At 62.0% G+C, this 121896-nt stretch overlaps 22 protein-coding genes across 25 annotated transcripts in view; 13 read left to right on the forward strand and 9 right to left on the reverse strand.

The window, feature by feature from the left end:
* The window catches only part of CHLRE_16g663200v5 (uncharacterized protein), a 6533-nt gene extending 5448 nt beyond the window's left edge, over positions 1-1085 (forward strand). Inside the window, exon 12 of the mRNA XM_001697835.2 lies at positions 1-1085. This exon is cut by the window's left edge and continues 1134 nt beyond it. The gene's annotated coding sequence lies outside the window, so the exon portion shown is untranslated.
* Positions 1086-1106: 21 nt separating this feature from the next.
* On the reverse strand, positions 1107-6452 carry CHLRE_16g663250v5 (uncharacterized protein). 2 transcript variants are annotated; one of them, XM_043071024.1, is made up of 8 exons: positions 6265-6452; positions 5984-6152; positions 5019-5900; positions 4661-4815; positions 3609-4439; positions 3180-3425; positions 2801-2940; positions 1107-2566 (listed from the first exon to the last, which is right to left on the reverse strand). In XM_043071024.1, the coding sequence occupies exons 2-8, from the start codon at positions 6084-6086 to the stop codon at positions 1834-1836; spliced, it is 3090 nt and encodes a 1029-aa protein (XP_042915667.1). In that variant the 5' UTR covers positions 6087-6152; positions 6265-6452; the 3' UTR covers positions 1107-1833. The 2 variants fall into 2 exon arrangements, with proteins under 2 accessions (XP_042915667.1, XP_042915666.1); XM_043071025.1 differs by having other exon boundaries at positions 5984-6402.
* A 234-nt stretch (positions 6453-6686) lies between these two features.
* Positions 6687-9002, reverse strand: CHLRE_16g663280v5 (uncharacterized protein). Its single transcript, XM_043071026.1, has 4 exons — positions 8439-9002; positions 8028-8195; positions 7551-7691; positions 6687-7489 (listed from the first exon to the last, which is right to left on the reverse strand). The coding sequence occupies exons 1-4, from the start codon at positions 8874-8876 to the stop codon at positions 7433-7435; spliced, it is 804 nt and encodes a 267-aa protein (XP_042915668.1). The 5' UTR covers positions 8877-9002; the 3' UTR covers positions 6687-7432.
* A 510-nt stretch (positions 9003-9512) lies between these two features.
* Positions 9513-11841, forward strand: CHLRE_16g663315v5 (uncharacterized protein). Its single transcript, XM_043071027.1, has 3 exons — positions 9513-10026; positions 10119-10549; positions 10737-11841. Exons 1-3 carry the CDS (start codon positions 9845-9847, stop codon positions 10745-10747), a joined length of 624 nt encoding a protein of 207 aa, XP_042915669.1. The 5' UTR covers positions 9513-9844; the 3' UTR covers positions 10748-11841.
* A 1351-nt stretch (positions 11842-13192) lies between these two features.
* Positions 13193-21130, reverse strand: CHLRE_16g663350v5 (uncharacterized protein). Its single transcript, XM_043071028.1, has 16 exons — positions 20837-21130; positions 20336-20485; positions 20026-20148; positions 19728-19799; positions 19426-19503; positions 18883-19039; positions 18602-18687; positions 18192-18320; positions 17925-17975; positions 17512-17661; positions 17188-17250; positions 16565-16669; positions 16116-16256; positions 15644-15744; positions 15212-15344; positions 13193-14846 (listed from the first exon to the last, which is right to left on the reverse strand). The coding sequence occupies exons 1-16, from the start codon at positions 20921-20923 to the stop codon at positions 14715-14717; spliced, it is 1758 nt and encodes a 585-aa protein (XP_042915670.1). The 5' UTR covers positions 20924-21130; the 3' UTR covers positions 13193-14714.
* A 372-nt stretch (positions 21131-21502) lies between these two features.
* On the reverse strand, positions 21503-26662 carry CHLRE_16g663400v5 (uncharacterized protein). Of its 2 annotated transcripts, XM_043071030.1 has the most exons (6): positions 26282-26662; positions 24942-25171; positions 24534-24694; positions 23869-24352; positions 23458-23738; positions 21503-23244 (listed from the first exon to the last, which is right to left on the reverse strand). In XM_043071030.1, the coding sequence occupies exons 2-6, from the start codon at positions 25083-25085 to the stop codon at positions 22962-22964; spliced, it is 1353 nt and encodes a 450-aa protein (XP_042915672.1). In that variant the 5' UTR covers positions 25086-25171; positions 26282-26662; the 3' UTR covers positions 21503-22961. The 2 variants fall into 2 exon arrangements, with proteins under 2 accessions (XP_042915672.1, XP_042915671.1); XM_043071029.1 differs by lacking the exon at positions 26282-26662 and having other exon boundaries at positions 24942-25172.
* A 54-nt stretch (positions 26663-26716) lies between these two features.
* On the reverse strand, positions 26717-30562 carry CHLRE_16g663450v5 (uncharacterized protein). Its single transcript, XM_043071031.1, has 7 exons — positions 30169-30562; positions 29968-30060; positions 29785-29816; positions 29623-29664; positions 28998-29481; positions 28587-28867; positions 26717-28373 (listed from the first exon to the last, which is right to left on the reverse strand). The coding sequence occupies exons 1-7, from the start codon at positions 30298-30300 to the stop codon at positions 28037-28039; spliced, it is 1401 nt and encodes a 466-aa protein (XP_042915673.1). The 5' UTR covers positions 30301-30562; the 3' UTR covers positions 26717-28036.
* A 650-nt stretch (positions 30563-31212) lies between these two features.
* Positions 31213-34594, forward strand: CHLRE_16g663500v5 (uncharacterized protein). Its single transcript, XM_001697836.2, has 4 exons — positions 31213-31889; positions 32166-32252; positions 32613-32863; positions 33043-34594. The coding sequence occupies exons 1-4, from the start codon at positions 31530-31532 to the stop codon at positions 33503-33505; spliced, it is 1161 nt and encodes a 386-aa protein (XP_001697888.2). The 5' UTR covers positions 31213-31529; the 3' UTR covers positions 33506-34594.
* Positions 34595-40460: 5866 nt separating this feature from the next.
* Positions 40461-41922, forward strand: CHLRE_16g663551v5 (uncharacterized protein). Its single transcript, XM_043071032.1, has one exon. It carries the CDS (start codon positions 40963-40965, stop codon positions 41170-41172), a length of 210 nt encoding a protein of 69 aa, XP_042915674.1. The 5' UTR covers positions 40461-40962; the 3' UTR covers positions 41173-41922.
* A 19796-nt stretch (positions 41923-61718) lies between these two features.
* On the forward strand, positions 61719-67322 carry CHLRE_16g663600v5 (uncharacterized protein). The gene is made up of 7 exons (XM_043071033.1): positions 61719-61896; positions 62315-62887; positions 63210-63713; positions 64031-64212; positions 64639-64879; positions 65219-65416; positions 65683-67322. Exons 2-7 carry the CDS (start codon positions 62813-62815, stop codon positions 65893-65895), a joined length of 1413 nt encoding a protein of 470 aa, XP_042915675.1. The 5' UTR covers positions 61719-61896; positions 62315-62812; the 3' UTR covers positions 65896-67322.
* A 2-nt stretch (positions 67323-67324) lies between these two features.
* CHLRE_16g663650v5 (uncharacterized protein) lies at positions 67325-69428 on the reverse strand. Its single transcript, XM_001701407.2, has 5 exons — positions 69141-69428; positions 68816-68937; positions 68456-68573; positions 67898-68102; positions 67325-67662 (listed from the first exon to the last, which is right to left on the reverse strand). The coding sequence occupies exons 1-5, from the start codon at positions 69207-69209 to the stop codon at positions 67634-67636; spliced, it is 543 nt and encodes a 180-aa protein (XP_001701459.1). The 5' UTR covers positions 69210-69428; the 3' UTR covers positions 67325-67633.
* A 122-nt stretch (positions 69429-69550) lies between these two features.
* CHLRE_16g663700v5 (uncharacterized protein) lies at positions 69551-74072 on the forward strand. Its single transcript, XM_001701437.3, has 8 exons — positions 69551-70190; positions 70336-70410; positions 70607-70841; positions 70985-71103; positions 71385-71558; positions 71762-71803; positions 72060-72268; positions 72496-74072. Exons 1-8 carry the CDS (start codon positions 69690-69692, stop codon positions 72665-72667), a joined length of 1527 nt encoding a protein of 508 aa, XP_001701489.2. The 5' UTR covers positions 69551-69689; the 3' UTR covers positions 72668-74072.
* Positions 74073-74130: 58 nt separating this feature from the next.
* CHLRE_16g663750v5 (uncharacterized protein) lies at positions 74131-81325 on the forward strand. The gene is made up of 14 exons (XM_043071034.1): positions 74131-74865; positions 74973-75336; positions 75471-75743; positions 75979-76352; positions 76543-76622; positions 76812-76906; positions 77225-77398; positions 77532-77858; positions 78095-78295; positions 78662-78762; positions 79166-79288; positions 79525-79659; positions 79977-80222; positions 80435-81325. Exons 1-14 carry the CDS (start codon positions 74647-74649, stop codon positions 80792-80794), a joined length of 3072 nt encoding a protein of 1023 aa, XP_042915676.1. The 5' UTR covers positions 74131-74646; the 3' UTR covers positions 80795-81325.
* Positions 81326-81460: 135 nt separating this feature from the next.
* Positions 81461-82812, forward strand: CHLRE_16g663776v5 (uncharacterized protein). Its single transcript, XM_043071035.1, has 3 exons — positions 81461-81695; positions 81802-82049; positions 82303-82812. Exons 1-3 carry the CDS (start codon positions 81680-81682, stop codon positions 82339-82341), a joined length of 303 nt encoding a protein of 100 aa, XP_042915677.1. The 5' UTR covers positions 81461-81679; the 3' UTR covers positions 82342-82812.
* Positions 82813-82921: 109 nt separating this feature from the next.
* On the forward strand, positions 82922-87332 carry CHLRE_16g663800v5 (uncharacterized protein). Its single transcript, XM_001701435.2, has 8 exons — positions 82922-83268; positions 83349-83437; positions 83736-83794; positions 84078-84256; positions 84901-84961; positions 85253-85351; positions 85623-85811; positions 86217-87332. Exons 1-8 carry the CDS (start codon positions 82988-82990, stop codon positions 86451-86453), a joined length of 1194 nt encoding a protein of 397 aa, XP_001701487.1. The 5' UTR covers positions 82922-82987; the 3' UTR covers positions 86454-87332.
* Positions 87333-87383: 51 nt separating this feature from the next.
* Positions 87384-93376, forward strand: CHLRE_16g663850v5 (uncharacterized protein). Its single transcript, XM_001701434.2, has 17 exons — positions 87384-87742; positions 87983-88087; positions 88243-88325; positions 88469-88541; positions 88649-88749; positions 88931-89036; positions 89206-89451; positions 89642-89744; positions 89896-90037; positions 90157-90304; positions 90452-90535; positions 90772-90930; positions 91041-91187; positions 91290-91610; positions 91741-91896; positions 92012-92187; positions 92350-93376. The coding sequence occupies exons 1-17, from the start codon at positions 87719-87721 to the stop codon at positions 92462-92464; spliced, it is 2289 nt and encodes a 762-aa protein (XP_001701486.2). The 5' UTR covers positions 87384-87718; the 3' UTR covers positions 92465-93376.
* An 18-nt stretch (positions 93377-93394) lies between these two features.
* On the reverse strand, positions 93395-97140 carry CHLRE_16g663876v5 (uncharacterized protein). Its single transcript, XM_043071036.1, has 9 exons — positions 96664-97140; positions 96482-96558; positions 96261-96336; positions 96059-96178; positions 95436-95887; positions 94934-95192; positions 94623-94837; positions 94350-94472; positions 93395-94138 (listed from the first exon to the last, which is right to left on the reverse strand). Exons 1-9 carry the CDS (start codon positions 96824-96826, stop codon positions 94058-94060), a joined length of 1566 nt encoding a protein of 521 aa, XP_042915678.1. The 5' UTR covers positions 96827-97140; the 3' UTR covers positions 93395-94057.
* Positions 97141-97250: 110 nt separating this feature from the next.
* On the forward strand, positions 97251-100550 carry CHLRE_16g663900v5 (uncharacterized protein). Its single transcript, XM_001701433.2, has 6 exons — positions 97251-97369; positions 97624-97774; positions 97940-98116; positions 98367-98549; positions 98916-99225; positions 99408-100550. Exons 1-6 carry the CDS (start codon positions 97326-97328, stop codon positions 99590-99592), a joined length of 1050 nt encoding a protein of 349 aa, XP_001701485.1. The 5' UTR covers positions 97251-97325; the 3' UTR covers positions 99593-100550.
* Positions 100551-100895: 345 nt separating this feature from the next.
* Positions 100896-103820, reverse strand: CHLRE_16g663950v5 (uncharacterized protein). Its single transcript, XM_001701405.2, has 6 exons — positions 103612-103820; positions 103462-103520; positions 102849-103152; positions 102404-102606; positions 102174-102267; positions 100896-102039 (listed from the first exon to the last, which is right to left on the reverse strand). Exons 1-6 carry the CDS (start codon positions 103699-103701, stop codon positions 101752-101754), a joined length of 1038 nt encoding a protein of 345 aa, XP_001701457.2. The 5' UTR covers positions 103702-103820; the 3' UTR covers positions 100896-101751.
* A 100-nt stretch (positions 103821-103920) lies between these two features.
* Positions 103921-109655, forward strand: CHLRE_16g664000v5 (uncharacterized protein). The gene is made up of 14 exons (XM_043071037.1): positions 103921-104229; positions 104371-104438; positions 104700-104874; positions 105263-105462; positions 105682-105810; positions 106096-106181; positions 106516-106578; positions 106820-106891; positions 107149-107220; positions 107490-107618; positions 107861-108047; positions 108178-108254; positions 108474-108592; positions 108924-109655. Exons 1-14 carry the CDS (start codon positions 104135-104137, stop codon positions 109033-109035), a joined length of 1584 nt encoding a protein of 527 aa, XP_042915679.1. The 5' UTR covers positions 103921-104134; the 3' UTR covers positions 109036-109655.
* A 135-nt stretch (positions 109656-109790) lies between these two features.
* On the forward strand, positions 109791-116679 carry CHLRE_16g664050v5 (uncharacterized protein). 2 transcript variants are annotated; one of them, XM_043071038.1, is made up of 14 exons: positions 109791-110352; positions 110430-110480; positions 110569-110652; positions 110751-110804; positions 111326-111417; positions 111728-111783; positions 112059-112207; positions 112526-112687; positions 113113-113252; positions 113533-113671; positions 113902-114036; positions 114270-114479; positions 114708-114961; positions 115174-116679. In XM_043071038.1, the coding sequence occupies exons 1-14, from the start codon at positions 110119-110121 to the stop codon at positions 115616-115618; spliced, it is 2205 nt and encodes a 734-aa protein (XP_042915681.1). In that variant the 5' UTR covers positions 109791-110118; the 3' UTR covers positions 115619-116679. The 2 variants fall into 2 exon arrangements, with proteins under 2 accessions (XP_042915681.1, XP_042915680.1); XM_043071039.1 differs by having other exon boundaries at positions 114711-114961.
* A 971-nt stretch (positions 116680-117650) lies between these two features.
* CHLRE_16g664100v5 (uncharacterized protein) lies at positions 117651-121600 on the reverse strand. The gene is made up of 9 exons (XM_001701404.2): positions 121034-121600; positions 120918-120965; positions 120750-120828; positions 120203-120677; positions 119888-120113; positions 119650-119754; positions 119299-119379; positions 118668-119161; positions 117651-118542 (listed from the first exon to the last, which is right to left on the reverse strand). Exons 1-9 carry the CDS (start codon positions 121154-121156, stop codon positions 117960-117962), a joined length of 2214 nt encoding a protein of 737 aa, XP_001701456.2. The 5' UTR covers positions 121157-121600; the 3' UTR covers positions 117651-117959.
* Positions 121601-121896: the final 296 nt, after the last annotated feature.

Raw genomic sequence — 121896 nt, forward strand, 5'->3', positions numbered from 1 at the left:
TTGTCAGAAAATGAACCACTGCATGTCCGGCGCGGCGGAACGCTCTGAGCCCCAATCCAAAGGCTCAACGTATGTTAAGGAACAATATGGGGTGTTAATGTGTCTAGGCTGAGTCGGGATGTAGGGAATTCGCGCGGTCGCGGCACTGAGTCCGACCGGTTGCAAGGTGTTTCGAAATTTTGAAAATTCACAAATTAAAGGCTACTAAGACAAACCCACAAGTGCATTGCGTAGCAAACTTGCGACAAAAACGGAAGCTAAATCCAGAACCTCGCGAAGACGCTCGCGTCCATATTTGCTCGCAATGGGCACCGCCTGTAAATGATTTTCTTTCCCCGCACTTATAACGGGCACGCCAGGGAACTGCGGAAAACTGTTGAAGACGGGCTTCGGTCTGCACGAGTTCGCGGCTCATTAATCGCGCTATTGAGGAAGTATAGCAAAACAATGAAATCGCGCTCCTGTGGCGAGCTCGCCAAACGGGCGCGACTTTGGCGGTCTGTGTAACACGGCCTACCCGATGCCATCGAGCCCGGTTCTCCTCGGCGGCTATTCGCGATAGTACTGCATGTGACCCAGGGTCGGTTTCAAAGGTCCATTTCGTCCATATACCCTGGCAGCATAATGACTCAACATAAGGACAGAACTGATTTCACTGTGGGGGCCTCTCCTGTGGAACCCCGACGTGCTTGCCCATGATAGTGGATTCTTGTGTAGGCATGTTTCGTGTGTACAGGAGCCCGGGTTGCATGGTATTGCTTGCTCCGCGTGCGAGGAGCTGAAGCGCTAGGGGCACCAACGGACGACGAAGGGGCGTTGGTTGTTGGATGATGCGCAACGTACGCCCTTTGTGGGGTGTGACGCCAGCTCGCCTCTCATCCAGGCGCGACGCAGCGTTTTCGGCTCGATTGCTTTTTGCCTGCCACGAGCAAGGCATGTCATAAAACTTGTACAGGACGATGGAGCTGGGGACGCGCTGGTGCGCCTGGTTATTACTGCTGGGTCCATAGAGGTGTGCGCTGAATGTGTGCGTGGGTGTCAGGCGCGGCATGGTGTAGACGCCGTGTGTGTAACCCGCACAGACAAGCGCATACAGCGCCCGGGGGCCGTTAAGAGGGCGTGGTCCTTCCTGAACCCCTCATGTTGACACCGTGCACGTGGTACAACAGTCGCTCAACTACCCGCACACGCTTAGTAGGATTAGCAAGACCCCCAACCTCCCCTGCTCCAACCTCGTTGGCGGAGGCAGCCCACTGAGCGCAGGCTCAAGGCCCAGTAACTTCAGAATCCCCGAACTCAAACCAACCCCCCATTGGGTTTGGTTTAGTTTGGGCTGGTATCTACACCCCCCCTCACGGTCGAACATACGCACATCCTGCGTGCACACTCCCTGCTGGGCTATACCCAACCTTGGCACCGCCTCGTCCGCTGAAGCTACAGCCTGCACCACAGGCTCTCGCGGTCAGTGGCTCTCTGATGAGCCCCCCGCAACGCATTTTATGGAGTGCCGACGAACGTACGTTTCGGGGCAACTCAACACGCAGAGTCCAACTTCGAGCTCTTGCAACATACCTTGTTTGTACCATGCCCTAAATCTCTGTCAGCAGAGTCAGCCTACTGACCCATTCCCACGGCACATACCCCAGCATGTAGTTTTGGCCCTCCGCCACAGACACCGCTCTGCGCTCTTGCGCCCTCCGGACTAAGGACTGCTGGGCACGCTATGCTGGGTGGTGGCTTGCTGATTACATCAACTCTCCCCGGGTCCCGGACGCATATGCATCTCTGCCCTGCATGCATCATTCCATTCCTTCATAGTTCCAGTTGCTGCAGTCAGATGGGGATATCCTGCTGCGCGGACGGCGGGGCTGCAAGGGTGCGGGGCTGCTGCTGATCCTGTTGCCGAGCCAGCGCACGCAGCTCACCCAACACACCCGCCTTGGCAGTCTTGCCCGAGGGCGGCGGCGCAGGGAACGGCCGCAGCGGACCCGCCGCACTCCGCGCCACCACTCTGCCGGCTGCTGCGGCCTCCACACCCGCGCCCACGCCGGCTCCCGCGCTGGCGTCGGCGCCGGCAGCTCCCCCCGCAGCCGGGCGGGCGGCCGCTGCAGCAGGCTGCTGGTCCGGCATCAGCTGCCTGCACACACGCACCAGCAGCGCCTCGCCGCTCCGACCGGGCGGCGGCTGGAAGCCCAACTCGTTGCACTCCCCACGGAAGTACTTGTTCCTCAGGCTGTACACCATCTCCGCCGCAATCGCCTGCGCCACCACCTCCGGCGGGTAGCCCCGCCCGCTGCCCCCACCAGCCCCGCTGCTGTTGCTGCTTCCGCCTCGGCCGCCGGCGGCGGGGCTGCCAGACCCGGCGCTGACGGCTGTGCCGGTCACCTCCAGGGCCTCCTGGATGCATCTGGGCAGCACCTCAGGCCGGCCGCAGAACGCCCGCCCCAGCTCGTCCGCCAGCTGCAGCCCAGCGCGCACCAGCAGGCGGCCGGCGCCTTCGTGGCTGGAGCGCAGCGCCGAGTGCAGCGGGAGGTAGTTGTGCGGCGTGGCGGTGAGCAGCGCCGACCTGTGCGGGTGCGCGTGCGCAGGTGCGTGCGTGCGTGCGTGCGTGCGTGCGTTGGAGGCGACAACTGAGAGAGAATGGGTGTGTCAAAACATCAACAAATGAAGCAGAATGTGTGTGTGTGTGTGTGTGTGTGTGTGTGTGTTGCGAGGCCCTCATGACATTGACAGCAGGTAAGCTGGCGGCTGGTGAGGCACTAAGCTGCATGACCGGGCGGGCCTGGACCGCATGCCTCACCTGCTGGCGTAGGGCAGCACACACGCCTCCAGCAGCTGCTGCCGGTACCCGTACCTGCCGGCGGCGTGCACGGCTGTGCCGTCATGCATCCGCTCCAGCAGCTCAGTCCAGGTCGCGGGCTCGATGTACTCGATCAGGGCCTGTGCGGGCACAGGGACACAGCCCGCATCAAGCTGACCAGCGCAAGCAAGAGCGGTGTCAGCACCCGTCCACCAAGGAACCACGGTCGGCCGTCCAACGGTCCAACATGCCGTAGTGTAAGCTGTAGCGAGCAGACCAAGTGTACACGTGACCAACCAGCAGTCCCCTTGCCCCCCAGTGCAGCCCAGCGCACTTGGGCTTTGGCTCTCGTAAGTCGTAACCCCCATCCCGTGCACACCTTGACCATTCCGATCGCCTGCTCCTCCTCCTGCCGAAGCTCCTCGGCCGAGTCCGGCGCATCCTGGACCCGCGCCTCCACTCCCTCGCCACGCAGCGCGGCACGGGGCAGCACAAGCATGTGCGCCAGACCCAGCATCGGGGAAAGCCGCTCATCCGGTGAGCGCAGCTTGTTGTTGTTCTTCCGCAGCTGCAGGTCGCGGCAGACAAAGTTCCGGTCTCGCAAGTGCTCGAGCGGAATGCCATCCTGCGGCAAGCGGACAGTGCAGGCATGGCCAAGTCAAGGGGCAGGGTGCCACTGGCGTGCAGTAAGGGCCTTAAAGTTGCGGCAACACGGCATCAGACGCGAGCAATGTCTAGGCACAGAAGTCGCCAAGTTCACAGATGGCGCCCTACGCACCCTACACGCGCACCGCGCAGGCGGACTTGCCGTGTCGTGCGTGCCGCAGAGCAGCTTCGCAAAGCCCTCGGCTGTTGGGCTGGGACCGGTGAGGAAGTTCCACACGCGGTTGACACTGTGCTCAAGGGCTGTGAGCTGACGGGCGGCTGGGTCCGACACGCACCCAACCTGCTGCCGCGTCCCTGGCGCCGGCACGAGCCCCGACCCCAGCCCTACACGCATCCTGCCCCCGTGCCGCTGAGCCTCCTGTTCTGGCGCGGCTCCCAACCAGTCGTCTGGGTGCGACCGCTTGAGCAGGCGTGATAGTAGTTGGCCGCCGCGCACGTCATGACCGCTGGCGCCAACGCTACCACTAACTGCGCCACCGCCGCTCCTGCTGCCGGTCACGGAGCGCCGAGTTGCCGGCTGCACCTTCGCAGCCCCATCCGCGTCAACGAGCATGAAGCCGCCGCTCGTCTGCGGTGTGTCAGCTGCCGAGGCCACGGCCCTTGCTGTCAGCGGTGCCACGCTGCCCATCGCAGCGGCCGTTGCACCGCTTGCGTTGGCCGCCGCTGCCCCCGCCACCGGTGCCGCCGCACCCGCGCGCGTTTGGCGTGCGGGCTGCGGCTGTGTGGCTGCTGTCGCGGCGGCTGCTGCTGCTGCACCTGGCATGCTGCCGGCAGCGGCTTGCGCCGACACGCGTCCCTTGATGTGCCACAGCACAGCACTGGCCTGCGTCCGGATCCACGGCCCCTCACCCTCTCCTTCTCCGTCTCCCTCAGCCTTGTTTTGTCCCCCGCCGCCCTTACCCTTTCCCCAGCTAATCGGCTTGCATTCTGCCCAGGACGGCTTGACCACAAACCCAAGCTGGTACTTTGTGACCTGCACAGTCCACGGCAGCGGGACAAAATGTTGGGGCGTCGCATAGATAGGCAAAAACACGTTGTTGGTATACCCACTCGGTACTGCAAGCCTGCAACGCGACGTGCGGCTGAAAGTATAAGGCCAATTATTTCTGCATCAACTGCAAGATACTTACATGGCAGTGACTGCGCCAGCCACCGTATCTGTGCGAGTCGCGTGCACACGCAAAGCCATCTCACCAGGTCATAGTCGTGGCCGACGCAGTTGATGCCGCCACGAGTGCAGCCTGGGTGGGCGCACCGCGTGCCGCCGATGGCCACCACAAGCAGGTGCAGGTCCGCAAGCGGGTGGCCAGGTCGCAGCGGGAGCTTGACCGGGTTGCGGTTGCCGCCGGCTGCAGCCATTTGGGACACAAGGACATTAAGTAAGTAAGGGCGCCTGGCGTCGTCGCGGCATGAACACCTGGTGCTGCAAGCAACCTTGGGGGCATGTTCAGGTGTGTTTACAACGCCAGCGCCATACATGCATTGCAAAGTAGGCTTCAGCTGCGTGCGTGCTTGGTCGAATTGTTCCACCACTGCGCTTGGCACCACTCACTGGGGTTATGACGATTGCCGGGCACGTCGGCAATGGCGAGGAACGCGTGCTGACGCCCCGGCACTGGCCGGTCCTGCCACGTAGTGGCCAGCGGCGGCGGCGGCAGTGGCGCGCCCGGCGGCCCGCCCACCACCACCGACACTAGTGCTGTGCTCTCCAGGATGCCTGCAATAATGCCTGGCGCACCCGCAGCTGCTGCCGCGGCGCCCGCATGTGAGATGCGGGCTGCGTCTACTGCTGCTGCTGCGGCGGCCGTTGAGGCGGCGGTGGCGGCTGCGTCGCTCGCAGTCTGGCCCGCCGCCGCCTTCTTTTCCGCCGCGTCCTTCTCCACCGTCTCGTACGGGACCAGCAGTGCGCCAACAGCCCGCAGCGCCTCCCGCCTCTGCTGGATCTTATTAGCGCCTTGCCGCAGCCCCAGCCTTTCAGCCAGACCAGCACCAGCACCAGCACCACCATCGCCAGCACCAGCACCTACCGCCGCCTGCTGCTGCTGCGCGCCTCCGGCCATTGTGGAAGCCGCGGGCACGGGCTGCTGCGCTGCTGCTGCTGCTGCCGCCACGGGGGTGCTCGCTGCAGCTGCATAGCCAGGAGCCGCCATTGGCGCCATGGGTCGTAACATGGATGCCGTCGTAAACACCGACGCCAGCTGTGAAGCTGTGAGACTGAGCTGTCCAGTTCCTTGGAGTAGCGGCGGCGGCGCCTGTGGTCCGTGCAGCAGCATCTGAGAGATGCCATGCGTCACCCAGGTGGTGCCGCCGGCGGCTGCTGCCGCTGCCACAAGGCTGCTGCCGCCGGCCAGCGCCGCTCCAGGTCCTAGCATAGGCGGCACAGCAAGTGAAGCACCACCCCCGAGTTGTTGTTGGTGGGCGTCGCCGCCGCGCCCTGTGGTGCACAATCATAGATGACATGATGACCAACGCTGCAGCAGGCCCAGACGTGCAAATCAGCTTCCGCAGCCAGCTTACCTTCCATGACGACCAATTCATCGCGCTCGGGCAGCACATCATCTTTAACAAACTGGAGGTATATGTCCCGGAGCTCGGGATCCTGGGAAGGCGTGCCGGCCATTCGGTGTGCAAGCACGCACGCTGGGGTGCCTGTCCCTGACGCCCCAGCTAAGCAAGCTTCACGAGACTGCATCAGTTTCAGCATATAGCATGAGGATACGTTAGCTCTTGTGGCTAAGAATAGAAGTAAGGATGGAGATAAACGATGGTCGATGGCATCCCCGCCGTCTCCCGCTCACCTGAAGGTCTCTGCCTCAGCTGTCAGTTCCATTTTATGTTCATGCGGTCACGGGTCAGCACGGGCCGGAACGAATTGCTAGAGCGAGGTCGCGCCGGTCGTTGAAGGGCCTCCACTGCTGAGCCCTGGCAGCATTATCCAGAAAGCATATACATAAGCACAGTACACGAGTCGTGCATGATACAACCCTGTTCGCAGTCAGCTATAGCTGAGGCGTGTGGCAAGTCACGGGATGCTGGTCGGGATCACGGGCGGCGGTTGACTTGGCCCCCACGACGAGGTACCCCTGGGCTCCTCGTCCCCGCCGGGTTCTTGCTCCACTCGCTTGATGCTGTAAATCCGCGCTGGCCCATCGGGCCAATCGTCAATCAGTATCCTCGCCATGATCCCATCTCCTAAGCCGCAAGGGCGGTCAGTGTGCTGGCGAGCGCCGTGTTACAGTGCATCAGTGCATGGGGCGCGCGAGTCCTGAAGCGCCATCCACACATCTACCTACTCACTAACAAATTGCAACCCGGTTCGGCCTCCATGCATCCACCCCTCCTTCATGCATCCACTACTCCGCAGCGCTTGAGGTGCAATAAGCTGTCCGAATTCCGGAAACACTTTAGGATTGCCCCGACTCAGGATCCCGACTTGGGGGGCAAGTTGCTTTAGCACAATGGCGGCGGAGCACCCTGATGGATTCCTTGCACTATCCAGCCCACTACATCATAGGTAGTTGCGACGGCAGCCCCACACCGCAGCCGCACCGGCTACAAACGTGGGCTACAACAAATGGGTGGTATGGTACACTTGCAGCCCGGACGTATTTTAGGAATACACAAGAGAGGAAAACCAAGACATATGCCGTGCCTCCATGGCACTACCGTGCCGTGTCTGGACAATGAAATACAGCCCGTGTCCGTGACATGTGTGTGCCATTTGCATCACCCACCACTGAACACACGGGTGGAGCAGGCCTCTGGTAGTTGTAGGGCCCGGAGCTTGCCATCAAAGTTTGAATCTGGAGACAGCTTTGGGCATGGCTGTCGCACCCACGGCACGCTGCGCGCTGCGGGCCAGGCCAGGCCGCGCACTCTCACAGCTCCTACCTACCAGCCCCAAAGTCCCGCCCCGCCGCCCGCCTCTTAACCCCGCTCCTGCGCCCTGCTCCCCTCCCTTGGCGTCTACTGTGCAATGCTGTAAACAACCCGCCCCTCCCCAGTCCGCCACCACGCCTCCCCCTGCCCCCCAGCGCCCTCTGGGTATGGCGTCCATCACCCCCCCAGCCGCCCGGCCGCCCACCTGCAGCGCTACCAGCACGGGCAGCCGGCCCACGAACTCGGGGATGAGGCCGTACTGGATGAGGTCGGTGTGCTGCACGTCCAGCAGGATGTCGGCGTTGATGCGCGGGCCGCCCGGGCGACCCGTGCCGGCGGGGCGGACCTGCGCGTGTGCGCGTGTGTGTGGGCGGTGGTTGTGGTGGTAGTTGTGGTGGTGGTTGTGGTGGTGGTTGTGGTGGTGGTTGTGGTGGTGGTTGTGGTGGTGGTTGTGGTGGTGCACAGCGGCACGTCCAGGCACGTCAGCCAGCGGCGGGCCGGTGCATGGGAGCATGAGGCCGATGTATCAAAGCTCGCAAAGTAGTATTCTTGATCCCCCGCACTGTGACCATGCGTGCTGCAACCAGACAGCGCCACCCTTCACCCCTCTCTCTCCCGCCAGCACATCGTTTCACCCCTCATTCTCCCCACCACCCCCGCGGGGCCCCCCTCGCGCGCGCACCTTGTTTCCAAAGCCCATGGAGCCCTGCACGCGTGTGTCCAGCATCTGGCGGTCAAGGTCCACGAAGGCGCCGCCCACAATGAACAGAATGTCGCGGGTGTCGATCTGTGCAGCCGCTCCAGGCCGTACTGCACGCGCCGCCACAGCCCCGGGTCCGCCGGCGGGGCACTGGCGCGCAGCACGGCCAGCGCGAAGAAGCGCCCCAAGCGCCGCTGGCTCATTGCCAGCGTGCGCCGTGCCTCGCCAGTCTCAAAACCCACATCATCTATTCATCTTCCTCCTCACCGCCCTCCGTGCGGCCGCCTCCGCCACCACCACCACCACCACGCACGCTTGCGCCGGGCCTCACCCTTCTGCTGCTGAAACGCCCAGTCCGCCGCGGCCTCGTCCGCCCCCAGCATGGCGTCGCGCAGCGCGCCCCGGTAGCACCACCGCCGCCAGCGGCGCCAGCTTCAGGAAGACCGCGCTGATGTTGGCGTGCAGCCGCCGCAGAGCCGCCAGGATCTCTGGCGGGCGCTTGCAGCGGTCCAGGTGCCGGTCGTCCAGCACCAGGTCCACTGCGTTGGCCAGCAGCTCGGTCAGCGGCGCGTCGTACAGGAACAGCTGCTGCCAGCTGCGCTCTTGCGCAACGGCCGTGCCCCGCTGGCTGCTGCTGGTGGCAGTGGCGCCAATGCTGGTGCTGGTGCCAGCGGCTGCGGCCGGCTGCTGCTGCGACTGGGCCTGGCGAAAGGCCAGCCAGGAGCAGAGCAGCGGGTGGATGGCGTGCAGCGTGCCCAGGCATGCCTGCCGCGCGATGACCGACCCCACCACGCCCACCGGCATGGAGCAGCTCAGCAGCGACGTGTGCATCACCGGCGGCAGCCAGCGCTGCAGCGCGAAAGGACGCCACGCGGCGCAGCCGCTGCAGCGGCAGCGGCAGGCCCCCGCTAACCACAGCAGCGGCCTATACTGCCCATTCTGACACGCGAGCGTTTCCCTTTCCGAAGAACGTAGGGGGTTGAAAAACTCCGGGCTCTGCTTGCAGGCGTCACTCGTGGCGCCGCCAAGCGTGCGGCACCGTACTGCACCTCATGGTGGCAACCCCGTGCCTAGACCTGCAGGCCCAAATCCAAGCCAAACACCTACAACGCGCAGATGCAGACCCGCCTGTGCGCTCTGCCCTGCTCAACCCATCGCGCACGCTCGCCAAAAGCCGCGCGGCCCTAAAGATTTGGCACCGTGCCTCATCCATCCCCGCTGCCGCCGCCCCCTCCATCCCCTAACCCAACCAAGGCCGCAGCCATATCGGCCCCCCATAGCGATGCTGCACCCGCAGCGCTGGGTACGTGAGTTTCATGTGCGCGGCGGGTGGCATCCTTCCAAGTACTGGCACCGCGCCTGGCTCTGCATGCCAGTGAGGACATGTCCAAGACAACCCGGGCGCCCGGGCGCTCGCTGATGATTTCAGGAGCATACCGAAGCTATGCACACTATGCACATACTAATAATGACGCAAAAAGGCTACGAGGGAGGCCACGCAAGGATGAGCTAGCTCGGCCTCCTTCGCCCATTTGGATGCTGCCGAGCTCCATTCGCGATGCTTGCAAGCGAAAACATTTTACTTCAAAAAAAGCTTGTGTGCAGCGTGAGAGTAGGTGTTACTGGGCGGTCGGCAGATAGGCCAAGACCTTGTCAATTGCGCATTTTTAGTTGGCAAAGTTTTGGTTGCTGTATCATATGTACCTGTAGAGAGCTAGAATGCTGGTCGCAGATTGGAACGACGTGCGAAAGCGGACACAAAATCCATTGCAGACACCAAAAAGGCACACAAAGAGGCCATGAGTGAGGTGAAAGACTCCACAGAAGAAGTTTTTGAGGCGTGCTCAGGCGCAGACGTGAATTCAGTGACGCGAGTCTGCGCGGGCGGAAAAAGCGCCACGCGCGCCTCCGCACAAGGACTGCAGCTAGTACTAGAGGATGTGGAACCGTACTACGGAAACACAATCATTGACAGTGCCAAGTGCGTGGCCGGATGCTGCTGCTCTGAGTATGCTGTGTTTGCTATGTCGGCTTTCTATCACAGACGTTTTCCTTCCTTCAACTGTTTCACAGGTACCGGGACCATGTCAGCCTGTTTGACGACGACGTACTCATGTGTGTGAAGCAGAGCACCAAGTACCAGGAGGCGCTGAGCAAGGACCCAAGCCTGACGAACATGCGGACCGCCAAAGACGCACAGAGCTTGCTGGCGTCGATGAACCGGGCAGAGATTAGCGGAGGTACAGAGCGGCAGGCCGCGTGGCTCACCGCGGGTAACTTGAAGTTCCGCGAGGCGTGGCACGATTCGATTATGCAGCTGGGGCTGTCACTTGAGCAGTACGCCGCGCTGCGCAACTTCAAGCGGCAGACCAACCAGGCGTTCCACCAGACGAGCCCGCCGTCAGAAGCGCTCATGGAGCTGAAGAAGGTTGCGGTGCCGGCGGAGTACAGCCAGTACAAGGAGCCGCTCATCAAGCTGCTGGAAATACTTTCTGCCGCTCCAGGTACGTCGACCGCGGCTGGGACAGCTTTCCATGACCGGGTCTGGCTGGGGGGTAAAGCAGCACTGGGAGGACCGGGCAGTTGCTAGGTGGTTCTGTGTGCTTACTGCCGACCCCGACAGCTGCAACATCAGCATTTTCCGCCATTTCTCCGCGCACCCAAGCACAAGCATTTTTTCCTGGCTTGCAGGCACCCGTTGATGTGCATTTGACGTGCCTGGCGTGCCTGGGCGCATGGGGTTGAGCCACCGTCTGCCATTCGGCGGCGTGATGGTGTCGCCTGCCTGTGATGGACGGGGCGGCGACGGTGGCAGGCGCGGCGGGGGCAGGAAGGACGACAGCGGGTGCGGGCCTGCACAGACGGGCGGGGTGGCGGCAGCGGCAGGCAAGGTCGGGGCGTGATGGAGTCGCTGGCTGGGTGCGGACTGCCCATGCCGGGCGGGGTCGCGCCGGCGGCAGGCGCGGCGGGGGCGGGAAGGACAACAGCGAGCAGCACTGCTGGTAGATTGGGGACGGCAGTACAGCAGCAAGCAGTCGACAACGGCTGTGCAAAAGCTACCGGCAACCCGCGTCAACTGATATTGAACGGCAAGAGCGAGGAAGTGCGGGCGGCGGCTATGCAGGTGTGCGGCGGCTGCAGGTTTGTGTAATGGTGCTGCTGCGAGTACCAGGCAGAGCGTTGTAAGGCAGGGGGGCCACATGGGCGTGTGCTGGGAGGCCAAGCATCTCTGGGAGCCGCGAATGGAGCCGCAGTTATTAGGCGTGATGTTGGTCGAGGCAGGAGCGGTGAGAAACTGATCAGAAATTATGGAAGCTGCAGACGGGGTGGTTGGGGTTTGGTTGCCACCAAACATTGCATGGCTGAGTTAACAAAGCCTGACATCGAACTTGTATGCATGCGGGGTGGTTGGGTTGGAGCTCACAGGTGCTCAAGTGGTGCTCAAGAGGCCGTTCTGAGCCATGCCAGTGAAGCGTCGGAACGCCAAGTGGACCAGGGGTCCACCTGAAGTGGGCGTGAAGTGGGCGTCGTGTTTCCAAGCGTGAGGGCCGTTAGCCCTGCTTTGCATGTGTGTTTACGACCTGGTTCTGTAGTCCTCTAATAAGTGAGGGCGTCGTGCAAGTGGCGGTTTCAATCCTCGATTGATGTGCATCCAGTCGAGGGAGCCAGGTCTAGTCGGCGCGTGAGCTCAAGCAAGCTTGTCTTTGCTTGAGCTTCTTGGTGACGGCCGCTAAGCGATTTCAGAGTTCAAAGACCACCGCAAAATATATCAAATTCTGCAATTATTTTTACGCTGTCGCAGCATGTGCGACTCCCGAGTTTTGCCGGAATATCGCCCAAGTTTTGCGCGAGTTTTGCGCGAATTCCCCGCCAGTTTTCTCCGAGTTTCCGCCGAGTTCCCCCCCGCGCTCCGCCCGCGCGTGCCCACCAGCCACTATCATGCACTCCAGCGAGTCCCGCCCGCGCTGCAGCCCAACTGTCAAGCGTGTGGAACCGTGTGCGCCCATAGGCCGCTTATGGAAACCGGGTCAGCCCCATGCGTCTGAGTTTACACGCAGCTCACACACGCAGCTTCCCAGACGGCGCGCGCACGACTATGCACTCCCACTTGCGCGTCGCGCCAACCACCACACCCGCCGTGCTCCACCGTGCTCAGACGCAGCTTCCCACACGCGTACGCGCTCAACTACCCGCTCCCACTCGCGCGCCTGCCGACTAGCACCAACTGCCCGTGTGCGTTACTACAGTCAGGTAGCTTCCGAGCCGGGCCGCCGTACAACTACCGGCTCCCACTTGCGCAGCTGCCGACTCCCACTGAAACTCCTGTACGGCTGAGGGGGTTGGGGTGCCGTACACGAGTTGGTTGGGGGTTAGTCGGAGCTGTCCCAGAACGTACATTACCGTATGTATAGCTGATCACCACGCACCCCTGCAAAAAAACAATTACCTTTTCACCCCGCACCCCTAAACCGGCTACTATATATTTTGTACCACGCACCCCACGGAGTGGCAACTTTACAGAACCACGCAGCTGTGAACTGCGCGGTTTGTGGTCTCAAGTGTGCATGCAAAAGGGGCAATGTTGCTAGGCAACGCAGTGGTGAAACTGCGGACCATGCGTGCTGTAACCGCCACCGCCGCCACCAGGGACCACCACGACCGCCCCAGCCGCAGCACTCATCCGACTCCTGGCTCTCCACAGAGTACTCCGGAATGGATACTCCGTAGTGTTGTTCGTTATAAGTGTAGCATTAGCGCGGGTAATTTGACGATTTGGCGATTTTGGCGGCACGGCACGCCCCAGATGGGTATTTCTGTGGAACCCCGCACCCCTCCCGAAACAATTTGTGCGGAACCCCGCATCCCCCTCTCAGGTGCGCGGTATTTCGGGTATTCTGTCAAATTAATTAATTACATGCGTGGTGATATCGATAAGGTACGGTATACTATTTTTTGCCCTCATGACATTGACAGCAGGTAAGCTGGCGGCCGGTGAGGCACTAAGCTGCATGACCGGGCGGGCCTGGACCGCACGCCTCACCTGCTGGCGTAGGGTAGCACACACGCCTCCAGCAGCTGCTGCCGGTACCTGCGCCGGTCGTTAAAGGGCCTCCACTGCTGATGAGCCCTGGCTGCTGGCAGCATTATCCAGAAAGCATTTACATAAGCACAGTACACGAGTCGTGCACGATACAACCCTGTTCGCAGTCAGCTATAGCTGAGGCGTGTGGCAAGTCACGGGATGCTGGTCGGGATCACGGGCGGCGGTAGACTTGGCCCCCACGACGAGGTACCCCTGGGCTCCTCGTCCCCGCCGGGTTCTTGCTCCACTCGCTGGATGTTGTAAATCCGCGCTGGCCCATCGGGCCACTCGCCAATCAGTATCCTCGCCATGATCCCATCTCCTGGGCTGGCGAGCGGCGTGTTACAGTGCATCAGTGCATGGGGCGCGCGAGTCCTGAAGCGCCATCCACACATCTATCTATTTACTAAAGAATCGCAACCCGGTTCAGCCTCCATGCATCCACCACTCCGCAGCGCTTGAGGTGCAATAAGCTGCCCGAATTCCGGAAACACTTTAGGATTGCCCCGACTTTGGGATCCTGACCTGGGGGGCAAATTGCTTTAGCACAATGGCGGCGGAGCGCCCTAATGGATTCCTTGCAGTATCCTGTCCTCTGCATCATAGGTAGTTGCGACGGCAGCCCCACACCGCAGCCGCACCGGCTACACACGTGGGCTACAACAAATGGGTGGTATGGTACACTTGCAGCCCGGACGTATTTTAGGAATACACAAGAGCGGAAAATCAAGGCACATGCCGTGCCTCCATGGCACTACCGTGCCATGTCTGAACAATGAAATACAGCCCGTGTCCGTGACACGTGTGTGCCATTTGCATCACCCACCACTGAACACACGGGCGGGGCAGGCCTCTGGTGTAATTGTAGGGCCCCGCAGCTTGCCATCCAAGTTTGAATCTGGAGACAGCTTTGGGCATGGCTGTCGCACCCACGGCACGCTGCGCGCTGCGGGCCAGGCCAGGCCGCGAACTCTCACAGCTCCACAAGACAGGAAGAGAACGCACCGCATCGCGATCAAAAGCCCGTATCCTCTAACGGCCACCGAGCATACACGACAGCCGCCAACTCTCCACCTCACCGACCCACCAAATGAAATGAAACAACAGCGCACGGCTACATGCAATTCATAAGTATGCAGTAGGACCTTGCAGGCAGGACGCCCTGCATATCATACCCGTATGTAGAGCACAGGGCCTGCGCGTCCGCATCCTTCCACATACCACAACAACCCAACAACCATGAACATTGTTGTGCGACAACACGCAGAGCAAGTCATCATGCGTAAACGACACAAAACACATACATCTTATTTACATTCGCGGCGCAGTTTGCCCCCTTCATAACTAGCAGTATGCATGCCTACAGGGGTGCCATGTTGTCAAGCTCGCGTGGCCGGCTAGGCCGGCACACGTGTCCAGGTGCGCGCGCAAAAGGAGCCAGCCGCCGCCAACGCCGCCGCCCCCTCTTGTAGCACAAAGCTCAGTGGCTCCGAACCGCCGCTTCAATCAACGTCTCACAGCTGGAGCCGCCTCGCACCTGACGGCCGCTGCCCCTGCCACCCCCGCCTAGCCGCCGGGCTCCTGCTTCACCGCACCTCGGCCGCAATCTGCTGAGGGCCGTCCTCGGCGTCCAACACCTCGGCCGCCTCCGCCGCGCTCACGATGCGCGCGCCGGTGCCGTCCGCCACCGCCGCCTCATCCAGCAACACCACAGGGTTCTGAGGGAGGCAAGGTGAGAGGTGCGTGTGCAGCAAGGTGCATACCGTAAGCATGAGCGACCAAGCAATGTGACCAGGCACAGCCGAAAGCTACATGACCGAGCGCAGGTACGCCGGGAAGGTGTTTGCGGCGGGACCTCGGTGCAGCCACGTCGGCAGTGGGGTTGGCACACACCGGCACGGCGGCACCTGCATGCCAACCCGACGCCAACGCCACGCAGACTGCCACCAGCGGGATCCGCGCCTCACGCCGCAACATCCCCGCTCCTGCCTCCCAACCCGCCTCCTCAGCGCTCCTCCTCTTACCCCGTCCTGCTACCCCTGCCTCCTCCTCCTACCGCGTCCTTCCTCCTTCCTCCCCCCACCTGCACGGTTGTGTCTGGCAGCTCGAACATGGTGTGCACCAGCAGCCCCTCCATGATGCAGCGCAGGCCGCGCGTGCCCGTGCCCTTCTGCTGCGCCGCCCGCGCAATGGCGCGCAGCGCGGCCTTGCTGAACCTGCGGCGTGCGGTGCGTGGCGCGGGTGGCGGGTGCGGCGGGGGCTCAACAAGGGAGCCAACAGCTGTCGTAGCTGCTGGGTGGCGCCGAGTGGCGGGGTCGGGGTCGGCGTAGTGGACGCCGCCTATAGCGCCTTTTGATCGTAGCCCGCCAGCCCGCCCGCCCGCCCGTGCTCTTCCCCCTTCCCCGACGCCCCTGCTTTTCCCCCCTTCGCCCGTTTGGATCGGGTTCGGTTCAGTTTGGGCCGTTATCTACAACCCCGCCCCGTCTACACCCCCGCCCCGCGCCTCGCGCCCCACCTAAACCTCGCTCCGTTCATGGCCAGCAGCTGTGCATACTGCTTGCACAGCGCGTGGCGCGGCTCCGTCAGCACGTGCACCAGCTGCTCCTCAGTCAGCTCCTGCGGGGGGCGGGGGTGGTGGTGGTGGCGCGGTGGCGGAGAGGCGGGTGCCAGGCGTGATGCAGAGTTGGATGATGACGGCGATGATGTGGCAGTTGTGTGTTGGAAATGGCTGGTTGCCACCGGTGGGCGATTCCTTGACCCACTTGTCCTCCTGACGCGCCCCATACCCGCCCTGCTCCTACCAGCCCCAAACTCCCGCCCCGCCGCCCGCCCCTAAACCCCGCTCTTGCGCCCTGGTCCCCTTGGCCTCTACTGTGCAATGCTGTAAGCAACCCGCCCCTCCCCAGTCCGCCACCACGCCTCCCCCTGCCCCCCAGCGCCCTCTGGGTATGGCGTCCATCTACCCCCCCCCCAGCCGCCCGCCCCACCTGCAGCGCTACCAGCACGGGCAGCCGGCCCACGAACTCGGGGATGAGGCCGTACTGGATGAGGTCGGTGTGCTGCACGTCCAGCAGGATGTCGGCGTTGATGCGCGGGCCGCCCGGGCGACCCGTGCCGGCGGGGCGGACCTGCGCGTGTGTGTGGGCGGTGGTTGTGGTTGTGGTGGTAGTGGTGGTAGTTGTGGTTGTGGTTGTGGTGGTGGTTATGGTGGTGCACAGCGGCACATCCAGGCACGTCAGCCAGCGGCGGGCCGGTGCATGGGTGCACGAGGCGGATGTATCAAAGCTCGCAGGGTAGTATTCTTGATCCCCCGCACTGTGACCATGCGTGCTGCAACCAGACAGCGCCACCCTTCACCCCTCTCTCTCCCGCCAGCACATCGTTTCGCCCCTCGCTCTCCCACCACCCCCCGCGGGGGCCCTCCTCGCGCGCGCACCTTGTTTCCAAAGCCCATGGAGCCCTGCACGCGTGTGTCCAGCATCTGGCGGTCAAGGTCCACGAAGGCGCCGCCCACAATGAACAGAATGTCGCGGGTGTCGATCTGGAGGCGGGGGGGGGGGGGGAAGTCGGGGGAAGGGGGGAGTCGGGGAGGGGATACAATCATGACTGGGTAAAACAAGTGGTAGATTGGAGGCAATTGCAAGCGAGGGGGGAGGCGGGGAGGGGGCTAGGGAAACGCGGCCAGAGGGTTTTGCTTGCACCAGTCCCATGAGGAAGGAGAGGGCATGGTGAAGCGCAAACTACTGATATGCGGTGGGGTGGTGCGGGGCTGGGCAGGCGCTGACATGCTGGGGCGAAGCGTGGGGCACCTGTGAGCGTGCGCTGCCAGTGCAGGCGTGTGTTGCCCTAATAACAACTGATGCCATGCGATGGACTGGAGGTCAAGCGTGGGCACATGACCCCATCCAAACGTGATTATAACCCGGGAGCCCCTGCCTCGGGTTGTTGGCCCACAATGTAACCTGTATTGGTCGGTGGCTCGCGGTCCCCGCTTCCAATGGTGCTACCCTGGGCCTGCACGAGCTGCCCTGCTGCCCACGCTGCGCCCGCCGCCCCCACCTGGATGAAGTCGCCGCGTGGGTTTTTGCGGCCGCCCTTCTCCGGCACGTTGACCACAGTGCCCTGACAGCAGCAACACACACAGCAGCAGCAGCAAACCCCACCGCCAGTTAGCGAAGGCACACAGCGACCACACACACAGCTGGACATGCCGCACTCACGGTGCTTGCTCGTTGCCCACATGCCTAAGCAAGGCCCGCTCCCTTCCACCCGCTCCTTCCCCCATTATCACTTGCAACTAACGCCTCTGCCTGCGCTCCGCTCGTTTTAGCTTGGTTAAGTTTGGGCTGGTATCTACAACCTCCCCCTCCACCACCACCCCACCTCCAGCATCTTGAGCAGTGCCTGCTGCACGCCCTCGCCGCTGACGTCGCGGGTGATGGTGAAGCCCTCGGCGGAGCGCTTGGCGATCTTGTCGATCTCGTCGATGTACACAATGCCCTGCTGCGCCACCTCCACGTTGAAGTTGCAGGCCTGTGAGCGGGAGGCGGAAAGAAAGGCCTGGTGTCGGGCGGAGCGAGCCACGCAGGCAGCATGTTTGCTGACGCTGGGAGGCAGCTACGGCACAATGAGCCCTAGGCAGTGGTGAGTACGTGGCGGGAAGGCGGCTGGGGAAGCAAGGCGGGGGGGCTGCGGTCTTGGCTGGTCTCATCCGCGTGTGGTGCGCTTGAAGCCGCCATTGCGTCCCTCCCTCCCAATTCGTTGGGCCACGCCGCCGGCCTCGCCCCCACGCCCACCTGCAGCAGCTTGTACAGGATGGACTCCACGTCGTCACCCACGTAGCCAGCCTGTAGTTGGGGGGTGGGGGCGGACAGGTAAGGGAAGGCGTGTGGAGCAGTAGGTGCAGGAGCAGGGGCATGCAGATTGCGTGCACATCACAGTCACATCCGCACGTGCTGCGAACACGCTTATACACACACCCTTGGGTTCTCTACCACGTTGCTAGGCGCGCGTTGCGCCTCCCTCCAACCACTAGTACCGTACACACAAACACGCACGCGCACCTGTGTCAGGGTGGTGGCGTCTGCCATGGCGAAGGGCACGTTGACCAGCCGCGCCAGGGTCTTGGCCAGCAGCGTCTTGCCGCTGCCGGTTGGGCCCAGTAACAGCATGTTGGACTTGTCCAGCTCCACCTGGGGGCAGGCGCAGGGCGGCAGCGCGGCAGGAGGCGGCACGTCAACAGACTGAGAAGGAAAGAGGGACCGGTGGGTTGAGGAACCCAGTGGCCACGAGGTGGAGGGGGTGGAGGGGAACCCCAACAGCGCAAATGCATCCCCTTTACTTTGCAGACGGCAGGCGCGATACCGGGTTGGCAGTGCCGTCACACGCCACCGCACGCCGTAGCAGCAACATCAACGGCAACAGCATGCGCGCCACCTCCCAAGCTCCCACCTTCCAACCTGCCCCCTCGCACCTGCGCCGTCAGCTGCGCCGCCAGCTCCTCACTGGCCTGTGCACAGCCCGAGCCGCCGTGGCTGCCCGAGCCGGAGCGCAGGTTGTCTGCGCAGCAGGCGACGTGTGGGGACAGGAAGGGGGCGGGGACGTCACAGGCAGGGGCGCAACAGGCAGATCCCGGTTACCGTATTATCCCAACATCACAGCAGGAACAGCATCAGAAGCCCCAACCCAGAGCCACTGGTACCCATGCACGCCGCCGTCCGGTGCGCCGGCCCTCCTCCACCCCGCAGCTCTCACCCGCGTTGCGCTGCGCCTCCAGCGCCGCCTTGGTGCCGGGCGGCGCGTAGCGGCTGTAGTGGTGGCCCGGCGGCTCGTGCTGGCCGTGCGGGTGGCCGTGCGGGTGCGCGGGCGCGGCGTGGCGCGAGCCGCCGCCGGCCTCGTGGAGTTGGTGGCGCTGCAGAGCGGCGGAGGCGGGGTTTGTAGATACCAGCCCAAACTGAACCGACCCCAATGCAATAGGGCGAGGAGCAGAGCGGGGTCCATGACAACGGAGTGCACCCGGTGGGTGCCTCAGCTGAAGCGGCGCTAGAAGCGCGCAGCGGATGGTGGGGGTCCTTCACACGGCGGCAGTGTAGGCCTGCACGGTGGCCCGTGTGTGATACGACCTCTGCCCCATTCTCCCTAGGTCAGGGGTTGGAGTGGTTCGCAAGAAATAGGCCTTGTTGGACCAGCGCTTTTGGGGTCGTCCAATAGTTCACGACAGCCCCAGCCCCAGTCCCGGACGGACAGCCCCAGCGCTGGCCCTGTGCCGTACGGCCCTGGCCCGGTAGCGCCCCGCACCTCAAAGGCGGCGCGCGGGTCGGCGGTGTCGGTCAGCGGCGTGCCGTAGGTGAGCGACTCGTGCATCTGCACACCATTCTGCGCGGGGGCCGGAGGGAGGCCACATGACGCGCGGAGCGCGACAGAGGGTGAGGGTGAGGCGTATTGAGGATGTGATGCAGCGCGCTTGTGACGCCCCGCCCCGCGCAGCACTCCCCATGGTCGCACCACATACAGTGCCGACCGGTAGCCCTAGACTCCCGCCCTGTTTACGCCTGTGCGCCCGCTCCACACTGTGAGCCAGACCCGGCGGTTCGCCTCACCGTGTCGTCACGGCGGTTGCGGCGAGTGCTCATGATGCGCTTGTAGTGGTTGTGCGTGGCCACCGCCAGAACCTGCGTGATGCGTCGTACCGTGCACAGCGCGCCACTTTGCGGCGTAGTGCCCCTGCACCTGCATCTGCACCTGCCCCTTGTGGTGTAGCGGAGACACAGCGGCACCTGCTCCCACTCCCTGGTCTGACGTACCCGGCCCAGAACGGCAGCCTGCCACCGTGTCATGCCCCGCCCCACTCAACTCCACCCACTGACCCACACCCCAACCCGTACCCGCGCGCCCCACCTTCTTGGCGTGCTCCTGGCCTATGACGTGTGCGTCCAGCGCCCGCACCAGCTCCCGCGGCGAGGGCACACGGCTGATGCCCCACTGGTGCGCAGTGGTGGTGTTGATGGTCTGGCCACCGAACTGTGCGCGTTTGGGGAGGGCAGGGGCGTTGGTGGTGAGTGGGCGGCGTTGCAGCACAAGAGACTGGGCGGAGCATGCAAGCACGGCGCGGAGGCATATGTGGTAGTAGACATCATGCATTTGATCGTTGCCGGCTTTTGCTTGCGCGGGAGGCTCAGGACGCCAGGCCAGGCAGTGGCCGACGCACCTGCGGCACGGCGGGCGCGGCCTCCATTGAAGACGGCTGTTGGTAGCCGTTCACATAGCCGTGGCGGAATTCCTGCTGGGCCGGCGTAACGGACGCCTTCTCGGTAGGGCCGCGGACCTCAAGCGCCTCAGCCGGCAGTGTCAGGAAGCGCTGCAAGGAACGACAGCGCAGGGGCAGCGTCAGCCGTGCTTGTGAGCGACACAAACAGGGTGCTTCGCTGCCGTTCCGATAGCGCGCACAGGGTACCTTAATAGACAAGCATTCCAAGATTCAGGCCCACAGCCTTTCCTGCCGCAGCAACAACATGTCGGGCCAGTGTCCATTGCCCGCGACTCTTCGTCGTGAGTCCAAAGCTCAAGGCCCCACATATGGCTGGATGAAACAGTAAGTAGCCCAGCACTCAATAGAGAGTTCGCCACTGACCCCGGCCAGGCCGCGACCAGCGACTGGGCAAAAACGCGCTGTGACAAAGGCGCGCAGCCGAGCGCAGGCACAGCTCACCTGAGTGGCGACCACGCAGGCAGATCCTTGGATGACGCTGGCTCGCCCAGCAAGCAAGAGAGCTCGCGCTGCGTTGCGACTGGCCATGTTCGGCGGTAGAACAAGGGTTTCAACACCTTCGTCACCACCCCCTGAGGCGCAGTGGACCTGGCTGTCTTGTCCAAGCCCTACAAGTTTCTTGCGCTTGTTTCAGGCGCTCGCCTAGCTCTGGGCTTGACTTGGTCAGGACTCGTCACGGCAGCCTCAGATACAGTGGTAACGCTGCCGATACAGGGGCTCAGCAGTCCGTTATCGTAACGGCTTGATATTTGCATCTATCGGTGTTCCGGGCTCAGGTTGGACGCCCACTCGTCATTGACGGGTTCGTGCCTGGCCTCCCGACCCCACCCCTCGCCACCCAGCCATATAGATGTTGCTGGATGTGACGCCAGCGCAGTTATGTTTGCGACATTACAAGCGGAATCAATATGAGCGTGCAAGCAGCCAAGCGATCGATTGCTGTCAACTCCGGTGCACCAACCCCGGGTTCGCTGCAAACCCTCCCTAGCCCTCCCAGCCGAAAAGCCAGCAGTTTCGTGCACAACGAGTCGACGCTAAGCCCGGAGAGACCCGCCTAAGCACAGTTAAATGCATCTTACGGCGGTACGGCGGATGCAGTCATCTGTATGAATGCGGATGTTACAGAGGGGACAGTCCCAGCACCCGAAGACGCCGAGCCATCAGCCATTCTGTATGCAGCCAGATGTAGCAGGCTGCCGCTGTGGCGACCGGACTGCACCTGACTGCCAATAACCTGACTGCGGGAGGAGCCACGCTGCCACGGGGAGGAGCCCTATCTCCTTGTCTCCGCACTTCTCCCGTTCTCCACACTCGTTGCCGTAAGCACACCCTTGAGCCCTGCTGCCTGACGCCGCGGGCCGGTGTTCCTTTCAGCGAATGCGGTAGCGGCACCGAAGATGCGTAAAGAGCGGTACTCGCCAGCCGATACTCCATCTCATAATCCCGTTCATTGTTGACCGATGAGGACTGAGCACAATAAATACAGCAAGCAGAACAGGGACTGCGGAATGCACTCTACGTCGCAAACCTGAGCATGGCGCCGTGGCCACAAGGGGCGGTCTGCGACCAGAAGGTTTGCTGAACCCCTTAGCCGTAGCCGCCTGTGGAAATACGTATTTAAAAGCTGTTATTTAGTCAGAGCGTTGGGCGATTACCGTGGGCAACGTCTGCAAAGGGCGGTCACCATAATCCTTGCATCTCAGTCACGTGGCAAAGGCAAACTCGTGAAGCCCCAAAGGGCTGCGGCCCAACAGCGTCCGCGCCCCTCGTCACTCGGCATATCACGGCCCCACCGCACAATGCGACGGTGGGGGCCTTGACAGTCTACGGCCTTCCCCGGCACGCCGCAGGCAGGTCCGACTCTTCAACACCATTCCGGCGGTCTCGCCAGCTTGCCTTGCTCATCCTTCAGCCCCTGGGTTTCCCCGTGAAGTCGTCATCCACGCACGCAACTTCTGGCTTATCACCATGTCCTCAGCCCCACAACAAAGGGCCTCGATCAAAAAGCGCTGTTACGTAAGTTCCGTACGAAGGCGACGGTGTCAGTTCCCGCTATGAGCGGTGGTCCTTATCAATGGTTGGCCCGCCTTTCCTTGCTCTCTCTCCCCACTATTCGCGTCACAACCAGCATCGTACATGCAGCGGTCAGTCAGTTGTCCCTCCATGTCTCCAATGTGTTTCGTCGACTGTCTTCTCTCCCAAAATGGAAATGGTAGTACACATGCCGCAGGCACCATGGCGCCCACACTCTGCGCTGCAATGCACGGCCATGCTCACTTGCATCGCGGCACCAACAACCATAAGAACAAACACAACGTCAAAATTACGATGTATACGACAAGCGCTCATAGCCAGCTGTGCTGCTGGTCGGGCCATGCCCATTATCTGCGCCTGCTGCAACCTGTGCAGTGTCGATCACTCAGCACAAAACTGTGACGCGTTCAGAGGCCACTAACCGGCCCAAACAAGACCATACGTGTCCCACTCACACCCGACAAAATACGCACGCCACACGCTTGAACCGGCACTCGCGCTTGCATCTTCCGCTCCGCTTGAGCTGGTGCGCTTACCGGGGGGAGATACGAACGTTCATACCGTTACCGGACGCGCCAGCAGACACGCTCACAGGCACGGCCGCACCGTTGCCGTTGTGGCTGCCGTTGCCGTTGGGGGCGGCGGCGTTAATGCTGTCCAGATCGGGCAGGGCGTTCTCAACGGCCATAGCAGAGTTCGCGCGCAGGCTGATGAGTCCGGCCTCCGCCAGGATGGTCTTGGTGTCCGCGTCGTCCTTCAGCGTGGCCATGACGTCGGCCTGGATGCGGTTGCAAATCACGTCCAGGGGAAGGATGCTGCAGGCAGGGGTGAAGACGAGTGAGGGGCGAGGTCAACGTGCTGAGAAGGGGCAGAGACAGGAACGGCAAGAATCAGAACACGATGCTGCAGGCAATAGCCAGACACGCCCTGTCTCAGCAGACCGCAAGTCCTTATCACTGTAGGTCTGTAGGCGGCCGCCTGGTTGACAGCCCGCAGCAACCACCCCGCTTTGACCTGCCTAGACTCACCCGAAAGGCTCCTCGCACTGCACACCAATCTCCTCAATACCGCACAGCACGGCGGCAATACCGGAGCAGACCGGGATCACGGACACGCCGCACGACCCGTACAGGGCGAACGGCAGCAGAGTCAGCCACGCGAACAGGAAGCGCGCGGTGTGGCGGGTGTAGGACACGGGGATGGGGGCACGCAGCAGGCGCTCGCAGCCTCCCAGCACATCGTGGAAGAAGGTCAGGTTGTTGCTCATCTGCTGCTGGTGGATGGAGCTCATGGGCACCGACTGGATGATCTGTGGGGAGGGCACGTGGCGGGTAACGCAAGCTCACAAATGGGTGTTGGGTGATGCATGTTGCTGCGATTTCCATTGTTGCATGTTCCAACTGTGATCTGCACGCGCGAAGAGGAGTCCACGTGCGCACCTGGCTGATGGCGTGGATGGCGCGGACGGGGCGGTGCTGGCTCTTCGCAAGCATCTGCAGCTCCGCTGGGGTCAGGATGTTCTTCAGCTCGCTCTCAATCGTGACCTCCGGCTGGAAGTGGATGCGCAGAGCACGAGAGAAAGCAACCACCCAGCGGGCCAGGGCCTTCTTGGCCTCCACCTGGTCATCCGGGAAGCAGGTCGCGCCCTGGCGCATGATGTCACGGCTGCGGTTCAGCAGGCCACCCCACATCTTGCGTGCCTCATCCCACCGTCCGTAGGACGAGTTGGTGCGGAACACCAGCAGCAGCGACAGCGCCACGCTAGTGTTGGAGATGAAGGCGGAGCACGCGGCGTTGGGCGCGAGGGTGGGGAAGCCCTCGGGCAGCATGTGCTGATCATAGCCGTACATGTAGGCGGCGACGCAGGTGGAGGTGAAGGCCACCCACATGATGGACGGCAGCGCGTTTTGGATCACGTGGGATCTGTGGAGCAAGAGGCACACGTGGACGCAGACGCATCAGTAAGCTACATGGTCAGGACATGTCAGGCATATGTTTACCGGCCAGCACGAGCAGGCAGGCTGTGCCAAGCAGGGGCTGGCATGGGGAACCCTAGGAGAACGGCTCCCCTCCGGCCGTGTCATGCTAGTGCCCGGCAACTTACTGGGGAATGGAGAACAAGCGCTTCATAAGGCGGTACTGGTTGCGGTGCGTCTGCCACTGAGGGAAGTCGTAGACCGTGCGGAAGTACTTGCGCGCCTCCTCGGAACGGGGCAGGGTAGGCTGGTTCTGCAGCTGGCTGCTGAAGGAGCCCAGCGGGTTCGACTGCAGGTGCATCATGGGCTTAGCTTACTTAGAGAGCGTAGCAGGACAGGGCGCCTATCGAATTGCGCAAACATCCGGGCGTCATGCTGGCGTTAAGGCAAACATGTCCAACTGTGCCCTCGCGAGGATTGTAAAAGGTTTTGCGCTCATCATGACCTATGTTCGCCGCTGCTCTAAACGTTCGCAAAAGGGCCGCTGCGCAGAACACGCGCGTCAGTCGCTCGGCTGAAGCAATCTGTGCTCCCACCTGAATGGGCGCATTAGGGTCCTTGTTGGCTGCCTGGCACCGAACACCGAGGTGGCACACACGTCCGGCGCGAAGTGGGAGGCGAGGGAGCGCGCTGCTGCCGGCGCGACCCATGGCGACAGGGCGTGAAGAAAGGCACTGCATTTTTGTCACGCTACACTATTAGTCAACGCAAGTGAAGTGGCACAAAGCTGAACAGGAATGTCAGGGTAGAACTTTCGCGCGCTTGACTGGGGTTAAAAAGGGGCAGTGGGCGGTGAAACCTCCGACCCATGCAGCGCGCGACGTCGACCGTCCGCACTCAACTCCAGGCGTGACGTGTGGCATAGTGGTGTCCTGTATGTGAATGGTGCGCCTGTCCTATGCTACTATCGGCGTCAAACGGTCTTTCGTCAGCCATTGACATTTTGCTCGCGCTCGCGTGACAGCCCAAATCATGCTTGAGCCTGAGGCCAATGAAGGCAACGGAGTTTGTCTTGTGTGCATACCGAATGGGTGGTCTCACGAACCTGATTCCATGCCAAGGGTGCAGCCGCACGGTGCAGCCGGGGTTGCGGGCGCCTGCAGGGCAGCGCTCGTATCTTACGAAGGCAGGGGCGGCGTCAGTGGCCGAATTCCTTAAAATGGCTTCGTTTAGTTGACGAAACAGGCTGCCGCCGCTTCGTTGACCCCCAAAATTTTTCCGGGGGCTCCGCCCCCGACCCGCACGATGTCGACACCGACACGACACGCCCACTCCTCCCCTGCTTCCTGCCGACCCAACCTCACTCTCCCGCCAGGGGAACCCCTGTCTCCCGCCGTCAACACCCATAGATACAGCCCTTTGAGCCTTCTTACCATATGCCACGCAGGTTTCGGCCGTGGAGTAGCCGCTGGACCCCCCTGTCCTTGGCCAAAAGTGGCCGAAATCCCAAAAATGTCTTCGTCTGTTTGCCGAAATACCCCCCAAGATCCCGTGCGTTTTGGCCGAAATTTCATGTTAACATCACAAAAATTTCGTCCGCCAGAGGCCTTTTTGGGCAAATTTCGTTTCGAACGAAGGAAGATACGAGCGCTGCTGCAGGGGCTGCCGGGGTTGCTCCCTGCGCCCCTCCCGTTGGCACGCTGGGCTGGCGGGTAGGGCCAATGCAGGGTCACCATTGGCTGGAAGAAAGCTACAGGGGCGGGTTGTTGGACAGTACCATGTAGCAACAACATGAGCGCTTGAGTCCGGGGCTCTGGGCAAATGGACAGCCGCCCCGCTTGTACCGTACTGCCCCACTGTCCCACCGCACACGTAGGCTGCCATGCAGGGCCATGCTCGGATGCTCCCACGACCCCATTATGGCAGCTTAGCGAACCTGCCATGTGGGCATTGGACACTACTGAACTAAGAAGAGTAGCGGCAAGGCGGGCATCGGCGGACACCAGCAGGCAGCCTCCTGCTTGGACTTGCGTGTCAGCTGGTCCCTTGCGTCACCAATGCGATCTTTTGTCCGGCCGGGCCACGCGCTCACGCGTTGCCGTCGCAGCTAATTTGTTGCATGCTAGGGTCTGACCAGTGGCCATTCCCTGCACACTGCAGGACTACGCCACTGATGCCCCCAGATGCCCTTGAATGTCTTGTTTTGCTCCCCTTGGGATCGGAATAAACTGCCCCCTCCCCCAGCCCTCCCCGTCCCAACTCAGGCCGTCAGGGGGGCACAGCTGCGAGCCACACACACCAGCAGACCCCAGCGCCCACAGATAGGGCGTCGAGCCCCAGGACCGGGAGGACTGGCAGCATTCGGCTCAGTCTGGTAGCCTGGTTACAGTGCATGACAGGAGTGTCCCTGTAACATGCAATATCCGCGATATACCCCTGACTGCGAAGAGAGCCTGTCGGTCCGCTACTGTCCGCTGTCGTGTTACGTGCATCAACGCTCTAGCCCGTAACCTCATCAAGTTAATGTCTTCTGCAACTCACCCCACAGTAACATACCTTCATTTGTATGCATCGCCTACTCGCAGGCAGTCACGTACACTCTCTCGGCCACCCGCGGGTTATCCCTTGGGTAATGTGCCGATCCGAAACCAACAATACCCACCACAGGCGCCGAACTCCGACCACATCTTCTTCACCCTGCCTACCAATGCCTTATTTGTACAGAGTGTAGTGTGCACACTCGGAAAAACAGTACAGGGCACGCGTGACGTCTTCTTGACTAGCGGAAGTTGGTACACACCGCGCCAATATACGCTCGTTATTGTGTTCGTGTGTCAGGGCAACTGGACCACCCCATGCTAGTATTCATGGCCGCACATGAATAGTGTGACGACTTCAACCTCTCACGCACCCATGACACAGGACCGGCTTGTGAGGACCTCGGGGGTGCGCAATATACAACCTCATAACCACCCCCATATCTGCGGCTCAAACTCAGGTTCGTGTCTGCATTGCGCCAGTGCTGTGTTATGTGTAAATGGCACCAACGCGTCAGACATTATGCATACGGCCATCCGGCCGCACCATGCGCGGAATGAGATGGTGTACTTTTGTGCAACCACCTGGAACGCTTCCAAACCAATTTTCCCTCATGCTCCAGCCAGGCACTTAGGCTCGGCAGTACGGCCGTGCATGCACGCACCCCGCTGCGTGCATCGCAGCCGTGGCGCATGTGCAACCAGCCACGAAAACACAGGAATGCACGCATCACTGCCTCACACTCCCCTTGTTGCCTCCTAGTACACACGCGGGCGCGCAGGAGCCATCCGCGCCTTGCACACGGGCATCACCTCGCCGCCGCTGATGCCTCGCGCACGTTGCCGTCATGCCGCTGCAGTTTCCAAGCCCATCGCGCCACGGTTAGCCCCGCCGCTAGCACCAGAGCTGTTAGGACCACGCCGTGCGTAAGCTGGTGCCCAGGTTACACCGAAGCCACCTCGCCCGGCTGCTGGCTGCCGCGCGGGCCACCGCCGCGCTGCCGTGAGTGCTGCCCGCCGTGGAACCGGCCGCATGTCAACGCGGGCCCCCAGCTACAGCTACGGTAGCCCGCTGGAAGCTGCCAAACCCCCGGCCGCGCACTCCCCGCACACAGCAACATAGCACCTTGCTCTTACACCCAGCGCCGGGCCTTCTACCGGGGCGAGATGCGCACGTTCATGCTGCCGGAGGACGAGGTGACAGTCACAGGCGCCAGCACCGGCGGCGGCACCTGAGTGCTCACCGGCTTGCTGCCATTGCCGTTTGAGTGGCTGGCAGCGCCGTTGCCGTTGGCCGCGGCGAGAGCGGCGGCGGCCGCGGCGGTCACGGGGTCCGAGGGCGACGCGTGCTCCGTAGGCGGCAGCGACATGGACGGGATTAGGCTGATGAGTCCGGCCTCCGCCAGGACGGTCTTGGTGTCCGCGTCGTCCTTCAGCGTGGCCATGACGTCGGCCTGGATGCGGTTGCAGATCACGTCCAGGGGCAGGATGCTGCAGGCAGGGGTGAAGACGAGTAAGGGGCGAGGTCAACGTGCTGAGAAGGGGCAGAGACAGGAACGGCAAGAATCAGAACACGATGCTGCAGGCAATAGCCAGACACGCTCTGTCTCAGCAGACCGCAAGTCCTTATCACTGTAGGTCTGTAGGCGGTTGCCTATTTGACAGCCCGCAGCAACCACCCCGCTTTGACCTGCCTAGACTCACCCGAAGGGCTCCTCGCACTGCACGCCAATCTCCTCAATACCGCACAGCACGGCGGCAATGCCCGTGCATACCGGGATCACGGACACGCCGCACGACCCGTACAGGGCGAACGGCAGCAGAGTCAGCCACGCGAACAGGAAGCGCGCGGTGTGGCGGGTGTAGGACACGGGGATGGGGGCACGCAGCAGGCGTTCGCAGCCTCCCAGCACATCGTGGAAGAAGGTCAGGTTGTTGCTCATCTGCTGCTGGTGGATGGAGCTCATGCGCACCGACTGGATGATCTGTGGGGAGGGCACGTGGCGGGTAACGCAAGCTCACAAATGGGTGTTGGGTGATGCATGTTGCTGCGATTTCCATTGTTGCATGTTCCAACTGTGATCTGCACGCGCGAAGAGGAGTCCACGTGCGCACCTGGCTGATGGCGTGGATGGCGCGCACGGGGCGGTGCTGGCTCTTCGCAAGCATCTGCAGCTCCGCCGGGGTCAGGATGTTTTGCAACTCGCTCTCAATCGTGACCTCCGGCTGGAAGTGGATGCGCAGAGCACGCGCGAACGCAACAGTCCAGCGGGCCAGGGCCTTCTTGGCCTCCACCTGGTCATCCGGGAAGCAGGTCGCGCCCTGGCGCATGATGTCACGGCTGCGGTTCAGCAGGCCACCCCACATCTTGCGTGCCTCGTCCCACCGTCCATAGGACGAGTTGGTGCGGAACACCAGCAGCAGCGACAGCGCAACGCTAGTGTTGGAAATGAAGGCGGAGCACGCGGCGTTGGGCGCCAGGGTGGGGAAGCCCTCGGGCAGAATGTGCAGATCATAGCCGTACATGTAGGCGGCGACGCAGGTGGAGGTGAAGGTCACCCACATGATGGACGGCAGCGCGTTCTGAATCACGTGGGACCTGTGGAACAAGATCACGAGGAGTGGGTGTGTGATGGGACAGGGTTCAACGTTGACGGTTTGCGCAAGACGCCAAACCTGTCTGGCCTGCCGCAATGCTCGGTGCATGAAGTGTCAGCTGCTACCACTCAAGCCAACTCACTGTGGAATGGTGAACAGCCGGCGGACCAGGCGGGATTGGGACCTGAACGCACGGGGCAAGGCAAGGACACAAGGGCCGCACAGGTCAGCTGTCGGCAGGTTTCGCCCCCGGAGGACAAGCTGCTCCTCATGCATCTGTATGCATGGCGCTTTAATCACACACCTGTGCTTTTGCCACTGGGGGAAGTCGTAGACCTGCGTGTTGCGTCGGAAAGGGCAGACGTCAGCATTGACGGAACATGTCCAGCTACGTGCAGACAGGCCCTCCCTTTGTAAGCACGACCTCACGCTCATTTTGAATGCTAGCCTTTTCAAATAAGGAACAGTTATTCACATCGACACGCACCGTGCGGAAGTACTTGCGCGCATCCTCGTTGCGCGGGGCCGTAACGACTGCTCCCGACGAGTTCTGAGAGCTGAATGAGCCTAGCGGGTTGGACTGAAGGAGAGAGAGCAAGGAGCGATCCAGTCAGCAGCTGGGCGTAGGCGTTTTTGGCGCAATTAGACATGAACCCTTGCTCGCCCAGCGGGCTTCCGCGATTCGCACCTGGATGGGTGCGTTGGGGTCCTTGTTAGCCGCCTGACAACGCACACTCAGCTGGCACACACGGCTGGTGCGAACAGGCAGGCGAGGAAGACACCGAGCCGAAGCGGACGAGGGAACCTTGCTGACTTGCATTTTGTTCGGTTTATGGGTGTGTAGGCAGAACAAAGAGTGTGCATACGTGCTGGCAATTATATCGTGTACTCAGAATTGCTGTAGGAGGCTTTGGCTCCATGTCGGTTAGAGAAGTTCCACCGGGCAGGCCTAGCTTTTGTACCGTCTTAAGTTGACAGCTTATACTGGGCTTCGCGCTTATGGTAGCGCGTACATCGGAGCACGCTTGTAGCGGAAAGCGAATTTCACGTTGACTCGGCGCCTTGCACGACAAGCAATATGCATCGCACATGAACCTCTAAGCATACATGGAGATAGGTACGATGTGGGACGGCCCATGGAAGCCTGGTGCCGCTGCACGTGCACATGGACCCTTTGATGGGGGCGGGAGTTGGCGGGGGTGAGCCCTTCGCCAGCCCAACCCGACGTAAATCCTCTATTCTCTTGCGCAGGTTCCGTTGCATGGACGGACATTGAAATTTGTGTCATGTCCATGGAAGTCAGATGTCGCTTGCGACCTGGATTCGCCCACCGGTACTTTCCCAGCAGATGCTCAAAGGTGACGATGTGCTAGGTCGCACGTTCATGTACGGGTAACATGAGTCAGACGCTCGCTCACTCAGCCAGTCATTCATTGTTTACCCGCACACAAATCTTGCGAACCAGGCGAGGCGAGACAAATTTTGTCCTCTAGGGGTGGGTTTGCTTGCACGCGTGCTTTGGCCGATGCCATGGAACTGCCCAGGGTTGAAAGAATCAAGCGGCGCTTGCAGGTGTTTTCATCATACCAGTATCCGATCCCCGCGCCTCAGGGCATGGGCACATGGTGGACGTGATTCGTAGCGTGCCCAGTAGACCTCCTCACCAGTGCTCACGCACGCGCCACGGCAACGAATACCACACCACCCCTTACATTTTCCGAGGATAGTCGCACTTATAATCTTGGTGTCAGGATTGTTCGCTGAGGACTTGCCCAGGGAGCAACGGCAGCTGTTTGCCCGGGGCGTGCGCCGAAGGTCGGGTCGAGACAGCTGCGGGCAACAGGCAGGCAGTAGCTTGAAGGGCTTTCACACAAAGTTGCAGCGCTATATCAGCTGTACAATCTAATGTTTGAAAGCTCTACTAGTTTGCGTCTTGCTGCCCTGTAGACCCAAGCAATTCAGCGAAATTGGGCATCGCGTGAAGGCAAGACTTCCCCTCTTGACAACCCTCCTCCCCACCGTGCATAGCATAAGTTTAATCTGTTAAAAATGGAGTGTACAGTAGTTTGCATAGATAATAGCGAATACTCGCGGTCGGGGGACTACGCCCCGACGCGCTTCCAAGCCCAGGCCGATGCCGTCAACCTGCTCGCCGGCGCCAAAACTCAGGCGCACCCTGAGGCTACTGTAGGCGTCCTCACAATGTCGGGCAAGACCCCGCGCGTGCTGGTGACCCCAACGCCAGATCTAGGCAAGGTGCTGAACTGCATGACCACAATAGAAATAGATGGAGAGTGCAACATCTCATCCTCGGTACAAATAGCACAGCTGGCGCTGAAGCACCGCCAGAACAAGAACCAGCGGCAGCGGATCGTCATCTTTGTGTGCAGCCCCGTCACGGAGGAGAAGGTACGTGTGCATACCGGAGTGGGAGCTGAAGGAGGAGAACGCACGCTAGCCGGGGGGTGGGGGGGCTTGGGTTGGCGGGGCCAGCGGCAGGCGTGTCGGCTGGTAGGGTTTGGGCAGACGGCTGTGGGGCCCAGGTGCAGCACCTGTGACTGCTAGGACCGGACTTGTCAGAACAGACCCAGCACCACACGTGGGCCTGTCGCCATAGCAGTTGCGCAGGGCGCGGGCCTGAATCGATGTACTCACTTGTTGGCGCCGGGGTGTGTGTCGTGGCAGGACAAGCTGGTGAAGATTGCGAAGAAGCTTAAGAAGAACAACGTGGCCGTGGACGTGGTCAGCTTCGGGGCGGAGGACGAGAACCAGGTGCGCAGAAAAGGAGGGTTGTTTGCACGCTTCCATGAGGGATAAGAGTAAGAAGCAAACTAGGTGTGGGAGCGGGTAGTCGGGCAAGGCGGTCCAAAAGGATGGCCCGAGGCCCTGGAGACCCTCGGTTGCGCGGTCGTTGCGTGCCTGGCGTGGCTGATGAGGACTGGAAGGTGTGGGCCCATGCAGGTAGCGCACTGCGCGCTGCACTGGGGATGCCGACCCCGTTGCTGTGGGAGATGAGGCCGGCCATAGCGCGCTGATGTGTATGCGTGGCTAGGCGCCCGGACCGGCTGCGGTGCGATTTATGCAGCGCGCACGTTTGCCAACGTCCTCGTGTCCTTTTGCACACGTGCGCAGGAGAAGTTGGATGCCTTCCTGGAGGCTGTAAACTCCAACGGGAACTCCCACCTGGTCACGGTTCCGCCCGGGCCCGTGCTGTCGGACGTGCTCATCTCATCGCCAATCTTCCAAGGGGAGGGCGGCGGTGGCTACGGCTTTGCTGGCGGTGCGGGCGGTGGTGGTGGTGGCGGTGGTGGTGGTGGCGGCGGCGATGGCTTTGAGTTTGGCGTGGACCCCAACATGGACCCCGAGCTGGCGCTGGCACTGCGGTGAGTCGAGGAGGTGGACGGCGGTCCTTGCCATTTGACTGACCATGTTTGAATATGGCATTCGTCTTGATGTTCGAGTTGGAAGCGGCTTGGAGCATCCGGTTGTGTGCCATGCTCGGCAGGCGAGTGAAGCGATCCTTCCGCTCAGCCTAAAACTGTTTCGCAAATGCCGCTTGCAGGGTGTCGCTGGAGGAGGAGCGCGACCGGCAAAACCGAGCCGCAGCAGCAGCTGCGGCAGCCGATGGCGGCGCGGCGCCCGCGGAGGGCGGAGCCGTGCCTGCTGCCGAGGCGGCGGCGGCGCCAGTTGCTGCCACGCCTGCGCCCGCTGTAGCTGCCACGGCGCCGGCTGCTGCTGGCGCCGGCGCTGCTGGCATGGACCTGGATGAAGACGCCCTGCTGCAGCAGGCTCTGGCCATGTCGATGGAGGTCGACAGCGCTGCGGCGGCCGCCGCTGCGCCCGCTGCGGAGGCCGTGACGCCCGCACCCACCACGGCTGCAGTGGCCACACCCGGCGCGCCGGCGCCGGCCGCCGCGGCTCCAGCCGCGGATGCGGACGCCATGGACGAGGATGCCGAACTGCAGCTGGCGCTGGCGCTGTCGATGCAGGACGCCGGGCCGGAGACGAAGGAGAGCGACAAGTAACTAGAACGACAAGGAAGGCCCGGAAACGTATGGACACGGCAAGATTAGGAATGGAGAATGGGGCGCCGAGTTGGGAGGCTCGCGTGTAGATTATCAGGTATGCATCCCTACAGACTGTTGAATTGGCAGGCGAGGGGTTGTGCGCGTGTTAGCGCTGCGGCCACGAAAGAGGACCGGCCTGGCGTTGCAGGCATGCGACCGGGCGCATGGAACATTTAACCGGTTCCGTTGTGCGCCGAACCCAGTCCGCACATGCAGTTGGTTTGGTGCGGTAAGCAAGGCCAGGATAGAAAGTGACACGATGCGGCCGGGCGTGAGGAATGGAAGCATTGTAAATGTGCTGGGGGTAAGCCGCCTGTGTGCTCGCTTTTCACCATGGTGTGCGGTACAGAGTGGCAAAATCGCTTGAGAGTGCCTTTGCCTGGCCGGGTATCCGGATGGCACTATAAGGACGGGTTTGTGCGTTACGCATGCTTATTGTGCGCTACGCATGCGTCTGGGACTGGACGCATGCGTGCCAGAACGCATGAAGCATGAGGGGCGGGGGGCCGGGTCGGGCGCACAGCCGTGCCATGTTCCATCACGAGCATGCGGGCCGCATGCAGGCGCATGCGCACCGACCTGACGCAAGCACTAAGAGACGCACGTATTCCTGCAAGTCACGACATAGTCGTAGACAGCAAGCACGGCTCGCTCGCTCGTAGGGTCGCGTGATCGCCGGACGCGGCACTCCAACACTTCAACAGCGTCAGACCCTGCTATATGATGCAATGTGTATATCAAAACGAACAGTATAAGTAGGCTAGCAGGCCTTGCGAAGTATTCACTCGGACATAGTGCTAGACTTTTAGTCTTTAGACGGTCGGGCCTAAACGAGTGAACGCATGTGTATATATGGTATGCTGTACTATCTGGGCGTCGCACCAAGCAACCAGCATGGAGGCTGCACCTGACAAGGCGGGTTGTGTGGCTGGCGTGTAGAGGGCTGGCCACTGCCGCTGCCGCGCACTGCTCGCAAGGCCGGGGACTGCGAGGCAGCTCAAGGTGTGCGTAGAGTGCGTAGGCGTGGTTGTTTCTGCGACAGTGCCTTTGTTAAGCAGCCGCGGCGGGGGTTATGGTTATGAGATAGCACTGGCGTGGGACTGGGCGTGCACGATGAAGGTCGCGGGCGACGGCGCAACTGAGTGCAACGGTGGCACTGCGGTGGCGGCCCCCCACAGGCCATGGCTGCCGTTGTCGCCATTGCTAGCGTTGGACGCGTGCTGCCCCCCGCCGGCATCAACCCCGCGGCTGCACCATCAGCTGCGCCATCGCATCAGGCGACGAGACAGCACTGGCGTGGGGCTGGGCGTTTGTGATTGGTGCCGCGGGCGGCGGTGGCGCCAGTGAGCGCAACGGCGGTGCTGCGGCGGTGGCCCCCCACAGGCCATGGCTGCCGTTGTCGCCAGCGCTAACGTTGGACGCGTGCTGCCCCCCGCCGGCGTCACCCCCGCGGCTGCACCATCAGCTGCGCCGTTGCATCAGGCGACGAGACAGCACTGGCGTGGGCCTGGGCGTTTGTGATTGGGGCAGCGGGCGGCGGTGGCGCCAGTGAGCGCAACGGCGGTGCTGCGGCGGTGGCCCCCCACAGGCCATGGCTGCCGTTGTCGCCAGCGCTAACGTTGGACGCGTGCTGCCCCCCGCCGGCGTCACCCCCGCGGCTGCACCATCAGCTGCGCCGTTGCATCAGGCGACGAGACAGCACTGGCGTGGGCCTGGGCGTTTGTGATTGGGGCAGCGGGCGGCGGTGGCGCCAGTGAGCGCAACGGCGGTGCTGCGGCGGTGGCCCCCCACAGGCCATGGCTGCCGTTGTCGCCAGCGCTAACGTTGGACGCGTGCTGCCCCCCGCCGGCGTCACCCCCGCGGCTGCACCATCAGCTGCGCCGTTGCATCAGGCGACGAGACAGCACTGGCGTGGGCCTGGGCGTTTGTGATTGGGGCAGCGGGCGGCGGTGGCGCCAGTGAGCGCAACGGCGGTGCTGCGGCGGTGGCCCCCCACAGGCCACGGCTGCCGTTGTCGCCATTGCTAGCGTTGGACGCGCGTTGCCCCCCGCCGGCGTCACCCCCGCGGCTGCACCATCAGCTGCGCCGTTGCATCAGGCGACGAGACAGCACTGGCGTGGGCCTGGGCGTTTGTGATTGGGGCAGCGGGCGGCGGTGGCGCCAGTGAGCGCAACGGCGGTGCTGCGGCGGTGGCCCCCCACAGGCCATGGCTTCCGTCGTCGCCATTGCTAGCGTTGGACGCGTGCTGCCCCCAGCCGGCGTCACCCCAGCGGCTGCACCATCAGCTGCGCCGTTGCATCAGGCGACGAGACAGCACTGGCGTGGGCCTGGGCGTTTGTGATTGGGGCAGCGGGCGGCGGTGGCGACAGTGAGCGCAATGGCGGTGCTGCGGCGGTGGTCCCCCACATGCCATGGCTGCCGTTGTCGCCATTGCTAGCGTTGGACGCGTGCTGCCCCCCGCCGGCGTCACCCCCGCGGCTGCACCATCAGCTGCGCCGTTGCATCAGGCGACGAGACAGCACTGGCGTGGGGCTGGGTGTTTGGGATTGGTGCCGCGGGTGGCGTCGTCGTGGGAGAGCGCAACGGCGGTGCTGCGGCGGTGGCCCCCACAGGCCACGGCTGCCGTTGTCGCCAGCGCTAACGTTGGACGCGTGCTGCCCCCCGCCGGCGTCACCCCCGCGGCTGCACCATCAGCTGCGCCGTCGCATCAGGCGACAAGACAGCACTGGCGTGGGGCTGGGTGTTTGGGATTAGTGCCGCGGGCAGCGGCGTCGTGGGAGAGCGCAACGGCGGTGCTGCGGCGGTGGCCCCCCACAGGCCACGGCTGCCGTCGCCGCCAGCGCTAACGTTGGACGCGTGCTGCCCCCCGCCGGCGTCAACCCCGCGGCTGCACCATCAGCTGCGCCGTCGCATCAGGCGACGAGACAGCACTGGCGTGGGCTTGGGCGTTTGACGTTGGGGCAGCGGGCTGGCCGCTGCCGCTACTCACATTCCCGGGGACTGCGAGGTAGCTCAAGGCAGTGGATAGGTGCAGTTGTGGCTGCGACGATGCTTGTCCGCAGCAGCAGCCGCGGCAGGGGCTATGGTCGCAGACGCCATATCACGGTGCTTTTAAGCGCCTCAAGTCCTGTGTTATGAGTTTGAGGATTGCACAGCACCGAGCCCCGACCACAAAGCGTTTCCCCGGCTGTCCCGTGAAAGGCGCTAGGCACGAGCGGCGGTGCGTGTGCCTGAGAGCTTTACCCCGTATCCAGCCCAGGGCATAAGGTGTTCCCCCGGCTGTCCCTGATAAGGCGTTGGGCGTGAGCGGCGGTGCGTGTGCCTGAGAGCTTTACCCCGTATCCAGCCCAGGGCACAAGGCGTTCCCCCGGCTGTCCCTGATAAGGCGTTGGGTGTGAGCGGCGGTGCGTGTGCCAGAGAGCTTTACCCCGTATCCAGCCCAGGGCACAAGGCGTTCCCCCGGCTTTCCTTCAGACGGCGTTGGGCGTGAGCGGCGGTGAGAGCTTTACCCCGTATCCAGCCCTGGGCATAATGTGTTCCCCCGGCTGTCCCTGATAAGGCGTTGGGCGTGAGCGGTGGTGCGTGTGCCTGAGAGCTTTACCCCGTATCCAGCCCTGGGCATAATGTGTTCCCCCGGCTGTCCCTGATAAGGCGTTGGGCGTGAGCGGTGGTGCGTGTGCCTGAGAGCTTTACCCCGTATCCAGCCCAGGGCACAAGGCGTTCCCCCGGCTGTCCCTGATAAGGCGTTGGGCGTGAGCGGTGGTGCGTGTGCCTGAGAGCTTTACCCCGTATCCAGCCCAGGGCACAAGGCGTTCCCCCGGCTTTCCTTCAGACGGCGTTGGGCGTGAGCGGTGGTGCGTGTGCCTGAGAGCTTTACCCCGTATCCAGCCCAGGGCACAAGGCGTTCCCCCGGCTGTCCCTGATAAGGCGTTGGGCGTGAGCGGTGGTGCGTGTGCCTGAGAGCTTTACCCCGTATCCAGCCCAGGGCACAAGACGTTCCCCCGGCTGTCCCTGATAAGGCGTTGGGCGTGAGCGACGGTGTGTGTGCCTGAGAGCTTTACCCCGTATCCAGCCCCGAGCATAAGGTGTTTCCCCGGCTTTCTTTCATACGGCGTTGGGCGTGAGCGGCGGTGCGTGTGCCTGAGAGCTTTACCCCGTATCCAGCCCTGGGCATAATGTGTTCCCCCGGCTGTCCCTGATAAGGCACTGGGCGTGAGCGGCGGTGCGTGTGCCTGAGAGCAGTGCCCCGTATCCAGCCCCGAGCACAAGGCGTGTCGGCGTTGGGCATCAGCTGAGGCGCGTGCGCAGAGAAGGCCCCGTGTGCGTTCATATTAATCCCCCTTTCAACACCGCACATGGCAAGACAAGCAAGTATCAAGTATGCGGCCAACCAAGTTTAAGTGTTGCATGGGGCGCTGCTTCCAAACTCTTTGCGGCACTTCCTTCTTTGCCAGTTCAATTTATATATACTGTATCCTTCTATGCATATCACACATTATTAAAGACTACAGACACGTCAAGGTGTCAGTATGTAGAGACCCCACTCCGCTGCAGAAGTCTGTGCGAGTTCGGCCGAGACCCTCATCGGCGCCCCTGCCCAGCCGCACGTTTCGCCCCCAAACTTGATGTCAACCTCTCCAATTTGAGCCCCGCTTTCCACAGCGTCAAGCCCTAATATCAGGCGAGGCCTGGCGAGGTTTTGCCCGCACCCCCGTCCGCTTAGGAGTACGGCAGAGCCCCGGAATCTATGTCCTTGCGCGTCCGCTTGGCATGCAGGTCTGTACCCTGTGAAGCTTAGGTGACCTGGTGACTAGCTGGGCTTGGTTGGACGGCCAAAGCCCCTTGTCTCGCGTTGTGCCCCCACATGCGAACACACCTTGGAGTGTCCTAGCGCCCGGGCTCTTGCTATGGTGAAAGCGCTACGTTTGATTTCTGTTGGATGCGGGCGGCGTGGGCAGGGTGCGTGTGTGGGGGCAACATGCGACAATGGACAAGGCGAAGTTCGGTCAAGGGCTTTTGGATGGCCCTGCGCCTTCTGGGCCATATGCATATATGCATATAGATTGTGGAAAGTGGGGCGGGCGGGTTCGGAGGTGCGCATAGGGGGTCGGAATGGGGGCTCCGGATGTGGGGGTCGGTTCGAGCTGGTGAGCTTAAGTGCGGCGAGGGGCCGTAGCGAGGCGTTACTGGACCCGCGTTTACTTAAACATGGCGCGCACTATACTTGTCCTTAATTAACCATTAGCTTACCAAGTCTGGAAGCTATTGCGCTTTGTTTCGCTGCCTTGCTCGCTGCGTAGTTGCCACAAACGGGCTTGGGGTCGAGGAGGTGCGAAATCCCGAACTCGCACAGACTTCTGCAGCGGAGTGAAGGGAGGCGCAGCTTCGCAGTTAGGGCTGCGCTTGGCCTCCCCGCGGCCTCACGACATACAGAAGGTCAAAGTGAACGCGACGGAGCACAGCGGCCGGGCTCAGGAGCGTCCTACGAGGAGTCGGCATCAGCGGCATTTCGAATCTGGCCTCTCCGCGCTCGCACCTGGAGCGTCGCCGTAACCCGCTGCTGAGCGCGCTGGGTTTAGCTATATCATAGGTGTATTGGGCTCTCAGGCACCTGCGAAAATCGTGCCGGTGAGAAGCTTCGGCTTGCGCAGGCACGGCGTGCCTCCCGAACCCAGCTTGGTCCCGCGCCCACCACCTCCCTTTCCCCTCGCACCCCGCATCCGCCCCTCCCCACACTGCTGCCATCCGTCGATTCCATCATGTGTTGTGGCAATCATCACCTCCTCAAAGCCCGCTTCATTTGCCCCTCCTCCTCGCCACGCACTGTCAACCTGGCCGCCTCAACGGTCGTCCTCTTCAGTGCAGCCGTGCAGTACAACTCGCTGCTGGCCGCCAGTGGCCAGGAGGATGCGTTGCCTCCACGCGCTCCTTCAGGGCACGGCCTGCAGCTGCAGATTAGTGCGCGCTAAGCTCACTAGTCTTCTTGTTCTTGATTGTAGCCTGGGCTTGCAGCACACAGTTGCGAGCCATTAGACAGACACGGCGGCGCTCAGACTCCCGCACCGCCACGGCCTCGGGGAGGCTTGGGGTTGCCCTTGGGTTTCGTGCCGGTGCTGGGCGTGCTGGGGTCGGGCTCCATGGATCCGGCCTGCACGTGTCGAACCCGAGTTCAAATCCCGTCAGGCTGTCGCCCCCTTCACTCCGCTGCAGAAGTCTGTGCGAGTTCGGCCGAGACCCTCATCGGCGCCCCTGCCCAGCCGCACGTTTCGCCCCCAAACTTGATGTCAACCTCTCCAATTTGAGCCCCGCTTTCCACAGCGTCAAGCCCTAATATCAGGCGAGGCCTGGCGAGGTTTTGCCCGCACCCCCGTCCGCTTAGGAGTACGGCAGAGCCCCGGAATCTATGTCCTTGCGCGTCCGCTTGGCATGCAGGTCTGTACCCTGTGAAGCTTAGGTGACCTGGTGACTAGCTGGGCTTGGTTGGACGGCCAAAGCCCCTTGTCTCGCGTTGTACCCCCACATGCGAACACACCTTGGAGTGTCCTAGCGCCCGGGCTCTTGCTATGGTGAAAGCGCTACGTTTGATTTCTGTTGGATGCGGGCGGCGTGGGCAGGGTGCGTGTGTGGGGGCAACATGCGACAATGGACAAGGCGAAGTTCGGTCAAGGGCTTTTGGATGGCCCTGCGCCTTCTGGGCCATATGCATATATGCATATAGATTGTGGAAAGTGGGGCGGGCGGGTTCGGAGGTGCGCATAGGGGGTCGGAATGGGGGCTCCGGATGTGGGGGTCGGTTCGAGCTGGTGAGCTTAAGTGCGGCGAGGGGCCGTAGCGAGGCGTTACTGGACCCGCGTTTACTTAAACATGGCGCGCACTATACTTGTCCTTAATTAACCATTAGCTTACCAAGTCTGGAAGCTATTGCGCTTTGTTTCGCTGCCTTGCTCGCTGCGTAGTTGCCACAAACGGGCTTGGGGTCGAGGAGGTGCGAAATCCCGAACTCGCACAGACTTCTGCAGCGGAGTGAAGGGAGGCGCAGCTTCGCAGTTAGGGCTGCGCTTGGCCTCCCCGCGGCCTCACGACATACAGAAGGTCAAAGTGAACGCGACGGAGCACAGCGGCCGGGCTCAGGAGCGTCCTACGAGGAGTCGGCATCAGCGGCATTTCGAATCTGGCCTCTCCGCGCTCGCACCTGGAGCGTCGCCGTAACCCGCTGCTGAGCGCGCTGGGTTTAGCTATATCATAGGTGTATTGGGCTCTCAGGCACCTGCGAAAATCGTGCCGGTGAGAAGCTTCGGCTTGCGCAGGCACGGCGTGCCTCCCGAACCCAGCTTGGTCCCGCGCCCACCACCTCCCTTTCCCCTCGCACCCCGCATCCGCCCCTCCCCACACTGCTGCCATCCGTCGATTCCATCATGTGTTGTGGCAATCATCACCTCCTCAAAGCCCGCTTCATTTGCCCCTCCTCCTCGCCACGCACTGTCAACCTGGCCGCCTCAACGGTCGTCCTCTTCAGTGCAGCCGTGCAGTACAACTCGCTGCTGGCCGCCAGTGGCCAGGAGGATGCGTTGCCTCCACGCGCTCCTTCAGGGCACGGCCTGCAGCTGCAGATTAGTGCGCGCTAAGCTCACTAGTCTTCTTGTTCTTGATTGTAGCCTGGGCTTGCAGCACACAGTTGCGAGCCATTAGACAGACACGGCGGCGCTCAGACTCCCGCACCGCCACGGCCTCGGGGAGGCTTGGGGTTGCCCTTGGGTTTCGTGCCGGTGCTGGGCGTGCTGGGGTCGGGCTCCATGGATCCGGCCTGCACGTGTCGAACCCGAGTTCAAATCCCGTCAGGCTGTCGCCCCCTTCACTCCGCTGCAGAAGTCTGTGCGAGTTCGGCCGAGACCCTCATCGGCGCCCCTGCCCAGCCGCACGTTTCGCCCCCAAACTTGATGTCAACCTCTCCAATTTGAGCCCCGCTTTCCACAGCGTCAAGCCCTAATATCAGGCGAGGCCTGGCGAGGTTTTGCCCGCACCCCCGTCCGCTTAGGAGTACGGCAGAGCCCCGGAATCTATGTCCTTGCGCGTCCGCTTGGCATGCAGGTCTGTACCCTGTGAAGCTTAGGTGACCTGGTGACTAGCTGGGCTTGGTTGGACGGCCAAAGCCCCTTGTCTCGCGTTGTGCCCCCACATGCGAACACACCTTGGAGTGTCCTAGCGCCCGGGCTCTTGCTATGGTGAAAGCGCTACGTTTGATTTCTGTTGGATGCGGGCGGCGTGGGCAGGGTGCGTGTGTGGGGGCAACATGCGACAATGGACAAGGCGAAGTTCGGTCAAGGGCTTTTGGATGGCCCTGCGCCTTCTGGGCCATATGCATATATGCATATAGATTGTGGTGATTGATTGATGTTACAAGTTCATGCTCGTAGATTGGTCCAAACGAGCCAGGAAGCTCATGGACCGCCAAAACTAGTCTCAAAAGGATTATTCAAAAAGCAAAACAGTTCATGCAATAATATATCTAAATTGGTCGCGCCGTAAGGTCGTTACGTCGCAGCCTTATCGCGTGAATGACACGCGCTAAACCCCTCTGGTCACCACTGGCCATCGCGTCCATCATAGTCGCGGGAATCACCTCCCACAGCGTGCTTCTGATATCATCGTACGCCTTGCACTCAAGCAGCACATGCCTCTCATCCTCTACATGCTCCTCCCCATCAGCGTGGCAAAGCGGACATACTCTCTGTGCTCTCTCCCTGTGCGCACCCTGCGCACCGCGTGGGTTGTTAGCCTCAATCATCCACACGCCCATCCTGAATCTCATCATGGAGACATGCCATGCTCGAGGAATGTAGATTTGCGTGTGCCGTGTTTCCCCCATCCAATGCTTGTAACGACATATCTTCACGCCAGGCTTGACCCCTGCTTGCGTCACAAAATCCCGTGGATTAACCTCTAACCTGTTGCTAGCCCAGTCCTCCTCAAACTTCTCGCGTACCTTCCCCATGAGGGAGGCAACATCCAGTTCTTGCGTAGTAATGCGTGTAATATTGGCCTCGATATCAGCTGCCTCTCCACTGAAACGGTAGCCAAGGCCAACCATCAATAACCGCAGAACTTTAGCCCCCCACGTGTGCGTGGGCGGCGTCGGTAGGTTGCTCAACACCGCTCGTATCTCCTCCTTAAACGCCTGATGGTAAACAGTGCCGGTTGCCTTAACCAGTTGGTTCCAAAAACGGAAAACAAGCTCAGCCCAATGCACGTGTAGATTGTGGAAAGTGGGGCGGGCGGGTTCGGAGGTGCGCATAGGGGGTCGGAATGGGGGCTCCGGATGTGGGGGTCGGTTCGAGCTGGTGAGCTTAAGTGCGGCGAGGGGCCGTAGCGAGGCGTTACTGGACCCGCGTTTACTTAAACATGGCGCGCACTATACTTGTCCTTAATTAACCATTAGCTTACCAAGTCTGGAAGCTATTGCGCTTTGTTTCGCTGCCTTGCTCGCTGCGTAGTTGCCACAAACGGGCTTGGGGTCGAGGAGGTGCGAAATCCCGAACTCGCACAGACTTCTGCAGCGGAGTGAAGGGAGGCGCAGCTTCGCAGTTAGGGCTGCGCTTGGCCTCCCCGCGGCCTCACGACATACAGAAGGTCAAAGTGAACGCGACGGAGCACAGCGGCCGGGCTCAGGAGCGTCCTACGAGGAGTCGGCATCAGCGGCATTTCGAATCTGGCCTCTCCGCGCTCGCACCTGGAGCGTCGCCGTAACCCGCTGCTGAGCGCGCTGGGTTTAGCTATATCATAGGTGTATTGGGCTCTCAGGCACCTGCGAAAATCGTGCCGGTGAGAAGCTTCGGCTTGCGCAGGCACGGCGTGCCTCCCGAACCCAGCTTGGTCCCGCGCCCACCACCTCCCTTTCCCCTCGCACCCCGCATCCGCCCCTCCCCACACTGCTGCCATCCGTCGATTCCATCATGTGTTGTGGCAATCATCACCTCCTCAAAGCCCGCTTCATTTGCCCCTCCTCCTCGCCACGCACTGTCAACCTGGCCGCCTCAACGGTCGTCCTCTTCAGTGCAGCCGTGCAGTACAACTCGCTGCTGGCCGCCAGTGGCCAGGAGGATGCGTTGCCTCCACGCGCTCCTTCAGGGCACGGCCTGCAGCTGCAGATTAGTGCGCGCTAAGCTCACTAGTCTTCTTGTTCTTGATTGTAGCCTGGGCTTGCAGCACACAGTTGCGAGCCATTAGACAGACACGGCGGCGCTCAGACTCCCGCACCGCCACGGCCTCGGGGAGGCTTGGGGTTGCCCTTGGGTTTCGTGCCGGTGCTGGGCGTGCTGGGGTCGGGCTCCATGGATCCGGCCTGCACGTGTCGAACCCGAGTTCAAATCCCGTCAGGCTGTCGCCCCCTTCTGAAGGGAGGCGCAGCTTCGCAGTTAGGGCTGCGCTTGGCCTCCCCGCGGCCTCACGACATACAGAAGGTCAAAGTGAACGCGACGGAGCACAGCGGCCGGGCTCAGGAGCGTCCTACGAGGAGTCGGCATCAGCGGCATTTCGAATCTGGCCTCTCCGCGCTCGCACCTGGAGCGTCGCCGTAACCCGCTGCTGAGCGCGCTGGGTTTAGCTATATCATAGGTGTATTGGGCTCTCAGGCACCTGCGAAAATCGTGCCGGTGAGAAGCTTCGGCTTGCGCAGGCACGGCGTGCCTCCCGAACCCAGCTTGGTCCCGCGCCCACCACCTCCCTTTCCCCTCGCACCCCGCATCCGCCCCTCCCCACACTGCTGCCATCCGTCGATTCCATCATGTGTTGTGGCAATCATCACCTCCTCAAAGCCCGCTTCATTTGCCCCTCCTCCTCGCCACGCACTGTCAACCTGGCCGCCTCAACGGTCGTCCTCTTCAGTGCAGCCGTGCAGTACAACTCGCTGCTGGCCGCCAGTGGCCAGGAGGATGCGTTGCCTCCACGCGCTCCTTCAGGGCACGGCCTGCAGCTGCAGATTAGTGCGCGCTAAGCTCACTAGTCTTCTTGTTCTTGATTGTAGCCTGGGCTTGCAGCACACAGTTGCGAGCCATTAGACAGACACGGCGGCGCTCAGACTCCCGCACCGCCACGGCCTCGGGGAGGCTTGGGGTTGCCCTTGGGTTTCGTGCCGGTGCTGGGCGTGCTGGGGTCGGGCTCCATGGATCCGGCCTGCACGTGTCGAACCCGAGTTCAAATCCCGTCAGGCTGTCGCCCCCTTCACTCCGCTGCAGAAGTCTGTGCGAGTTCGGCCGAGACCCTCATCGGCGCCCCTGCCCAGCCGCACGTTTCGCCCCCAAACTTGATGTCAACCTCTCCAATTTGAGCCCCGCTTTCCACAGCGTCAAGCCCTAATATCAGGCGAGGCCTGGCGAGGTTTTGCCCGCACCCCCGTCCGCTTAGGAGTACGGCAGAGCCCCGGAATCTATGTCCTTGCGCGTCCGCTTGGCATGCAGGTCTGTACCCTGTGAAGCTTAGGTGACCTGGTGACTAGCTGGGCTTGGTTGGACGGCCAAAGCCCCTTGTCTCGCGTTGTGCCCCCACATGCGAACACACCTTGGAGTGTCCTAGCGCCCGGGCTCTTGCTATGGTGAAAGCGCTACGTTTGATTTCTGTTGGATGCGGGCGGCGTGGGCAGGGTGCGTGTGTGGGGGCAACATGCGACAATGGACAAGGCGAAGTTCGGTCAAGGGCTTTTGGATGGCCCTGCGCCTTCTGGGCCATATGCATATATGCATATAGATTGTGGAAAGTGGGGCGGGCGGGTTCGGAGGTGCGCATAGGGGGTCGGAATGGGGGCTCCGGATGTGGGGGTCGGTTCGAGCTGGTGAGCTTAAGTGCGGCGAGGGGCCGTAGCGAGGCGTTACTGGACCCGCGTTTACTTAAACATGGCGCGCACTATACTTGTCCTTAATTAACCATTAGCTTACCAAGTCTGGAAGCTATTGCGCTTTGTTTCGCTGCCTTGCTCGCTGCGTAGTTGCCACAAACGGGCTTGGGGTCGAGGAGGTGCGAAATCCCGAACTCGCACAGACTTCTGCAGCGGAGTGCCCTCAAACAGTTCTCTGCCACTCGGCAGAGGACGCCCTCGCCCTGCTATGTTTGCTTTTAAGGCCCAGTCTCCACTAGTAACGCTATGTGGCGCACAGGTGCGCCTTGCAGCGGCCATAACGCTGGGTTGTTGCAGGGGTGGTGACGTCGTTGACCGAGCGCAATATTTATCGCCCACCTTCAATTCGTTCAGGTTCAGGCTCAACAAAAGCATTTCAAAAGGCTACAGAGCCATCACGCGTGGCGCAGGTGAGGCGGGGGTACCATCCGCGCGACTTGGTTGCTAGCTCCCGAGGCTGTCAGCTGAGAGCATGCGCATGCTAAGGTGTCTGTATAATGGCACCGTACAAGCCTGTCATCAGTTCATGCTCAGTTCTCAGTCCTGGTACCCTCCCGCCCTCCCTCAGGACTCCGGCCGCACGAAGGGCCACCCGTGCGGACCACCCCTGGGTGGGCTAGACGTGGCGCACTCACACGTTAACCCCAACAGGCAAGTCTATGTCCAGATATTATTTCGCAATTGCTGAAGTAAGCACTGCATGAGTAGCGTGTCTGCAGCTGAACATGGGGGGAAAGGTACCTTGCGTCTTACCCTCTGATATGCCTGGTTTTGTGGTTTGGTTCCTGACCGAATCGTCCTGAACACTATGCAGGCTTACGAAGGGCAGCACGGGTGTGGCTAGCTGTGGACTGGAGCGCTGGCACCGGCAGCATGCGGAGTCTGCGGTGGCACTGTGCAGCAGGTCGGACGTTGTGGTTGAGGTCGTTGTGTGTTTGGCAAGACTTAGTATGGGCACACCTCTGCCGCTTATGCCTTGGCGGGTGGCGTTTGGTTGTTCCGCGGAAGTGGCTACATGCACATCTGTGGCTAGCTACGGACTGGAGTGCCGGCACCGGCAGCATGCAGAGTCTGCGGTAGCACTGTGCAGCAGGTCGGACGTTGTGGTTGTCGTTGTGTGTTTGGCAAGACTTTAGTATGGGCACACCTCTGCCGCTTATGCCTTGGCGGGTGGCATTTGGTTGTTACCCGGAAGCGGCTACATACGCATCTGTATTCATGTTACGGTAGGGCACGTTCGGTGAGCGAGGAGGTCGATGGGTGACAGGGCATGTGGAGCGGGCAGACTTCCTTTCCAGGGTGTGCGATGGCGGACTAAAAGCCTAAGGAGAGGCTGGTGGATGGAGGCGGACTCACGCCTTCAGAGAAACAGGCCGAATCCTCGTTTACACTGGACGCACGGCACGTGCCGTTGCATGAACTGTAACACAAATGAGCAGTTGAGGGAATTGGCTTCGTGTGCCCTACGTGTGCGTGCATGCATGCGGGTGGGAAGCGTGCAGTTGGGGGCAGCTGCTTGCGTTAGGTAACGCACATGCGTCCCGCATGCGCCATGGCATGCTTAGTACTTCACGCAACCGGCATATGTGCTTCAAGCATGCGTATGGCATGCGTTCGGGACGCATGCGTACATCCAGAAAGAGTCGCTGCGGCCGCTAGCCAACACCAGCATGCGTTAGGTAACGCACGCTCTGGTAGCGCACGCATGCGTATGGGCGGGCACCGCATGCGTACAGCACATGCTTTTCACGCGTTAAGCATGCGTTTGGGCCATGCGGCACGCATGCTAACGCATGCTCTAACGCATGGACCCGTCGTTATAGTGTGGCGTCAGGGCAGGGCGCCAGCATAGTCTGCAGCCACTCTGCGTCACGCCGCCGCCCAGGCGGCCAGCAAAGCCGTCGCCGACTTTGGTACTGTCAGTCCCTGCACGTTGATCGCTGTCTAGCCAAAAGCCATATCAGTATCAGAGACGCCGAGTAGGGCTGAGTACTTCTGTGCCTGTCATGCCCTTGCGTCTGTACCACTGGTTCGCTGGGTACGGCCGGCTAATGCAGGAATAAGGGATGTCAGTTAGAAGCGGGTGCTTCACGAGTGTAAAACTACGGTACTCGAAAGGTCTCCAGCATCAAGGCACGCCATTCCATGCTCTGGCGCGGGTTGGCAGGGTGCATGCCTGCCACAACGTCGATAATAGTACTAGATCGGGGCTGGGGGGTGGGTGTGGGCCAGGATGTAGGTTGCTTATCTCCAAGTGCACACGGCCACGCCATGCTTCTGCGGCATCGCACAGGGTGTGCTGGCTTGCAACAGCATAGCATGCGCTGATTTGCTTCGGCAACCGCACCTCAACATACGGTAGCAAGACTCCGAGCGACATATGCACCCGGGGAGGTGCCTGCACTGCTCGTGTACGGCACCCACACGCGCTGCAAGTCTGCACCGACAGTCTCCGGCGCGGGGCGTCGTCGTTCAATTATCGTCCATGCCTGGGCTGGGTGCAGTCTGTTTCTCGGGACTCAACTATGTCAGCCACTTGCTTCCCTTGCGATGTCCCACCGCACCCACGGCTTGCACCGTATCACGCCATATCAGGCAGGTGTCAGGGAAGCCCGGGGGGCCATGTCGAGCTCTTCCTCGGGAAACAACGCCCGCCGCAATAATAATAATAATGCAAACGCCGGCCCATGGGGCCTGGCGTGGATTATCGGGGTAAGGTGGCTAGGGCGAGGAGGCCCACCCCCCTCGCGCTGCCACCTCGCCACGCACTCCGAGGAGGTGTGGGGGAGCCGTGGCTCACCCGCCTCTCGGTTTGAGTTCCTGCTCGGTTACTCGGCGCATTTTGATAATGCCGCCCGCACTGTTCACAGCGTGTGTGTGGAGCCTCTCTCCGCATACTCGTGCGGCTGTGTGGGTCACCCCAAGTTGAGAGGTGAGCAGCTTAGTGAGGTTGCAAGGGATGGCCCCAGTCACTCCGAGCGCAAGGCATTCATTGGTGGAGTAGTGGACCGTCCATCCGGCCGCTTCCAGCAGTCGCTTGAGTTCTTGGTGTTGTTGAGATTTTTCTTCCCGCTTGTCCAAATGGCGGACGTCATAGCTGTAACCGATTTCAAGGATATAGATGGGCAGCCGTGCTTTGTTCAGGGGCGGGCGGTACCCTTCTCTATGTGTTTCATGGGCGGGCAGGTTTGGGATGAACAGAATGTCAGGTCTGAGCCTTGTAATAAGGGGTGATGATGTCCTCTCCGCAGCCAGCCAGGCGGGGGGGCGTTGTGCAGACGCATAGTGTGGCAGGTCGGCTAGGGGGCCCGCGTCCATGACCATGAACCCGTTCCCGTAGGTCCCTTTGGAGATGCATTTGGCGATACGCTGGACTGCCCAGTTGTGCCGATTGATGTACGCGCCTTTCATTTTAGGGTGTGTGCAGCCTCCGAGGATGTGCCCTCCGGAGTCAGGGGTGTGGCAGAGGGGGCAGTTGCCGTTCCCTCCCAGGCGGTAGCGCCGTTTAAGCTGTGCGTTGAAGAGGTAGCCGTAGCGGGCGTAGAGTATTTGCTTGACCAGCCAGGGGTGCCTGGTGGAGCTGGCGAGGGTGCGGTTGCTGAGGGTGGGGCACATGTTGGCGGATGCTTCCGCCCATTGCTCCAGCACTGGAGTATTATTGGTAAAGCCTTGTTGTGCTTCGGGGGGCAATGAGTTCAGGACTCCACGGTTTAGGTCGCTTAGGTAGAAATTGTCAGAGTTGCGTTTGGGCCACCAGATGTTGGACCACGGTTCGTCTGGTGCTAAGCGTATGGCCTGCCCCATGGCCTCCATGTCGTTGGCGGCGACTTTGGCTGCACCTTTGTCAGCTTCCTCGTTGCCGTGGAGCCCTGTGTGAGAGCGGACTTTCAGCAGCTGGACTGGGACCCCGGCGTCGGCATACATTTGTAGCTCGTGGAGAATGTTTTCCAGCAGGTTTTTATGCTTGGATAGTAGGAGTCGTTGTGGTGCAGTAAGGGCTCGGCGGATCAAGTAGAGAGACACTAGGGAGTCACTGGCTATGGTTACTTGGGTCATGCCCATCAGACAGAGTCGGGGGCGGATGTATTCTAACGCAACGAGAATGGCTGATAGTTCGGCTCTCTGGATTGTGTTGGTGCTGTTGAGGCCGCCTGGTTCGACGTAGATGTGTTCGGTCTGTTGGGACCACGCGCAAGCACCGAGTTTGTTCATTTCGTTGCCATCTTCACCGGCCGCAACTTTGATGCAAGATCCGTCGGTCCAAACAATGGTGGCGGCATCGTACAGGTAGCTGCTCCGAGTGGGGAAGGCAGCTCGTGTGGTGTAGAGGGCAGAGAGCGTGGGCATGGGCGTAGGGCATGTGTCCAGGCCCTGTGCTGCTGGTGCTTGGGGTCTAGTTAGCTGCTTTGCACGGGCTTTTGCACGGTGGCTGTATGGTCGGCCCGGTGGGGCTGTGCGGTCACGGGGGAGGGTTACGCGCGCGGGCCACTCCAGTGGCTGTCGGCGCCCTGGGGGTTGCGAGGTCGGTGGCGGCACCGCTCCAAGTTCGGCCAGGGAGGTTTGGAGACGTGTCAGGTTGTTGTTGGAGTTGAGTGCTTGTACCCCTGTGGTGTTCGCAATGAGGAGTAGCTGCAGGCCCTGCTTGCTGCTGGCAGCCTCGTCGGCCGCCCCAAGGCCATCTAACATGCTAGAGGCGGATACGCCAGGTGGAATCAGGGCCAGGATGGTGACATGTGGACTCGCAAGGCACCGGCTGGCGGCGCCTTTGCCTTGTGGGATAATCATGAAGGTGATGGCGGGGGTGGCCTGGTGTTCTAGGTGTTCGATCGATGCTGTTGCCCACGCCAGTGCCTTTGTGCAGGCGTCTGGGTCAGGGTCAGGGTGGGCGAGGGAAAGGCCGTCAAACGGGGCCGTGTACGCATCATGTGAGGCCCCGAAGAGGGAGTCGGCTGCGTGTTGGCTGTAATATTTAGTGGCCCGGCCCGAGCAGTTGAGTGGAGAGGCAAACCGTTCCACCAGCCCCACTGGGCGGTCAGGGTCTGAGTGTGTCGAGGCAAGGCCGTTGTACAGCGCCAGCTTCAGGGACTCGGGGAGAGAGCGCTCACGTGTGGGGGCCGACTTGCATGTCTTGCCTTTGCTGTCTACCCGTGTGCGGAGTAGCAGTTTAGCCAAGTCTTCCGGGAAGCCCCCTTGAGATCGGTGCGGGCTGGTTGCGTCATGGTGGGTAGATAGGGCGTGTTCATACCGAGCTTTAAGAGTCAGCAAGGTACCTAGCGTAACGGATGCTATGTGGCGTCCGGTAGGGTTGTAGACGTGGGCGAGGGTGCGTTCATCAGTGTATGTGTCTGGGATTTGGATTGTATACCTTCCGGTGGGGTGGACGTCGAGGTAGGGATTGCACGGGTTGGTGTCAATGCGCGTGTTCTGTTTGGTGGTGCGTCGGACGTGGGACGCGGCCACGTCGGCTTGCGTCCATCGCCCTTGCTGTTGGGCAGGTGTAAGACGGGCGTCTTTGGGCTTGGGTTGTGGCGTGGGTGTAGGGGGTTCTGCAAGTTTCCGCAGGTGTTCGGAGATGGCAGGGGTCCACCCTTGGAGGGTGGGGCATTTGTCTACGGGTTCGCTGGTGGGGTCCCATTTCATGCGCAGGAAATATTTGTGGCACGCTTGCCCGTATCCCATGTGTGCGGCAGCAGTCCCAGTATACTTCATGCGGGTGTAGGCCTCAGCCGCTCCTTTAACAATGGTTGTGTCCTTCCAAGCTACCTCATAGTAGCGCTCGGTGTGGAGACTGGCACCCTTCTCTGGGGCAGTGACGGCTTTAGTGATGGGCCCAGCTTGAATGTGCGAGATTTCCTCAATGTCGTGGTACAGGGAGTACACTAGTTGCTTCGCTGCATGGGCCACGTGGTATGCCTGCGTCGGCCAAGGTACTTTGCCTGTCAGGAGCTGGAGTCGGATTCCCATCCAACGCTTGAAGGGCCTTGGTTGGGGTGGGTGGTCATCCAAGTGTGCACGGAGGCGTTCACGCTCCTGCATATATTCTGCACGCATTTGTCCTTGTGGGTCGTGGTCGGCCTGGCGGGGGTCGTGGCTGTCCCCCAGTGTGGCACCAGTAATGTTCGGCCAGTTTGGAGGCTCAGGTGCAATCATGAAATCCCCAGTGTCTGCCCATCTCGGTCGGGAGTCGTAAGCACAGGTGGGAGGTGTTGTTGGCGGGTTTGCGGATATGTAAGCTGTGACGGGATTTAGCGGATTGGTGTCGTCCACCTGGCTACCCAGGAAGTAGGGGTCTGCGAGGTGGGCTGGGATTGTACGGGTCGGGTTGGGGCGAGTGCGGTTTTGCGGGAACCTGCTGTGGTGGCGGGGAATTCCAAGTCGAGGCATGCGGTTGGTTCCTTGCATGTCTTTTTGTACATTGGCAAAGTAGTGTGGTGCCCACATGACAAAGTTCGGGGGACCGGAGTCATTTTCATCGGGGTCGTTGTTTAGTATAAAGCCAGATTTCTCTGTGTGGCTGCGCATATCGGTGGGTGGCAGTGGGTCGTGCCGGGGGTCAGCATCGATCTTTTGCTGTAGGCGCTTGATGGCGTTGGGTCGTTGTTTCTTACTTTTTGGCTGCTGGTGGGCCGTTGTGGGGGACGCTACTGTGGGTGGTGTCTGGGTGTTGGGGGCGTCCGGGCCCGCTGGTGTTGTTAGTGGGGGCGTGGGCTGTGTTAGCGGCGGTGGCATGGGTTGCGCTAGTGGCGGGGTAGGCAGTGTGCCTGTCGGAGTTTGGGTTAGAGTTGCCGTTGGCGACTGGGTTGGTGCTGTGGGTGGGGCACCTGTTGTTCTCAGCATGTGGGCTAACGTGGTTTGGCGTTGGCGGGGGCCTAGGCCATTTGGGTGTTGGGGTGTTTGAGCCTCGGTATTGGGGTGTAGTGCAGTCATGTGTTGGAGGTGGGCGTCCATCGTAGATTGGGTTGTTAGCTCGCCCGGGGTGGCATTGCGGGGTAGGAGGGCGGCAAAGGCTGGCGTGTTGGGGAGGGCTCTGTATCGCTGTGGAAGGGGTAAGTGACATTTGTAGCTTTCAGCCTGGTTGAAAGGTGCCTCACGGGCACCATTGCATTCCGCGCTCAGGCATAGGCTAAGGCGGTTTAGGGCCACTCGGTGCTTATGTTGGCATTGGTTGCGTGGCAGGTGTTGGAAGAGGATGTCAGAAGGAATGAGGCATGCGCGCCCCTCGGGTGTACGCTCTTTACCTACAAGGTTTCGCAAATCAAGGCCGGCTTGTGTCAAGGTAAGGACCAAGTGGTGTGAGATAGGATGTGGGCTGCGGCTGATTGCGGTTAGCAGTGTGTTGGGTGGCCCTTTGTATGGGGCCCCGTGGTCCCATAGGGTGAGGTTATAGGCGCGCATGATGCTGAGTTGTTTCAGTGTCGTATAGTAGTGGCTTTCATGGCGGAGTTTGTGCATGTCTGTAGTGCCGGCTATTCTGGTCTGTAGTTCAAGCAGGGCATGTGTGACCATTCCCAGGCGGCCTGGGTCATTCAGGGCCAATGTTAGGGCCCGTGTTGCTTTCTGCACATAGATTGGGAGCAGCGAGCCGACTCCTAGGCCAGACATTTCTGCTGGCGTTAGGACGGCTCGCGTGGGGAACCCGCGGCTGAGGCGATAGCATGTTCTGGCCAGTCGTGCGATCATATTGTCAAGTGTGCGTATGTCGTTTTCCGTGTAGGGCATGACGGCGAAACTATATGCAGCAACGGATTGAATGCACGATTTGATGATGCGCAGGCATTGCTCTGGTGAGGCTTGACATGTTTGGAGGCTGAGGCTTTTGTCCGTGATATTTTTGCATAGGTACGCAAATTGGGGCCCCCAGTTTAGGGTCATTGTGACTTGCACACCGAGGTACTTGAACGGTTCCGTCGCTGGAAGGTAGGGTATACTTGTGGTGCCAATGTGGATTTTGTTTTCCAGCATTGATCTTAGTGTACGGTTGCATGTGGGCCCGTTCAGACCCTTGTCTTGCATGGCTCTGCGGTGCAGGATACCAGTGACTCTGCACTTTGCGTGGTTAACCTGCAGTCCGGCCCATTCAGAGTAGCGGTGGATTTTATCGCATTGTATCCGCAGGTCACTCAAGGTGTTTGTAAGCACCGCTAGGTCGTCGGCGTACGCTGCGGACGAGCAGTTATAGCGATCGTTCAGGTGCGGTGGTAAGCAGCCATATGAGTAGCCGCGTCCACCAACGTGCAGCCACCGGATTAGGGGCTCGATAAACATTAAGAAGAGGACGGGGGAGAGCGTGTCGCCTTGCACCGTGCCGCGTTCTATGCTTATTGGGGCCGTGAGGCCATGTTCGGTCCGTACGTATGTGCGGGCGTTGGAGTATAGGTTTTGCACGACGCGTATCAGGTCGTGTGGCATTCCTAGGTCCCACATGATTTCCAGGAGGCGGTCGTGCGATATAGTATTGAAGGCGCTGGAGAAATCCGCATACATCACGTATATGTCTTGCTTGGTGAGCCCAGCGTCTTCAAGTGCGTGTACTAGGTTGAGGGTTTGCCGCTCGGTGTTCCTGTAGCGAAGGAACCCCTCTTGTGTTTCGCTGAAAATGTCTAGGTCTTGTGAAATATCCGAAATAGCCACGGTGATAAGGCTGGTCCATAGTTTGTACGTGGTATTGGCTAGCGCGATGGGTCGGTAGTTCTTTAGTAAGAGCGAGTCGCCTGGTTTGGGGAGTAAGACCGTTTCACTGGCGGTCCAGGAGGTGGGCGTATGGGCTCGGACCCACATAAGAGTGAGGAGGTTGTGCACGGTTGTGCGCATAGGGGCGGGTAGGGCGCGGAGTAGTTCATTGGGGATACCGTCTGGCCCGGGGGATTTGTTGCGACTTAGGTGATCGATACACGTGTCAAAGTTAGCGCTGTCGGCAATGCTAGGGAGCAGCGTGTGGGCCAGCGGTGAGATGGGGCTGTGTAGGGTGAACGTGTCAGGGGAGCTGGCCCTGAGGCTGGGGTCGAATGGGTACACTTGCGTTCGATCTTCGGGTTTATATTTACCACTGCGTGGTCCTGTGATACTGGCTCCCTGGCCCTGGAAGTAGGCATGGATTGCATCAAGGATGGAGGCTTTATCCGTACAGTGGGCCTTGTTTTGTGGGTGTATTAGCGCGGGTATGCCTCTGCTTTGCTCTTGTGTGGAAAATATGTCTTTGTGGGCTTGTTTGGCGCGCGTGGCAAGTTTATGTTGGAACCTATCTCGTGCTTTCTGGATATCGTGCCGTGTTTGCTTTTTCAGGATTTGCCGCAGCGTATCTCCGGCTCTCTTTATTTTGTCAATCAGGTTGGCTATCGCCGGCGTGGCGGGGGGAGGTCGAGGCCGGCGTTGTGGTTCTGCGGTGGTGGTGGCGTCGTGCGCCGGGGGTGGCTGTTGGGGTGGCGGATTTTCAGCATCCTGCTCTGTCGTTGGGTCAGGCAATGGGATTCCAGTGTTAGGCGCCGTCGTCGTCGTGATGTTAGCATATGGGTGCTGTTGTTGGAGTAGTGCGTCACACTGTGTGCGTAGCTGTTTTATCTCATTGTGGGACTCCCGGATGCGCTTATTTATTTTTCGAGGTGCAAACACACCGCGGGTGGGTGGTTTTTTGGGGCACATGTCGACTAGGATACTAAGCCCGTCTTGAAGGATCTCTAGGAGCTGGTTAGCCAGGGCGTCTAGGTCCGGTGTTTGAATGGCCGGGTCGGTCTGAAGGGCATGTTGTAGTTCCGAGGCGTTGGTGGCGCCAGACGTGTGTTGTGCGAGATGCTGTTGAATTGCTGTTGTGGCAGGCTGAATGGCACTGGCGAGGGTCGCGATTGGGTTGGCTAGCGTGTGCTCGATTTTTGTTCGCGCGGCTTCAAGTGTTGATTTAGGGATTGGTAGCACCACAGTACGCCACGGGCCCGGCGTCTCTGGGGGTTGTGTGTCTGCTTGTGTTGCGGTGTGTGAGGGCCAGAGGCGGAATGGAAAGGTTGGCACGCGGGCGTGGAGTGAGTAGTGGTCGAAGAGGCCACCGCAGGGTTGCACCTGCAGGGTTGCCGGTGTGCGGCTTGCCGTGGGGAGGGCCGAGTGGATGTTCTGACAGATTAAGATGTCATCTATACGACTGGTGGGTTGAGGGGTCCCATCTCGTGTTTGGTAGAAGGACATGCTTACTGTGCCGCCGAATTCGGGAAGCCTTTTGAGTTTGTTCTTTGAGACAAAGCGGGCGTGGTGTTTGTCCGCCTCATCAAGGGGCCCTGTTCTGTCCCCCTCATTCAGGACTGCATTGAAGTCGCCGCCAATAATAACATGTGCATCCGTTTTGTTGGCGGTGTTAATTGTTTCTTCACAGTATTTGTATATACGACGGCGTGTGGGCATGTCTTCTGGAGCGTAAACTCCCAGTATATGGAGGGGGGTGCTGTGTGGTGTGCGTATGGTGCAATGGACGATATACCCGTGGAGGTGTGGTGGGATCGTTGCTGTGTGAACGTTGCTCCCCGAGTGGTAGCGTTTGGAGATGGCCATGAGGACGCCGGCGGAGCGGCGTTTATACTGTTCAGTCCCTGGTTTTGTGGACGTGAAAGTGCGGTATGATAGCTTCTCTTGCCTTAGGGTGTCCTTTAGCCAGCGTGTGCGTGGGCCCAGCTTGGTTTCGGTAAGAATCACGATGTCTGCATTCCATTCGCGTAGGTGGCATATGGTGGAAAGAAGGTTTGTGCCCAGCCCGCGTACGTTATGTGTGGCGATGTGTAGCCAAGTTGTGTTGTCAGGGCGTGTGTCAGTGTTGTCTTGGGCGCCAGCGCCAGGGTCTGGTGTAGGGCCAGGCGGTGTGCGTCGTGGGGTGTTGGGATTAACTGTTTGGTGCGTTGTCGGGCTGTCGGGTGGGTCAGCGCGTGGGCGCTGTGTGGGTCGTGCGGCGCTTGGCGGGGTCTCTGGCCTTTGGTGGGGTGCTTGTGTTGTGATCCGGCCAACTGTCCGGAGTGCATTTCCTGCCGCTTCGGCATGCGTAGCAACGACTTGCGCCCACGTTGGTTGTGTTGTATTATTGGCCGTTGGTTGTGTGGGATTGGTGTTCGGTGCATGCATGTTCGCATTGGCCCTCGGTCTAGTTGTGGTGTTCGCGCGTGTGGGGCTTGTGGGCTCCAGGTCGAGCTGGTTGTCATGGCGTGGGCGGCGGGTGGGCCGTGCTGCACTGTCGGGGGTGGCGGGGCGTTCGTTCTGCGTTCGCGCTGGTTCAGTCGCCTCCCTTCGGGTAATATTGAGGGTGGCTTGGGTGAGGGGGCGAGTCACTGTAGTTTCGGCGGGGCCTGGGTGGGGTGTGGGGGCTGCGTTGTCTCCTGCACTGTGGTTTGTCGGTAGTTGGGTAGTCTGTCGGGCGAACATAGTGGAGAGGGCCCTTTGGGTGGGGCCTCGTTTGGGTTTGGTTTGATTCGGGGGCGGCGGTGATGGTGGTTGCGGCGGCGGCGGTAGGTTTGGAATTGTTGGGTATGTCCTTGGGTCAAGCGGCATGTCTAGGTGGTAGGGGTGTAAGCAGAATATGTCGCCTTTCACTGCTTGCCAGAGGTCCGGTGTCATAGGTTTACGCCCAATGTGTACAAAGGATTCGACTAGAAACCAGCTGTCTTCTTCCTTGCGTATTGCGTAGGCGTGTCTCCCATCGTGCACCATAAACCCCATGTTCCGGGAGCATTCTGGGAGTAGGCCTAGAATTGTGTCCTGAGAGTGGCCTGGGTCAAGGTTAGGGGCGGCTAAGCGTAGAAGCAGGCGTGTTCCCGTAGTGTCGATTGGCGCTGGGCGGTGGCGGAGGTAATGGTTGATGGCGGCTTCATGGAAAAGCCCATTGTGTTTGAAGTGATGGCCCCAGGTCGCTTGTAGTTCGGGTGTGTCGGCCAGCGCAGTGTGCACGACTTGGCAGAAAGCAAGCACGGCATGGGCCCTTAGCCACGGTGCTCCCAGCATGTTGTTGATAGCGTGTATCGTACAGAAATTGAGGTGTTGTTGTTCGCGGAAGTATGTGCTTGGTATTTGTCTGGGCCAGCTTAGTGGTACTGGGATATGCCCGTTTTCGACTGCTGGTGTAGTGGTCCGCTCTGTGTTATTTCCGCCTCGTAGCGGATGTGAGGGTGACGTTAAATCGGGTTGCTGTTGTCCAGGCTGCGTGCCGATTTGTAGAGTCATTGGGTTGCTACTCATGATGTGCGAGTAGGCCGCAAGGTTGGTGATAAGGTTGATCGTTGCGTCGTGAGGGTGTGCGTGTGTTTGGGATAGGAGTAGGGTGGTGGTGACGGTGGTGATGTTGAGGCTTGGCGGGCCAGGGACGTGAGGGAGGAGTTGCAGGGCCAACGGGGTCGTAACTGGTGCTAGTTACGGGGGGCCATGTCGAGCTCTTCCTCGGGAAACAACGCCCGCCGCAACGTATGCGGACGCGCACGTCATGCGGACTGTCCTGGCCGACCACGTGCAGGGAGCTCAGGTGCTGCTGGAGTGAGGGCGAGTGCGGGAAAGCATGGTGTTGAGGGGCCATCAGCCCATCCGCACTCGCACTACCGGTACCCACGCAGCGGCAGGAACCGATGGGGCACCCCATGGATCAGGCGCTTTCCTTGACCCCAAACACACAAGCACAAAATGGCAAGAGACGTAGATTGACTGCATGACTACCAGCATCTAGAGCAACTTGTCAGTCTTTGTGCTCCCTGTAACCCTCGTGTAGCTTCGTTCGGCCGAGCAGTGCCGTTGGGTGTCCTAGCAAGGGCGGGGCATATGCCGGGTCTGGGGCACGGGGCACGGGCAAGCATGGAACCGCAGGTGGTAAAGCACATGCGCTTACACAGATTCTCAGTTCGTGCACGCGGGGTGGGCTGGGTCGAGGGGATTTCCACTGACAGTGTCCCACGTGTGACTGAAGCCCCAGAACAGGTGGAGTCGATTGGCACCACTTTGGTATTATATGGAGGAGGTGTAACCCCTAAACAACAAGGATTGTCCGTGGGGACGGTGTGTGTGTGTGTGTGTGTGTGGGGGGGGGGGTCGGTCGTCCCCTCAAGGGAGTCCCGGGGGATTTAGGGCTGTCTGCACCCCTTGCCTCCTTGTCTGCGTATGCTTGCGTCCCTTGCCGCCCCTGCGGAGGATTCGTTTGCGTTGGCTGCTTGTGGCTTCCTGGTGTCGCATGGCATGCACCGCACGCGCCCATGCCGACCGCAGTGCGACCGGGATGAGCCATGCAGCGATCGCGCTGTCGTTACTTCCTCGGCCGCCCGGCCCCCTTGCTCATTTATTTAACCGCATCCGTCACGTCCCCGTACTTAGTGTTCTTCGTTTAGTCACCCCGCGCAGCGCACAGCCATAACAGCCACAGCCTGCAGCCCGGCTTGCGCACCATGTCCTCGCGGTTGCTTTGGGGTTGACGTTGCTTGCCTCGCGCCTAGCGCCATAGCTTCTACGCTGCAGTGCATCACGCCTCCTGTCCCTCCCTCCCTCCCTTACATGTCGTGCTGGGCACCGGTGGCACTGGTGTTCTCCAGGTTGGTTTCGGGCGCATCCTTTCTGGTAGTCCCAACGCCAGCCCGGCCGGCGTCGTCCAGCTCAGCCATCCCAATACAGCAGCCACCTTCCGTCAGCCAGCCATGGGCGCGACCGTCCACAGCGTTTACCGTCGGTTACGAGGTAACATGTGAATTCGCAACTTGCGCTACTGACTGCCTACTCTCGTGCCGCCTGCAAGCCCACTCCGCCTTCCGCTCTGGTCTACGTACGCTTTAGTTCCGCAACACTCGTCAATAACAGGACAGTACAGGGATAATCGCCCCTGGGCCCCGGCAAGTTCACGCTGGTATCTGTTGCCCAGTGGCAGGGACCTACTTGAGGTCCCGTCTTCAAGTGTTTGGCAAGGGCGAGCCTCCCGCTTGCGGGTGCAGCCACCATTCACGCGGTAGCGCATGCGCCCGCATCGCCACTTCCTCGGCAACTTCTTCTACTGGTTCACTACATGGCTGCGCGCTATTTTTAACGTCCACTTATCCGTTCTCGATCAGACAGCAATTGCAGCCTGCATCCTACTGCCTTAGACGACAACACACACTCGTTTCGTCCGCGCTCGCCGTTCCGCCTTCCATGTAGTGCTCTGGGTGTCAGTCAGCCTGATCCTTTTACCTACTTGTGTCTATCCGGGCATCAGCATGGCTACCAGCAAACGGCGCCGCGTGGAGGTCACCGAGGCATCCGGCATCGCGGAGCAGGTCATCGCGCTCCATCGCAATCCTCGCCGCCCGCGCACGCTTCGCCCCCGGCGGACATGCCGCCCTCTGCGACAACCCGCGGGGTCATCTACGCCGCCCCCGCGGCCGCATCGGCTACGTTATTTGTGATTATTTGGTTTACTCCTGGGTTCTGTCTACTTGGTTTTGGGTTCATGTGCCGCCGCCCCCGCGGCCGCCTTGGCGACGACGTGCCGCCGCCCCCGCCGCGGCCGCATCGGCTACGTTCCGCCGCCCCCGCGGCCGCCCTGGCGCTGCGCCGCCGCCCCCGCGGCCGCCCTGGTTCTGCGCCGCCGCCCCCGCGGCCGCCCTGGCTACGTGCCGCCGCCCCCGCGGCCGCCCTGGTTCTGCGCCGCCGCCCCCGCGGCCGCCCTGGCTACGTGCCGCCGCCCCCACGGCCGCCCTGGCTACGTGCCGCCGCCCCCGCGGCCGCCTCGGCTACGTGCCGCCGCCCCCGCGGCCGCCTTGGTCACGTGCCGCCTCGGCTTCGTGCCGCCGCCCCCGCGGCCGCCTTGGTCACGTGCCGCCGCCCCCATGGCGGCGTGTCGCCATCACGTCATCCCAAAAGGAGTATTCATTGCGGGCGTGCGCGGCGGCGGCCTCCCAACCCATACACAGCCCTCTGGAGATGACGCCACCGGCGATACCGGCCGATCCAGGGGTTTCAGTGTGTCGAGTACCGTGTGCCTTGCCTGCAGTGCCCCTAGCCCGCGCATGCGCACCCCACTAACGCACCTGCCCCCACCCGGCCGGCAGCCGCCGCCCCGTGCGGCGGCTGCCGGTTTCCTGACGGGTGTGGGGAACCGCAATGCGGTCCGCATCCGTCAACTGTTTGCTGTCTGCACCCCTTGCCTCCTTGTCTGCGTATGCTTGCGTCCCTTGCCGCCCCTGCGGAGGATTCGTTTGCGTTGGCTGCTTGTGGCTTCCTGGTGTCGCATGGCATGCACCGCACGCTCCCATGCCGACCGCAGTGCGACCGGGATGAGCCATGCAGCGATCGCGCTGTCGTTACTTCCTCGGCCGCCCGGCCCCCTTGCTCATTTATTTAACCGCATCCGTCACGTCCCCGTACTTAGTGTTCTTCGTTTAGTCACCCCGCGCAGCGCACAGCCATAACAGCCACAGCCTGCAGCCCGGCTTGCGCACCATGTCCTCGCGGTTGCTTTGGGGTTGACGTTGCTTGCCTCGCGCCTAGCGCCATAGCTTCTACGCTGCAGTGCATCACGCCTCCTGTCCCTCCCTCCCTCCCTTACATGTCGTGCTGGGCACCGGTGGCACTGGTGTTCTCCAGGTTGGTTTCGGGCGCATCCTTTCTGGTAGTCCCAACGCCAGCCCGGCCGGCGTCGTCCAGCTCAGCCATCCCAATACAGCAGCCACCTTCCGTCAGCCAGCCATGGGCGCGACCGTCCACAGCGTTTACCGTCGGTTACGAGGTAACATGTGAATTCGCAACTTGCGCTACTGACTGCCTACTCTCGTGCCGCCTGCAAGCCCACTCCGCCTTCCGCTCTGGTCTACGTACGCTTTAGTTCCGCAACACTCGTCAATAACAGGGCCATGGGGTCTGGCACACTGTTTCCTACCCCCCCTGATGCGACGGTACGAAGCGGATCGAGGCCGCTACAGTCATCCACACGAGTCATTTTTGGAGAAGCAGTGTCCACCAGATTCAGCAGCACGCCAAGTCACGCCGCGCACACTGCATGACGTCGTCGCGGGTCGCAACGAAAACCCCAAAGCAAGAGTATCCTGGGGACCGGCCACGGGACATGGCTTTTCCAAGGAGTGAGACCTTCGTGCTGGGTGCCTAGGTCTATTCACGCCCAGCCCTCCCTAATGTTATTCTTTGTATATCTAGGCGTTCGCGCGCAGGGCTTTGGAGAGGTGGGAAGGGGTCGCGAAGAGTAGAACACGCACTCAAAATGCAATGGGCTCGGCCTGGCTCGGCACGCCACGCTCCAATGCCGGAAAAGCGACAGGCTCCATGCTCAAGACGTTACTGTTTGTTATTGTGCAAACTCATCAGTTGCTGCACAACTCGTTACGTCTGATACCTATAGCACGACCTTCGCAAGGCCACACGATCACCAGCGGCCGCGTTCTTGCGGTTCTGCATCATCAAATACAGGGGCGCCCACGCAGCTGTGGACGGACTTCCTGATCGCCTTTGGTTTGTACGCGTCTGTGGAGCGCTGAAGGTGAGCAGGAGGGCTTTTCCCTTCACGGAACGATGACGTGCGCGTGTTCCCCGAGGCGGGGGCAATATGAGCAAGCTGGTGATGCGCAGAATACGTTCAGCACCTGAATACTTTTTGGCGGGGTCGGGTGCCGGGGCCAAGCACCCGGAATCTTCGCGAGCGCATAGGGCTCGGCCGTGCGACCGCATGTAGTCAGTGGCGTGCGTGCCGATCATGTTTCGTTCACCTTAAGAGCAGATACAGCCAAGCCGGCCAGGAGCTGCTAGTTGCGGAGGCCCGCTTGACTTGCCGCGCAAGCCAGCGCTCGGCGCATTAAATGCCCCGGCCTGCACAGTGCTTTGCGAACCTATTGATTTATCTACCACGCACGTAGCACCGCTTCTTGGCGATAAGGGTGGCCCATTTCCCCGTGTCGCAGGGCGCTGCTTGCGAACAGCTGTGTTTGAGCCAGCCCGGGCGTTAGGGGCTGCGGGTGACACTTGTTGCGAACTTTGCTCCACGCAGCGCAAGTACTGCGAGGAGCATAGTGCGCATTGTCATGCTCAAGCTCAAAGCGGGGCCAGGCGTTGCTCAACAACGCGCTCCATCGGGCTGCGCGCACGTTCCTTGCTTACGCCCACTATCAGCGCCCGCTGCGGGGGTTCAGGCACGGTCGCTGAGCTGGGCAGGCGTGTCGGGGAGCCCATGCCGATGGCTTGCACCGCGCCATCATCGTTTGCAGCGACGCATCGCTGCTGCTAGTGGCGGCCAGCAGCAGCCATCCGATGTGCGTGTGAATGACGGCGGGAGCGATGCAGTGTCGAACGGAGCTTCGCAGAATGGAACCGGAAGCAGTGCGAATGGTTACCAGCTCAGCACAAATGGAGCTGCAGCGGCGCTGCCCTTGCCAGTGGCATCGCCAGAGGTTGCAGAGGTCATGAACACGCGGCCACATCGCTGGAACGTGGTCGTAATGATTGCGGTCGCCTTTGTGCTGTGCAACATGGACAAGGTAAGCTTGGGGCTATTTTCCATCCAGTTTGTCCATGCGTGCCCCGAGCGCGCTGGGCAGCGGGGCGCATGCGAAGACGGTGCAACACCCTCCGTCAAGTCTGCAACACCCCGCGTCGCAGCAACGCAGCGCGCGCTGTGTATGTGCGGCGCCTCGCTTGGCATGAATGAGGTTGGGAGCCGCTTCGGTGCAAGCTTTCCAGCGCGGGGCGAACGGACAGCGGCGTGCGTGTGGTCGCCCGCGGCCCACGCACCCATGTGCCCCATCTCCGTCCCCAAACGCTTGCGCCCAATCCCCCCCTTCCTTCCGTCCTCCTGCTCAGGTAAACATGTCGGTGGCGGTGATACCCATGGCGGCGGAGCTGGGGTGGTCCGCCACGGAGCGCGGCCTGGTGTCGTCGTCCTTCTTCTGGGGCTACTCCGCCACGCAGCTGCCCGCCGGCTACATCAGCACCAAGATCGGCGGCGCCAAGGTGCTGGCCGCCGGCGTGGCGCTGTGGTCGTTTGGCACGCTCATCGCGCCGCCCGCCGCCCAGACGTCGCTGCTGGCGCTGTGCGCCACGCGTGTGCTGGTGGGCCTGGGCGAGGGCTTCGCCCCCAGCGCCGCCACCGCGGTGCTGGCCAAGCTGGTGCCCAGCACGGAGCGCTCGCGCGCCGTGGCGGCGGTGTGGGGCGGCCTGGACGTGGGCAGCGCAGTGGGCCTCCTGCTGTGCGGCCCGCTCATCCGCATGTTCGGCTGGCCGTCCGTGTTCTACCTGTTCGCGGTGCTGGGCCTGGTGTGGGTGGCGGCGTGGCCGCTGGTGCAGCCCGACAAGATGGACCCGGACGTGAGTCGCTGATACGCCTGGGCGGGGGCCGGGTGATGGGAAGGGGAAGGTGGACGGCCGTGATGGGGGCAGGGTTCGGGAGGGGTCAGTGCGAGTCTGGAGAAGGGCAAGGGAAGAACAGTCATGTGCACGGAATAGGGCAATGGGCGGGTTGGGGCGTGGCAAGGGGACATGCACACGACACCGGTACTCGGTACGGGTGAACGGTTCCGCCCATCATCTCGCGCCGTGGTTCTTTGATGTCGGTGCCGTGACCCGTCTTCTCAGTCGGCCATAGAAGTCAACAACGCGCCGCCGCGTTACCGTAACGCCCGCAGATGATTGCTGAGAACAAGAAGAAAGAACAGGAGCGCGCGACGCGGTTGGCGCTGGCTCAGGCGAACGAGGTGGCGGCGAGCGCGCTCGAGTCTGTGGACGAAACGCCGGTGAGCGCCACGTACGCCAAGCTGGAGAAGAGCCTGCCGCCGGACGGCAAGGTGCCCTGGGGCGAGTTCTTCAGGTGAGCCCGATGTGCTGTCCGGACCCGGGGTGATGGGGGAGGAGGTGGCCGTGTCCAGCCGTATCCTCGCGCAGGATGGGACTGGAGGGGTTATCGATGTCAACATGGGGCTGGCAGGGCCTGGTCGCGGAAGCGTTGGGTACTCTTAGCTGTCAAGCCATGGCTCCACTGGGCCAAGCTTGGACGGGGACAAGTTTGCCATGTAGCCGCACTGGGCGCGGCAGGCAGCACGGGAGGGGGAGGCTACCGGGGCAGTCCCCCCGCTCGGCAACAGCGTCTGTCCGCAAGCCCACTGCGCTTCCTACCGTCCCTGACCACCTCCTTTGGAGACTGCGCATCGCTGCGCCACTCTAATGCCGTCATCTCCGTACCTCAACCTTCCTTCCCCCCTTCCCTCCCGCTCTCCTCCCCCGCTCCTGCCGCCAGGTCTCCCCCGGTGTGGGCGGTGACTGTGGCCCACTTCTGCTTCAACTGGGGCTACTACACGCTGCTGGCCTGGCTACCCAGCTACTTTGAGCTGGCGCTGGGCCTCAACGTGGAGCGCAGCTCCTTCCTCACGCTTATCCCCTACATTGCCATGACCGCCATGATGCCGCTGGTGGGACCCGTGGCGGACGGCTGGGTGAAGAACGGCGTGCCGCTCACGCGCGTGCGCAAGATCTGCCAGGTGCGGGGTTGTGGGGGTGTTGGGGAGGGGGCGATTGTAAATACTAGCCCAAACTAGACCAAACCCGGGCAAACTAGGGGGCTGGGAGGGGCGGGTGAAGGGAGGGCCGGCAGGAAAGGAGGAGAGGAAGTGAGGGGCGGAGCGGAAGGCGGGCGCTGGAGGGGGAATGCACGAGGCTCGGGGCAATGCTGCCGAGCAGGAAGCCTTGGCATGACCACACGCGGGTGCGGCTCTACAGTGTGTTGGACTGGGTGCCAGGCGGTTGGTCGGCCACGACGACCCGTGTGCGTGCAACTAACCATCCCCACTTCTCTCCGCCTGTTTCATCACGCCGTGCAGGGCATTGCCTTCGTGGGCCCTGCCGTCTGCATGATTGCCTGCGCCATCCTGACTCCGGCGGCGGCCGCCACCGCCAAGGCCGCGACCACTGGCGTGTCGGCCGCCGGCCCGGTGCTGACGGCCGTGCTGGTGGGCCTCATGTCGGTGGCGTTCGCGCTGGGCGCCTGGTCGCGTGCGGGCCTGTACTGCAACCACCAGGTACGGCGCTGGGGGGCAGCCAGGGCAGCATGCGTCGTAAGGAAACAACACGTCGTGTGTTGCTAGCAGTATGTTTGTTAGGACAACTAAGGACAAGTGTTTGTTGGGAAAGCACAAGGGAAAGGGGTCTACACAGCGCGTCCAGGCGACCTGGCGAAGGGAACGATTCATCAACGCGTAACTTCTTGCTGCAACGCGTCACGCCCTGCCCATCCACTGATTTCACCCACCCACTCTCCCGCCTGTCTCCTCCTCCGCTTTTCCAGGACCTGTCGCCCAAGTACGCCTCGGCGCTGCTGGGCATCACCAACACCGCCGGCGCCATCCCCGGCGTGCTGGGCGTAACCATGGCCGGCTACCTGCTGGACACCACCGCCTCCTGGGCCAACGCCCTGTTCATCCCCACAGCCATCTGCCAGCTGTTCGGCGCAGCCGTCTACACCTGGCTCGCCTCCTCGGAGCGCCAGAGCTGGAGCTAAGCAGCGCGCGGCGGGTAGGGGCCGAGGCAGAAGGCGGCATGCAGGCATGGTGGTATTGATGGCAGCAGCGAGTGGGCAGGGGAAGGCGACGGAGAAGTGGAAGAGGCGATGCGCTGGTGGTTCGCGCCGGCCACTGTCGCAGCAATGGGAGCAGCAGCGGGGGCTGGCAGCAGCAGCAGCAGCAGGAAGGCGCGGCAGTTGCTGCGGCGCGCACACGGGGGCCCGTTGTGGCTGGAGAACAGCTGCGGGCGATGTAGCGGGCCCTGCCAGCCATCCAGGTCTGGCCCATCTTATCCAGCACACACAGGCCGCTGTTAGTCGCAAGGCAGAGCAGCATGCCAAGCCGCTGAGTGGAACGTTGCGGGGCGCACACAGTGGTTTTAGGCTTCGAAGCATAGAGCATCTACGGAGGTAATGCAGCAGCGGCGCGGCAAGTTGCTTTCTGGACTGAGGAAGTGATGGGCACGGGAGGTTGTGCCGTACGGGCACGCCTTTTTGAGCTGTTGGTCATGGGGACACCTCGTCCGCGCATGACTCTGTCCTCGCTGGTCGGTGCACATGTTTGGCTGTGTAAATGGTCACCCAGCACGTAGGTCGTTTTGCGGGCGGGCGTTGTGTGCGCACGACGGGGCCATATGTGTCGCACATCGCTCGTGCGACTGAACTTCGCAGAGGGGCTCGGCGGCGGTTTCACGAGTCGACTGCGGTCTAATGGCATGTATCGGACTGGTGGGCTATCACGGGCAATGCCAGGTGTAGTGGCTGCGCGCCTCAGACAGCGTTGCATTTTTTGCGTTGAGTTTTTTCACAGAACCTTGGTGGGGATGTGTGATTCGGTGGTTCGTGCGCTAGATACGTTGCCGTGGCATAGAATTGACTGTCTGCGGAGCGCTGGCGTTGTATACCGTCAATTCAGGTCTTGAGGGTGCCCATCGAGCAAATTCTCATCGTTTTGGGGCTATGGACAGGCTACTGCGGTGCGTGTGGGGCCGAGGAAGATGAACTACGGTAGTGCAGGCAGGAAAGAGGGACGTATGAGCAAAACAGCACACGGTAGGTCAGGCGAGAGAGGGTTCACCGCGTTGGGGGCGAGGATGGCGGGGCTGCGCTCTGCGCTGCGCAGCGCATGTTTCTGGTGGGTGCGGGCGTTTTCGCTGCGGGAGGGAACGATGAAGCAACGATGGAAGCAAGCCATTGCGGTGCACCATTGGACCGCGGGAGGCTTGGAGACTCTTGGGGCGGTAGTGATGCGCGCACCCCTGTGAATCTGGCTAAGTGTTTCTTTGAGTGACGAGACGGTGCAGGTACGACATGGCCGGCAGTTGAGCAACGCGTACAGTTTTCCCCTTGCCCGTGTGAGCTCAGACAGGCGTGAACACAATCTTACTCAGGCCACTGCACGAAATGTGTTGTAATTAACACGTCATTTGCGTCACAGCACGGTGCGACGCCGTTTTGGTCCATCGCGTTCACGGCCCTCCCAATCCTATGCCGTGCGACTTGAGCATCTCCTGACCTTGAGGAACACTGCACTGCACCGATCTCTGGCGCCATCAATCTGACGTCCTCTGTTACGTCAGTCTGCACAGCCTCGGGTATCCGCACGAAACCGTCGTGCCAAGCGGCACTTCAGGACACGTCAGCAGCGCGGACGAGCGGCGGCCTTAACCTCCGCTCCCGCCATAAAGCGGGGCTGCAACAAGGGCTGCAATCCAGTGCACCAGGTCTTGGCAGGCCCTCATGCCATGATTCGGATTGTGAACGTGCCTGCAGGCACAGCACAGCGGAATGGGGAGATGCAACATGCGCATTCCGCAAGAACGGATTGGACGCAGGGTCGCGGACTGAAGCCCTCGATGCCGCCCTGCTCCGGCGCTCTCCAAGGCAGTCAGTGGAGCACACTGCCGCCGCCGTGCTGCGTCTCCCGTACCAGCTCAACCGTCGGTGCAGCGCAGCACTGCCGCCTGCCCCCACCAAATCCATGCCCCCCGCGCGCACTCACAGCTGGGCATCTGCTTGGGGTCCGCCTCCACGGTGCAGATGACGCCCAGGTGGCACAGCGCCCCCCGCACAATGCCGCAGGGTAGGTGCAGGTAGCTGAGCGCCAGCTGCCGCGCCGCCTCCTCGCGCCCTGGGTCGGAGCCGGGCGCGGGCGGCGACAGGCGCTGCAGCCACCGGAAGCCGTTGTCCTGCAGCACGTACACACCCTGCGGGGCAGGGGGAGTCCGCCGGGGGGGGGGTTGTAGATACCAGCCCAAACTAAACCAAAGGGGGGAGAGGGACCAGAGGTGCGTGTGTTGGGGCGCGGTATGTGTGACGTGCCGAGCCACGAAGGTATTGCCGCACACACTCGGCGTTAGAGGCATGCCGTGACGCGGCACGGCACGCAGGCCCCACGTCACCCGCCAATGGTTGCAGAGGACACGCCCCGACCGCGGCCACAGCCACCCCAATCACCCAATCGCCCTCGCCAGCACCCTGCGCCTTGGCCTCCCTGACGTGTTTCCCACGCCCTGGTAATTATGTGGTGGAAAGATATTACTGCTCGGTCCCAGCTTACCCTGTGGTTGGTTTTGAGGTTGTCCACCTGCTTCTTAAACAGCGCCTGCCAAAAGTCCTTGCACACAAACTTGATAATTTCAAGCGTGTCGCCCAGGCGGGGTTTGTCGCGCGTGTACCTGCATGTCCATGAATGTGTGCTCAGTCTCAGACGCAGCCGTTTTTAGTGTCAATCCTGGCTAGGTGGTGAAGACGATCCGGTAAACTGCCGGTGCCGCTGCTCGCAGCGGGCGTAGCTTGCCCCGCCGCAGGATCATACGCGTTGCCAACTATGTAGCGCCTTGTGTGCCTCGGTGCCTTGACCACGCGTGCAAGGCTCATACACGCCAACACGCCGCAACCATCGGACCTGGGTACTGACCTCTCCGCCAGCTGTTGGCCAACACGGTAGCCCACCGCCTCCAATGCCGCCGCCGCTGCAGGGCCGCTCTGTTTGGCGTGGAACAACCGCACGCTCTCCGCACACAGCAACTCCAGGCACACCTGCGTAGGGCCCGTGCCAATAGTGCTAGCGTAACTTCAATTCGCCGTGCGCACGACAGGATTGCGCACATGGAAGTGGGCATGAGAACGAGTTCTGGGAGAACCTGCAGGGCAGCGCCAACTGCCACACCTTTGCGAAACCCACGCGCGGCTGCAGAATTGTGCATGGAGAGCCCCTCACAACTGTGAGCCTTGAAACGCACCTCTGCGCAGCGTCTTGCGGGCTTCTTAGCTACGACGCCCGGGGAAGGGGCAGGAGGAATACCCGCCATAGTGCGGCAGTTCCGGGCCGGACTCCTCGCTTCCCTTCTCAGTCGATGCCACTACCCCGTCAGGGGACTGCACACGACTAATTTTGGCTCATGCTAACAGGCAACGCAAGCGATAAGTTGCCTTTAGGTCTGAAAATCTCCAGCTGTTCAACGTTCGTGCCAGGTGTAGCTTGAAAGTGTTACTTGCATTGGCTTCCCTGTGAAGTATATGGTCGCTACAAAACGGATGAACCAAACAGATCCAGCTGCGGAAATGCCGAATGAAGGTCAAGTCCTCGAGCCCCAATCAAAGCTGCTTTGAGTATTTGTGCAAACCCAGCTTACATCCCGCAGTTCATGATGACTTCCTCTCGATAAAGTTAACATCACCTGCACCACCGACTTGCTGCAACACCGCTCTCGCTTCGTTGGCCTGTTCTCCTTGCTGTGGCTGGCCCCTGAACGCGACTCCCTAAGCATTTTTGACGGCATAGCATAAGGATGGATTTGCTAAAGCAGGGGTCTTTTAGAAAGGGCTCGGCGGGCTCAGTAACCGCCACTGGCGCTGTGGCGCTGGGCTGTGGGCGCGTGGCTGGCGGGAGACCACGCGTCCACAACCCGCTGCTCGGATGCAACAGCGCTCTACATATGCCAACGCTCATGAGCTGTGCGTCTCAGCAGCTGCACAGTACGATGCGGGCAGCGCTGCTAGCAGCCTCCGGCGACGCAGGGCGGACGGGTGAAGTGGAGCAGCTACACAGACACACCGCCGTGCCATGCGAAACCTCACGGATGCTCAACCCCCAGGCCGCGTCCCGACGCGGGCTGTTGCTCGGCTCAGCCACCATCGCGGCAGCGGCCCTCACACCGTGGTTGGGCCTGGACACTGGGGACGCGCAGGCGGCGGCTGCGGCAGGTGCGCTGCTGCACTCGCGGCGCTCGGACGTGCCCTGCTCCCTGACCATCCGCAACCGCAGCGCGATGGTCGTGGAGGCGCGATGGGTGAGTTTCAATCGAGCCTTGGCCTCCGTCGCAACCGCTGTGAACTGCATGCTCCCATACTCTGGCTACCAGGCAGCCTGCAGCCTTTGTGTTTGGCGTACCCCATGACCCCGAAACCACGCACACACACGCCGCGCGGCCGCAGGTGAACTACGACGGTGATGAAGAGCCGTACGCCACCATCCCGCCCGGCCATGAGTGGACCGTTGACACGTTTGAGGTAGGGGCACGCGGGATTGTGCCACATCGCTTAGGCCCGTCCGGTACGCCCTCACGGTACGCTGCCCTCACGTCCGCCAGTCAGGCTACCGTGCCTGAAATATATCCTGGATGCTGCAAATTCCGCGCTGACTGCTATCCCACCCCGCCCCAACGCGCCTCGCCCAACCTCGCCTGTGTCTCCGAACGTCCGTCAGACGCACCCCTGGCGCTTCCGTGACGCGCGCACCGGCGGTCTGGTGGTGGAGTACGTGGCGGCCCGCGGCCCGCGGCTGCTGCAGCTGACGGACACAGGGGCGGCGGAGGCGGAGCCGGCCGGGTCCAGCGCACAGGGTCGCGGAGCGCGGCAGTCGCAGGCCTCGGACTCACCAGCCACACGGACGGGGTCGGGGTCGCCACACGCAATGGATGACGTGTATGCAGATGAGGACGGTAAGCCTGCCGTGCGATGGGGCGGGCTGCTTACTATGACTGTTGCTGTGGCACTGTGGGGCTCTGTGCTGGCCTGCTGCGGCACAAAGGCAATGCGCCCTACTTGGCTGTTGGCTCGTGGCCGGCGGCCCAACCCCCACCAGGCAGCAGCGAGGGCGCGGTGACGGCGCTGCAGCCCGAGCCGCCGGCCACAGGTCTGGCGGGCGGCTTCGACGGCCTGGGTCACCTGCAAGCCGAGTACACACTGGCCACATTGCTGTCGGTGAGGCTACGGTACACACGGGCAGGGACTGGCGGAGGGCCGGGGTGGGAGCGGGGAAGCTGCTCCAGGTCGTATCGAGAGTCTGAGACCAGGCTTGCCAGCTGCCGGAAGGGCAATGCTGCAGAGCTTACAGCAGCTTGCGTCCATACTTACAGTGACACAACACAAGCACGCTTCGCCCCTTCCGAGTTTGTTTGCTCATGCCTTTGGGCTTGGCCATGGGGCTTTTTCCCCCTTGTAGCGCTCTCTGACACACATGCCTTGAATGCGGACTGCTGCAGGTGGGCATCCTGACGCGTGAGGAACAGGCGCTGCTGGTGCTGGGGCTGGAAGCCTACCCGCACCCACTCACGCTGCTGGTGGGGCTGCTCGAGGCGGGGAGCGTGATCGACGCGGCCGGCGGCAGCCGCGGCCGGCGGCCCTCCATGCTGGCCACGTGGGCCAACACACTGCAGGTGTGCACGGGCGCCCGGCTTGCAGGCGGTGGAGGTGGAGTTAGAGGGGCAGGGTGTAGTGGCATAAGGCAGGGGCCAGCAATCTGCGTCAATCATGTGATAGTTGAACAGGCATGAGTCCGGGACCAAGAGACACATTCGCCATGCACACAAGTAGCTACCCGTTGCCACCTCCTTGGGTCCCCCGTCCTGAACTGCACCAGGCCCTGGGTGGCAAGGTGGAGCGAGTCGTCATCACGCGTCAGGTGTGTGCGGTGTGAGGAGCACGAGGAAGAGGGATGCACTTGGAAGAGCGCGTGTGGTAGACAAGCACCAGGGAGAGGAGAACACGAGTACCGTATGTGCAGCGGGGCAGCACTGCATGCGGTGTGGTGTCATGCCCTGGGCCGCGCTGTGTGCTTGGCTGTGGTTCCTTTTCGTTGGGGCTGCCTGTGTCGCCTGCCCTGCCTCCACGCAGCAACCACGCAGCAACTGAGGCAGGGTCCTGACGGACGGACACAGGTTGGCGGGATATTCTACGCACGCATTGTGCTGAGTCAGCCGGAGCAGCCGCAGCAATCACAGCCGCGCGGCCTTGGGCGCCCCGGCGCCGGCAGCGCCAGCAGCACGGGCGGCCGACGCATCGTGTCAGTGGACGCACGGCCGTCGGACGCTCTGTCGTTGGCCTTGGAAGCCGGCGTGGACGTGTTCGTGTCACGACCTGTCGCGCAGTGAGTTGTGTAACAGGTTTCGGGGCGGCTGCGTTGCTCGCGCCCCATCTTGCCTGCCGCCTGTCCAGAGCCAGCCGCTCCTTCGTTACTGCGCGGTCCAGTCCTTTTGCCGTTTCGCGGGTACCGTAATGGTGAGACCCCTGCGGCGCCACGCCTCCTGAGCCCTGACAGCCTCAACTCGCTGCCACTGCCTGTTGCTGATGTCGCCGCTGCTGCTGTTGCTGCAGGCTGGTGCAGCGGCAGTATGAGGACGCGGAGCGCGAGCTGCCGGACCTGCTGCTGCCGCCACCAGAGGGCGGGCCGCCGGGCCTGGGGCTGGATGAGGCGGGCCAGTACGCGGCCGGGCGGCAGCTACGGTCGGGTGCGGGGCAGTTGGCGGGAGAGGCGATGTCCGCGTAAGGAGGCTATGTGCGTGCGAGGTGGGGCGTGTCGTTTGACGGAGCGTTGTTGATGGTTACCGTATGGTGTTGTTTGTGTGCTGGCCATGGAATCTTCGGACCTGCAGGCCTGCGCTTGGAGCCTGACAAGGGGTGGGAAAATGTTGGTAGTGCATATAGTGGTATGGATTGATGGTGTGTTTGTGTATGTGCGTGTGGTGTTGTAGGCGACGCGATTTTTGTTTGCGCCGTTTTGTTTTAGTGTAAGCCGTGTAAGCCGTGTAGCGCAAGGGATGTGACGATGGGCACCGGCGACATTAACAGCACCCTTGCAAGCCCATCCAGTGGGACTGGCCACTATGCCAACGCCGTGCCGAGGCACCGATATGCCCTGTCCCCGCCACGCCACGCCACCTTACCCACGCCACTTCACGGTCCATGATATCCCAAATGCACCTCACCCACATCCCACTCAAGCACCGCAAACGGCTAGCCGGGCTCGGGCGCGGGATCCCGGGCCGCGACACATTTAAGGCTCGGGGACGCATAGTTTGGCTGTTGCAAACAATTTCGACATTCTTGCCCCAAGACGCTTGTCGTCGACATGTTTTGATACATGGATGTAAGATATTTAGGGGCCGAGAGCTATACTCGCGGACTGAAGAAAGTCAAGATACATGGATGTAAGATATTTAGGGGCCGGGCTGAGAGCCTGAACGGCGCTAGCAGGGCGTGGGGCTGAGGGTGCACGTGTTGATTGGCGGCGAGTGACGTGACTAGTTTGTTAGCTGCGGGTTAGCACGGACTGTGCACCCCACCCAACCGGCCATGTCCGGATTTGCGGGGATGCCTAAGGCCCCCAACATAGAGGCGTGTGCTTAGTAGGCGCCCGCGTCAAGGTGGCTGGGTTGATAACGACCCGGGATCAGCCCTTTTCCTGCCATAAGGCAGCCACCTCCTTATTGTTTGCGCCGTGTGGGTGTCACCGTGTCACCACGGTATTCAGTGGAGACCTTTGGCAGGCTTGTCTGTTTTGGTCGTACCGTATGTATTAGCCGTTACCGGTGGCTCCAGAGCGAAATCCTGCTTGTGCACGAGATGGCCCAGTCAGGAGCTGGACCGAAGTTGCGTTAAGTTTGGGCGCCCAGGCGCAGAGGGAGGCAAGGAGGGTACAGGTCTGTTGGACCATTCTGGTGATAAAATTTCATTCAAGTGCAGTGAGGCGACCCGGGCTCGTCGGCCAGGGGAAAGGTGTAGCTGCTTGTACAGCTGGACATGCCATCACCCATTGGCGATTCAAGTGGCGATTACGATGCGCGTCGAGGATTGAGGCCGGTTTGGCGCGAAATGGCGCCAACGGCTGGACGAGCACGATCAGGCAGGGCTTTGACTTTCCCGCCTGCCGCTTACGTTACCCTAAGCTTATCTTCTTCATGCGCAATTGAGGGAGGGCCTTACATACATATAGTCAGTTATAGTCTGTAGATCAAGCCTTCGGGACACAGCCAGTCTGACAGCCAGTATTTTCGCCAGTTTCGCGTGTCGCTTGGTATTGGGCGATGCAATTTAATGCTAAGCGACTTTGCTTACAATAACTACTATTACGTAGTTCATCAGCGGTATCGCATGCTTCTGCGCAGAGCAGTTCTGTAGCAGCGACGCACTTATTCTTACCTGCTATTCTCACTCGCTACTCGGCAACCGGCCCAAGCAGCTCTCGATATTCGCTCCAGCTGCAAGCATCGTGGCAGCGCTGAGCCGGAGCGAGTGTTTCCCCCGGTTCCTCGCAGCTGCCCGTCTCGTACACGCCCGCTGTACGAGGGCGTGTCCTGGCACCAGCACGCACCTCCTCCGACCGGGCCTCGCGACCGGCGGCCGCCTTCAGCAAGTTGTAGAAGGCTCTCGGCCCGCCAGCCCAAGGCATAGTCACAGTGGACGGCCTGTTGGGCGCGACAGCCTCACTACCCCTAGCAAGCAACCGGCACTGACCCCGCCCGCGATATGCCGCGGGCACGCGGCCACAGCCATCGGGCGCCGGCAGCCCTTGTCCCGGTGCTGGTCCTGGCTGCGGTTCTTGCTGGATGCACGGATGCAGCCAGGCTGCATCGGGCCGCGGCGGGCGCCGCCGCCGGTGACATCCCGCTGACCGATCCCATCACCCTGCTCACCCCTGCCATCTCAACCACCGCCAGCAGCCTCGTCAAGCACCGTGCAGCCATGGTAAGCCAGGGGTTACTTTGCCTCCACAACCCGGGTGCACTGACCACTCACCTACTCCTGCTGCATCATTCACAAACGTCACACCAACGCAATGCCTGGTGGCGCAGAGTGCCGTGCTCGCCTACGATGCGACATTCAGCGCCACCGCCGCCGCCTCGGCCGCCGCGGCTGCTGCAGGCCACGCCAAGGGCCACGCCGGCCACGTGGCCAGCGGCGGCGGAGCTCCTCGCCGTCAAGCGGCTTCTGACACATGGGGCTCACACGACAGGGGCGTCGACGCGGCCATATCGAGGCAGCAGGTGCAGGCGGAGCCCCTGCGGCGGCAGCGGCTGGCGGCGCACCGGCGGGCGCTGTCCGGCGGCTGCCCCGACTTCCCGCCGCCCAACCTGGTCATGTGCGCGGGCGGGGTGACCTACCCAAGCACTTGTGACGCGCAGGTCAAGGGCTTCTGTGCCGAGCACATCCTACCTGGTGAGGCCCCCGGTGCACGCGCGCAGGGCGTGCTGCTTTGTGTTCTTGCGGCGGTTTCCCATCTTTGGCGGGACGCAGCCACACGCTCCCCTCCCTCTCCCCAACTCCGCCTCGCCCCTGCCTCTGCCCTCCAGGCAACTGTGTGCCCGGCAGCCGCATGGCCCTCACCTGCAGCCTCAGCTTCGCAGAGCAGCAGCTGTCGAGCGGCGCCTTTGCGCCCGCGCCCAAGCCGCTGACGCTGGTGCTGACGGCAGCGCTCAAGCCCTCCGGCAACGAGGACGGCGGCGGCTGCCCCTGGTACCTGATCAAAGAGCTGGTCGGCGGGGGCGGCAGCAGCGCGGTCGGCAGCAGCGGTGCGAAGCTGAGCTACGGCGGCAAGAGCTACAGCCTGGCGCTGGCGGGGCAGGGTGAGTGGGGATAGAGAAGTGGGGATGGCAACGGATAGATGGGCTGAGCCGGATGGGGCACCCGGCTATTCGCTTGATAGGATAGAGGCTGTGTGCTACCGTATTTTATTATGAAGCATGGAGAGGGACAGGAGGTAGGTGCCGAGTCCTTCGCTTCCTCCGCCACGCCCAAGGGACTGCGTGTATCACATCCACCTGATACGCCCCTGGCGCGCTACCCGCCCGCCTTATCCAGGCGACTTCAACGGAAACGACAACCTGGTCCAGCTGGCGGACGATCCGCTGGAGCCCACCTCCCAGATTCTGTCGTACGCGGGGCTGGCCCTGTACGACAAGAAGGACGAGTGGACCATCTCGATAACCGCCGCTACCGATCCATACAGTGGCGGCGGTTACGGCGGTTACATGACCCTGACGAGCGACGGCGCACCGTTTGATGGAGTCGTGCTGGTAGCGCGTACGGCCTCATGCAGCTTGGATCTGGGGAGGTCGGTGCCGATCCCGAGCCCGCCGCCGCCACCTTCGCCGCCGCCGCCATCGCCGCCGCCGCCGCCGCGCCCCCCGCCACTGCCTCCGTCGCCCTCGCCCCCGCCGCGCCCGCCCGTTCCGGTGAGGCAGCAGCAGCAGCGGCAGCGATAGCCACAGTAGTGGGGCCGCACCTGCTCCTTATAGCGAACTACTTCTGGGCGAGTGCTCAAGATGCATGCGGGCTCACGTATTGCTGGCATGGTTTGGGAGGGCTATGGACGTGAGGCCGCTCCTGTCTCATGGACGCATGTGCGGCCTGTACCCACCGCAGCCGGTGCCTCCGAGCCCGCCGCCCAAGCCCACGCCGCCACGGCCAATGGCGCCGCCGAACGCCCCTCCCCCAAGCCCAAGGTACCCGCCCCTTGCAAGTGTAATGCCGGCTGCCCTGTATGCGGTACACGCCCTTCATTCCCGCGCCCCTTCCCCGCTGAAGCTGCACCGCTTCCCGTCCCCAATCGATGCCCTGCCGCCTGCTTCAACCATAGCGCCCACCCCTCTCCCCTCTCCCACCCACCCGCCCGCCCACCTGCCCACCCGCAGGCCGCCCCGGCCTCCCTCTCCGCCCTCCTCGGCCCTGGAGGTGTTCACCGACAACCTGGCCTTCGCTGACAGCGCCGGCCGCCGCGTGGTGTACGGTGCGTGTTTGTGTGTTTGTGTGTGTGTGTGTGTGTGTGTGTGTGTGTGTGTGTGTGTGTGTGTGTGTGTGTGTGCGCAGCTTGTGCGCTCCGCGGCGTGTGCGTGCAAGTGACACCGGGGCACGGGTGCGCATTTCGTTTCCTTAAAGCATCTTCGACAACGGGTGGAGGCGGTGGAATGCTGGCTGGGTTGCTCGTGTCGCGTGCTACGGTCACGGGCGCTGCTCGACAGGCATTAAAGCCGTACGGTGGTATGCGCATTGTGGTGAGTGCCGCTTTGATGCCCAACAAGCTGTGCCCCGCTTGCCCCACTCGCAGTGCTGCGGCTGAGCGCGACACCCGTCCCTGAAGCTGGCGATGGCGGCAACGGCACTACTGGCCCGGTGTTCAACTTCCGCGTTCGGCACGTGGAGGGCACCGTCACGGTGATCGACCCCGGAGAGTACGCCACTGCCCCCGTGGTGACGGAGGAAGTGGATCTGCTGCCGCCGGGTGGGCCGATGTGCGGGGGGGGTGTAACGATGTGTGCATCTGTGTGTGTAATGTGTATGCGGGGAATGACCAACCTTGAACTGCTCACATGGGCTCAAGTACGGTACCTGATGCCGCCACGCACTGCATGCAGGCCCAGACGGCTACGAGGGCAATGACAACCTGCTACAGCCGCTGCCCAGCCCCGGCCCCGGCGGCAGTAGCAACACCGCGGCCCGCCTGCTGCCGGTGTTCTCCAGCCGCGGCCTGGCGCTGCGCGGCACGAGCTCCGGATCCAAGTTCCTGATCCGTGTGGAAGATTTCGGATCCGAGTCTGAATCCAACAGCACCGGTGGCTCTGCCGGCCCCGGCCCCGGGCCGCGCTGGCGCACGGTGACGACGGCGCTGGTGGGCGGTTATAACGAGACGGAGGATGTGGCGGAGGATGAATTCGTGTACACGCCCAACGGCACCCTCAGTCGTGAGTCGGGATAGGGGAGGCGCGGCAGCGGCATGAGGTAGGGACAAGGGTGAGGAGGGAGCAGGTTGGCAGCGAAGAGCGCCTGCGCAAAGCCCCTGCCCGTGCAAGCGGGTAAGGGTGCCGCGCCACTACCCAACCCGCCCAGCCTTGGCGCCACGCACAACCTCAACACTTAACATCGCCCCACACCCACACACGACCCTATCATGCAACCACACAATCCCCACAACCCGCAGGCTACGTATCCGTCCCCGCCCTGTGCTTTGATACCAACGCCACCGCCGCAAACACGAATGCCTCCTCCTCCTCGCCGGGCGCCGACCCCGGCCGCACCGACATCCTGTTCCTCACCGACAGTACTGGAAGCATGGGCACAGCCATTGCCGACGTGCGGGCCCAGGCGCGGCGCATCAAAGACGCCATCGCGGCGGTCGCGGGTGAGGCCGATGAAGAGTGAGGGAAGTGAGTCGGTGAGACTGTGAAGTTAATATATTACGTGAGTGATCAAGTGAGTGCAGGGGTGAGTGAGTGGTGGTCCATGCTGCTCCAATTGTGCCGCTGTGCGGCTTTTACTGCCAACCTCAAGCCCAGAAATCGCTGACGCCCAGTCCCTAGCGACCACGCTCACTGCCAGCACCCGCGAAGCCTGCACATCCTCTTCCTTCCCGTCCCACACATTGCCACACATCCGCTCGTTGCCGCCCCGCCCTCCTCCTCCTCCCCGTCCTCCTCCATCCACCTCTGCTCTTCCTCCTCCTCCATCCTCCTCCTGCGCGTATTGCTGTTGTCGCTGCCTCCTGCAGTGGACGTGTGGTTCGGCCTGGCGCAGTATCGGGACACGGGCGACGTGTTCGTGTGGCACCTGGACCTGGCGGTGGGACCACACCCGCCCGCTGTCATCCAGGTGGGGCAGGGGGATTGTAGTCAACAGTCCAAACTAAACCGAACCCAATGCAGAAGGGGGGGAGGGGGCGGGTGGGGGGAAGTGGTGCATCACCGTGTCCACAGCGTAGACGCTGTGACGCAGCCCAGGGGGGGCCGGTGTGCTCTGCCGGACGAGCGACTAGCCGCCACAGACGGCGGTTGGCGTAAAACCCACGACCGTGTACACGCACGCACGCACACACACACACACACACACACACACACACACACACACACACACACACACACACACACACGCACGCGCACACAGACACAGATGGGTGGGCTTTCGTATCGTTTTTGAGCACACACAGATGCCAGGGCCATACAGAACGGGGCGCTTCGCGCCCACTGCCCCCTGCTCCCTCCCCCCACCCGCGCAGGCTGCCATCGACACCTGGTCCGCCAATGGCGGCGGAGATGAGCCGGAGGGTCAGCTGTACGCTCTGCAGCAGTGCGCGCTCAACCCCGGAGTCAGCTGGCGGTCGGACGCGACCAAGTGGCTGGTGAGGAGGGCGGGCGGGGGCAAGGGGAAACGGGCTTGGGGAGGGGCGTGGGGAAGGCAGGCCGGCAAGTGGAGGCGCTGGCATTGAAATGCCTCGCTCGGCACAGGTGGCTTGACAGCTTAAACCATTGCAGCGGGCCTCGCATGTAATGCTCGCCCGCAAATTGCGAGTCGCAAGTGACTCGTGCCGGTACAAGTGCTCTGACTGCCACCCTGCCGCCTCGTCATCCTCTGCAGATCTGGTTTGGTGACAACCCCGGCCACGACCCCTCAAACGCCGGCGTCACGCTGCCGGCCTCCATCGCTGCTCTCACCAGCCGCGGCATCCGTGTCATTGCCCTGGAGATGGGCAAGCTCAACCAGTGGGGACAGGTGCGGCAGGCTGGAGGTGTTCTGGGAGTATTCTGCTTGGCCAGCAGCCCAGCTCCTGATGAGGCACTGGTGCACTGGCCCCTGGAGCCGCTTGACTGTTGGGTGACACTGCAATCTAGCTGCTTACGACGCGTTTGTACTGCGCCGTATGCATAGCGTTCGCCTCGACCAGCGCAACCACCTCCAAAGTCTTATGAGTCACACTGCACCCACCAGTACTGCCACCAGCAGCGCCGCCAGCACCAACACCAGCACCAACATCACTTACAACGTGACGGTGTCGAACACCTGCCCCGATGCCATTCCCTACCATGAAGGCGACTGCCATCGCCAACGCCACGGGCGGAGCCTACCTCAGCGGCGCCACAGTCAACCCAGCCAACCTCTCCTCCGCAATCATCGGTGCGGCGCGCAGCGGACTGGCGGGCCGTCTGGCGGCGCGGCCGGCGGCGGGCGGCTGTGACGACCCCCGCGTGTCCCTGAGCTTCGGCGACGCCGCCTCCGCCTTCGCCCTGGCGGCGGTGGACAGGGGCCAGCGCCTGTGCTTCGACGCAACTGCCCAGGTAGGGGTGCTGGGCAAGGGTGCTGGGGGATTCTGGGCATGGCTCTGGGCGAGGGTTTGGGGCGCGGTTGTCTAGCCCGGATCCCAATAGGGGCTTCTTCCGCTTACTTCCACTCCGGGTCCCTTCACCCGACCTGCGCGTAAATCTCCCGGTTCGCCCTGCCCCACTGCGCCCTCTCCTCCCCCGCACGCACCTGCCCCCCCCGCCGCCAGGTGGGCACGTGCTCGGGGCTGACCACCACGTGCCGCTGGCAGCTGGTGGACGTGACCGGGGCCGTGGTGCACTCCGCAGCCGCACACGTGACCGTGCCCGGCACCTGCCCACCGGCGCCGCCTTCCCCACCCGCGCCGCCTCCAGCAGCGCAGCCCCCGCTGGCGGGCCACCCCACTGGCTACCCGCCGGCTGTCCCGTACCCTGGCTACCCGCCGCACTACCCGCCACACTACCCGCCACACTACCCGCCACACTACCCGCCGTACTACCCGCCTGGTTACGGGGAGGCGGCGCCGCCGCCGTACTACGGCCCAGGGTACGGGTCCTACCCGCCACCCTTGTACAGGTCTCACCCGTAGCTTACATGACGATGATGCATTGCTGGTGACGTACCTTATTCGATGTCACAGGTGCACGTGTGTGCTGTGTGAAAAGACGGGGTCACACGGCAATAACGGCGTGGTGTTGCTCGGTGTTGCGCTGCTGTTGTGTTAGGTTGTGTGTTGTGTCATAGTTCGCGCCATGTCCTGCATGATACTGTAAGTCTGGCCGCTGTTATGGCATTGAGCACCCATGAACATGTACATATGATGCTACAGGTGCATACGTAAGAAGGCTTCGAGCTTAAGAGTTGTTACTGGTATGCATAATGGAAGTAAAGAACATGGCCGCATGGCGAAAGTAAGCCGTCCGGGCACTGGCGTGGCGTGGCGGCAGGGGCTGGGGCCCGAGTAGGTTGGCGGGGCGGCGCGGTGTGTACTGTGCCCGTGTTTGAGCAAGACGTTTTGAACTGGGGTGCCACTCGCGGTCATAGAGGCATCGCGTTGTCATGGCGCTTCATAGTTGCGGCGTGCCGGAACCACCAGTAGTGGGTGTAAAGCCGGCTACTTGCCCGTGTTCCCCCTTCCAACAAGTGGCACGGCACACGGTGCCTGGGATTTCAGACACAGTGCGCAACACGACATCGTGCGGGCTCGGGACCCCTTCAGCTGCTGTTGTTCCTTCGTGCCACCACCCATCCTACACGATTGCCCTGGCTTCACCTGCGGGGGTTCACCAACTACACGACGGGATAGGACCGTCCCATGGGGCTCCCTCGAGCCAAGTCCGCGCTGCGTTCGCTTTTCGCCTGCTCCCGTTCCAAGCGAAGAATTGCACACGGTCCGAGTAGCAGACACACATAAACAATTGCTGATAAGTCAAAGCTGCAAGCCTGTAAGGCGCGCGCAGCCGAGAGCGGTATGATGCGCAGCAAGGCCGGTAAGCCGTGGCACGGTGTACGTGGCCGAGCAGCGCTATCATAGTTGCGCGGTAGACGATAGACGAACTCAGATGCACTCGCGCCGCATTTGATGTTCCTGCGCAGGCTCCGCTAGCTCTGCAGGCGACCCTGCGGGTAGCAGTGGCGTCAGCGCCGTGCAGCCTCCAGCACCCGCCGCAGCTGAGCAGCACCAGCACCGGCACCAGCAGGAGCAGCTACCCCGGGTCCCAGGGAGTGGCCCAATGTCAGTGGCAGCTGATGCGGCCTACTTGTCAGTGCCCACCATCCGCGGGGAGGTCGAGGCCGAAACGGGGCAGCATGCCGGTGCAGCGGGCCGGCGGGAGGACCTGCAGGTGTGCTGGTGGCGGCGGTGCCGCGTGTGTGTACCGTATGTGTGTGTGTGGGGGGGGGATTAGTCAAGTCCAAGCCCCGATTAACCCAGCCCCAGGGGGACGTGAGCTGCACCAGCAGGTTGTGCCTATGCAATGCAGTTGAGGGAGGCGGCATGGGGGACTTGGGCCAGAAGCCAGCTTACTACTTCAAGCCCGGCACTCCAGCAGTCCATATCCGCCCCCCCCCAACGACCGCACACGCCCGCACGCGCAGGAGGCTGTGGACTGGATGATGGAGCGGTCGGAGCGATGAGGCAGCCTGCCATGGGTCGGCTTGCCGGCGCCCTCCGGTGAGCAAGGCAGCCGCTGGGCGCTGGTGGTGGGCGCCAGAGCCAGTCAAGCTGCTTGAGTACCGGCTGTGTGGAGGCATGCAGGCGCTGGACATTGCGTGCGGGATGAGGAAGTTGCACCGCGCATTCGAGGGGGCCAGCCCGAACCCCGCAGGTGGTGGCCTGCCCGAACCCGCTTCAGCACGGACCCGTGTGGGGCTGCAGAACCCGTCATTCCAGTCAGCTCCCTCTGCTATAACTTTAATTTTGGCAGCGTTCACGTGTTATTGGGGATGCGGACCGTATCTGGTTGATACCGCGTGTGGTCGAATTCCCGGAAGCCTGCCTTCTCCCGTTTGCACCTGTGAATTGGCCAGCCGTCAAGTGGCATGGAAGGGATTTTGAAAGCTGAATTGATTATGTGTGTCATCCGAGAACGAAATGACTCGAAAAACAGTTTGGCTTCGGCCGGCCCCAGACCCCATGATGGGGCGCATGGCCAACGACTGGCGAACTTCCATCGCTCAATTGCCCGCGCTCATTGTAAAGTCTTGCCGCCACAGTGACCTGCTACGTGTGACCGCTCCCTACACAAGCAACGACCACTCGGCATATACATTCTAGGGTCAAATGCAGGCCGCCCTTCGCGCACCGGTCACTGCGCCGGTATCAACGAAATGTCGTAGTGCGCCAATCACTGTTCGATGCCTAGGTACACAACTGCCCCGGCCAGCGGTGTCGGTGGCGGCCGGCGTGCAGTCGCGACAGGCTGTCGTGCCACGCCCACTGCAACATGCCTCACAGCAGCAACACGCTCGTGGAGAAAGTGTTATCGTAGCTTCTTCTGCTGCCAGCGTGCCGGCTGAGGCGCCGCAGTCGAACTGGAAGCTGCCGGTTTACATCGTGCTCTGGTGCGTGACGCGTTGAGACGTTCCGGCCGAGCTCCGGCCATAGCGCTGGCGGCACAGGGGTTTACACATGCATGCTGCAGGTATGCCTTTAACATCATCTTTAACATCGTCAACAAGTCAACGCTCAACACGTTCCCGTGCCCCTGGTTCATCGGGACATGGCAGCTGGGTGAGCAGGGCGGGCACAGGCGCAAAACGCCTGCAAACCAATCTGGGACGCACCGAGAGAGGTTCAGCTGCACACGTGACAACTGTGTACCTCTCACTCGAAGCGTTTCCGGGAAGCCTCGCGCATTCCGCGCGCGCCAACCCGCATTGCTCACGAGGACCCAATGCACCACTCATCATTCCGCTCCAGTAATCTATCTCCACCATGCCCAAGCACGTACCCCTGCTGTGTCTAGCTAGCTGCCATGGTAGCCACGCGTCATTCAGCCGGGCCTGCTCACCCACCCCCACACGCGCAGTCGCCAGCGGCCTGTTCATGGCGTTCCTGTGGATCACCCGCCTGCACCCCGTGCCCAAGGTGAGCAGCGCCCGTGCGCCCGCTTGCTTGCCTGCCCGCCTACCTGCATGGTCGCCCACCAGGCTGTCTACCTTCCCGCATGTCTGCCTGCATCCCTACCTGCCTAGGAAGACTACAGTGCTTGCACTCGCACACCCCACATTGGGCAGACCGCTTGAGCGGCGCATGGGACGCAGCCACTCACACACCCGAGCTCACGGCAACGCCCTCCGGTGCTCCCTTCCCTCCGCCTGACCCCTCCCTCTTCCTCCGCACCTTTTCTCCCGTCCGCTCCCTCCTGCAGGTGGACTCCAAGTTTTTCATGGCGCTGATGCCCGTGGCGCTGTTCCACACCGTGGGCCACATCGCCGCAGTGGTCAGCTTCAGCCAGATGGCGGTCAGCTTCACGCACATCGTCAAGTCGGCTGAGCCGGTCTTCAGCGTGGCGCTCAGCGGGCCGCTGCTGGGCGTGGGCTACCCCTGGTGGGTGCGGGCTGGGGCGAGGGGTGCGGCGAGGGGAGGGATGTTGTTTGCACGATTCTCCAGGACATGAGGACGGATGACAAGACGTGCGTGGGGCAGGAGACGCCAAGACGCATGACCCGACAAGCTGTAGGGGGGCGGCCAACAAGGGCAGGCGGGGAGGGAACGGGGGAGGGAGGGGACCAGAAGGACGGCTGAACGGAGACCGGTATGGGATGAGATAGGGCGCGGCTGCTGGAGTGGGAGTGTGCGTGTGCGGGTGCACGTTGATGGCGTGGCAGGGAGGAGGGGTGGAAGGGGACAGGGGGTATGCGTCTGTTGATGGTGAAGAGGAAAGCGCAGGGATGCAGGAAATCAGTGGCTATGTGCAGAGGACAGGGCACGGGTGTGAAGGTGGAGGGTGACAGCGCAGGGAGCGGCGATGTAGATTAGGGAGCCGGGGAAGAGGGGCGCGAGGGTCAAGGGGGAAAGGGCGGGAAAGGGCAGTTGGCAGTGATGGGTAGAAGGTGGTGAAGGGGCCACACCGTATGCTGGCGAGCCTGGCACACGGGAAGCTAAATATCACAACGCGGACCTCCAACTGCATGCCACTGCTTGGCATATCTTTCGTTGCCAACCCCCGCTCTGCTGCCTGCCGGCCTCAGGTACGTGTGGGCGTCGCTGCTGCCCATCGTGGCGGGCTGCTCGCTGTCGGCCATGAAGGAGGTGAGCAGAAGAGCGGGGGGGGGGCGGAGAGCAGGAGGGCAACAGCGGCGTGGGGCGTGGAGAGCAGACGGAAGCACGGGAGTTGGCTAGGTCAGAGGCGCTGGTTCTAGGGGCCCAAACTGGGAGTGGAGCTCGCGGGCAGGGGCGGGGCTTGAGGAGCTGGCGGCCGAGCAACATGCGGCTGGTGTGGCCCCAGACTGCAAGCCAGGGCAGGGGCCTTGCTCGGCCCCCGTCCCGGCATCCCAGCTCCCTTCCTCTCCGTCTAAGCGGCGTCCTACCTCCTGCTGCCAGGTGTCGTTCGCCTGGAGCGGCTTCAACAATGCCATGATCAGCAACATGGGTATGGTGCTGCGTAACATCTACTCCAAGAAGTCGCTCAACGACTACAAGGTGCGAGGGAGGAGGAGCGCGAAGGGCAATGGGCGTGGGTGGGGTAGCGGGGCAGGGGGGACAGCGGCATGGCATCTAAGATGCGGCATGGGGGAAGCAGCTGAACCGTGTCCACAAGACAGCATTTGGTTTCATTGTCCATCAGTACTGGCGTCTTGTCCAGTGTCCGCAAAGCGCATGCGCATGCCAGCAAGTCCCCACTCCGCCCATACCCCCAACCCACTTCAACAATGTGTATGCCCCTGCAACTCCTTGTCTCCTGACCGCGCAGCACATTGACGGCATCAACCTGTTCGGCCTCATCTCCCTCGCCTCGCTCATCTACTGCGTGCCCGCCTCGCTGTACTTTGAGAGCGGCATCTGGAAGGGCATGTGGGAGGCCAGTGTGGCCAAGACCGGCGAGTGGGGCACGGCGCAGCTGCTGCTGTGGGGTGGCTTCTTCTACCACCTGTACAACCAGGTGCGTGTGGGGAGGGGGGCGGGGCGGCGGCGATCTGGGGGCGCGGTGGAGGGAGCGAAGGGGCAGGGTTTCAGGGGCCCAGGGGTGGGTGCAGGAAATGTCTCGTGCATCTCGCGCGCCGGAGGCGATGCGGGGCCTGAGGACAGGGGCGGGATTGGGCGAGGGGCAATCCTTGAGAGTTTGCAGTGCTGGCCAAGTGGTGGCCTTGGCCTGTTGGCGCAGGGATGGGAGAGGGCGATGCCGATGTGGGTCGGGAGCATGGGGACGGGACCGCCGCGACTCCGCCCGCACACGAGCAACCTCAGCCTCGCCTCCTTCCCCCTTGATCTCACTCACTCCTCATCCTTCCTCCCTGCCTCTCCCCTCCCACCATCCATGGCGTGCCCCGCACACGCGCACACGCAGCTGTCGTACATGGTGCTGGACCAGGGCATCAGCCCCGTCACCTTCAGCGTGGGCAACACCATGAAGCGCGTGGCGGTGGTGGTGTCGTCCGTCATGTTCTTCAAGAACCCCGTGTCCGGCTTGAACTGGATCGGCTCCTTCATCGCCATCCTGGGCACCTACCTGTACAGCCTGGCCACGGACCGGTACGCGGACGAGAAGAAAAAGGCGGCGGCGGCAGCCAAGAAGGCGCAGTAAAGGAAGCGGGGCGGATGGAGGGGAGGCATGGAGGGGAGGAGCAGGAGCCGGACGGGGATGGTGGTGAGGGGATGATGTTAAGGGGCTGGTGGAGGTGGAGGGAGCATGTTGTTTGTATACGATGACCGAACACCCCGGGTTATGGCTGTCAGGTACGTGCTCTTGATGGCCGGCGCTTTGACGAAAGCACGGCAAGGGAATAACAGCGCTGCGGCGTGCAGTCTCGCAGTTGGCACCCCTTATGTTTGACAAGGTCGAGTTGGGTGTGTTGCGTGCCCTGGCTACATGTATAACGTACACATATTGTCTAGTATGAATCCGCTGTTTGGCGTGTTCATCTTCTGCTAGGTTGTCAGACTTGAGGGCACGAGTGAGTACCATAAGATTACTGTCGGCGCAGCAACGAAATGCACGGTCAAGGTTGGGCTCGCACCGTGTGACCGTGCCGCCGCATAGGCGAGGCGCAGCGTTGAGGACGCCATGGCTACTAATCAAGGTCAAGCACGGGCTGAACTGAAGATTGTGATGAGGGTCTGAGAGTTGGCTGTCAGGACCACGATGGGGTTGTCCGCCTGGCCTGTTGCGCGGGTGCAGGGGAAGGGTGTTGCACGAGCCTTGTCAGCCAGATTCAGCGACGCTGCTGCTGGTAGCACATCAGTTTCATCGCCATTGAAAGGGAACAAGCGGGGCTTGCCAAAGCGGCACTTGCTGGCGTTTGCCATTGCCGATGTCTCGTCTTCCTGTGACAGCCTCTCCTTAAAGCAGCGCCTTGATACTTTAGGCATAGCCAGGGTACTTTAGAATGCCGAGCGCGAGCCATTCAAGCCGTCGGCGATCGGCTCATCGCGATGGACGGCCCAGGGCGTAGTGTCAGCTGACACCTTACCCCTGCATAAACTCCCTGGCTCTATCAATAATAGCAAGACTCAACTTAACACTGTGTTCTACGGACCACTCCTTTGTTTCTAGGCTACCTCGTGCAGTAGAAGTCATCGTTTAGTACTTGTTCGCCGGAATTCGCTTATTCGCTTTCTTGTTTCCCTATCAATTTGTTCCTCTCCCACTATCGTTGGCCCTCGTTGACGATCAAACTTCCTGACCTGCAAGGGTTTGAACCCAAATATTGACCTGCGGCGAGCTGCGAGGCAATGAAGCTTCATCCAGCGGGATTCAGTCAGCAACGTGTTCTATGCAGCCAAACGCAGTCACGGAAAGTCGTGCCGTCGTGCCCGAGTCAGCTCAAGGGCCTGATTCGGAGTCACCGAATGGTTCGTAGCGCCGTCGCCCTGGTGGGTCCCGTCGCGTTCTGGGTACACAAGGTTACAAGTGGATACTACCTAGACTTGCGTATGGCCTGCCCGGCTGATGATGCCCTCGGAGCGGCTGTCGACATGGCATGCCGCGGCGCACCGCGAACGGACTGCGGCTCCGGCACCGTGGCTGTTGGGCAGGATGCGGAAATGAGCAGCTTGGAGCAGCCATGGCTGTTTGTGGGGTTGGCGAGGCTAAATCGTAAACCTGCACTGCAGGACGGGCCCGGCACGGCCACGGAGAGCAACCCAGATAAGCAACCAGCAGTGCAGCTGATCGCCCAGGATGGCGACCTTCTCAGCAATCTGGACGACAAAGTCCAGGTTGGTGCAAAGCCGCAATATGTCTGCAAGCTGCTTGGTGTGCACACTCCTTGCCTCGCTATTTTGGGGTGGGGCGTGCATTCGTGGGGGCGCTAGCCCTTAGCGACCCTTGACGAGGTTGTCCCGTCACTCAGGAGTGTCCTGTGCGATGACAGGTGGCTGTGGCGCAGCCGTCATACACTGTGCGCATTCTATACCGCAGTCGTGGCACGCCTTTGCAAGATGCGTCCGACATCTGGTAAGGCCAGCAAAACGCTGCGGCCGTGTGGAGGCTTGATGGTATCAGCTTGTCAGGGCATCATACCTCAGCACGGGAAGCTGGTCAGCGGGCTATGGAAATCTGATACCGTGTGTGCCGTGCACTTACCCGCGATCATTCAGGGCACACATGGGGCACAGCGGCTGGCAGTACAAGCTGGACGTGAAGCTGGAGCGCCAGAGCGAGGACCCGCAGGCAGGTTCTTATTGGAAATGGTGGATGGGGCTCAATCGGTGTGATCGACCGACGTGCTCAAACAGCTGTACCATCAGTAAAGAGTGCATGCACCATGTATACTGTAGGCATGGCAGGGCTCATACCTCATCCCCATCAAGCAACTGTCGGCGTCGTGGCACCTGGAGACCCAGATGGTCTTCAAGGGGCTGGTGGGCGGGCACGAGAGGTAAGTGACGGAGGGTTTTAGTGTGCAAGTTGAATCTCGGGGTAACAGGAGCTTAGCGCTTTTTGAGGTGCAGGATACGCGTTGGAGGGGTACGCATGTTCGAGCATTGTGCAGAGGACAGCAAGCGGGTTCGTAACGTTTGGCTCGACTTATCACTGATTTCAGGAAATCGCACACACAGGTGGGACAACAAGGGCGGTAGCAACTGGACCGTCGCGGTGGAGGTGGCGCCGGGTGTGGGCCTGGTGCAGGCGCTGAACCCGACATACGCGTCTACCCGGGAGCTGGTGAGTAGGCACCCTGGTCGATAGATGGGACGTTCGTAGGAGTTACAGAGGTGTGGACTCACGCAGTACAGTACTTCCACATGTTCTAATCTGTACCATCGACAGCAGCACCAATCCTAGCTATACAGTGTCCCTAAACGTACCCTTCCCCGCATCTTGCTCCATGCAGACGAGCAGCCTGCTGCTGCGGCTGGAGGCGCTGGTGGCGGCGCGGTTGCTGACGCCAGAGCAGGGCAGTGTGCTGCGCGTGCTGGCGTGGCAGCACGACATGGGCCTGATCAAGGCCTACCAGGAGATACGGAACAACAAGGACGAGCGGCAGGTGGCTGGCGTGCTGGCGGGGCGCTGCTCCTGGCTGCGGCCGCCCGGGCTCAACGTGGTGCACATCGCCAGCGAAATGGCGCCGGTGGCCAAGGTGCGGCGAGGGATCAAGCGATGGGTGGAGGGCACAGGGGGAACTGGGTCGGGCGGCATTGCGTGCGCGGTATGTCAGGTAGGATGCGTGCGGGGGCTTGCCATACATAGTTCTTCGGGCACATGGCAACCTTGGCTAAGGAGTTACGGGGCTCCTTTGGCTGTAAGGTTTGCTTGCTCGTGCTGCACAGGTGGGCGGCCTGGCGGACGTGACTGCGTCGCTGGCCAAGGCGCACCAGGCCTCGGGGCTGCTGACGGAAATCATCCTGCCGAAGTACGACTGCATCAAGTACGGTGAGTGTTGTACGCGGCTGGGGCCTCGGGGTCAATCAGCCGCAGGGCTACGGCTGCAAGCGACACGCATTTGCATACCCACATATGTGATATGTCAAGTATGGAGCTTCAATTCCCCGCTGAAGTCTTCCACGCATGGCTATATGTGCAGACGACGTTAAGGAGCTGAAGAAGATGGCGACGCTGCACGTGCCGTGGGGCCCTGACCCCAACCGCACTATTGAGACATATGTGTGGAGCGGGCTGGTGGACGGGCTACCCGTCTACTTCATCGAGCCCAACTGCAGCGAGCGGTGGGTGTCGCGGCCCCCCATCAGTGTTGCATGCCGATGCACCCGCTATGTGTATCAAATACTCTTTGCGTGGGGCAGACTGAGGCTTATGGTGTTGTCCATATCGTTGCTGTGCAAAGGTATTTCTGGCGCGGCAAGTTCTACGGTGAACCGGACGACGGGGCGCGCTTCTCGTTCTTCTCGCGCGCGGCGCTGGAGTTCTTGGCGCAGCGGCAGCACGAGGCGCCCGACATCATCCACTGCCATGACTGGCAGGCTGCGGCAGTGGTGAGCAGCGGGCCAGTGTACGCAGCGCCCGTGATGGCGAGTTTGTGCGGTGCACAGGGAGAGCCTGGTGTTGCAGAGGAGGGGACAGCTCAGTCTTGCGCCAGACAGCGCACATATACTGACCAACAACATTTTATGCTGATGCAGGGGCCATTGCTGAAGGAGACGTACCGGGCCTCAGGCCTGGCCCGCACGCGTGCGGTGCTTACCATCCACAACATGGCCTTCCAGGTAGGTGGGTGGGAGGAAGATCCATTTTTTGGAGTGGTTTTGGAAATCTCGCTGAGCTCGCCCCATGACCAGCCCATACTTCTATTGTCGCGTGCACGGTAATCAGCCTTAAAGGGGCCTTGCGTACGGTAACTTGCCACGCATTACTCCATTCCAGTTCGCTGGGGTAACATGAAGGCTGTATCACATACAAGACAACGATTCCGTAAATCGGTGGTCCACACATTTGTACGCAGGGCCACCTGAACGGCGCCTTCCTGCAACACATGGGCCTCACGCCGCGCGCCGCGCACGTCACGTCCCCCGACATCATGCTCGATGGCAACGCGCCACCGCCCGCCCCCGCCAACAACAGCGGCAACCCCTACGGCCACATGTGGCTCAACCTGCTCAAGGTGCGGCACCGAAACAATGCACTCCGTCTCTCCTGGTGTGCCGCCATGCAATCAATCCCGCTTGAACGTATGCGTGTGTGTATGTACATACGTGTACGTGCCCCGTGCAGGGCGCCATCGTGTACGCGGACCGCATCACAACAGTGTCGCCGACCTACGCCAACGAGGTGCTGGGCGAGGAGGGCAAGGGCCTGCAGCACATGCTGCAGCGCCACCGCCACAAGCTGGCGGGTGTGCTGAACGGCCTCGACTATGAGGTGGGTGTGTGCCGGCGCGAGGCGGCGAGGGACCGAATGTGGTTGCGGAGCTCGCGCATTACCATGGGCTCCTCCGATACCCTAGTGTTCCTATCACTGCAGACGTGGAACCCCGCCACGGACCCGTGCCTGCCGGCGCACTTCACGTCGGAGGACCTCAGTGGCAAGCGGGCATGCAAGGCCGCGCTACTGCGGGAGCTTGGGCTGCCCTTCGACGGCGTGCTGCCGGGTTCCAATGGCCATGACAGCAACGGGAACGGGAACGACAGTGGGTCGCCGTGGGGACCGAACGGTCGGCCGCTGATCGCCATCGTGAGCCGCCTGACGCAGCAGAAGGGGCTGCACCTGATGAAGGCGGGACTGAAGGCGGCAGTGGCGGCGGGAGCTCAGGTGGTGGTGCTTGGAACCGCGCCTGACCCCAAGGTATGGTTGAGGTGTTGTGCCTTGCGCCGGCTCATGGCTTGCATGCATTTCCAACCGGGTGCCTGTGGCCCGCCCTCCATGGAGCTCAATGCTTCCCTGGTTTCCTCCCGCCGCCGTCGCTGTACGACAGGACCAGGCAGAGTGGGAGGCGTTGGCCAAGGAGGTGGGCGCGGGCGGCGACGCGCGCATCGTGCTGCGGCACGACGAGGCCATGAGCCACCGCATCTTCGCCGCCAGCGACATGCTGCTGGTGCCCTCCATGTTCGAGCCGTGCGGCCTCACGCAGGTGCGCGGGGCTGGGGTCCGTGTTGCGCTCACAATTGTGTCGTTGCTACACTAGTGTCTAGTGGCAATGGGATCAGGGCCAAAACACTCGCCGTACTTCCCTGGTGTGACTGCAGCTTATTGCGCTGCGTTACGGCACGGTGCCAGTGGTGCGTGAGACGGGCGGGCTGGCTGACACGGTGCGCGACGTCGCCAAGGCAATGCCAGAGCACGAGAAGAACGGCTTCACGTTCACGGCCAAGGATGCGCCGGCGGTGGAGCACGCGCTGCAGCGGGCTATCAACGCCTACAGGTGAGGGCGGCACCCCGTTTCCACTCTGCGCGGGATTCAGCGTCTTGCATAGCTTATGAGCAGGTTGCACTCGTAATGCCTGGCGCTGAGACGGGCGTGCTTCATCGCCAGACCACACTCCAACTTGCTACGGATTCCGTGCATACGCCTACTGCGTCACAGGGACGGACGCACGTGGTGGCAGCAGGAGCTGATGCCGCGTATCATGCGGCAGGACTTCGGCTGGACGCAGTCGGCCAGCACCTACCAGCGCATCTACAACGAGGCCATGCACTAGAGGGGGCGGAACTGCGCGCGGGCGGTAAGCGGCAGCACCTGATGTTACTGGTGAGCGACAGCACCTCCCGTCTGCGCTGATCAATAGTCAGTAGCTGTTCACGGACTCAACTGCCTAGCTGGCATGTTGAGTTCACAGCGGGTAGAATAGTGGCACGTGTTGTGGCACGCAATTGGCGTGCCAAACGCTCGCCCGTGTCAAGTAATGTGCAATGTGCAGGTGTTCGTTTGTGGTGAGATGGCGGCAGGCCGTTTGAGAGCGTCGGGTGTGTTTGGAAAGGTGGCGCGCTCCTGTCGCGCAAGACTCTGTGGGCGCGCGTGTCCCAAGTTAGGCAGACGTGTGACCAGGATTGGTGAAGAGTTACGCAGCCCTGTTTGCCCTGCAGGTCATAGTCTAGGATAGGACACAGCAAGGCTGTGAAAATGTACCTGCCTGCTGGAACTTTCCAAAGCCATCATAAACGCAGGGTGCGAATGCCCCAGCCGCAATTTTTTCCGCTTATTATCTGAAATCTGCCCAGGATGATGTGCCTGGGCATGTGGTACGGCGTGAAGGTGAACTGGAATGACCATAGTGAATGGTGGGCAAAGAGTGGGGTGGCGGGTGCGGCAGATTGCTTCCCACCGCCCCTAAATGAGTGTGGCACGGTACTGGTGATTGGGCAGTCAGCAGCGTGGTCCGATGTCTGTGCTGCTTGGTAGTGTTAAAGGTGTCCTTCGTGCAGCGTGGCCATGGGCTGACCGGGTCTAGGCGTAAGAGCTGTAGCGCTGGAAGTGAATGCAGACATTCTTGCAGGTGTTCAAAGTGGCCCAAACTACGGCGCCAAACACAATGCCTTGGCAGCCGCAAGCTAGTGATCAAAGTGAGGACCGGACGTCACGTGTCGCGTCGAGCCTGTAAATTAACAAGAAAAGGTGGCTCTCCCTTGCAAGGGAAAAGTGGGCTGAGCCCACGCCACGTCCTCCGTCTGAGGCCGAAGGTTCCGATACTAGCCTCATCTCCCGGACATAGCCGGGGTCGGTTTGTGCAGGCACCGCCCGCCATATGTGCCCAGTCGCGCCCAGCTATCAAGCACTAGTGCAGCAGGCAGCAGGCCAACCAGACAGCAAGGAAAACACCCCTGCCGCTGCAGCCGACTGCCCGCTACGCCATGCTCGTCAGCACAGGTCGCTAACCAGACAACACCGGCAGGTCTCAACCTGCGCGCCGGCGCCGCTTTGAAGGCGGCGCCGCGCTGTCCTCCTCCACGTGGCCTTGCCCGCCCCCTCTGCTCCGAACATGCGCGCCGCCACTGCCGCTGGGCCCAGGGCCGCCCGTGCCGCCGCCACCACCGGGCCCAACGCCGTGGCCGCTGCTGTTGCCGCCGGTAGGCGCGGTGCCACCGCCGCCGCCACCGCCGTCTCCAGGCCCTGCACCGCCGCCACCGCCGCCGCCACCGCCGCCGCCAGGCCCTGCACCGCCACCGCCGCCAGCAGGTCGCAGTACTTTTTGTCGACGCAGGCAGGCAGGCAGGCAGGCACGGACAGGGGCCGTGCTGTAAATTAAAGAATGGCGCCAACAACCATCATTGGTGTGGTCCTCGTAGGTCCTCCACTAGGAGCCGCTACTTGGCAGCTGCCCCGGCCGCTTCCACCTCCCGCCCACACTAATGGCTTGCGTCCATGACCGAGCCACCTGCAACACAGCCGGGGGAACACGGTGTTGGGAGAGTGGCAAGGCGCCGAGGCGCTGCGTTGCACCAAGTCAACAAGCCTGGCGGTAACGGGTTGCCACGCTGCTGGCTGTCCTGCACCGAGCTCCCCTGGTTCTGCCGTTGACCTCCAAGCCGTCAGCTGTCCATTTCTGAGCTCGATTTGCATATCTGCATCCACGCATCACAGCTTACCTGGATCAGCGCAACAGTGTGGTTAGGGCCACACGCCACACGGCGGTAGATCCAGCCCAGATTTGAATCTTGGTAGTTGAAAGGGTCGCCGCCGTCTTGCCGGAAAACTTCACCTGGCAGGATCTGCGTACAGCCGGCATTACGAGTGGGCCAGCATACGCTCAGGTACGTTCCGAAGCCCACACTTGCATACGGTAGACATGGCAGACTGAAACGCTGTATCGGCTACCACACGGTAAGCCGCGCCAAGGTGATGGTATTGCGAGTGCTCACCTCCAACTTGGTCACAAGTGTTGGGCTGGGTAGGTTGACTCCAGAGCCCACGCCCAGCTGGCCGCCGCCCAGCCTCAGCCGGACCTGCGGGCCGCCCCTGGGGCTGTACGCCTCCTCCTGCCCGGGCGCCGCCAGACGCGGCAGCTGCAGCGCCCCCGCACTGGACACGGCGCCGCCCCAGCCCCAGGCAAACAGCTTCCCGTCGGACGACACGCCTGCGAAGCCAGGGAGAGCTCGCTCAGCAAGATCGTCTGACAACACGGAGCCCCACGCACTTCACTCTTCACACTGCGCCACAAGTCACAACTCACCAGCACTATGGGCTAGCCCTGCAGCGACATCCGTAAACCACCACCTGAAGATGGTGGGGGCTGGGATGACCACGGCTGAACCGGGAAGGGGCCCGGGCGCCGGCCCGAGGCCCAGCCCTGATCCTGGCATCATGCCCAGGCTCCCAATACCGCTGGGGTCTGAGCCCCACACATGCACTCGCTCATCAGTGCGGCACGCCAGCGCGTGTGCGCCGCCCAGAGCTAGCCGCCGAGTGCGGCGCAAGCTTGACACGTCCACCTGCGTGTGCCAGGGAGCGCGGCAGCGACCGCCGCCACCATCCGGAAGATGATATTACGCTGCTGGCGACAACACAGAGTGCGGTTCGTACAGACGACGCGCAGACCGACTCCTAGCCAACCTGCACACCGCACAGCACAGCAACGCGAGTCTGAGCATCAGAACGCCTCATCCTGCACAGGAGGTGCCCCTACCAAGCCCCGCCACCCGCCTGATTGCAGTGCCATGCGCGCGTCCACTCACCAGGCGCGGCTCCCACTCATCGTCAGGTGTTGCTCGCCCGCCGCCGCCTGCAGCTGCTCCCGCTCCGTGCCCCAGCTGATGCAGGGCGCCAAAGCCCCACGTGTACACCCTGCCCGCTTCGTCCATGCATGCCGAAGTGGCGGGTCCTGCAAAAACCTCCGCCGGCTTCGAGCCGCCCAGGGCGGCAGTCGTCACTGCCCGGGGCAGCCACTCAACCCAGGGGCTGCGCGCGCCGCCGCCCTCGCTACAGCTGCTGCTACTGCTAGTTCTGTCGCTACTGCTGTCGCTACTGCCATCGCTCCCGCAACTGCTGTTCGAACTGGATGCCGCAGATGGCGGCGGTCCGAGCCCCAGTCGGCCGTGGTCTCCTAGCCCCCACGCGTACAGCCTCCCGGAGTCTGTGACGGCCAACGAGTGCGCTGCACCAGCCGCCACCGACACCACCCGCTGCCCTGCATGGATGGATACAAAGCATCGCGAGCGGGCCCATGTGTTATCGTGCCTGCTGCGCCGCAAAGCCGTCCTAGGTCAGTAGCGCATTGCCCTGTTGCACGTGCTTAGCCCTCATCAGAGTCGCTGGCCCCTTCATCATCTGCGTCCCACGGCAGCAATCAGCGGCGCACCTGTCAGTGCCTCCACCAGCATGGGCCGAGCGCTGTGACTGCGGCCGCCGGGGATCGCGTCTCGACCCACGCCCAGCTGCCCCGAGGCATTGCAGCCAAACGTGTACACCCGCCCGCTCTCTGCGCAGGATGACTGGGCGTAGGTCCGTCATGAAAAGAGGAAATGCCATGGAAACACTTAGCACGGCACCTGCGATCGCACCTGTCAGGCAGGCCGTGTGCGCGTCGCCAGCCGCCACGGCAGCCACAGGCTCCGGCAGTAGCACGTTGCCCGGCTCCTGCACCCAGCCGCCACACCGCACCACACGCAGCCGCTACCGTCACCTTACACGGAGTGGCTACCGCTCTGGCCAGCACAGCACACGCAGCGCCAGCGACCTGACAGAGGGTACCCTGGCCACATACGCACAGCCCTTAACACACCGCAGCGCTGTCGGCCTCGGCCGAGTGTCCGAGCTGGCCCCTTGTGTTGAGGCCGAACGTGAAAACCAGCCCGCCGCCTGCAGCAAGGCAGAAGTGCCACACAGTGAGGCCCCATGCGACTACGCCCCTCAACCCTAAACGCGCAACGCAGCAAGCAAATGATTCGACTGCCTGGGACTTACGTGTGACCACTACCGTGTGTGCGCCGCCCGCGGCCAGATTCTCCAGGTCATAGCGCGCGAGGGCGAGGTTGACACGGGGGGTCATGACAGAGGACAGTGTGGTGGCGCCCAGGCCCAGCCTCCCGTGGTCGGCATTCCCAAACGCAACCAGCAGTCGGTGCATTGTATATTTTTACTGAGCAAGGTGAGGCAGCAATCAAATTCTGAGGTAGTATGATACAGGCCAGACTCTAGGCGCCGCAGCAGCGCAGCTGGCACGGGCGTGTCACACGCGGCGGTACCCGGCGTGTCGACGGCTGCGAAGTGGCCTTTCGAGATCGAGTGAATTTGCACGTCAGATTCAATAACTTATTGCCGCTGGGTATTCTGGTGTTGCCAAAAGGCATACTAGTGTTTTCGTAGCGAGAGGTGTTGCGCCCGAGCGAGCGCTCTCCGCTGTAGACCCAACGCTTGAAGCAGTATGCTACACATCAGTAGATTATAATTACATTAAGAGACACGACAAAGGACTCGATTCGGGACGAGATTTGGTACGATGATGGGACCCATTGCGCCCGCTTGCATCTTTGGACATTAAAGCCCTGGCCCGAGCACATAAGCTCTATTCGCACTCTCCACCCTTCATATTCTTTGCTCCGGTTAGCTCACCTTACCTCGCAAAGATGCAGCAGTGCGTTGGCCGCTCCGTCCGCGCTCCGTCCAGCAGGTACTTGCGCACAGCGAGAGAATGACAGGAGCTTGGGTCTGCCTAATGTAGTCGCCTGGCATCAAAGGATCCGGGCAATAGGCAGCACACGCACCGCGCGGCGGCAAATGTCTTTCCATCTGGCCGATAATCGCTGCCCCAGGCTTCACGCGCTGATCCACCGAAGTCTAAAGGCTTCTAGTATCCAAAGCTTCTCAAATTCTACAGAAGATCTAGCCCAACTTGCTCACCCAACTCGCTTTCCCGAATTGCAGGGCGGTCGCGCCCAAGGTCGCTGGCGCTCGTGTCAGCCGCCGCGTGTGCCGCGTCTATGCCTCCGCTGTTGCTACCAAGACGGTGAAGATTGGCACGCGCGGCTCGCCCCTGGCTCTGGCCCAGGCTTACATGACTCGCGACCTGCTGAAGGTGCGCGCAATATCAGATGGGCCAGATATTTATTCCCTCAGTTCTTTGCACTGATGTCTATGCGACTGGAATCAGGCTGATCGGAACTCGTCGCTGACTTGCAAATGTGCAAGGGTGTCGGCATGCAACCCCGTTTCTCACCGGATTTTCCTTTGCGACTTGCAGAAGAGCTTCCCTGAGCTGAGCGAGGAGGGTGCTCTGGAGATCGTGATCATCAAGACCACCGGTGACAAAATCCTGAACCAGCCCCTGGCTGACATCGGTGGCAAGGGTCTGTTTACCAAGGAGATCGATGATGCTCTGCTGAGCGGCAAGATTGACATCGCCGTGCACTCCATGAAGGCAAGCTCGGGGGCCAACGTGCACAGGGGGGGTGCTCGGATGCGTGCAAGGGCGTCTGAAGGGATTTCAGCACGGGGTTTCACAGCACTCCGACAAACACAAGCGCTCTTGTCGAAGCATGTCAGCTCTAGTACGTGGCACGCAACGCCGCTCGTCCAGTCAAGCGCACCGGCATGCTGACTGCAACATCCTTAGACTCCCGTCCTCTTCACCGTACTCGCTGCGCCCGCTCGCCGCCTCACACCTGCAGGACGTGCCCACCTACCTGCCCGAGGGCACCATCCTGCCCTGCAACCTGCCCCGCGAGGATGTGCGCGATGTGTTCATCTCGCCTGTCGCCAAGGACCTGAGCGAGCTGCCCGCCGGCGCCATTGTGGGCTCGGCCTCGCTGCGCCGTCAGGCCCAGATCCTGGCCAAGTACCCCCACCTCAAGGTAAGGAAGCTTTAGGAGCAAGTTGTATGCGTATCGATGGAGACGGAAGGCCGATGCCAGTGTTGAATGCACGCGCGGCATGAATGAGTGGCTACTTGACATGGGCACGGGCAGCGTAGGAGCCGACAAGAGCGACACCTAGGAAGAAGCGCGGTTTGCTGGCACAGCATCGGTAGCGTAGAGCGGAGCATGCGGCTGCCGGCGGGGCGCTTGGGGTGTGCGCTGTGGGCTTAGGGAGCATGTGAGCGGGCAGCAGATCTCGCGCTTGATGCTCACACCAACGCTCCCATATGCTTTGGTCGGAGACAACGCCTCGCTCACGACTCCCATCTCACCCCTTCCTACCGCCTGTTCTCCACACGACAGGTGGAGAACTTCCGCGGCAACGTGCAGACCCGCCTGCGCAAGCTGAACGAGGGCGCCTGCTCCGCCACCCTGCTGGCTCTGGCCGGTCTGAAGCGCCTGGACATGACTGAGCACATCACCAAGACCCTCAGCATTGACGAGATGCTGCCCGCCGTGAGCCAGGGCGCCATTGGCATTGCCTGCCGCACCGACGACGGCGCCAGCCGCAACCTGCTGGCCGCCCTGAACCACGAGGAGACCCGCATCGCCGTGGTGTGCGAGCGCGCCTTCCTGACCGCCCTGGACGGCTCTTGCCGCACCCCCATTGCCGGTGAGCAGAGATGACCGTGTGCCACAGAATCCTTAAGTCAACAGAAGCTGGGCCGTGGTTGTTGCGCGTCATGCGCCCAGTCTGGGGGATGGTGTCGGCCAGCCGCCGTAGCCGTAGTCCATATTTAAACCACCAAACTGCATGTTCTCACCTCTTTCGTGCTCCTTGCCCCACCCGTGCAGGCTACGCGCACAAGGGCGCCGACGGCATGCTGCACTTCAGCGGCCTGGTGGCCACCCCGGACGGCAAGCAGATCATGCGCGCTAGCCGCGTGGTGCCCTTCACGGAGGCGGATGCCGTCAAGTGCGGCGAGGAGGCCGGCAAGGAGCTCAAGGCCAACGGCCCCAAGGAGCTGTTCATGTACTAAGCGCATTACTTGACACAGCGCGTTGAGTACTAGCAGCGGCGCCGCTGACGTCACCGGCAATGGTGTGCGTGTGCGGCAACGTGACCAGCAATGGTGTGCGTTTGAAGGCAAAGCGGCGGAGCAGCAGCAGCAGCTGGAAGAGCAGCAATAGCAGCGGCGCAACGGCGGCAGTGCGGCAGCATGAGCGGGTCTGACTTCAGGGCCAGCGGAGCACCGCAGTTTTCATACCTGTCATCGCTAGCGGTGCCTGTGATGTTTGTGCCTGGTTGCTGCCGCGTATTGCCGTGTATGGTGGGAGTGTGCCCCTGAGTTCTGAATAAGAGAGCGAGCGGGCGGATGGGCCTCGAGAGGGAGGGGCCACAGAGGCGAGAGTAGAAACCCTGACGATGTTGCAAAGATATAGTTGACGCTTTTGACTTGACGCGTGTGTGAGAGCGTGATTGTTGTGTCTGGTGTAAATTCACTTTTGACATCTTGACCAAACTGACCTCTTCGACTGCATGCAATACAGCGTGGATTGACGTGCGCGTGAGCGTGCTGGAAGAGGCAAAGGGTGTTGATGCGGGCCCAGGATGCAGTGCGCGCCGGGCCCCCGGACCCTTGCAGGTGCTAGTGTGTTTCAGGACGCCAGGTTTGGCTTGTGTGCACGATCACGAGAGTGCTTCCAGTGAGCTTCGATGTAGAGCGTGCCCCTGCGGGAGAGCGCGCATGAGTCGCGTAGGTGCTTGGACTGCGGTGGTTTGCGGCAAACGCCCAAATCCACCTCTTTGCACACGTGCGGGACGTGCACGGACAAGCATGACGTTTGCAAGGACATAGATTGGAAGCAGCCTGACCGCCGGTGTACAGCCGCGCATGTGTGTCGATCGTGCGGCACCGACGTCCTGCTTCATGCGTTCAAGCGGGGAGAATAGGCTTGGGATCTGGTATCCCAACCAAGATGTAAATCGAAAGAAACGCTCTCCAAGCCCTGGTCTAGTGGTTTTATCCTCCTGGATATTTCAGCGTGCTGATAGACCTTGGTCAACAGCAGGTCGAAACTTCGAACGTATCGATACCGTAGATGAACTGAGCCCCGCGGCCGAGTGAGCCGCATAGCGGCACAGGCCGTCAGGCCCTCGGGGACCAGATATCCGCAGTGTTCACTGTCCAGTTCATAGGTTGTGCACCTGGGGCCTAGGCATGTTCTCGGGAATGTTGTATGCGCCGGAAGGAACGTGTACGGGGGAAAAGGAGTCACCATGTCTGGCATCGCTGAAGACCACACGACGGTACAACGGCTGGCTTGACAGGCGGTTGTACTGAGTACTGGTTGTTACACGGTAAACCCTCTCGAATCAAGTGTTGAATCGAGCAAGCCGTCCTGACGGCGGCACAGCGCCTACACAGCCATGTACACAGAGCCCAGAGCGTCACAAACTCAAGCCCAGGGCAACTGGCTCGTCCATACTCAAAATGCCAGGCCCAACAGCAGCAGTACGCTTAAGAATGGATTAAGGGGTTCCGACCCCTGTGTGTGTGTGTCCTAAGAATGCATACGGTCAGGTCCGGTCCGTCAGGTAAGCTCACCGTTGCGGTTATGTTGTCAAGTCGAAGTCGCTGGGGCACCGCCCCCGCAAGACTCAAGCTTCGTTTCCTATACCTCGCAGCGCTACAGGCCTAGAGGCCTGGGCATCAGTACTTACTACACTCACTCGTCGTGGCCCAGCAGCGCTCATGCTTGTGACTCTCCGCAGACCGCCCGCTGCCCACACGCGCACACAAACCATTACATGCAAGCGCCACAAGTATCTCACGTACACAAACACACAAAATCACTGGATAGCCAGCGCAGGCCACGCCGTATGCACAAGAGCGCCTGCCTAGCTAGCATAACACGCAACGCTACCTTGCTTCAGCATTCCTCCCATACTTTGTGGACAGATGACCAAGATTGACCCGAGTTATGCAGCACCTTCGCCATGCACATTCACTGCACGCCGCCAGCATTCCGGGCACCGGGGTCAAGCCATTAGGCAAGCCCCTGCATTCCTGCCCCAAAACCTCCCGCTTCCGTTGGAAGCCACCTGCCGCACGTGCCGGACGGGGCCGGACCCGCAACGCTCAGGGCACTACATCAAGGAGAGACGCAGGCCGAACAAGCTGCGCCTGCGCTGTCGTTACTGCGCCTTGACGGCCTTCGTGGCACGAGCCGCCTTGTCCGCGTCGTACTGCTCGGGCGTGGTGAGTGTGCCCATCAGGTAGTCCATGAAGATGAAGTAGTGGCCGTAGTTGTGCTTGTAGGTGGTGTGGTGGATGGTGTGGTAGCCGGCCCCCATGATGGGCCACACGTGGCCGTGCAGGCAGTCGTGGATGTTGGTAGTCCACACGCCGGTGGCGAACAGCAGGAGCTCGTGGGTCAGGAAGTGCATGGGGCAGTAGAGGAGGGTCCACGCGTACGGGACGGCCTGTGGACCGAGAGGGCAAGAGTGAGCGGTCAGAGGTAGCAACACCAGGCGCATGCTGTCTCAGGTACAGTAGTACACGCTAGGCCTGCTACGTATTCGCCTAGCCGGCCTCCCCACACGATGCAACCGCGCACCTGGAGGATGCCATCAAGGGGGTGGAAAGCCAGACCAGCGAAGGGCGAAAGGGTGTGCTCCTTGTTGTACTTGTGGTGGTCCCAGTGCAGGTACCTGCCGGGAAGTAGCAGGGCGCAAGGTAAGAAAGTTAGTGCCGATGCAATACCGTACAGCACCTCTGCGCCAGTAGCCAGCCCTTATCGACCGTTCCCCGCAAGCTGTGCCCGCGCGCCCGCCCTGTGTCGCTCACTTGTAGAGCGGGCCCCAGTGCAGGATGCGGTGCATCCAGTAAACGCCGAACTCCACTGAGGTCATGTAGAGGAAGAAGTAGAGCACGTAAGCCGGCAGGCCAACGTTCTCCACGCGCGGGTAGGCGCGGGTCCAGCCCTTCTCCGCCGCCATCTCCGTTAGGGCCGGCAGCATCGAGTAAAGTGGCATGGCGATGTTGGAGACCTGCGGACAGGGGCGGCGCATATATAAAGCACATCGTGCATCACTGTGACGGCTCGGTCCGAACTTGTGAAGGGTGCGTGTCAGGGCATACAATTCCATGTACAATCAGATGACCGCACCGGGCTCAAGGGCATTCGCGAAGATCATGCACGGTTACTTTGCCCGTGCCCTCCTTACGCCAGCTGCTTCCGCATCCGCGTGCCGTGTCCATCCTCTCCGCCCCACCCTGGCTTGACACCTACCCGCATCTGCTCAGCGACGTCCTTCCACGCCGGAATAGTGCCAGGAGCAAACCACTTGTCCCCAAAGCAAAAGTAGGTGTAGTAGCACCACAGCCCGCCCACGCCGAAGTACACCGCTGCGCAGAGAATCCAGCACCGCAGCCACGTCTGCCAGAAGTGGGGAATTTGATCCCGGACGCTGTCGGGAAACAGCCACATGACCAGGTTGTTCTTCCACTCGTTCTCCTCCCGCATCAGGCGGAGGCGCTCTGCCACCGGCATGTCCGCCTGCGTGGCAAACGAGGCGAACCATGCCCGCACGCCGCTGCGTGCACAGCGAAGAATGGTGCGGCAACTCAAAAACGTTGGCGGAATACCACATACAATTGGTTTGAGAAGGTCACATGTTGACCGGCTTGGACTCGACGGTGTTCGGCTGAACTGACGCGCGATGTGGACCGCACTAGGGCCACGAGAGACCTCGCCGCAAAGCCTCAGCTGTCACTTGCCAAGTCCAGTAAGCTACAAAGGTCAACGTTACCTACCGACAGCTGGCCAACCCTACAGCTGCTCGCGCCTCCCCGCGTCCTATTGAGCGGTACCCCGGCTGTTCCCGACCCCGCGCGCCCCTCACCTCAGCAGGCTGCTAGAGTGCCCAGCGATGACCACGTTTGGGAACTTCGTGTGGACAACCTGCATACATACGCCGAGGAATGGGCTCAGCGCGCGTGTGCGCGGCGTTGGCGGCAGCGACGTCTCGGTGGGGATCCATCAGGAAACGCACCTCTGCGCTTCCTGCTAGAAGATGGCTTGAAACTAATACTGCTCCAAAAACAGCAACGACTGCTAGCGAGCGCGCTAGCGTCGCGCTCATTTTGAGCGAGGTTGACATTTGTTCAAGCAAGGAAGCGCAAGTGGTCGATGAAGCTTCTATAAGAGTGCTAATATTATACAGATGGAAGCCTAATCAACTACAGGTACTCTGCGCACGGTTCAACGTTTCAACTGGGCAATTTCAGCATGGGTCCCCATTCCGACTCTGCAAACTGTACCTCCGAGGCCATTTGAATTTTTGTGTTACGTTAATGCTTTGAATTATCGTCAGCTCAGTGTCCTTGTTGTGTATCGAAAACAGGCCTTTACGCTGCTTCGGTGCCTGCGCGTGCACACTTTAGCCTTCACGTCTGCCCAGTCCGCGCCAATTGACAAGCCCAAAACACAGTCTTCTGAGTCTAAACAATCCAGTTGCTTTTATCATGATGTTGAACGCCCTGCGCGCCCGGCCGGGGTGTCCAGGCCGCCGGAAAATGTCATGTCAAGCTGTGATCAAATACAATAGCAAAATTGCACAGAACAAAAGCAAGAGGAAAGGTGCCGGTTGGATCAATATCGACTACGATAGGTAAGCTTGCGCTGGGAGCTGGCGGGCGGAGGGGGAGCTGGCGGGGAAGTGCTGGTGGTGGTCAACCGCAGGAGCATTGCCAACAGCCACTGCACTGCATGATCCATTCAACCGTACAAATGTGGTACGTCCTAACTGCAGGCTGTACACACAGCCATCCTTCAATCCGGGACGGCTGGTGGGCCCCATTAAGCTGCAGCCCGTGCCTGGTGCGTCGTTAGTAACTTAAGACTGGGTCGGAGCATGGGTGGGAGCAGACGACAATGCTCCCAAGGGTGGGCGTATGAAGACGGGCGCGCGGAACTTAAAGACGTGCCACGGGCGCGGCCCAGCACGCCCCCACGGCACGCAGTTGCGCGGGCACGCCCGGTCAGCCCCACCGGCCCGCAACAGCGCCCCCAAACCACCCATTTGCTAGACTCCATCACCGCACCCACCCCCACTCCCGGCCACCTCGCGCCCCTCGCCAGGCAAGGGCCGCGGTCTGGTGGCTGACCGGGAGCTGCCGGCGGCGGAGACGTTGCTGGTGTCGGAGCCGGTGGGCACTGCGCTGGCGGCGCCCGAGGGCCGCGAGCTGCTGCCGCACCACCTGGTGGCGGCGCTGGAGAACATGGAGGCGGGCGGCCGGATGGGCGCGGCGGACAGGTGGGTTGAGGGTGGGAGAGGAGATGCGAATGGTATGGAAGGGGATGGGCGTGGGGTCGGGGGCGGGGGGATGGCTATGCGGTATGGGTACTGGGCAAGGGTTGTGGGCATAGGGGCATGGGGGTGAAGGCGTGCAGGGTGTTGGGATGGGTGGTGGGCGCTGACGAATGCCGAAGTGGTGTCGGCGGCGGAGGTGCCGGGACCGTGCAGGATCACAAGCCAACACCGCGGGAGCGGCACCATGCGTTGCAATGGCAATCACTCCGCACAGCCGCCCGCCCTCCCCACACACCTCGCACTCCTCCACACACTCAGATGTGCCCACGCACAGCATCGTCGCTCCCCTCCTCGCCCAAAACACACCCGCCCACAATTTCTACCCCCCCAGGGCGCGTCTGCGGCTGCTGTACGACGGCAGCGCCCCCGACAGCCCCGCCAGCGCCCGTGTGCGCGGCGCCAGCCTGGACGACTTCCGCAAGATAGACGACAAGCTGCGGCGGGCGGCGGAGGCGCCCAAAAAGGCAAAGGGAAAGGGTTTTGGCGCACCGGCGGCCGCGGCGGCGCCGAAGGCGGCCGCCATCAACACGGGTGAGTGGGTGGGGCGGGCGCCGGAGTGAAGCGGCGATGCGCGGTGTGGTGCAGGTGGTGGCGACGGGGTGGTGGAGAGACGCGCGATGGCGAGGGGACGGGAGCGCTCGTCACTCTGGCCAGTTACCACCCACTCACGCTCCACCTGTCCGCTTTGTCGACCCACTGTGTGTGTGTGTGTGTGTGTGTGTGTGTGTGTGTGTGTGTGTGCGTGTGCAGCCGAGCTGGGCGAGGCGCCGCTCACAGGCGGGGAGCTGGAGCGGCTGGTGGCGTTCAACAGCTGGGGCAACAGCTACAGCGACCTGGGGGTGGCGGCGCTGCGGAAGGAGCGCTCGGAGGCAGTCATTGGTGAGCCGCACACATACACATACACACATCCACACACATGCTGTGCCGTGTACCGTGTGCATCCTTCCTTTGTGCTCGGACAAAGGAGGCCGCACCCCGGCCGCGCCGGCTGCTGCGTGCTCTGCCCCACTTGTCACGCCTAGCTTGGGAGCCGTTCCTAGGGCGCGTGCTGACATGCCGTGCGGCCTCGTGCCACGCACTCGCCCCTGCCACCCGTGTATGCCACCCCGCCACCCTGTAATGCATGTGCAACGCGTGCCCAATCGCGCACGTGCGGCCCAACAGGCGTGTGGCCGGAGTTTGCGCTGCTGAACCACTCGTGTGCGCCCAACACCGTGGCATTCAACGTCGGCCAGAGCCTAGTGGTGCAGGTGAGATGTTGGCGGCGTGTTTGGGGGAGGGGAGTTGTAGATACAGCCCAAACTGGGGGAAGGCTACATGACGGCAGTTTTGTGCCGGAGACTGAGGCAATGGTCCCGCCGGTCGTGAAGGGCCCATGACGGGTGTGGGCACCTGGGCTTGGAGGTGCTGAGGTATCGAGGGCGGGGCGGGATATGGGAGTGCGGATATGGGGGTGCAATCTATGTCAAATGTAACGGACTGTGTTGAAATGTACTGTAATGGGAGTGTGGAAACGGCAGTGCCATGCTGTGCATCCCCCCGTCTCCCACTTCCCTTTGCCCCCCCTTCCCCCTCCTCCCCCAGGCGGCCGCCGAAATTGAACAGGGCCAGGAGGCCACCACCTGCTACCTAGGGGACCTGGTGCAGGTACGTGGCTCCTTTGGGGGTCCAACGTGTAGGTCCACATTGGGGCCGGGGGAAATGGGCCAACATCCTTCCCGTCAGGACTAGGGAAGGGCGTGGAACAGAGCATGGGAGGGGACGAGGCTGCAAGGTGCTTTGTCGCTTGACCTACTTGCGTACGGCACTCGTACAGGCGGCCTCCGGGTTCTCACCCCCCCTGTAATTCATTTTGTGATCCCAACTGCCTCTGCCGGTGTTTGCACAGACGCCCCGGGAGCAGCGGAGGGCCTGGCTGAAGGGGTCGTACGGCTTCGACTGCCAGTGCGAGCGATGCAGGGTGCGTGCGTGCGTGTGCGTGTGCTTGTGCGTATGCGGTTGTCTGTCGGGGGGTGGGCGCGAAAGGGTTAGGAAGTTCAGAGCGGTGGCAGCCAGGCGCCGAGGTTTGGGTGGGCAGGCAGCGCGCAGGGTTGATAGGGCTGTGATAGGGCACCAACGCTGCTACCCCTACGTCAGCACTTCATACTTGTAATTATATGACTCTGTTCTTCAAATGAACGGGTACCCCCCGTGGGCGCCCTTACGTCCTTTGTGCAGGCGGAGGCGGCGGTGCCGGCGGAGGTGTCTGCGGCCGTCACGGCGGCCTACGAGCTGGCCACCAGCGAGCAGGTGAGCCGGGGCAGGCGCCGCGCCCAGACCCACGTTACCAGGGGAGATGCAGGTTGCAACGTGCGGTACCGTATTGCTCAGAGGCGCAGCGGGGGTGAGGAGCGCGAGCATCACTTGGGGCGGAGCGGGGGAACCGCGGGGCGGACCGTGCTGTAGTGGGTACGGCGCTCGGCGATGGGGCTATCCCATCGTGCCCGCGCAAGGGACGAACAGCTCGACTCTTGTCCAATCTCCACTTGCCCCATTGCCCCAATCCCCACGCCGCTCAGGCCACCAAGCTGGCCACCGAGGCTCCGGGGCGCAGCGACCGGTCCTCGCTGCGGCCGCTGGAGGGGCAGCTGGCGGCGGCCACTGACAGGCTGGAGGCGGCCATGGAGGAGGCGGGGCTGCTGGAGCGGGTGAGGGGGAAGAGGGGGAAGAGGGGGCGGGCGGGGGGGGGGGTAGATACCAGCCCGAACTAAACCGAACTCAACGCAATAGAGCGAGGAGGAGGGGACAGGGCAGGGGATGGATGGAGGCGCGGAAGCGGAACACGTGTCGACTTGCGCCCCCAAGACCCTGCGCCTTGCCCTCATCTTCGCACCCCGCCACCTCACCTCGTCGCATCCCACCACACCACACCCCACACCTCATGGCGCAGGTACGGCAGTGGCTGCGCAACTCGGCCTACGCCGCCTACTTCACTCTGGCGGTCATTCGCGACCTGCCCGACGGCTCCGGCCCGGGCGACCTGGGCGGCCTGTTCGGGCGCACCGGGGCGGCGGCGCCCTTCGGCGACCCCGAGGCACCCACGCGGCTAGCCGGCATGGTGGAGGCGGTTGCGCCGGGTGAGGCCGCAGCGCAGTCACTGTTGTGCTTCTATTCTTGTGTGCATGGGTTGCATGCGCGCCGTTGATGTGTTTTATGGGCTCAGGCATCGCCCTGCACCTGCAACTGCAACTGCACCCGCACCCACAGGCTCGGACCTGCACCTGTACCTCACACTGGAGGCGCTGTCGCGCACCGCGGAGGCCTACGACCGTGAGGACCCCCGGGTGGGTGCGCGGGGGAGGGGAGCGAGGGAAGGGAGCGAGGGAGGGAGGCCAGGGCAGCAGCTGGGCAGGTGCAGGATAGAAATGGATGGACCAGGAAGGCGGGTGCAGGCGGCAAGGGCTCGACGGGCCAGTGATGTACCGTAGATGTATGTGGCAGCACGTTGTGTAGGCATGCGGACGCGTGTCCATCAAGCACACACACTCGCTACGTGCATGCAGGTGGCTGAGGCGACCAAGTCCTGCCTGCGTGCGCACATCTTGCGGTACGGAGTGGTGTCGGACGCGGTGCTGCGGTCGCTGCTGGAGGCGCGCAGCCGGACACAGCACTACCTGGGCAGGTGGGCGGGAGCGGCGGCGGGCGGGCGGTGGACAAGGAGACGTGAGGAGCTGCGGCGCAGGGGAGCCGGGCAGAAGCACGGCCAAGGGAGGGCACCTACCGGCGTCGTTATGTTTGCTGTTTCGTGTTGAATGTTTTTGCTGGGGCCGAAATTGAATGATTGAATTGGTACACGATACGCTGCAGCCGCTTACCAGCCGCGCCGCTTGCACCCAACCCACCGCTTTCGGTTGCAGCGGGATTGCAAGGCACCAGCCAGCACACGCCTCTTGGCCTATACCGGTACATGACTGACCTTAATGTGGTGCTGCTGTGCCCATGCCGTCCCACAGGATCACCCTGGCGTCGCAATCGGAGGGCGCGGGCACGGCGCTGGCGGGTTCACTGCTCAAGCAGACGGCGGCGCAGGCGGCGCGGGAGATGGCGGGCACAGGCGCGGAGTGAACTGAACGGCCGGGAGCGGACTACGGGGCGGAGGCGGGAGGGGGGTGGAGCTGGCGGAGGTTGAATGGACTATTGCGGGGCGACTGGCGACTCAGGAGTGAGGAGGATGTGGAGGCGACTGCGGCAGACAGCGAAGGGCACCCACCCGTCGTGGCGTCACGCCACCGTGCCCGACCTCGCGAGGCCCTGAAGTCGGCGCGCTTCGTTGGACCACGCCCACTCTGTGTTAGCGCTGTTATGGCGCGGTTTGCAGGCTGCAGTGGGGTTGCCCCACGGTCGCGATCCAAGGGGGTTTGGCTTGACAAATCTGCACCAAGATCTGCACCCCGTTCCAGGCGGGGACTTGGGGACCGCCGGGGACCGCAGGGCGCGGCCACGGGAAGGTGTGCCACCCAGGCCCTATGGCCCAACCTGGTGTTGTATGGTACCGTACACGCCGAGTTAGGCGAACACTTAGACCTTCACAGTACAGAACGAGCGTGCAACGATGTCCGAGGAGTAGGCGTCAGTAGGCGTAGGACAATGCTGTCAGGCTTGTACACTATATGGTACATGAATGTCCGCAATATCATCGCCGCGGGCCAAATCCGCGTTCTCCGGATGTTTAAGAAGTCCATATTCGGCCCTGCCTCAGCCCATTGACCGGACTGATGCTAAAGGTGGTCGTGCACCTGTTCGCCTAGGGCCACGACGGGAGGGCCGTCAGCGGTTGACACGATTACTGGAATGCCAGCTTGGAACATTCATTCTTTGATATTAATGTAGTCAGCTCTTGAAATTAGAACGCAAGGCATTGCGGCTCTTCGCCTGCCCCTGTGCCGATTTCAGGGGTTCGATCATAATGTGGCGTAACAGTGGCGTACACGCCGCTCGCTATAAATTATAACCTATCTACATGTACGCATCTTTTAGCGCCGTTCACTAAGAGCGTGCCACACTTGCAGAGCTGCGAAAGTCTGGGCCTCGGTCTCGAGCGACCCGGCGCCCTTGTGGCAAGCTAAGGGCGCTGATGCCATGCTTCGCGCTTTTAATAAGACCAGTCTTCTGAGTTTGGGCGCAAGCTCGCAAGGCCAGCCAGCGGGAATGGGTGAAATAGCCTCGGCCGAGGGCGCTCTGGAGCACCGGAACACCTCAGTGACGCTGAACCCGGAGGAGCGCAATGACACGGGCGAAATGGAGGTGGCATCGCAGAATGGCGGGCAACAGGGGCCTTCTGGCGGGGCTGGTGGGGCTTCGCTGCCGCTGTTCGTCACTGGCGTCATGATTCGAGGCCACAAAGGCGATCTGGCTCGTTTCTTTGAGCTTCCTCCTTCAGAGGTGAGCCAGGAGCGACGGCCAAAGAGTGTTCAACTCCTTCCATGCCACATGAACCCCCCCACTGCACGCGACTGCAGAGCCTGCGTGGGGACTTCCACTGCGCGCTACGAAAGAGGGTGCTGCTGCAGGTGAGGACTGGTGTTTCGCGCTTGCAGAAGCTGCGGGCACACGGCGAACGTGCCGACGCATGCGAGCTTCCTTTCGACCTTCTCGCAGGGCCGGATGTACGTCTTCGACCACTACGTGTGCTTCTACTCGGCGGTGTTTGGCTTCGCCAAAAAGCGGAGAATTCCTATGCGGGTAAGGTGTTGCAGACTCGCCCACGCTCGTTGGGCAGGGTGGAGCAAGGGGTGGAGAGGTTGACTGCTGGGTTTACCCGTCCACGTTCTTGCCCACAGACCATCAACTCCGTCAAGAAGAAGACGCACCTGGGCTTCCCAAACTCTCTCGAGGTAGGGCTAGGGGCGAGGCAAGCTTGCCGTGCGCAACCCGTGGAGGGCTGCCGTGCAGCTGTGTGAAGCTGCGCCCAGTCAGTGTCCCTGCACGTGTGTGCGCCACCAGTCGGCGCCGTACTCCAATCCCAGACGCGGCATGGGCCCGATGCTCCTACAGACGTAATAGCATACATGCACTGAGAGCTCGATGCTGCGAGCCGGAGGATGATGGCGACGGCGAAAGCGGGCCGGCCGGGATGGGGTGGGGGTGGGGGATGTGCCCGCGTCTCAGCCGGCTTCGCGGCACCCGCTTTGCGATGTGCTCGAGCTGCCACGCCGGATGCCATACACAGCATGCGCCCCGTTAACAGGGCACACTCGCCTTTCCCCGTTTCGCATGCTCAAACACAGGCTCTGACTTCCACTTGTGCCCGCTCCCTTGCTATCTTTCCTGCTCCTACTCCTGCCTGCTGCTGCTCCTGCTGCTGCTCCTGCTGCTGCTCCTGCTGCTGCTCCTGCTGCCTGTGATGACGCACCAGATCGACGCGGAGGAGCGCAAAGACTTCTTCACATCGTTCCTGTCGCGCGAGGAGGCATTCCAGCTCATCATGAAGCTGCTGCCGGACGCCAAGTGCGTGAGCGAGAATGAGTGCCGGGTGTGGGTTGTGGAGTGGATGGTCAAAGCGGGCGGGTCAAAGCGGGCAGCAGTGGGACATGCTTGCGGGCGCCTGTATTAGGGTTGCAGAGACGGGGTGGAGGGTACCAGGGGCGGTATCACGAGGAGGAGTGAAGACTGGGGCAAGCTGTCTATGTTGTGGCACTCGCAACAGGACGCACGTGCGGGGCCCGTCTGTGTTGCGCCTCCGTGCGCGTGCGTGCGTGTGCGTGCATGTGGAGCACCTCCCTCACACACCCGCTCCCCTCCTGCCCTACCCCCGCAGGCGTATGTGCGAGGACGACAGTGTCACTGCGCGGCGGTCCACTGACACGGGGTCAGGTGCGTGCGTGCGTGCGTGCGTCGCCTGACCCATTGGCTGCGGCGCTAGTGCGGCGTCAGCGGTATGGGCGGTGTGGGTGCAGCGGATGGGCACACACCGATGGGCGGGTGGGAGAACGAACCGATGGCGTGGAAGACCGGGGGACGTTGGGAGCGCGTTGCGGGCGCTAGTTGTTGAGCAGGCAGTACCCCAATCCCGTACGCCCGCTGTCGAGTATTGAGCACTGGAACGGCCCTGTACACTGACCCTGCTCACAACCGGCCCCATTGCTCAGGTGTGGGCGGGCCGCGCGAGATGGCCAGCCCGCCCCAGCGCGGCGCCGGCGGCGAGCACGGGGTCCGTGGCGGGCGGGCGGGCGGCGACCGGTCTCTCATGACGCGCAACTCGGGGTCGATGGTGGACGAGGGAGACGACGAGGAGGAGGTGAGGCGCGGGAGGATGAGGTGGCGTGGGTGCAGGGGTAGGGAGGGTCAAAGCCCCCAGAATCCCTCCGCAAGGAGGCAGGGTGTGGATGGGTGCCACTGGCTGTGCGGAGCAGCGCGGGGCTGCACTGGCGGGGAGTTGCAGGGCCGTGGCAGTTGCAGTGGCCAGTGGCCACCCCGCGTGTACGGCTGGACGTGGCTGCACACAGCCCCCACCCACGCCGCGCCGCATCAACTCCCCCCTGTCTAATCATGAATGTAACCCCCCCCCCCGCGCACGCCGGCTCGCGTCCCTGGCCCCGCCCCTGTGCGCCTGCAGGAGGAAGCGGGCGTGTGGACGGTGGAGCCACGGTCCGCGCCGCCCGTGATCGCGGGCAGCCGACACGTGCTGCACTCCGCGCTGCCCGGCTCGCCTCGGGACTTCTTTGAGACGGTGCTGGCGGACAACGCGCCCTTCTTTGAGGACTTCCTGGACAGCCAGGTGAGCGACGGGTTACGGAATGCGGGGATATTTGACAGCGCTTACGGGTTATACGGGTGCCACATGAAGCGAACGGGGCAATCCTGGACGGCCAGGTGGGTGGTGGTGGGTGGGGGTATAATGTCCAAGCCCATTGTTGGGTGGGGTACATCGATGCGACATCACAAGGGCGGGGCAGTCCTGGACAGGGTGGGGGGCGCTTGGGTATGGTATTTGTCCCAAGCCCAATGGGGCGGACGGCGTTGGAATGGTTCAAGCCATTCGAAGTGGAAGGCGGAGGCTGCTTTGCTATCGTGCTGGTGTGCAGTAGAGTAGGTGCACGGAGCTGTGGTCGGTGCAGGACGGTAGCAGGGCTGCTCTGGGCGCTGTCACCAGTGTATGCCCACTGACAGCCTCCCTTCTCGATGTGTGTTGCGCGCCTGCAGGGCAACCGGCGCATCAACCTGACCACGTGGAAGCGGCATCCGCAGCTGGGCCACGTGCGCGACCTGCAGTTCACGGCGCCGATCAAGGGCGCGTTCGGCAACTGGGGCGTCAGCCACACCGCCTGCTTCCAATCGCACAGGTGCGGAGGGGCCGGACCGGACTGGAGCTTGGGCATGCCACACCTGCAAAACCTGCGCATCCCCCAACACAGCCGGTGGTGCCACTGCTCTGACCTCACAACCCCCATGTGGGCTGGTTCTGGATCTTGGTTTCTTTGGGATTGGAGTAAACCAACCCGTACAGCCCGTACAGCCTGACACACACACACAAACACATACACACACACACACGCACACACACACACACACACACACACAAACACACACGCACACACACACACACCGCCCGTCGCCTCGCAGGTTCTGCCTGTACAGCGACGACCACATTGTGTTTGAGAGCAGCCAGACCATGACCGACATCCCCTACGGCGACTGCTTCACTGTGGACCAGCGCTGGGACGTGAAGCGAGACCTCGCAGCGGACCCCGACAAGCCGCAGGTGCGGTGGGCAGCGGGTGGGCGGAAGGGGCGAAGCGGGGGGGACAGGCGGTGGGCAGCGTGGCGCGGAGCAGCGGGTTACAAAAGACCCGGGGCTGTGTTCGGTGGCTGGGCAGCTGCTGTTGTGCTAGGTAGCGTAAGGTGTGCTGATAGCGCACGTACGGTACCGGTACAAGCACGCATTCCCCCATCTACGCCTCCCCTCGTGGGCCCTCCACCCTCCGCCCGCAGGTGACGTTCGACCTGCACGTGCGGGTGCCCTTCACCAGCCGCTGCCTGTTCAAGGGCGTCATCGAGAGCGGCAGCTACAAGCAGGTGCAGGACACCTTCGCGCAGTTCATTGACCAGCTGCGGCCGGTTATGACGGTGAGAGAGCGCAGTGGGCCCGGGGCGTTGTCTCACCATTCGCCAATTCCAATTGGAAGCCTGGGGTTGGGGCGGGGGGCGACAAGTCGGCGGCGACTGTTGCTGCAGGGGTATCTCCCGGGGCTCGCAATGAGGGAGGTGGCAAGCGGCAAGTGCAGCTGCCCCGTGCATGTCTCTCCCGCGCATCGTCTCCCACCACCGACCACGCACCTGACGCTACCATGCGCACGCAGGAGCGCTTCGTGACGCGCAACACGCTCAACATCCGCGACCCGGACGGCGGGACCAGCGCCGGCGGTGGTGGCGGCGGCACGGCGCAGACGCCACGTGTGGGCTCTGCGCCGCGCAACGCGTCCATGGCCCGCGGCGCCACGCTGCAGCACACGCCCTCCTTGCGCACCTCCCAGACCATGCCGCGCAACAACGCCATGCACTCGCCGCAGGTGGGGGTTGCGCGCGGTGCTGCCATCCGTGCGTGCATGCCATGTTTGCACGGCGCTGTGCATGCACACGCGCACGGAAAACTGCAGGGGCACATGCTCAAGCATACCGGGCTGGGTAGGAACGGGCTAACCGGCTCCAGTGTTTGCGGCCCCGCGTCCCAAGCTCTCCTTGCTCACTTCTAACCAACACCTCTCCGCCCCCCTCCCTCCTCTTCCGACCACGAGCAGCAGGCCTTCGACGCGGTCGAGGCCTCGCCGCATGGCGACGGGCTGGCCAACGGCTCGGCCCTGGGGCTGGGCGCCGAGGGCGGCGGGCGTGGGCATGGCGAGCCGGGCGTGGGACGGCTGCTGCTGAGCCTGGGCGGGCGGCTGGCGGACGGCGCACGCGGCATGCTGGAGCGCGGCATTGACGTGGTGCTCAACCTGACGCAGTGCCAGTGCACGCCGCAGATGCGGTTCCTAGTGGCGGTGGTCATCCTCATGTGAGAGCAGGGGCCGCGGGCGGGGGCCGCTGCTGCGGTGGGGGTTTGGGAGGCTGTGGCGGTGGCGGTGTGGTGTGGCGTGGTTGCAAAGCGGGCAGGTGGCTGCTCGGCGCGCCCCCGCCATCTGCTGACTGCGTCGCCTGCCTGAAGCTGCCGTGTGTCCCGCTGGTCCCGGACTTAACTGCTTGGCGTTGCTCCTCCGCCGTCCACAGGTTCCTGGCCAACCTCACCTGCATGCTCACATCCATGTGGCCGCTGGGCGGCTCCCTGCCCTCCGCCTCGCCCGCGCCGCGGCTGCTGGTGCAGCAGTCGAGCGTGGGAGCACCCGGCGCCGAGTCCGGCTTCGGCCTGCCGCAGGACCTCCTACATGCGGCGGGAGCTGCCGCCGCGGCGGGTGGTGGCGGCGGCGCCGCGGCCGGCGGGCTGGGCGACGGCGGTTTGGGCGGCAGCTACTGGCTGCAACGGCTGGGCGTGTTGCAGCAGGAGCTGCAGCTGCTGCAGGGCCGCCTGGAGTTCGTGACGCGCGAGGTGAACGTGGTCATGTCGCACTTGGCGCAGGCGGGCGCGGCTGCGGCTGCGGCGGCAGCAGGCGCGCCGGGCGGTGAAGGCGCCACGGCAACGGCGGCGGCAGGCGGGCCAGTAGGCCAAGAGCTCTGAGCCTAGGAGGCGTAAGCCGCGAGTGGAGGGACGGGAGGCCATGTGTGTTGTGCATTGGTGCATAGTTGCGGATTGCGGCAACGCTGCCGCTCTGACCTCCCGTGGGCGGGTTGTGCGCTGATTTGCTGTCTATAGTCTGCAGTACTGTTTACTGTACGTCATTGCTGTTTTAATCCGGTTCCAAGTTCATCAAGCCAACCGGCCTGCTGGCATAGGCAGCCACGGTGAAGGCACAAGGCGGCAGGGGCGTTGGTGCTCGCGGCATATGAGATTGACAAGCGACACACTCGCTACTGCCTGGCTGGACGGGTCCGCCCGATGCGGCGGCAGCGGCCACTTCATCTACCCAACAGCAGTAGAATAGCTGGTTGGGCATCTGGCTGTGATGATGGGAACGGGGAGCCCACTTCGGGGACAGGTTCGATTGATGGTATTAGGGCCCTGTGAGAGCTACCCGGGTGCGTCAGTGCTGTGCAGTGCTAGTGCGAGTTAGTGCGTCAGTGCTCTAGTTAATGATTGGATCCTTAACATTTCTGCTGCCGGTTTCCATTTGCGTCGTCATACTACGCCCACGGTAGGGGCAAACACAGAAGCCGTACATAGGATGTTGGCAATGAATTGTGCGGAAGCTTGAGGCTGGGCGAGGTGGCTTAGATTATGTGTGCTGGCGCTGATTGGGCTGTGCGCCTGTGCCTCATGCGCTCAAGTGGCTGCATCCAAACCGCTCATGTGTGTATGAAAGGCGCTTTCATGGTTCATAACTAGCTTCCCTCACTAGCGGGGGGACACGCTCTGCGGAGGCATCTTGCCCTGACTACGGGACATGACTATGGGCTCTCGCCATCATCGCCGCATGAATTCTTGGGGGCTGCGAGCGGGCGCCGCCCGCATCATGTGACTAGTATTAATGACGTGACGTAAAGCATGACGACTTCCATGTGCACTGCAAGTAGCAATCACTGGAGAGACCGCGCCACCTCTTCATTGTTGCGGACGCTGCACACCTGTAAAACACCGCTGATGTTCCGACATCACCTGGCGCGCTGTAACGCCTAGGCTTGGCGCAGTCTTTGCAAGGCCATGCCCGGGCCACTCCTAGTCCCCTGCGTATGCCTACGCCGTACGCACATTCTGCTCGTGTCGTGAGGTGTGTGTGATGGGACAGGGTTCAGGCAGGTTGGCGAGGTCCCATAGGGTGCAGCTGACGCCCATACGGCCATACTCCAAGCAGACAGCAAACAGTTTGCAGCGGCAGAGCAGGAGTGCATGGCTGGTCGAACGCCGGAGTTACTGTACCGACAAGTTGCTGGCTGGCTGGAAGTTTGCTGATGCGCATTCCTCACGCTCCGGGCGCCCGGCCAGGCGATAGCACCACACAGACACACCACAACGCCACACTCGCTCGCGATGCAGAGCCGCAGCGCACCTGCAGGAAGATGACCAGCGTCCACGGATGAGCACCAAATGCAACACAGACAAAATGCAACAGTATGCAGCAAAGCAATGGCCGGGCGACAGTATGACAAGCAGGGGCGAAAACAGGGCGCGGCAAGGCAGAAAAGGGAGCCCGAATGTACGGATGAGTGGCGGGCGAGTCGAATGCGAGTGCGAGACAAACACAACCGGAGTGTGAGGAAGCGCCGCGGGTTGTCGTGAGGTGTGTGCGACTGTGCGTGCGTGCACATTCCGAAAGCACCGATTGCATTGGTTACAAGAGGGGCCTGAGGGGTTGCGAGGTGTATCTGCTCAGAGTTCACAGTGCTGACTCGCCCTGCGAGTATGCGTATGTGGCCTGTGCATTGCGTTTCACAGGGGAAGCAAGCGGAGGGCTGGAGCTGCTGTGAGGTGCCTCTTGCCTTTGGGTGGGGTGGGGGTATGACAGCTTGAGGGCGGCAACAACACCACAGCCAGCAGGGACTCAGGAGGCGGAGAACAACATCAAGGCCAGCAGAAAACTCCAAGTGTGCTGCAACACTGCTGATCAGCTTGTGAACGTACCCCGAAGGCGTATGCTCCCAGTTATAGGTCGACTGCAGCAATCCAGTTACACCAGGCCCCGTGCTTCCGAGAATGATAGCCCTCCTCAGTACCGCCTTCCCTTGGCGGGCTGTGTCGCAGCAGACTCGCCTCGTGAATGCTGCATTCCCATGACAGACACTTGTCACACTACCGTAAGATGTGTTTGTCCAACACGCGACCATGCAAACACCGCGTCTGAATTAGCCTCTCCGGCAACCCTGGCGTTGGCTGCGTTGGTCGTGCAGTATCGCTGTCACACTCGTCTACCGTGCTCCACACCTTAAATGATCTCGCTAAACACTGCCAGGACCGGAGGAAATGATCAACGCGCAAACGAGGACTTGCCCCGTGCCGCTGCAGCCGCTGCCACATGCGCGCTGAGCGACATGCTGTCGTGCGCCGCCAGGCCGCTTGCTCGTACCGACCGGAATTCCTGCCCAACGCTGAACACCAGCGGCTGCGGCAGCCCCGCGTGCGAGCGCGCCAGCTCCACAGCGGCCGGCCCGGAGCCGGTGGCGGCTGCGCTAGCGGCGCTGGCGGCCAGCGCCGCGGCGTATGCCCCGCCGGACGCCGCAGATGCCGCCTCAGCCGCCATTGCCGCGGCGAACATGCCTGCCGCGGTAGCCCCGCCCCGCTGCTCGCCAGTCAGCATGGCACCGCCGGGGGCCGTGCTGGGGCCGGCCCGAGCAACGGTACCGCTGAGGTTCCGCGGCTGGAAGGCGCTGGGGAAGCTGCGCTGCGCAATGGAGGTGGAGGCTGCTGCATCGGAGCCCAATCCCGCTGCCACCGGCATAGCCGCACCATAGGCACCGGCAAGCGGAGACTGAGCAGCGGAGGCGTCGTACGCTGTCGAAGGTGCTGGCGTTGGCCGGGATGCTGTGAATGCAGCCGCGCCGGTGGAGCGCCTGCAAGCTCAGGGGGACAGCGCAGGCATGAGGAACTTGGGTACTCGTGTGGCAATTCTGCATCAGCAATCGAGCGAAACACATCGACACGAAACTGTAATAAGACATGCGTCAAGGCAGCTCACCTGAACATTGCAAATGAGGGTAGGGCAACATCCGCGTCCTCCACATTGTTCAACGGTACTGGGCGCGGGGCGTACGGCGCTGGCGCTGCGCTCGGCCCCGAGCTGCCCGGCGTCATGGCAGCTGGGCGAGGTGACGCAGCTGTGGCAACTGCCGCCCCTGCGATACGGGTGCCGCTATCCGCCGCCAGCCCGATGACCGGTCCCCCTCCGCCGCGTAGGACGTCCCCGCCCATGCTTGCCGGCCGGAGCGAGGGGACATCGGGTATGTCCGTAAAAATGTTGCGCCGCGCAAAGGTTGGAAGTTGTTGCTGCGAGTACTGAGGTGCAGTTGCGGGCTGGCTGGTTATGCTGCTGACAGAAGCAACGGCCACCAGTGGGGGCGCTTGCTGGGCCAGGCCCTGCGGTCGAGCCTGAGACGCCAAGGAGGCGGACGTGGATGCTGTGGCGCCACCGCCGCCGCCACCGGATCCGCGCAGCAGCTGCTGCACTTGCGCCTATCATGCGAGGCAACAGATGCGGCGCGCTTTTGTTGAATGAGTGAGAGAACCAAAACGAGGAGGTGTTGGCACCATTCGGTGCGTGAGATTAGGAAAGCACACAATCCCAACAAAAAACAGTACATCATACAAACCTGCAGCTGCGTCAGCAGCGCGCTGGCGTGTGTGGAAAAGGTTGCCAGCTCCTGTCGCAGCTTGGCGTTGTCCAGCTGCACCTGCGTGTCGGTGCGAGGACACAGTTTAAGGTCCCAAATGCCCCAGAGCAGTCAGAGAATCGCCTAGGTCAGAGGATTGCCTAGACGGTGCTAGGCGCTGCCAACCGGTAAAGACACAGTAGCCCCAACTGCGGGGCACTCCAGTTGGCACGGTACCATGTGTTCAACTGCTGCGGCGTGCTGGATACGGTAGGTGGATGCTGTGGGGTGTGGGGACTACAATTGCCCTGGGCGAAGCAAGCGTGCAGGCAAGACGCAGCCGTGCCCTACCTTCCGGAGCTCGCCGCGCAGCTCTGCCACCTCGGCGACACTGACGTCGCTGCTGGTGCTGGCGATGCAGGCCTCCAGCGCCCGCAGCCGCCGCTCCACGTCATCCTGCGTTGGACAAGCCAAACCACGCAATGGCGAGATGGCGATGAGTGAGGCCTCATGCACAGAGGCTGGTATGGGGGCATGACGCCATGCCAGGACAAACGCCACCAGTAGTGTTAGTGATAACAGCACGTACCGAAGCATGGCTGATTGGCGCCGCAGACGGCCAGGCCCCTCGCACAGCATTGGCATTGGCGGCTGCAGTAGGCACGAGCTGCTGGCCGAAGAGGGCCTCCTCAAACGCCGCCGTCATGGTGTCACAGGCGTCAGCGGACGGAGAGGGCTCCTCGGCTCCCTCGTCCTCCTGCTCGTCCTCCCGATCGCTGCAAGAGATGATGGTGGTTGTGTCCGCCGCGTGGAACCTGGTCCAGCGGCAGAGGCAGCGGAAACGTGTTGGCAGTACAGGAGGCACTCGTCCAGTGATCAAATATGTGTGCACAAATTCCCGCACCTTGGCCGCAAGGCTGCGGGGATGATGTCGACGTGTCCTGTGCGGTGCAGCCCACTGCCAACGTCGTGCGCGCCAACGCCAAAGGCATGCTGAGACGCGGTCGGCCGTTGTGGGAAGCCGATGGTGGCCGGGCTATCCTGGCCACTGGGCGTAGCTGCAGGTGCTAGCGTAACGTCGAGCGACGCTGTGTCTGCCGGCGTGCGCGTTGCACCGCCAGCAGCCCCGTTCATGCTCTGGGATCCAGCCGCGTCCTTACTGTGGCGGCTCTCGTCTACATCCTGGCGCGGCCCACTGGCCAACGCGGTGGCCCGGCCCGCGGCCGGCGAGCGCCGCAGCGATTCGACAACGCTGCCGTAGTCAATGGCGGGCAGCGGCCTTCCCATTGGCTCGGCTTGAGGGGTGCGAGCTGTGTCCTGGTCCCGCTCCGCATCTGGGTCGGGACGGAGGGTGCTTGCGGAAGACGTCCTCGCCCATGCTGCAGCGCAATTGTAGGTGGCAGGTTGGTGGATGCCTCCATGTGCGGTGTCGAATTGCAGCTCATGCTCACCCGCTACGAAGTCGTGTTTGGTGTCCGCGGCTGAGGGCACCGGGCGGTGCTTTGACACTCGAGACGCCTTGCGCCGCTCCTACAGGGTGTTATGACCGGGTGTAATGACCGGGACAAGATGCATGTAGATATAGCCAGGACCGAATTATGCGCGAGAGCAACCCTCACCAGCTCCTCAGCGCTAAGCTTCAGCTTGTCCAGGTTAGACGAGGTAGCCTGTCGCGAGTGCAGGCAACACGTGTTACTGCCGATAACAATGAGCCTTGGTAGTGGTTGATGCTTACATCCCATGCGGGCCTTTCTGTCAAGTCCGAAAGGCGCCTGGACGATGGCGTTGACGACCGCTGCCGGGCTCTTGAGGAGCCGCGCAGCAGGCTGGTGCTTCGCCTGGTGTTAGAAGGTTTCATTTCAGCCTTTCACTGGGCTACCAGGTGAGAAGTCTGTCTGTTGAATGCTGCGAAGGTCGCGCTGGCTGTCAAACCAAAACGGTTCTAGCCATGTCTCAAATTTAAATTGCAGTATATTTTGCCACCAAAAATTCAGACTGTGGCTACGTCACAGAACAAGAAAGGTTTTGATATTCAATGATTCAAACAGACGCAGCTCGGCAGGTCCAGGATCACGTAAATAAATAGAACAGTTGAACAGGGCTTATATCGCAGGTATATATACAGGAAGCGCCTATTGTGCCGTGGTGCCGGACACGGCTGATGTGCTTCCGTCCCCCCGTGCCAGTCCCCCTTGCGCTTGGTCGCCGACTCGCCGTCCACGGCCCCCAACTGCCATTCAGGAAGTCCTGAACCTTTGCAGGCTGCTTTCGTCCGATGACTTATGCAACACCCAAAGAACTCAAATATCGTACCTTGACCGCTGGTTGTTCTGCTTTTGTCTCGAAATACTGTCCCCGCCACCTGCCCCGCCACCTCGACATGAGTCGGAATAAGTTGCCGCCAGGCGCGTGACATGTACATGGCATCGCTATGTTACGACAATACCTGTAAAGCAGGCCATCCCTGCACGAGTACTGGTAGATTCACGATCGGCGCGGCCCCCAGTATCTCCTGCCGTCATGCACAGGGGACGCCTGATGCACGTCCTCCCCTGGTCATGCACGCTGGAGCACGCGGACGCCCCGTGCGGACACCCT

Source organism: Chlamydomonas reinhardtii, chromosome 16 (genome assembly GCF_000002595.2).
Source record: "Chlamydomonas reinhardtii strain CC-503 cw92 mt+ chromosome 16, whole genome shotgun sequence".
Classification (NCBI taxonomy): Eukaryota; Viridiplantae; Chlorophyta; class Chlorophyceae; order Chlamydomonadales; family Chlamydomonadaceae; genus Chlamydomonas; species Chlamydomonas reinhardtii.

What these genes read in the sequence shown, in the direction of transcription:
- CHLRE_16g663250v5 (XM_043071024.1), bottom strand. Translation starts at nt 6,086, where the DNA reads ATGGCCGGCACGCCTTCCCAGGATCCCGAGCTCCGGGACATATACCTC. An exon ending in TGAATTGGTCGTCATGGAAG is followed by an intron (nt 5,901 to 5,983) that starts GTAAGCTGGCTG and finishes TGTGCACCACAG; the next exon opens with GGCGCGGCGGCGACGCCCAC. An exon ending in TCGGCCACGACTATGACCTG is followed by an intron (nt 4,440 to 4,660) that starts GTGAGATGGCTT and finishes TGGACTGTGCAG; the next exon opens with GTCACAAAGTACCAGCTTGG.
- CHLRE_16g663280v5 (XM_043071026.1), bottom strand. Translation starts at nt 8,876, where the DNA reads ATGCACACGTCGCTGCTGAGCTGCTCCATGCCGGTGGGCGTGGTGGGG. An exon ending in TGGTGCTACCGGGGCGCGCT is followed by an intron (nt 8,196 to 8,438) that starts GCGCGACGCCAT and finishes GCTGCGCGCCAG; the next exon opens with TGCCCCGCCGGCGGACCCGG. An exon ending in CCGTGCTGGTAGCGCTGCAG is followed by an intron (nt 7,490 to 7,550) that starts GTGGGCGGCCGG and finishes GCTGGGGGGCAG; the next exon opens with GGGGAGGCGTGGTGGCGGAC.
- CHLRE_16g663315v5 (XM_043071027.1), top strand. Translation starts at nt 9,845, where the DNA reads ATGAGTGAGGTGAAAGACTCCACAGAAGAAGTTTTTGAGGCGTGCTCA. An exon ending in ACAATCATTGACAGTGCCAA is followed by an intron (nt 10,027 to 10,118) that starts GTGCGTGGCCGG and finishes ACTGTTTCACAG; the next exon opens with GTACCGGGACCATGTCAGCC.
- CHLRE_16g663350v5 (XM_043071028.1), bottom strand. Translation starts at nt 20,923, where the DNA reads ATGGCCAGTCGCAACGCAGCGCGAGCTCTCTTGCTTGCTGGGCGAGCC. An exon ending in CCGCGCCCGCCGTGCCGCAG is followed by an intron (nt 20,149 to 20,335) that starts GTGCGTCGGCCA and finishes AAACGCGCACAG; the next exon opens with TTCGGTGGCCAGACCATCAA. An exon ending in CACGCGGCGACTTCATCCAG is followed by an intron (nt 16,670 to 17,187) that starts GTGGGGGCGGCG and finishes CCCCGCCTCCAG; the next exon opens with ATCGACACCCGCGACATTCT.
- CHLRE_16g663400v5 (XM_043071030.1), bottom strand. Translation starts at nt 25,085, where the DNA reads ATGCAGTGCCTTTCTTCACGCCCTGTCGCCATGGGTCGCGCCGGCAGC. An exon ending in ACCCTAATGCGCCCATTCAG is followed by an intron (nt 24,695 to 24,941) that starts GTGGGAGCACAG and finishes ATGCACCTGCAG; the next exon opens with TCGAACCCGCTGGGCTCCTT. An exon ending in CAGTGCGAGGAGCCTTTCGG is followed by an intron (nt 23,245 to 23,457) that starts GTGAGTCTAGGC and finishes CCCTGCCTGCAG; the next exon opens with CATCCTTCCCCTGGACGTGA.
- CHLRE_16g663450v5 (XM_043071031.1), bottom strand. Translation starts at nt 30,300, where the DNA reads ATGCAAGTCAGCAAGGTTCCCTCGTCCGCTTCGGCTCGGTGTCTTCCT. An exon ending in ACCCCAACGCACCCATCCAG is followed by an intron (nt 30,061 to 30,168) that starts GTGCGAATCGCG and finishes TCTCTCCTTCAG; the next exon opens with TCCAACCCGCTAGGCTCATT. An exon ending in CCCCAGTGGCAAAAGCACAG is followed by an intron (nt 29,665 to 29,784) that starts GTGTGTGATTAA and finishes CCGTGCGTTCAG; the next exon opens with GTCCCAATCCCGCCTGGTCC.
- CHLRE_16g663500v5 (XM_001697836.2), top strand. Translation starts at nt 31,530, where the DNA reads ATGGAGTGTACAGTAGTTTGCATAGATAATAGCGAATACTCGCGGTCG. An exon ending in GGGCGGAGGACGAGAACCAG is followed by an intron (nt 32,253 to 32,612) that starts GTGCGCAGAAAA and finishes ACACGTGCGCAG; the next exon opens with GAGAAGTTGGATGCCTTCCT. An exon ending in GAGCTGGCGCTGGCACTGCG is followed by an intron (nt 32,864 to 33,042) that starts GTGAGTCGAGGA and finishes TGCCGCTTGCAG; the next exon opens with GGTGTCGCTGGAGGAGGAGC.
- CHLRE_16g663551v5 (XM_043071032.1), top strand. Translation starts at nt 40,963, where the DNA reads ATGTGTTGTGGCAATCATCACCTCCTCAAAGCCCGCTTCATTTGCCCC.
- CHLRE_16g663600v5 (XM_043071033.1), top strand. Translation starts at nt 62,813, where the DNA reads ATGAACACGCGGCCACATCGCTGGAACGTGGTCGTAATGATTGCGGTC. An exon ending in GCGTGCGCAAGATCTGCCAG is followed by an intron (nt 64,880 to 65,218) that starts GTGCGGGGTTGT and finishes CACGCCGTGCAG; the next exon opens with GGCATTGCCTTCGTGGGCCC. An exon ending in GCCTGTACTGCAACCACCAG is followed by an intron (nt 65,417 to 65,682) that starts GTACGGCGCTGG and finishes CCGCTTTTCCAG; the next exon opens with GACCTGTCGCCCAAGTACGC.
- CHLRE_16g663650v5 (XM_001701407.2), bottom strand. Translation starts at nt 69,209, where the DNA reads ATGGCGGGTATTCCTCCTGCCCCTTCCCCGGGCGTCGTAGCTAAGAAG. An exon ending in GGCCAACAGCTGGCGGAGAG is followed by an intron (nt 68,574 to 68,815) that starts GTCAGTACCCAG and finishes ATGGACATGCAG; the next exon opens with GTACACGCGCGACAAACCCC. An exon ending in ACCTCAAAACCAACCACAGG is followed by an intron (nt 68,103 to 68,455) that starts GTAAGCTGGGAC and finishes CCTGCCCCGCAG; the next exon opens with GGTGTGTACGTGCTGCAGGA.
- CHLRE_16g663700v5 (XM_001701437.3), top strand. Translation starts at nt 69,690, where the DNA reads ATGGATTTGCTAAAGCAGGGGTCTTTTAGAAAGGGCTCGGCGGGCTCA. An exon ending in CGTGGGCCAACACACTGCAG is followed by an intron (nt 71,559 to 71,761) that starts GTGTGCACGGGC and finishes GAACTGCACCAG; the next exon opens with GCCCTGGGTGGCAAGGTGGA. An exon ending in GTGTCACGACCTGTCGCGCA is followed by an intron (nt 72,269 to 72,495) that starts GTGAGTTGTGTA and finishes CTGTTGCTGCAG; the next exon opens with GCTGGTGCAGCGGCAGTATG.
- CHLRE_16g663750v5 (XM_043071034.1), top strand. Translation starts at nt 74,647, where the DNA reads ATGCCGCGGGCACGCGGCCACAGCCATCGGGCGCCGGCAGCCCTTGTC. An exon ending in GCCCCTCCCCCAAGCCCAAG is followed by an intron (nt 76,623 to 76,811) that starts GTACCCGCCCCT and finishes GCCCACCCGCAG; the next exon opens with GCCGCCCCGGCCTCCCTCTC. An exon ending in AGTGGATCTGCTGCCGCCGG is followed by an intron (nt 77,399 to 77,531) that starts GTGGGCCGATGT and finishes CACTGCATGCAG; the next exon opens with GCCCAGACGGCTACGAGGGC.
- CHLRE_16g663776v5 (XM_043071035.1), top strand. An exon ending in GCCGGCGGGAGGACCTGCAG is followed by an intron (nt 82,050 to 82,302) that starts GTGTGCTGGTGG and finishes CCGCACGCGCAG; the next exon opens with GAGGCTGTGGACTGGATGAT.
- CHLRE_16g663800v5 (XM_001701435.2), top strand. Translation starts at nt 82,988, where the DNA reads ATGCAGGCCGCCCTTCGCGCACCGGTCACTGCGCCGGTATCAACGAAA. An exon ending in GCCTGCACCCCGTGCCCAAG is followed by an intron (nt 83,795 to 84,077) that starts GTGAGCAGCGCC and finishes TCCCTCCTGCAG; the next exon opens with GTGGACTCCAAGTTTTTCAT. An exon ending in CTGGGCGTGGGCTACCCCTG is followed by an intron (nt 84,257 to 84,900) that starts GTGGGTGCGGGC and finishes TGCCGGCCTCAG; the next exon opens with GTACGTGTGGGCGTCGCTGC.
- CHLRE_16g663850v5 (XM_001701434.2), top strand. Translation starts at nt 87,719, where the DNA reads ATGGTTCGTAGCGCCGTCGCCCTG. An exon ending in ATCTGGACGACAAAGTCCAG is followed by an intron (nt 88,088 to 88,242) that starts GTTGGTGCAAAG and finishes GTGCGATGACAG; the next exon opens with GTGGCTGTGGCGCAGCCGTC. An exon ending in AGCCGTGCGGCCTCACGCAG is followed by an intron (nt 91,897 to 92,011) that starts GTGCGCGGGGCT and finishes GTGTGACTGCAG; the next exon opens with CTTATTGCGCTGCGTTACGG.
- CHLRE_16g663876v5 (XM_043071036.1), bottom strand. Translation starts at nt 96,826, where the DNA reads ATGCACCGACTGCTGGTTGCGTTTGGGAATGCCGACCACGGGAGGCTG. An exon ending in ACACACGGTAGTGGTCACAC is followed by an intron (nt 96,559 to 96,663) that starts GTAAGTCCCAGG and finishes GCCTTGCTGCAG; the next exon opens with GCGGCGGGCTGGTTTTCACG. An exon ending in CCGAGGCCGACAGCGCTGCG is followed by an intron (nt 96,337 to 96,481) that starts GTGTGTTAAGGG and finishes GGCTGGGTGCAG; the next exon opens with GAGCCGGGCAACGTGCTACT.
- CHLRE_16g663900v5 (XM_001701433.2), top strand. Translation starts at nt 97,326, where the DNA reads ATGCAGCAGTGCGTTGGCCGCTCCGTCCGCGCTCCGTCCAGCAG. An exon ending in TGACTCGCGACCTGCTGAAG is followed by an intron (nt 97,775 to 97,939) that starts GTGCGCGCAATA and finishes TGCGACTTGCAG; the next exon opens with AAGAGCTTCCCTGAGCTGAG. An exon ending in CCAAGTACCCCCACCTCAAG is followed by an intron (nt 98,550 to 98,915) that starts GTAAGGAAGCTT and finishes TCCACACGACAG; the next exon opens with GTGGAGAACTTCCGCGGCAA.
- CHLRE_16g663950v5 (XM_001701405.2), bottom strand. Translation starts at nt 103,701, where the DNA reads ATGAGCGCGACGCTAGCGCGCTCGCTAGCAGTCGTTGCTGTTTTTGGA. An exon ending in TTCTAGCAGGAAGCGCAGAG is followed by an intron (nt 103,521 to 103,611) that starts GTGCGTTTCCTG and finishes GTATGTATGCAG; the next exon opens with GTTGTCCACACGAAGTTCCC. An exon ending in CCCTTGATGGCATCCTCCAG is followed by an intron (nt 102,040 to 102,173) that starts GTGCGCGGTTGC and finishes CTCGGTCCACAG; the next exon opens with GCCGTCCCGTACGCGTGGAC.
- CHLRE_16g664000v5 (XM_043071037.1), top strand. Translation starts at nt 104,135, where the DNA reads ATGTCATGTCAAGCTGTGATCAAATACAATAGCAAAATTGCACAGAAC. An exon ending in TAAGCTGCAGCCCGTGCCTG is followed by an intron (nt 104,439 to 104,699) that starts GTGCGTCGTTAG and finishes GCCCCTCGCCAG; the next exon opens with GCAAGGGCCGCGGTCTGGTG. An exon ending in AGCTGGCCACCAGCGAGCAG is followed by an intron (nt 107,221 to 107,489) that starts GTGAGCCGGGGC and finishes CACGCCGCTCAG; the next exon opens with GCCACCAAGCTGGCCACCGA.
- CHLRE_16g664050v5 (XM_043071038.1), top strand. Translation starts at nt 110,119, where the DNA reads ATGGGTGAAATAGCCTCGGCCGAGGGCGCTCTGGAGCACCGGAACACC. An exon ending in AGCGGAGAATTCCTATGCGG is followed by an intron (nt 110,653 to 110,750) that starts GTAAGGTGTTGC and finishes TCTTGCCCACAG; the next exon opens with ACCATCAACTCCGTCAAGAA. An exon ending in AAGCTGCTGCCGGACGCCAA is followed by an intron (nt 111,418 to 111,727) that starts GTGCGTGAGCGA and finishes CTACCCCCGCAG; the next exon opens with GCGTATGTGCGAGGACGACA.
- CHLRE_16g664100v5 (XM_001701404.2), bottom strand. Translation starts at nt 121,156, where the DNA reads ATGAAACCTTCTAACACCAGGCGAAGCACCAGCCTGCTGCGCGGCTCC. An exon ending in CCCGCAGCCTTGCGGCCAAG is followed by an intron (nt 120,114 to 120,202) that starts GTGCGGGAATTT and finishes CCGCTGGACCAG; the next exon opens with GTTCCACGCGGCGGACACAA. An exon ending in TGCGCGGCGAGCTCCGGAAG is followed by an intron (nt 119,380 to 119,649) that starts GTAGGGCACGGC and finishes ACCGACACGCAG; the next exon opens with GTGCAGCTGGACAACGCCAA.